Source organism: Psittacula echo (genome assembly GCF_963264785.1).
Source record: "Psittacula echo genome assembly, chromosome: 26".
Lineage (NCBI taxonomy): Eukaryota > Metazoa > Chordata > Aves > Psittaciformes > Psittacidae > Psittacula > Psittacula echo.
In genome coordinates, this window is record NC_137761.1 from 1,734,526 (window position 1) to 1,862,105 (window position 127,580).

A 127,580-nucleotide genomic window follows, 5' to 3' on the forward strand; every position below is an offset into this window, starting at 1 on the left:
CCGTGCCAGATCCCAGTGCTCCCCGTGTCCCATCCCAGAGCTCCCCGTGCCCGATCCCACAGCTTCCATGCCAGTGCTCCCAGTGCCGGATCCCAGTGCTCCCAGTGCCGGATCCCAGTGCTCCCAGTGCTGGATCCCAGAGCTGGATCCCAGTGCTCCCTGTGCCCCATCCCAGTGCTCCCAGCGCTCCTTGTGCCCTATCCTGTGGTGCCAGTGCTCCCCGGCCCTATCCCAGTGTTCCCAGTACTCCCTGCGCTCTGTCCCAGTGCTCCCAGTCCCATCCCAGTGCTCCCCATACCCTATCCCAGTGCTCCCTGTGCTCCCAATCCCATCCCTGCGCTCTCAGTGCTGTCTCCCAGTGCTCCCAGTTCACCCCAGTTCTTCCCAGTCCATTTCAGTCCCCCCAGCCCCTCCCGGCCCCCCCCACGGGCCCGGCGGGGGGGGCTCTCTCTGTGTTTGCGGTCCCGGCCCCCCGCTGCCCCCCCCCGCCGACCCCCAAAGCTGAACAAACAAATGACGCGAGGCCACGTGCTGGGCCCCCGCCCGGCCCCGCGGGGCACTGGGGGCACTGGGATGGACTGGGGGGGACTGGAACGTGCATGGACTGGAACAGATTGGGATGGACTGGGACGGACTGGGGGCGGCTGAAAGGGGCTGGGGGGCACTGGGATGGATGGGGGACTGGTCCATACTGGGCTGCACTGGGGGTGTGAGGCTGGGCTTGGGGGGTGCTGGGAGCAGTGGGGCACACTGGTGGTGCTGGTGCGCACTGGTGGCTCCGTGGCAGGGGCTGCGGGCCCCACGGCTGTGCCCCCCCCATGCCCTTGAGCTGCCCTTGGCGGTTGCCACGGTGACTAAGCCGGACCCTGGGGGGCCGGGGCAGAGGGGGGGGGGTGTTACTGGGAAGGGAGCTGTGGGCAGGACTGGGGGCACTGGGATGGACTGGGGAGGTGGGGGGGTACTGGAGGGGGGGCTTGGGGATCTCAAGGGCATCACCCGGTACAGTCGGTCCCCAGGAACAGCCGCATGGGAACAGCTGGAGCCTGGGAACAGCCTGTCCATGGGCACAGCCGTGACCTGGGAACAGTGAGCCCGTGGACACAGATGGAGCTTGGGATTGGTCCATGGGCACAGTCCCCGGGCACAGCCGTGACCCAGCACAGGCAGAACCCATTGGCTGTAGGCACAGTCAGTCCCACGCACAGCTGGAGCCCTGGGTACACTCAGTCTACGGGTACAGTCAGTCCATGGGCACAGTCAGTATATGAGCACAGTCAGTCTATGGGTACAGTCAGTTCATGGGCACAGTCAGTTCATGTGCACAGTCAGTTCATGGGCACAGTCAGTCTGTGGGTACAGTCAGTCCATGAGCACAGTCAGTATATGAGCACAGTCAGTCTATGAGTACAGTCAGTTCATGGGCACAGTCAGTCTGTGGGTACACTCAGTCTGTGGGTACAGTCAGTCTATGGGTACAGTCAGTCCATGAGCACAGCCAGTCTATGGGTACAGTGAGTCTGTGGGTACAGTCAGTCCATGGGCACAGTCAGTCTATGGGTACAGTCGGTCTATGGGCACAGTCAGTCCATGGGCACAGTCAGTCCATGGGCACAGTCTGTCTATGGGTACAGTCAGTCTATGGGTACAGTCAGTCAATGGGCACAGTCAGTCTATGGGTACAGTCAGTCTATGGGCACAGTCAGTCCATGGGCACAGTCAGTCCATGGGCACACTCAGTCTGTGGGCACACTCAGTCTATGGGTACAGTCAGTCCATGGGCACAGTCAGTCCATGGGCACAGTCTGTCTATGGGTACAGTCAGTCTATGGGTACAGTCAGTCAATGGGCACACTCAGTCTGTGGGCACAGTCAGTCTATGGGTACAGTCAGTCCATGGGCACAGTCAGTCCATGGGCACACTCAGTCTGTGGGCACAGTCAGTCTATGGGTACAGTCAGTCCATGGGCACAGTCAGTCCATGGGCACACTCAGTCTGTGGGCACAGTCAGTCTATGGGTACAGTCAGTCCATGGGCACACTCAGTCTGTGGGCACAGTCAGTCTATGGGTACAGTCAGTCCATGGGCACAGTCAGTCCATGGACACAACCGTGTCCCTGAGCACATTCAGTTGTGGGCACCCTGGGCTCTGGGCACAGCCGCATCCCCTGGCACCGCTGCCTGCAGTCGCCTGTTGGCACAGGCGGACCCTCAGCACAGTTGCTGTTGGCACAACCACGTCCTCTGGCACAGCCGGTCCCAGGGCATAGTTGGCCAAAGGCACCGGCGTTCCCTGGGTACAACCCCCCCATTCCCGTCCCCCCTCTTCCCGTCCCCCTGTTCCCACCTCCTCCATTCACAGCCCCCCATTCACAGCCCCCCTGTTCCCATTTCCCCCATTCCCAACCCCCCATTTCCCCCATTCCTGCCCCCCATTTTCCCACCCCCCATTTTCCCACCCCCATTCCCAGCCCCTCCCCTTTCTCAGCCCCCCCGGTCCCATTTCCCCCCATTCTCAGACCCCTGTTCCCGTCCCCCCGTTCCCGTCCCGTTCCCCCCCCCCCGCCCTGGCTCTGCCCTTTCCCGGGCTAATTTTAGCATCCCCACATTCCCGGGACAGCGGGGGGGGGGGGGTGTGTGGGGGGTCACACCGGGAGAACCGGGGCTCGGCCCCCCCATGGGGGTCACCCCCTGCTTCCCCAACCCGGGGGGGGGCCGGACACCAACGTTCCCAGCCGGGAACCCCCGCCCGGGTCCCACGGAGGAGGGGGGGGGGAACGGGACGGGGAGGGGCCCAGAACAGCGGGGGGGGGACGACACGAGAGGGGCCCCCCCATAATGGAGGAACCGGAGAGGGGTCCGGGGGGGGGGCCCGGGGTGAGTGGGGGGGGTCCGGTGGGGATGGGGGGGTTCGGGTCCGGTCGGAGCAGGCGGGGGGGGCGGTGTCCGGGAGGGGGGGTGCTGGGGGCGGGGGTTGGGGGGGGGCCGGCCCGGGCGGGGCCCCGGAGGGTTTTTCTCGGCCGCCTCCGCCGCGGGCCCCCCCGAGCGCCCCGGGCCGAGAGCAGCGACGGCAGCGCCATGGGCAGAGGGGTGAGTAGGGGCTGCCCCCCCCCGCCCCTGCCCCACCGGCCCCCCCCATCGGGGATGGAACGGGGGGGGGGTTTGGGGTGTCCCCACGGAGGGAAACTGAGGCACGGAGCGAAGCCCCCCCCCCTCGTGTTCGTCCGTCCCCCCCCCCCCCGTGCCCGCGGTTGTGGATTCCCGGTACCGTGGTAACGGCCGCGGGGGGGGCACCGGTTCTCTCCCGGACCCCTCCGAAACCCCCCAGCTAAAAGTGGGGGTCCCTTAAGGATGCGCGCCCCCCGAGTTCCCCGGTGTCCCGGCTGTGTGCCCCCCCCCCAAAGGCTCGGGGTGCCCCTTCAAGTGGGACCCCCCCCACTCGTGCAAAGCGGCCCCTGGTGCAGGCGGGGTCCCCGATGGGACGTGGAGGGGTCCGGGGGTCTCCGGTGTCCATTGAGGGGGTCCGGATTCCCCCCCCCCCGCGGTAACGCGACCCGGAGCTGTTCTTGGCACCGGGGCTGTTTTCCATGACCGCATTGGCCCCCCCCGGGGCACCCGCCCGCCCCCCCCGGTGACACCGGGACCGGTCGGGACCCCCCCAGCAGAGCGGGGGCGCTGCCTGAGCCCACCTGCAGGGACCCCCCCTCCATGGGGACACCCCCGTGGCCGGTGTGAACCCCCCCATGGTCCTGGGACCCCCTCCCCATGTCCCCAATGACCCCCCTGTGACCACGGTGACACCCCCATAATCACAGTGGATCCCCCCATAACGCAGTGATCCCCCCAGCCTTCAGTGACCCCCCATGACCGCAGTGCCCCCCCATTATCACAGTGACCCCCCCATAGCCCCACTGATACCCCCATGACCCCAATGATCCTCCCATAGTCCCAATGACCCCCCTGTGACCACGGTGCTGCCCCCCCGATCACAGCGATCCCCCCCCCATAACCCCAGGGGACCCCTCACAACCCCAATGACCCGCAATGATCCTAATGACCCCCCCAACCCCAATGGCAACCCCATAGCCCCAGTGACCCCCCTGTGACCACAGTGACCCCCCCATAACCACAATGGACCCCCCATAGCCCCAGTCCCCCCCTTGCTCACAGTGACCCCCCCATAACCACAATGGACCCCCCCATAACCCCATTGCTCCCCCCTTGCTCACAGTGACCCCTCCATAACCACAATGGACCCCCCCATAACCCCATTGCTCCCCCCTTGCTCACAGTGACCCCCCCATAACCACAATGGACCCCTCCATAACCCCATTGCTCCCCCCTTACTCACAGTGACCCCCCCCAACCACAATGGACCCCCCATAGCCCCAGTCCCCCCCTTACTCACAGTGACCCCCCCCAACCACAATGGACCCCCCATAGCCCCAGTCCCCCCCTTGCTCACAGTGACCCCCCCATAGCCCCGGTCCCCCCCTTACTCACTGCGACCCCCCCGTAACCCCAATGGACCCCCCCATAACCCCCATTGCTCTCCCCTTACTCACAGCGAACCCCCATAACCACAATGAACCCCCCCATAACCCCCATTACCCCCCCTAAATCCCCCCCCCGCGGTGCCCCCCCCCCCCGTGCCCACGCTGCCACCGGTGCCTGCAGCCCCCCCCGTGCCCACGGTGACGCCCCGTGCGCCCTCGATGATGCCCGTGGCCACCGTGACCCCCATGTTGGCCGTGACATCCATGCCCATGGTAATGCCCACGGCGGGGGCCGTGCCCGGGGCGGTGCCAGCGCCGCTACGGCCCCGAGCCCACGGCTCCCCCCCCCGGCAACCCCGCTCCCGCAGAGCGGCCGCGAGTACTCGCCCGCGGCCACCACGTCCGAGAATGGCGGCGGGAAGAGGAAGCAGAAGGAGAAGGAGCTGGATGAGCTCAAGAAGGAGGTGAACATGGTGAGTGCGGAGCGGGCACCGCGCGGGGGCTGTGCGCTGCCGCCGCCGCGCTCACACCGGGGCTGCCTGCCCGCAGGATGACCACAAACTGTCCCTGGATGAGCTGGGCAGGAGGTACCAGGTGGATCTGTCCCGGGTGAGATGGCCCCAGCGGGCAAGCGGCAAGAGGGGCCCCGTCGCTGCCGTGGCCGTGGTGGCACGCGGTGACTGGCGGGCCTGTCCCCGGGGGTGGCACTGAGATGGGTTCCTCCTGTCCTCATGGGTGGCACTGAGATGGGTCCCTCCTGTCCTCATGGGTGGCACTGAGATGGGTTCCTCCTGTCCTCATGGGTGGCACTGAGATGGGTCCCTCCTGTCCTCATGGGTGGCACTGAGATGGGTCCCTCCTGTCCTCATGGGTGGCACTGAGATGGGTCCCTCCTGTCCCCATGGGTGGCACTGAGATGGGTCCCTCCTGTCCTCATGGGTGGCACTGAGATGGGTCCCTCCTGTCCTCATGGGTGGCACTGAGATGGGTCCCTCCTGTCCTCATGGGTGGCACTGAGATGGGTCCCTCCTGTCCTCATGGGTAGCATTGAGATGGGTCCCTCCTGTCCTCATGGGTGGCACTGAGATGGGTCCCTCCTGTCCTCATGGGTGGCACTGAGATGGGTCCCTCCTGTCCTCATGGGTGGCACTGAGATGGGTCCCTCCTGTCCTCATGGGTAGCACTGAGATGGGTCCCTCCTGTCCCCATGGGTGGCACTGAGATGGGTCCCTCCTGTCCTCATGGGTAGCATTGAGATGGGTCCCTCCTGTCCTCATGGGTGGCACTGAGATGGGTCCCTCCTGTCCTCATGGGTAGCATTGAGATGGGTTCCTCCTGTCCCCATGGGTGGCACTGAGATGGGTCCCTCCTGTCCCCATGGGTGGCACTGAGATGAGTCCCTCCTGTCCCCATGGGTGGCATTGAGATGGGTCCCTCCTGTCCTCATGGCGGGCACTGAGCTGGATCCCCTCCTTTCTCCATGAGTGACACCCAGATATCCATCCCTTCCTGGCACCCAATGTCCCTGTCCCCATGGGTGACACATAACCGTGTCCTCTGTCACCTCCTAGCACCCTGCATCCCTATCCCTATGGGTGACACTGAGCTGTGTCCCCTCCTGTCCCCATCAGTGACACCCAGCCCTGTCCCCTCCTGCATCCCTGTCCCCATGGGTCACCCTGGCCATACCCTGTGTCCTATCCTCATAGCCCCACACGTCCCCAGGGGACACAAGCCCCCCTGGGGTGGGGGGGGGACAAGCACCCCTGGGGACACCGGTGTCACCCTGTCCCCATCCCGCAGGGCCTGACCAACGCGCGGGCGGCCGAGATCCTGGCTCAGGACGGCCCCAACGCGCTGACCCCCCCCCCGACCACCCCCGAGTGGGTCAAGTTCTGCCGCCAGCTCTTTGGTGGCTTCTCCATCCTGCTCTGGATCGGCGCCATCCTCTGCTTCCTGGCCTACGGCATCCAGGCCGCCATGGAGGACGAGCCCTCCAATGACAACGTGAGGCACGGGGGACAGCGGCACCCCCGGGGACAGGGACACTGGGGGGCACCAGCACCCCTGGGGGGCATGGGTGTCACTGGGCATGGGCACCCTTGAGCAGGCACAGGAACACTTGGAGGGCATCAGCATCAGTGGGTACGGGGATCCTTGGAGGGGGACATGGGTACTACTGAGCATGGGCATCCTTGAAGGGGATAAGGACCATAGGGGACATGGGTGTCATTGGGCATGGGCATCCTTGAAGGGGATAAGGACCCTTGGGGACATGGGTGTCATTGGGCATGGGCATCCTTGAAGGGGATAAGGACCCTTGGGGACATGGGTGTCATTGGGCATGGGCATCCTTGAAGGGGATAAGGACCCTTGGGGACATGGGTACCACTGAGCATGGGCATCCTTGAAGGGGATAAGGACCCTTGGGGACATGGGTACCACTGAGCATGGGCATCCTTGAAGGGGATAAGGACCCTTGGGGACATGGGTGTCATTGGGCATGGGCACCCTTGAGTGAGTGCAGGAACACTTGGGGGGCATCAGCATCAGTGGGTACGGGCATCCTTGGAGGGAGACATGGATACCACTGAGCATGGGCATCCTTGAAGGGGATAAGGACCCTTGGGGACATGGGTGTCATTGGGCATGGGCATCCTTGAAGGGGATAAGGACCCTTGGGGACATGGATGTCATTGGGCATGGGTACACTTGGGGACACGGGTACACTTGGGGGCATGGGTACACTTGGGGGCACAAGAACACTTGGGGGGCATCAGCATCAGTGGGTACGGGCATCCTTGGAGGGGGACATGGGTACCACTGAGCATGGGCATCCTTGAAGGGGATAAGGACCATAGGGGACATGGGTACCACTGAGCATGGGCACCCTTGAGGGGGGTAAGGACCATAGGGGACATGGGTGTCCTTGGGCATGGGTACACTTGGGGGGCACAAGCACCTCGGGGGGGGCACGGGGGTCCCTGGGCCATGGGCACAGTGGGGCTCACAGCACCCCTGGGTCCCAGCTCTACCTGGGGGTTGTCCTGGCCGCCGTTGTCATCGTCACCGGCTGCTTCTCCTACTACCAAGAGGCCAAAAGCTCCAAGATCATGGACTCCTTCAAGAACATGGTGCCCCAGGTAGGCCCCGGGGGGGGGGTCACCCAGTGCGGTGGGGGGGGTCCCGCGTGGGGCAGGGGTCCTTCAGGGCGCTGTGTCCCCATCAGCAAGCACTGGTGATCCGCGAGGGCGAGAAGATCCAGATCAACGCTGAGAACGTGGTGGTGGGCGACCTGGTGGAGGTGAAGGGGGGGGACCGGGTGCCGGCCGACATGCGCATCATCTCCTCCCATGGCTGCAAGGTGGGTGACGCGGGGCGGGGGGGGTCCCCAGGACATGGGGTGGGCTGTGGGGGGGTCCCAGCACCCACATCTGCTGCCTCAGGTGGACAACTCCTCGCTGACGGGTGAATCGGAGCCGCAGACGCGCTCGCCCGAGTTCACCCATGAGAACCCCCTGGAGACCCGCAACATCTGCTTCTTCTCCACCAACTGCGTGGAAGGTGGGGCCGGGGGTCCCTGCCCCACACCGGGGGGGTCCCTGCCCCATAGCCGGGGGCCGCCGCCTCCATCCCCGTGGTGCCTCCATGCAGGCACCGCGCGCGGCATCGTCATCTCCACCGGGGACCGCACGGTGATGGGGCGCATCGCGTCGCTGGCCTCGGGGCTGGAGGTGGGCAGGACGCCCATCGCCATGGAGATCGAGCACTTCATCCGCCTCATCACCGGCGTGGCCGTCTTCCTCGGCGTCTCCTTCTTCATCCTCTCCCTCATCCTGGGCTACACCTGGCTCGAGGCCGTCATCTTCCTCATCGGCATCATCGTGGCCAACGTGCCCGAGGGGCTGCTGGCCACCGTCACCGTATGGGAGCCTGGCGATGGGTGGTGGCACTGGGAGGGATTGGTTTGACTGCGGCGGTGCAGGGGGGGCACTGGTTTCACTGGGAGGGAGGTGGTGGGCACTGGTTCTACTGATGCACCAAACTGGTGCCCGGTGCTTGCTGGGACCCATAGGCACTGCCCAAGCCCCATAAGTGCCCTCCAAGCCCTATGGGGCAGGGGGGCACTGGTTCTGCTGGGAGGGAGGTAATGGGCATGGGTTTTACTGGTGCACCCACCCATGATCCCTGGTGCACTCCAAGCCCTATGGGTGCCCCCAAGCCCTATGGGTGACCCCTGAACCCTATGTGTGCCCCCAAGCCCTATGGGTGCTCCCAAGCACTACGGGTGCCCCCAAGCCCTATGGGTGCTCCCAAGCCCTATGGGTGCTCCCGAGCCCTATGGGTGCCCCCAAGCCCTATGGGTGCCCCCAAGCCCTATGGGTGCCCCCGAGCCCTATGGGTGCCCCCAAGCCCTATGGGTGCCCCCAAGCCCTATGGGTGCCCTCTGAGCCCTATGGGTGCCCCCGAGCCCTATGGGTGCCCCCAAGCCCTATGGGTGCCCTCTGAGCCCTATGGGTGCCCCCGAGCCCTATGGGTGCCCCCAAGCCCTATGGGTGCCCTCTGAGCCCTATGGGTGCCCCCGAGCCCTATGGGTGCCCCCAAGCCCTATGGGTGCCCTCTGAGCCCTATGGGTGCCCCCGAGCCCTATGGGTGCCCCCAAGCCCTATGGGTGCCCTCTGAGCCCTATGGGTGCCCCCGAGCCCTATGGGTGCCCCCAAGCCCTATGGGTGCCCCCAAGCTCTATGGGTGCCCCTGACCCTATGGGTGCCCCCAAGCCCTCTGGGTGCCCCCAGGTGTGCCTGACGCTGACGGCCAAGCGCATGGCGCGCAAGAACTGCCTGGTGAAGAACCTGGAGGCGGTGGAGACCTTGGGCTCCACATCCACCATCTGCTCCGACAAGACCGGGACCCTCACCCAGAACCGCATGACCGTGGCGCACATGTGGTTCGACAACCAGATCCATGAGGCCGACACCACCGAGGACCAGTCGGGTGGGTGCTCAGCACCCTGACCCCAACACCCACAAACACCCAACCCCAAACACCCTGACCCCAAACACCCTGACCCCAAACACCCTGACCCCAACACCCAACCCCAAACACCCAACCCCAAACACCCTGACCCCAAACACCCAACCCCAAACACCCAACCCCAAACACCCTGATCCCAAACACCCAACCCCAAACACCCAACCCCAAACACCCTGACCCCAAACACCCAACCCCAAACACCCTGACCCCAAACACCCAACCCCAAACACCCTGATCCCAAACACCCAACCCCAAACACCCTGATCCCAAACACCCAACCACAAACACCCTGATCCCAAACACCCAACCCCAAACACCCTGACCCCAAACACCCAACCCCAAACACCCAACCCCAAACACCCTGATCCCAAACACCCAACCCCAAACACCCTGACCCCAAACACCCTGACCCCAAACACCCAACCCCAAACACCCTGACCCCAACACCCAACCCCAAACACCTCAACCCCAAACACCCTGATCCCAACACCCACAAACACCTCAACCCCAAACACCCTGACCCAACACCCTGACCCCAAACACCTCAACCCCAAACACCCTGACCCCAACACCCAGCCACAAACACCCAACCACAAACACCCAACCCCAAACACCCTGACCCCAAACACCCAACCCCAAACACCCAACCCCAAACACCCAACCCCAAACACCCTGACCCCAAACACCCTGACCCCAAACACCCAACCCCAAACACCCTGACCCCAAACACCCTGACCCCAAACACCCAACCCCAAACACCCTGACCCCAAACACCCAACCCCAAACACCCTGACCCCAAACACCCTGACCCCAAACACCCAACCCCAAACACCCTGACCCCAAACACCCAACCCCAAACACCCAACCCCAAACACCCTGACCCCAAACACCCAACCCCAAACACCCAACCCCAAACACCCTGACCCCAAACACCCAACCCCAAACACCCAACCCCAAACACCCTGATCCCAAACACCCTGATCCCAAACACCCTGACCCCAAACACCCAACCCCAAACACCCAACCCCAAACACCCTGACCCCAAACACCCGACCCCAAACACCCTGATCCCAAACACCCAACCCCAAACACCCAACCCCAAACACCCTGACCCCAAACACCCTGATCCCAAACACCCTGATCCCAAACACCCAACCCTAAACACCCAACCCCAAACACCCTGATCCCAAACACCCTGACCCCAAACACCCGACCCCAAACACCCTGATCCCAAACACCCGACCCCAAACACCCAACCCCATGAACACCCCCCATGAGCACCCCGTGGAGCTCTGGGGGTGCCCCCGGAGCCCTTGGGGTCCCCTTGGTGCTGATGGGTCCCCCAGGTGCCACCTTCGACAAGCGCTCCCCGACCTGGGCGGCCCTGGCGCGCATCGCGGGGCTCTGCAACCGCGCCGTCTTCAAGCCAGGCCAGGAGAACATCTCCATCTCCAAGGTGGCTGCTCTGTGGGTGCCCCCCCCCATATCCCAATGCCACCCCCCCCAGCCCTACGGGGGTCCCCATGGGTGTCTGTGCCCCACACAGCGGGACACGGCGGGGGATGCCTCGGAGTCGGCGCTGCTCAAGTGCATCCAATTGTCCTGCGGCTCCGTCAAGAAGATGCGGGACAGGAACCCCAAGGTCACCGAGATCCCCTTCAACTCCACCAACAAGTACCAGGTCTGGGGGGGGGGGTGGCTGCGGTGGCACCGGGGCAGGGTGGTTTTGGTACGCGGTGGCAGCGCCGATGCCGTATCCCTATATCCCATAGCTCTCCATCCACGAGCGGGAGGAGGACCCCCAGGGCTACCTGCTGGTGATGAAGGGAGCCCCCGAGCGCATCCTGGACCGGTGCTCCCGCATCCTGCTGCAGGGCCAGGAGGTGCCGCTGGACCAGGAGATGCGGGAAGCGTTCCAGAATGCCTACCTGGAGCTGGGGGGGCTCGGGGAGCGCGTGCTGGGTGAGCGGCGGGGACACGGGGAATGGGGGGCAAGGAGAACGCAGCGGCAACAGGGGGAAGAGGGTGTGGGTGTGGAGGACGTAAGGGCATGGGGACATGGAGGACGTGAGGGTGCTGGGATGTGGTGCAGGGGGATGTGAAGGACCTGGGGATGACGAGGGCACGAGGCCATGCTGGGAGGTAGCAGAACCTGGGGACATGGGGCACATAGGGGATGGGTTGTGGTGAGGATGAGAAGAGGGTGCCACTGGGTACCATTGAGTGTCACCGGGTGCCATTGGGTACCATTGAGTGTCACCAGGTGCCATTGGGTACCATTGAGTGTCACCGGGTGCCATTGGGTGCCCTTGTGTTCGCCACCCCGCAGGGTTCTGCCACCTCTACCTGCCCCCGGACAAGTTCCCGCGTGGGTTCCGCTTCGACGCGGACGACGTGAACTTCCCCACCGACAACCTCTGCTTCGTGGGGCTCATGTCCATGATCGACCCCCCCCGCGCCGCCGTCCCCGACGCCGTCGGCAAATGCCGCAGCGCCGGCATCAAGGTGGGACCCAGACCCCCCCCGTGCACCCCTCGTGGGGTCACTCCCCCCGCCAGCCGGGGCTCATCCTTCCCTGTGCCCCCCATAGGTGATCATGGTGACCGGGGACCACCCCATCACGGCCAAGGCCATCGCCAAAGGGGTCGGCATCATCTCGGAGGGCAACGAGACCGTGGAGGACATCGCGGCGCGGCTCAACATCCCCGTCAGCCAGGTCAACCCCCGGTGCGTGGGGGGGTCACGGCGGGGGCCAGGGGGGGGACCGGGGGTCCCTGGTCCCCGCTGATGCTCGGTGCCGCAGGGAGGCCAAGGCCTGCGTGGTTCACGGCTCCGACCTGAAGGACATGAGCTCGGAGCAGCTGGATGAGATCCTCAAGAACCACACCGAGATCGTCTTCGCCCGCACGTCCCCGCAGCAGAAACTCATCATCGTGGAGGGCTGCCAGAGACAGGTCCCCCCATGGCCCCCATGGCCCCATCCTGTGCCCTCTGAGGTCCCCATCCTGTGCCCTCTGAGGTCCCCATCCTGCATCCACTGAGGTCCCCATCCCTGTGTCCCACGATGTTCCTATACCCTGCGTTGCTCCATGATGGCCCCATCCCAGTGATGTCCCCATGCCCCATGGTTTCACCATCCCCATGCCCTGTAGTGTCCCATAGTGCCCCCACGCCCCACAGTGTTTCCATGCCCACCGTGGTGGTTCCCGTGGTGTTCCCACCCCCACTGTGTCCCCATCCCCATGGTGTCCCCATGCTGTCCCCATCCCCATGCTGTCTCCATCCCTATGGTGCCCTCATGCTGTCTCCATCCCTATGGTGCCCCCATGCTGTCCCCATCCCTATGGTGCCCCCATGCTGTCCCCATCCCCATGCTGTCCCCATCCCCATGGTGTCCCCATGCCCATGCTGTCTCCATCCCTATGGTGCCCCCATGCTGTCTCCATCCCCATGCTGTCCCCATGCCCATGCTGTCTCCATCCCTATGGTGCCCCCATGCTGTCTCCATCCCTATGGTGCCCCCATGCTGTCCCCATCCCCATGGTGCCCCCATGCTGTCCCCATCCCCATGCTGTCCCCATGCTGTCCCCATCCCCATGCTGTCCCCATCCCCATGCTGTCCCCATCCCCATGCTGTCTCCATCCCCATGCTGTCCCCATGCTGTCCCCATCCCCATGCTGTCCCCATGCTGTCCCCATCCCCATGCTGTCCCCATCCCCATGCTGTCCCCATGCCCATGGTGCCCCCATGCTGTCCCCATCCCCATGCTGTCCCCATGCCCCGTGGTGCCCCCCATGGTGTCCCCATCCCCACTGCATCCCCAGCCGCATGGTTCCCACCATCCCCATGCCCCACGGTGTCCCTGCGGTGGCCCCATTGTGTCCCCATGCCCCATCCCCGCAGTGCCTGATCTCCCCGTCCCCAGAGCTCCATCACGATGTGGATGCTGCCCCCATGTGCCCCCCAGCACGGGGTCCCCCCTCACCCTGCTGCCCGTGCCCCAGGGCGCCATCGTGGCGGTGACAGGGGACGGTGTCAACGACTCCCCGGCGCTGAAGAAGGCCGACATCGGCATCGCCATGGGCATCGCCGGCTCCGACGTCTCCAAGCAGGCGGCCGACATGATCCTGCTCGACGACAACTTCGCCTCCATCGTCACCGGCGTGGAGGAAGGTCCGCGCGGGACCCATAGGGACATCGCTATGGGATCAAGGGGGATGTTCGGGGTGGGGGGGGACCCCGTTGGTGACCATCCCCGTGCCCTCAGGCCGCCTGATCTTTGACAACCTGAAGAAGTCCATTGCCTACACCCTGACCAGCAACATCCCCGAGATCACCCCCTTCCTGCTCTTCATCATCGCCAACATCCCCCTGCCCCTGGGCACCGTCACCATCCTCTGCATCGACCTGGGCACCGACATGGTGGGGCCGGGGCACGGCGGGGACGGGGGGTGACGAGGGGCGGGGGGGGGGTGACCGGGTGCCGATGTCCCCCCCCCAGGTCCCCGCTATCTCCTTGGCCTACGAGGCGGCCGAGAGCGACATCATGAAACGGCAGCCGCGGAACCCGCGCACGGACAAGCTGGTGAATGAGCGGCTCATCAGCATGGCCTACGGGCAGATCGGTGAGGGCACCCATGGGTGCGAGGGGAGGTCGGTGAGGGCACCCATGGGTGCGAGGGGAGGTCGGTGAGGGCACCCGTGGGTGCGAGGGGAGATCGGTGAGGGCACCCATGGGTGCGAGGGGAGATCGGTGAGGGCACCCATGGGTGCGAGGGGAGATCGGTGAGGGCACCCGTGGGTGCGAGGGGAGATCGGTGAGGGCACCCATGGGTGCGAGGGGAGGTCGGTGAGGGCACCCATGGGTGCGAGGGGAGGTCGGTGAGGGCACCCATGGGTGCGAGGGGAGGTCGGTGAGGGCACCCGTGGGTGCGAGGGGAGATCGGTGAGGGCACCCGTGGGTGCGAGGGCAGATCGGTGAGAGCACCCATGGGTGCAAGGGGAGATCGGTGAGGGCACCCATGGGTGCGAGGGCAGATCGGTGAGGGCACCCATGGGTGCGAGGGGAGATCGGTGAGGGCACCCATGGGTGAGAGGGGAGGTCGGTGAGGGCACCCGTGGGTGAGAGGGGAGATCGGTGAGGGCACCCGTGAGTGAGAGGGGAGGTCGGTGAGGGCACCCATGGGTGCGAGGGGAGGTCGGTGAGGGCACCCATGGGTGCGAGGGGAGGTCGGTGAGGGCACCCGTGGGTGCGAGGGGAGGTCGGTGAGGGCACCCATGGGTGCGAGGGGAGATCGGTGAGGGCACCCATGGGTGCGAGGGGAGATCGATGAGGGGTACCCATGGGTGCTATGAGTGCTGCAGGTGGATTGGTGACGAGCACCCATAGGTGCTATGGGCAGATCGATGAGGGGCACCCATGGGTGCTGTGGGCAGATCGATGAGGGGCACCCATGGGTACTACAGGCACGCTGGTGAGTGTCACCGCAGCACCCATTGGTGACACCAGGGCACCCAGTAGTGATCCCAAAGGGCTGATCCCTCACGCCGGGGTTCCAGTGCCCACTGCCAGGGCAGCGCCGGCGCTCCCTGACGCCGCTGCTCCCGCAGGGATGATCCAGGCTCTGGGCGGGTTCTTCACCTACTTCGTGATCCTGGCGGAGAACGGCTTCCTGCCGGGAACGCTGCTGGGGATCCGCCTGGCCTGGGACGACCGCTCCACCAACGACCTGGAGGACTCCTACGGGCAGGAGTGGGTGCGTGGCCCTTGCACCCCCCCGCGGCTTGGGCGAAGGGGGGAACACACGGGGGGGGGCACATCCGGGGGTTCATGTGAACACGTGGGTGCACACGTGGGGCGCACACACACACATGGGGCACACACACACACACACGGGGCACACACACACACACATGGGGCGCACACACACACACATGGGGCACACACACACACACACATGGGGCACACACACACACACGGGGCACACACACACACACACATGGGGCACACACACACACACACGGGGCACACACACACACACACGGGGCACACACACACACATGGGGCACACACACACACACACGGGGCACACACACACACACACGGGGCACACACACACACACGGGGCACACACACACACACACACACGGGGCACACACACACACACACATGGGGCACACACACACATGGGGCACACACACACACACACACGGGGCACACACACACACACACACGGGGCACACACACACACACACACACACGGGGCACACACACACACACACACACACGGGGCACACACACACACACACATGGGGCACACACACACACACGGGGCACACACACACACACACACGGGGCACACACACACACACACACGGGGCACACACACACACATGGGGCACACACACACATGGGGCACACACACACACACGGGGCACACACACACACATGGGGCACACACACACACACACATGGGACACACACACACACACACATGGGGCACACACACACACACGGGGCACACACACACGGGGCACACACACACACACACGGGGCACACACACACACACACACGGGGCACACACACACACACACATGGGGCACACACACACATGGGGCACACACACACACACGGGGCACACACACACACACGGGGCACACACACACACACATGGGGCGCACACACACACATGGGGCACACACACACACACACGGGGCACACACACACACACACATGGGGCACACACACACACGGGGCACACACACACACACGGGGCACACACACACATGGGGCACACACACACACACGGGGCACACACACACACACGGGGCACACACACACACACATGGGGCACACACACACACATGGGGCACACACACACACACACATGGGGCACACACACACACGGGGCACACACACACACACGGGGCACACACACACATGGGGCACACACACACACACACACGGGGCACACACACACACGGGGCACACACACACACACACACGGGGCACACACACACACACACACAGGGCACACACACACACACATGGGGCACACACACACACACACGGGGCACACACACACACACACACACACACACACACACACATGGGGCACACACACACACACACACAGGGCACACACACACACACACGGGGCACACACACACACATACACGTGTCACACACACACACACATGGGGCACACACACACACACACACACGGGGCACACACACACACACACACGGGGCACACACACACACACACGGGGCACACACACACACACACGGGGCACACACACACACGGGGCACACACACACACACACGGGGCACACACACACACATGGGGCACACACACACACACACACACGGGGCACACACACACACGGGGCACACACACACACACACACACGGGGCACACACACACACCCGGGGCACACACACACACATACACGTGTCACACACATACACGTCACACACGCACGGGTGCACACGCGTGTTCCACATCCTCTTGCACCCTTCCTCATGCCCCAGCCCCTTGCCCGTGGCTGCCCGGGTGTGCTCTGCTGTGCAGCCTGTGGTGTGCACCTGGTGCTCTGACTGTGTCCCATATCCATGTGTCCATGTCCCGTGTCCATGTATCCGTGTCCCATATCCATGTGTCCATGTCCCATATCCATGTGTCCATGTCCCGTATCCATGTATCCGTGTCCCATATCCATGTGTCCATGTCCCATATCCATGTGTCCATGTCCCGTATCCATGTATCCGTGTCCCATATCCATGTGTCCGTGTCCCGTATCCATGCGTCTGTGTCCCGTGTCCATGTGTCCATGTCCATGTCTATGTGTGTCCTTCTCCCCATGCCCATGTCCCTGTCTGTGTCCTGTATCCCGTGTCCATGTCCCATGTCCTCATGTCCATATCCCATGTCCATGTTCCTGTATCCCCTGACTGTGTCCCATGTCCTGTGTCCGTGTCCCGTATACCATGGTCCATGTCCATATCCCATATCCCATATCCCCATATCCCATGACTGTGTCCCGTGTCCGTGTCCATGTCCATATCTGTGTCCTGTGTCCCATGACTGTGTCCCATGTCCCATGTCCCCATGTCCTATGTCCCATGTCCCCATGTCCATGTCCTATGTCCCATGTGTCCATGTACATGTCCATGTCCCCATGACTGGGTCCCATGTCCGTGTCCATATCCTGTATCCATGTTCCCATATCCCACAACTGCATCCCATGTCCTGTGTCCATGTCCCGTATCCCATATCCCATATCCATGTTCCCATATCCCATGACTGCATCCCATGTTCCGTATCCCATGTCCCATGTCCATGTCCTGTATCCCATATCCCATATCCATGTTCCCCTAGCTCATGATTGCATCCCATGTCCCATGTCCTGTGTCCCATGTCCCATGTCCATGTCCTGTATCCCATATCCCATATCCATGTTCCCCTATCCCATGACTGCATCCCATGTCGCATGTCCCGTATCCCCTATCCCATATCCATGTCCCATATCCCCTATCCCATATCCATGTCCCATATCCCCTATCCCATATCCATGTCCTGTATCCCCTATCCCATATCCATGTCCCATATCCCCTATCCCATATCCATGTCCCGTATCCCCTATCCCATATCCATGTCCCGTATCCCCTATCCCATATCCATGTCCCATATCCCCTATCCCATATCCATGTCCCGTATCCCCTATCCCATACCCATGTCCCATATCCCCTATCCCATATCCATGTCCCATATCCTCTATCCCATATCCATGTCCCGTATCCCCTATCCCATACCCATGTCCCGTATCCCCTATCCCATATCCATGTCCCATATCCCCTATCCCATATCCATGTCCCGTATCCCCTATCCCATATCCATGTCCCATATCCCCTATCCCATATCCATGTCCCGTATCCCCTATCCCATATCCATGTCCCGTATCCCCTATCCCATATCCATGTCCCGTATCCCCTATCCCATATCCATGTCCCATATCCCCTATCCCATATCCATGTCCCGTATCCCCTATCCCATATCCATGTCCCATATCCCCTATCCCATATCCGTGTCCCGTATCCCCTATCCCATATCCATGTCCCGTATCCCCTATCCCATATCCATGTCCCGTATCCCCTATCCCATACCCATGTCCCGTATCCCCTATCCCATACCCATGTCCCGTATCCCCTATCCCATATCCATGTTCCCCTGCCCGCATCCCACGCCCCGTATCCCATCTCCCGTGCCCGCAGACGTACGAGCAGCGCAAGGTGGTGGAGTTCACGTGCCACACCGCCTTCTTCGCCAGCATCGTCGTGGTGCAATGGGCCGACCTCATCATCTGCAAGACCCGCCGCAACTCCGTCTTCCAGCAGGGCATGAAGTGGGTGCCCCCCCCCCCCCAACACCCCCCCCATCCAGCAGCACCCATGGGTGCCCCCGCACCCACCCGCTGCTCTCTGCACCCCCAGGAACAAGATCCTCATCTTCGGGCTGCTGGAGGAGACGGCGCTGGCCGCGTTCCTGTCCTATTGCCCCGGCATGGGGGTGGCCCTGCGCATGTACCCCCTCAAGTGAGCCGGCAACAGGGGGACCCGCACCCATGGGTGCCCCCCATCACCCGCTCACCCCTTGTAACCCCCCCCCCCCCCCTTTGTCCCATTCAGGGTCACTTGGTGGTTCTGCGCCTTCCCCTACAGCCTCCTCATCTTCGCCTATGATGAAGTGCGGAAGCTCATCCTGCGCCGCTACCCGGGCGGTGAGTGGGGACCCCCCATGGGCCCCAAACCCCCCACCCATGGACCCCTGTTGGAGCTCAGTCCCCCCCCATTTGGGGATCCATCCGCCAAAATCCCCCCTTTAGAACCCCCCCCCCAAGTGCTCAATGCACCCCAACACTGGCACAGGCCCCCCCAAAGCACCCTCGGGGTTGGGGAGGCCTTAGGGGACCCACAGAGGGTTGGGGGGCACCCTATAATCGTGGGGAGCACACAAAGGGGTTGGGGGGTGAAGGAGGGTGCAGGGAAGTGGGGAGCCCCATAGGAGAAGGGGAGAGCCTGGAGGGGTGGGGGGCACCCAAAGGTGGGAGCACCCCCTGACGCCCTCCCCATTGCAGGCTGGGTGGAGAAAGAGACCTACTACTAAGAGGCTGTGGCCCCCCCCATCACCCCTTGTGCACCCCCAAACTAACCCGGGGGGGGGGGGGCACCCTCTGCTCCCCCCCATGGGGCATCCAGAGCCCCCCCCCCAATTCAGAGCAATAAAAGAGCTTAACCCCCTCGAGCCCTCGTCTGTGCTGGGGGGGGATTGGGGGAAACAGGGGGGATGGAGCCCGGCTGACCCCCCCCTTCCTCCGTGTCCCCAATAGCCCATGACCCCCACTTGTTACCTGATGCCCTCCCATGTCCCCCCATGGGCCCCCCCATCTCTGAGTATGGGGGTCCCCAGCACCCCCTGAGGGGCACCCCGGGGCTGGGGGGGGGGGTGTCCATCCTCATCCACGTGTCCGTGTGTCCATCCCGTGGTGGGGACACTGGTGGGGATGGGGGGACACTGGTGGGATGGGTGACAGCACCTGAATGGCACTGGGGAGGTGGTTGCCATGGGGGGGTCGTTGCTATGGGGACAAGTTGCCATGGCATGGTCGTTGCCATGGGAGATGGCTGCCATGGAGAGGCAGTTGCCATGGGGGGGTCGTTCCCATGAGAGATGGTTGCCATGGGGAGGTTGTTGCCATGGGGAGGTCGTTGCTATGGGGAACTCGTTGCCATGGGGACAGGTTGCAATGGGAGATGGTTGCCATGGGGGGATCGTTCCCATGGGAGATGGTTGCCATGGGGAGGTTGTTGCCATGGGGAGGTTGTTGCCACGGGGAGGTCGTTGCCATGGGGAGGTCGTTGCCATGGGGACACGTTGCCATGGGGACAGGTTGCCATGGGGAGGTCGTTGCCATGGGGACACGTTGCCATGGGGAGGTCGTTGCCATGGGAGATGGTTGCCATGGGGACAGGTTGCCATGGGGAAGTCGTTGCCATGGCGACAGGTTGCCATAGGGAGGTCGTTGCCATGGGGAGGTTGTTGCCATGGGGAAGTCGTTGCCATGGGGAGGTCGTTGCCATGGGGAAATCGTTGCCATGGGGAGGTCGTTGCCATGGGGTGGTCGTTGCCATGGGGAGGTCGTTGCCATGGGGTGGTCGTTGCCATGGGGAGGTCGTTGCCATGGGGAAGTCGTTGCCATGGCGACAGGTTGCCATAGGGAGGTCGTTGCCATGGGGAGGTTGTTGCCATGGGGAAGTCGTTGCCATGGGGAGGTCGTTGCCATGGGGAAATCGTTGCCATGGGGAGGTCGTTGCCATGGGGTGGTCGTTGCCATGGGGTGGTCGTTGCCATGGGGAGGTCGTTGCCATGGGGAGGTCGTTGCCATGGGGAGATGCTGTCCAGGGCAGCCGCAGCCCCTGGATGGGGATTCCCGGAGGGATGGGGGGGACCCCCTGAACCCCCCCGGGGGTGTCAGGAGCTGGCGCGGGCTCAGCCGCGGGGGGGCCGGGGGGAGGCTCCGGCGCTGCCGGGATGTTCCCGCAGCCTTAATCCCACCGGATCAACCCCCCCGCGGCCTCAATCCCGCTGGAGGAGGGGGGACCCTCCCCACTCCCCCCCCTTCAGCCCCATCTGAGCTCCCTCACAGAGCCCGGGGGGGGGGGGGGCCGGGGGGGGGGCTGCTTTGGGGGTGCACAAGCTCAAACCCACGTTTGCCACCGGGGTGAGGGCGTGAGGATGAGGACGGCTCCGGTGGCCCCGTCCCTGTGGGTGCCATTGACATCCCCAATGTGTCCCCTGGGGGCGGATTTGGGGGGCACCGGGGACCCCCCAGGCCCAGGCCAGAGCCCCCGTGCAAGAGCCCCCATAGGAGCCCCCTCGTGAGCGATCCCCGTGCAAGGGCTCGCCCGGTCCCGTCCCCCCCTCCCAAGCCCCGCCCCCTTGGCCACGCCCCGTTAAGCCCCGCTCACCGCCAGGGCCCCACCCCGTTAAGCCCCGCCCCGCTGCTCAGAGCGGCAGCAGCGAGAGCGCCCGAGCGGCTCCAACGGCACCGGCACCGCCACCACCGGCCGGTGAGTGCATGGAGGGGGGGGACGGGGGGGTCCCGCCGGGCACCGGGAGCGGGCACCGGGAGCGGAACCGGGGCCGGATGGAGATGGAGACCGCGGCCGCCGCCTCCATCCGGTCGCGGTCCCGATCGCGGTCCCGCGGTGTTAACCCCACTCCGGTACTAACACACCGCACCCCCCCCCCGTTAAAGCCGCCCCCCCCCCCCGTGATTCCCCCGCCTCCCACTTCCCTTTTCCCGCCGCGCCGGGACTCGAACCCGTGACCCGCAGCGCGGGGGGGGGGCCGCGCTCCACCCGGTGCCACCCAGTGCCGGTCCCCACCCGGGCCACGCATGACACGGGGGGACCCCCCCCACTGCGACCCGCGGGGTGAAACTGAGGCGGGGGGGGCCCAGATGTGCTCCAGATGTGGGATGCTGCTGGGAGGGGACGGGGGGGGGGGGTCGTGTGTGTGTGGTCGAGTCCCTTCCGTGGGGCCGGGACTCGGTGTCGCGGGGGCCGCACAAAGGCCCCTTGTCCCCATAGGGGGGGATGTGGGGGGGGGGGATTAATCGCGCCCTGTTATCTCCACCACAACACGGGGGGGATTGATCGCCCCCCCACCCTTCCCTATGAAAGGGCCCCGCGAGGCCCCGCCCCTCGATGAATATTCATGAGTCCATTTGCATGGGAAGAGTGAATGGGGGGGGGGGTGGGCATCCCCCATCCCCCCCCCTTGGAGCCTGGGAACGGGCACGCGGCCACGGCGGGGGGCGGGGGGGGGGGCCCATCCCCCATCCCAATCCCCCCCCACCTCTGTCCCCCCCCCTCCCGGAAGGACCCAACGTCCGGGCCAAGGGCTGAGTCATCGGCGGCCTTAAAGGGGCCGGACACGCTCGGGGAGGGGGGGGGGGACACGGGGGGGGGGGTCACACGTGAGTGTGAGTGTGAGCGTGGTGCACGCGTGTGCGCACGTGCGGGTGCAGGGGGGGTGTTTATTGGGGGGGGGGTGCGCATGCGTGCACGTGTCTGTGTCTGTGTGTCCATGTGTCCATGTGTCCTCTGTTCCCCCCCCCCCCCATTTCCATGTGTGTCCCTCGTGGGGTGCCCCCTCCCCACCATACAAACACACACACACCCCCCCCATAGCACCCAGGGGTGTCACTATGGGGCAGCGGGATGCTGCGATCGCCACGGCAACCGCATCCCTAGGGTGGGTGGCAGCGGTTGCCATGGTGACCGAGGAGCAACAGGAGATGGGGGTGACCCTCCCCCTTATACACACACCCCCCCCATGGACCCTGGGTGCTGGGGGGGGGGGTTCAGACCCGATGGGGGGGGGTGAGGCCAGGAAGGGTCCCCCCCATTCCTGTCACATCCCATGACCATCACATGGGGCAGTGGAGCGTGGAAGCGTGTTGGGGGGTGACACACACGTGTTGGGCACACACACATGTGGGAACACACGCACGTGTGTTGGGGGTGACACGCACACACACACACACACGTGTGTGGGCTGAGGCCGGGCAGCTCGTGACGCTGGTGGGCGCAGCCATGGCCGAGTACCGCAGCCTCCTGGAGGAACTGGCCCAGAACATCACGGCCGAGGACCTGGAGCAGCTCAAGTCCGCCTGCAAGGAGGACATCCCGAGCGGGGAGAGCGAGGCCATCGCCACCAGCCACCACTGGTTCAGCTTCCTGGAGAAGCACGGCAAGCTCGGACCAGGTGGGACCCGGCCCCGTCCTCAGCCTCATCCCTCCCTTGCTCCACAGCCCCGGCCGCTACCTGCATCCCAGTCCCCATCCTGGTGCCTTGATCCCTGTCCTGGGTCCCCATCCCTCTCCCGGTTCTGCCCCTGCTCCCTGGGGTCCCATCCCCATTCTCCATCCCACTCACATCCCCTCTCCCAGTCACTGGCCATTGCCCTCGTCCTGCTCTGTCTCCTCTCCCCATCCCCATCCTGGTCCCATCTCCTTTCCCGGTCCCATCCCTTTTCCCTGGCCTGGTCGCCATCTCTCATCCCCTGGCCCTGGAATCCAGTCCCATCCTCATCCTGGTCCCATCTCCCTTCCTGGTCCCATCTCCTTTCCCGATCCCATCCCTTTTCCCTGGCTTGCTCCCTGTCTCTCATCCCCTGGCCCTGGCATCCAGTCCCATCCCCATCTTGGTCCCCCCACTCTTCCCTGTTCAGGTCCCCATCCCTGTCCCTATCCCCATCTTGGTCCCCCCGCTCTTCCCTGTTCAGGTCCCCATCCCTGTCCCCATCCCCATCTTGGTCCCCCCGCTCTTCCCTGTTCAGGTCCCCATCCCTGTCCCTATCCCCATCTTGGTCCCCCCACTCTTCCCTGTTCAGGTCCCCATCCCTGTCCCCATCCCCATCTTGGTCCCCCCACTCTTCCCTGTTCAGGTCCCCATCCCTGTCCCCATCCCCATCTTGGTCCCCCCGCTCTTCCCTGTCTGGGTCCCCGTCCCCTCTCCTGGTTCCAGTCCCTGCCCAAGTGCCAGCCCTGTGGCCCTGCCCCACGGTGGCCCCGTGACGCGGTCCCGCTCCCCCAGACACGCTCTCCTACGTGGAGCACATCTTCGAGATCTCGCGCCGCCCGGACCTGCTCACCACGGTCGTGCGGTACCGGACCCACGTGCTCAAGATCTCGGAGGAGGACGAGGTGGACACGAAGCTCACGCGCATCCCCAGCGCCAAGAAGTACAAGGGTGAGGGGACGGGGACATCCCATGGGGACAGGGACATCCATGGGGACAGGGGCATCCATGGGGACAGGGGCATCCATGGGGATAGGGGCATCCATGGGGACAGGGGCATCCATGGGGACAGGGGCATCCATGGGGATAGGGGCATCCATGGGGACAGGGGCATCCATGGGGACAGGGGCATCCATGGGGACAGGGACATCCCATGGGGACAGGGGCATCCATGGGGACAGGGGCATCCATGGGGATAGGGGCATCCATGGGGACAGGGGCATCCATGGGGATAGGGGCATCCATGGGGACAGGGACATCCCATGGGGACAGGGACATCCATGGGGACAGGGACATCCATGGGGATAGGGACATCCATGGGGACAGGGGCATCCATGGGGACAGGGGCATCCATGGGGACAGGGACATCCATGGGGATAGGGGCATCCATGGGGACAGGGGCATCCCATGGGGATAGGGGCATCCATGGGGATAGGGGCATCCATGGGGACAGGGGCATCCCATGGGGACAGGGACATCCATGGGGATAGGGGCATCCATGGGGATAGGGGCATCCATGGGGACAGGGGCATCCCATGGGGACAGGGGCATCCATGGGGACAGGGACATCCATGGGGATAGGGGCATCCATGGGGATAGGGGCATCCATGGGGACAGGGGCATCCCATGGGGACAGGGACATCCATGGGGATAGGGGCATCCATGGGGATAGGGACATCCATGGGGACGGGGGCATCCATGGGGACAGGGACATCCATGGGGACAGGAACCCCCCAACCCGGACATAAGGAGCCCCCATAGGGACAGGGACCCCCCCCTATGGTGCCAATGGAGGGGGGGGCTCCCCACTGACACCCCCCCCCCCCCGCAGACATCATCCGGCAGCCATCGGAGGAGGAGATCATCAAACTGGCGCCCCCCCCCAAGAAAGCCTGAGGGGGGGGGCAGGAGGAGGAGCTGGATGGAGGCTGTGCCCCCCCCGTGCCCCCCCCGCCACCCTCCGGCCCGGGGGGGTCACCACTGTCACTAACCAAGTCTTAACACCCCCCCCGGGGGGGCCGTGTGTGTGTGGGGGGGGGGGGGGGCGCTTTGCTATTCCCAGGGGACCCCCAACCCCCCCCCCCCATAGCTGAGGAGCCTGGGGGGGGGGTGACAGCACCGGGCCCCCCCCATGTCTCTGGGGGGGGGCACACACAGGGATGAAGGATGGGGCAGGTCGGGAGGGAGGCGAGGAGCAGGTTTGGAGGGGGGGGTCCCCATTGACCCCCCCGAAGGCGAATGGAGCAGGAGGTGATGGGGGGGGGCAGAGTGCAGGTGATGGGTGGGGGGGACACCCCCAAACCCCCACTTTGGGGGGGGGGCCCCAGATAGACTGACATTGAAATGGGGAGGGGGGCGGAAGGAGCCCCCCCACTGCCATGCTGGGAGGAGGGGGGGGGGCACAGGGTGCAGCCCCCCCCCCCAAGTGTGTGTGTGTGTGTGTGTGTGTGTGTTGGGGGGGTCGGGGTCAGCTCTAGCTACTAACCCGGGGGGGGCAGCGCGGGGGGGGCACTGCAGAGTTTATGTTAATATATTTTATTTAATAAAAGCTAAAACCCGCCCCCCCCGCGCCCCCCCCTCATTGGCCCTTCCCCCCCCCCCCCCCTTGCTGGGACCTGGGGGGGGACACACAGTGACCTGCTTCAAACCCCCCCCCCCCCAAGTTCATAAATAGGAGATAAAGGGGGAGAATGGGGGGGGGGGGCACACACAAGGATGACATCGGGGGGGGGCACGGGGGGGGGCGCTGGGGGGGACACGGGGCCTCTCTTGGCTGCTTTATTGCATTTATATATAATATAGATTCAACTCTTACAATCGATTCCCCGCGGGGGGGGGGTTGAACACATATAAAATTAGGCCTCTAACAGTGACCCCCCCCCCTCAAACCCCCCCAACACCCCCCCCGCCCCCCCCGCAAATGACTCAATCTCTGTCAAAGTAACAGAAAAAGGCTGGGGGGGGGCTCGGGGGGGGCCACACCAAGTGCAAATCACTGATATGTACAAACCAGACAAGCAGCGCTCTGCGACCCCCCCCCATCAATGAGGGGCAATGGGGGGGGGACACCCCCATGTGTCCCCCCCTCACCCCCTGGGAGGGGCAGAGCCCTGAAGAGCACGAGGGGAGGGTGCTCCCCCCCCAAGAAAAGTGGGAGAGGGGCCAAGGGTTGGGTTCCCCCCCCCCGAAAGCAGGATAAGGGGGGGGGACATTGGTATAAAAATCCCCCCCCCCCAGTGCTGGGGGGCCCCCAAGGTGAGGCTGTGCCATGGGGGGGGGGGTGAGGATGGATGGGGGGGACACGGGGGGGGGTCTTAAGTCAATCCAAAGCTCCATGTGTTAGTGGGGGCGGTGCGTGGCCGGAGCCCCCCCCCCCCGCGGTGCTGGGGGGGGGTCCGGGGGGGGGTCCGTGTGCTCACGATGGCATACACTGCACCCGGTCCGGGCCCTCCTCCTCCTCATCCGAGGTGTCCGAGGAGCTGGGGGACTCATCCGAGTCTGCATCCGGGGCTCCCGGCTCGCGGCGGCGCTGGGGGGGGGCACACATAGGAGAAAGGGGTGAATGGGGCTGGGGGGGCGGGGGGGGGGGGGCACAAACACGTCCATGGGACCTACCCGGTGGTGGCGGCGCTGGCGGAGGTGGTGCATGAGGAACCAGAGCATGTGGCTGTCGAACATGTCGGTGTGGTGCAGGCTGTCCTCATCCCGCTCCAGCTTGTTCTTCTTGATCACCTGCGGGACTGGGGGGGGTCAAGGGGGGGGCTCAAGGTCCTGACACCCCCCCCTCCCCCCCCCCAACAAAGGGTGCTGGGTGCGGGTCTCACCTCCCGGAGCCCCGTCAGCTCCGTGGGGGTCTCGGCTGTGGGGGCCCAGATCTTGACGTCGTGGTCCAGGCCGCTGGTGGCCAGGACGGGGAGGTGGGGATGGGGCTCCAGGCAGTTCACCTGCGGGGGGGGGGGGGGGCATCAGCTCCGTTGTGGCACCCCCCCGCGCTCATCGGGTGGCCCCATGGGTGCCCCAATGCCCCTCCCAACCCAGCACCCCCTTGGGGTGAGCGTGAGGGACCCTGGTGCTGGGATCCGTTGGGATGTGGGCGCCTGGATGAGGCAGAACCAGAGCAGGGAGGGCCCCACTGTCCCCAGCCAGGAGGCACCAGGCATGAGATGGAGCCGACGCCATGCATGGACCACACCGCTCTCCCTGTGCTGGCAAATGGGAAGGGGCTGGATCCAGGGGATGGGAAGGGGCTGGATCCAGGGGATGGGAAGGGGCTGGACCCAGGGGATGGGAAGGGGCTGGACCCAGGGGATGCGAAGGGGCTGGACCCAGGGGATGCGAAGGGGCTGGACCCAGGGGATGCGAAGGGGCTGGACCCACAGGACGGGAAGCGGCTGGATGCAGGGAATGGGAGCGGGAGGAGCCGGGAACTCACCACTCCGCCCTTGTCACCTTCCATGAACTGCACGATCTGGCAGGAGGACTTCTCCCACAGGAAGATGTGGCCGCAGTCGCTGCCGCTCACCACAAACTCGCTTTTGGGGCCGTAGAAATTCACACCTTTCACTTGGGAAAGAGGGAAACGGGCACAGGATGAGGCCAGCAGGAGCTGGGCACCATTCCCAGTGGGAATTCCCTCCCTGCCATGAATCCCATCGCTGCTGGAGGGTTTCCAGCGTTACCAGCGCGGCTCTTCCATCCCCACCATCACAACTACTCAATTCCTTCCAGGAAGAGTTTGTGTGAAGGGGCTTGGAAAGGAAAACCAAGCACCGGGAGCAGCTGGAATTCCCCAAACGCTGGGAATGCTCCCGCTTGGCTGCTCCCTGGGGGCATGGGGGGGTCCTGCCCTTACCCGTGGCGTTATTGCGGTGTCCCTTGTACCTCTTGATGTACTCGGCCCCGTCGCTGTGGGAGGAGTTGAAGAGGTAAATGTCCTCATCGTTGTAGCTGGCCAAGAGCTCTGGGGGGGACGGGAGAGAAGGGGTCAGCACGTGGAGGTGCTGAACCCCCCCGGCTCCGGTGCTGCGGTCCCGGTGGTCACTCACCGGAGCCGTCATGGCTGTAGACCAGGCAGGTGATGTTGGCTTTGGACTCGCTGTTCACCTGGGGAGAGCACAGACACCTCTGCTTCCTCCTCATCCTCCTCCTCACAGCCGTGCTGGGAGCTCAACACGCTACCAACATGCTATGGGCACGCTACCGGCACGGCACCAGCCAGTCTGGAGCCTTTGGGAGCTTTGGAGCAAGGATTAAACCCAACCCGGAGCCGTCTGCTCGTGCTCCCGAGGGATCTCCGGACGTGACACCACCGCAGCAGCTCCTTACCAAGTGGTGTGGGCAGAACTTCTTGAGGACGCCGTTGTTCTCGTTCTCATCTATCCTCCGCTGGTCGTAAATCCTGCGGGAAGAAGGGCAGGAATGCGGTGCTGGTCCCGGATGGGAGGGACACCCGGGCACGGAGCCTGGCTCAGCCAGAACCGCCGCCAAAGCAGCTCCATGTCCCCACCCTTCCTCTGCCACTGCCCCGATGCCATGGGCTGGTTCTGAGCAACGACCCCAGCGCTGAGCAGGCTGCGAGCCCACGGGGAGCGTTCCTGTGCCAGCCACCAGCGTGGCTGACGCCATGGGGAGCCCAGCGATGCTCCACCGGGAGCTGGGATGGGGGTGGGATCACTGGGAATGGTGGCTGGCACCTGTGGTGCTGAAACCGAGCCAGCCAGGGAGCCTGAATCCCATGCTGCTGTGCACTGGGAGCAATGGGGTTTGTCATCCCCATGGATGGATCCCGGGAGAGAGGATCCAGGGCTAAACCTCAAAGCATCCAAATCCTCTTCTTTTAATCCTCAAGTCATGGAATGGTTTGGGTTGAAGGGACCTTAAAGCTCCTCCTGTTCCACCCCATTGCCACGGGCAGGGATACCTCCCACTGGACCAGGTTGCTCCAAACCCCATCCAACCTGGCCTTGAAGCCTGCTCCATCCCACCCCGTGCTCCTGCGCCTGGGGTTTGGAGGCACTAACTGGAGCCCATCCGTTAGCACCAGGGGGTCACTGGTTGGACTCACCTGATGAACTGGTCTCTGCCACCCACAGCAAACTGGTAGGTGTTGGCGGGGTTGACGTAGATGGTGTAGAGACCCACCTTCTTCTCCTTCTCCTTGGTCACCACCAGTTTCCTTGAAGACATGCACAAGAACAATAACAACCCGACAACAACAACAACAAAACCACCCCCAATTCCAAGCAGGCTCCAGCTGGGACAGCAGGAGCTGCACAGGCAGCGTGGGATGGATGCCAGGGCAGAAGCGCTCTGCTGCCATCTTCCCCTCACCCATCTCGCTGTAACAATGCCCGGATTTCACCCAGTCCCATCCCCCTTCCCCCAGGAGCTCCGTATTTCAGCTCCACGGACACAAATACTGGGATTAAAGGTTTGGAAAGGCCCCGGCGGGGTTTTTGTCCTGGCGACGAAACAGGGAAAGCTCCAGCCAAAAGCATTTGCATGGAGGAATGAACCCAAACACCAAAGCTTTGGATTTAGAGCCAGAGCATCTCCAAAATGAGACTGGAAAAGCACCAGAGACCAAATGCAGGTGGACGCGGTGCTGGACCTGGCAGCGGGGCATTGCTGTTCCCTGTCTGAGCACGGTCCCATCCCGGGGGATTCAAATCCCTTGGCTAACGAGCCAGGTTCAGAGAATCCTGGAATGGTTTGGGTTGGAAAGGACCTTAAAGCTCCTCTGGTTCCAACCCCTTCCACTGGAGCAGGATGCTCCAAGCCCCTGGGTCCAGCCTGGCCTTGAACACCGACAGGGATGGGGCAGCTTCTCCCTTCAAGCCATTCCAATGTCCCACCACACTCCAGGGAAGGACCCGCACCGTGTGTGCGCTCTGGGGCTGCCCCTGGGGAAGCCAACGCCATTCAACAGCCTCAAAACATCCCTTTGCCACTTGCTGCCCACCAAAGAGGCACGAAACCAGCAGAACCCAAGCCCTCTTTGGCCAAAGCCCCCTCCTAGACCCCGGATCTCCCTGTGGAGCATCCCTGGGGATGGGAACAGGAAGGACAATACTCACGAGGCGGGTCGGTCTTGTCTCAGGTCGATGGTGAAGACGACAGCATCTTCACCTGCCGATAGGAAAGTGCATGGAGAATCCGGTTCTAGGGCCAGCTGGAAGATAAAGACTTGGCCATTGGTTCCCTTTTCCCCCAACAACATGGCGAGACCCCGTTTGTCCCCACAACCGGTAACCGGAGCCCTCGTCTCCCTCAGAGCCGGCCCCACCGAGCCAGGAGGACCCCGGGGTGTGTTTTGGGGGTCCCCCCCCAGGGCTCACCTTGTGTGAGGCTCCCTTGTGCTGGGCCACCCGCTTCGTGTTCTTGCAGCACTGGGTGGCTGAGAGCTCGGCCACCCGGACCTGCCCGTCCCGGGCACACATGGCCAGCGTGGAGTCACCGCTGTTGGGCAGGAACTTGGCCTGGAAGAGAGCAAGTGGCCTTCAACCGAGGGCAGCACCTCTGCCAGCACCCCCCTGCCATCAGCTCAGATCCATAGGGAATGGCTGCAAAGCCCCAGCTCCATCCTGGCAAGGACAGGGAGCTGGGATCCACGGTGTGGACACGTTGGAGGGGTGGGAAGAGGGAAGCTCTGCGGGGCCTGGGGGGATCCAACCCCCCGAGAGGGGGGATTTGAGGGTTCTTATCACCAGCACCTTCCTCCTGCCCCATCATCCAGCTGGAATTCTGGGGGTCTGGAGCAGGTTGCTGCCCACCACAGTGGATCTCGAGTGGGAGACATCCCTGCCCAGGGGTTGGGGTTGGAATTGGACGCAGGGAGCTGGAACTGGATGATCTTAAGGTCCTTTCCAACCCAAATCATTCCAGGATTCTGCGATCTTGTAATGGCAGGACAAGGGGTGATGGGTTCAAACTGGAACAGGGGAAGTTCAGACTGGAGATAAGGAAGTTCCTTGCTATGAGGATGCCGAGGCGCTGGCACAGGGTGCCCGAAGCGGTGAATGCCCCATCCCTGGCAGCGCTCAAGGCCAGCTTGGACGGGGCTCGGAGCAACCTCCTCTAGTGTGAGGCAGGGGTGGAACCGGACGATCCCAAGGCCCTTCCCAACCCATTCCATGACCTTCCCCCCCGCCCCGGCCGCCCTAACAGCTCCTGGATGCCAGCTCCCCCTCACCTGGAAAACGTTGCTCTTGTGGCCGCTCTCGAACTCCAGCACCGGCCTCCTCCTCACCCAGTCCCAGACGACGACGCGGAGGTCGTCGCTGCCGCTGGCGAGCCAGGTGCCGCGCTGGTTAAAGTGCAGGGTGTTGACGCAGCCGGTGTGGGCCTCGAGGCCGTGCTGCAGGCGGAAGCGCTGCACGAAGACCCGGGCCCCGCAGGCCTCGTGCACGAAGCGGCTGCTGGAGCCCAGCTCCCGGTGCCGCAGCGCCGGGATCGCTCTCCAGCGCGGCCGCGGCAGCGCCGACGTCTCCGAGGACACCCACTCCTCCAGCGCCTGCTCGTCGTCCGACGAGTCCTGCTCGTGGTTGGTGCGCTTGCGCTGGGCCCGGCGCTGCGCCCGCTGCTCCTCCTCCTCCTCTTCCTCTTCCTCCTCCTCCTCCTCCTCCGAGTGCGAGCGGTCCAGGGCCCGGCTCTCCTCGGTGATGGAGTAGTGGCCGGTGTCGTCCATGCTGTCAGAGTCCTTCTCCTCGCCCGAGCTCTCCGTGTCCGTGTCCCGGCCCGTCTCCATGCTGGCGCGGTTGGGGCCCCCGTCGTCGCCCGTGAGGCTCAGGCTCAGGTCCGAGGCCTCGACCTCGATGCCCGAGGAGGTTTCCCGGCCCTCCTCAGCCGACATCTCCTCGGGGCTGCTGGACAAGCTGCCTGTGGGCACACACACACCATGAGGGGACACCGGGGCGCCGGGCGCAGGGGGGGCCCCACCGTGGCCTTACCGTTCACGATGTCCGTCTTCCCGTCCATGCTGCTGCCTTTGTCCGACATTGGGGATCTGGAGCGCTCAACCCTGCGGGGACAGAGCCAGTGTGGGTTCAAGGGAGCTTAAAGCTCCTCCAGGTCTTTTTCAGGGACCCCTTCCACTGGAGCAGCTTGCTCCAAGCCCCTGTGTCCAACCTGGCCTTGAACACTGCCAGGGATGGGGCAGCCACAGCTTCTCTGGGCACCCTGGGCCAGCGCCTCAGCACCCTCACAGGGAAGAGCTTCTGCCTAAGAGCTCAGCTCAGTCTCCCCTCGGGCAGGTTAAAGCCATTCCCCTTGGCCTGTCCCTACAGGCCCTTGTCCCAAGCCTCTCTCCAGGTTCCCTGCAGCCCCTTTAGGCACCGGAGCTGCTCTAAGGTCTCCCCTGGCTGCTGCTCCCGCTGGACACCGTTGGCAGGTTCCCGCTGGGAACGGCACAGGATGAGCTGTTTGTGGAGCTCATTCCGTGTTTGTGCAGCTCTGGAGGAGCTCTTTGTTGGGCAGCAGGACACGATCCTGCTGCTCCATCCGGGAATGGGAGCATCGCATGCGGAGCCACGCTGCAGCCTTGTGCTCCTGGGGGATTCCAGCCGGGAGAGCCTGGGCTTGGGCACTGTTCTGCTCTGAGGGTTGGGGTTTGGGGTGCCTGGTTTGTACCCACATAAACAGGGAGCTGGGTTAATGCTGTTGTTGTCTCTCCTTTCCTGCAGGCCTGGGACATGGGGAAGGGCTTCAAGATCCCGCAGGTGAACCAGTCCGGGGTGCTGGTGCTCATCCTGACCCTGCTGTCCGCTGCGGGCCTCGCAGCCAGTCTCCCCTCGGGCAGGTTAAAGCCATTCCCCTTGGCCTGCCTCTCCATCCCTCGCCCAGAGCCCCCCTCCAGGTTCCCTGGAGCTGCTCTGAGCTCTCCCCTTCAGGAGCCTTCTCTTGCCCAGGCTGCCCCAGCCCAGCTCTCTCAGCCCGGCCCCATGGCAGAGCTGCTCCAGCCCTCGCAGCAGCTCCGTGTCCCTCTGGATGCAGGATGCAGGGGGGGGCTCACAGAGCGCAGCAGAGGGGCAGGATCCCCCCCATGCCCCTGCTCCTGCCCTGGGGGTGCTCCCAGCACCCGGGGGGGTTCTAATGGCTCATGGGGAGCTTCTCCTCACCCAACACCCCCCAGTCCCTCCCCTCAGGGCTCTTCTAAGAGGAGAAAACCAGGTTCTGTGCCTTTTGCTCTGTCTCAGCCTCCACCAGGGGCAGGAGATGGGACCACGGGGCTGGGACAGGCTCAGCACCCGCAGCAGTGCCCCGGAGGCAACATCCGGATTGGATCAGAGCTCCCAGCGCCTGGAAAACGCCGCTCCGCGTGTCACAGCCACGGGGATCCGGCTCCAGACCCCAAACCAGCGCCGGCAACTCCAACAGGAGGCAATTCCTTCCATCCCGAGCTCCATCCCAACCTGTAACGCTGGGAGCCAGAGGGACACAGGCCCTGCTCCATGCAGCAACCAGCTCCAGTACCTCACTGCTCTGCTCCATCCCTCCATCCATCCATGCATCCATCCATCCTGCCTCCTCCCCAGCGCCCACAGGCCTCAGCAGCACCATTCCAAACGCTTTTCCAGCCACAGGGAATGCCATGACCCCGCTCCCACTGCATTTACCCACAGCTCTCAAGCACTGCCCTTCCCATGCAGCTCGCAGCAGGATGGATGCTCCTGGCTTCCCAAGGGCAAGGAAAGCCCAACCAGCTGGAGAACCCCATAGGAGCAGCCCTATGGATCCGGGGGGTCCCACTCACCTGCACGGCGCTGCAGGAACAAGGCCTGGAGGTTTCTTGGCAGCTGATGGGAACAAGAGGTTAAAGCAGGGACCGACCCCTGCTCCATCGGGAACCCCCCAGGGACAACGGGAGCTGTCCTGGGAGGGAGGGGACGAGGAAGGGGCCAAGGGGCACCAGGGAAGGAGCCCTGGGAGCAGCACCCACGGCGTGGGGGGGATGGACACGGACCCTCAGCACCCTCCTAAGGGACGAGGACACCATGAAGGTGACAGGGACCGGCCTTGGGGCCAGGAGGGAAGCCCCTGATCCGCGGGGGGCACCGGGGGGAAGAAGCCCCAGACCCCTCTTAAGGACTGAGGAGCCCTTTAGGGCACCAGGAACCTGCCCTGGGGGTAAAACAGCCCCCCCAAAGGCGCAAGGATCCCCCTCAAAGGGGAAGAAACTCCACAGCAGGCAGACAGGACCCCCTCAAACGCACAAGCACGGACCCCCCGAAAGGGGCAAAGACCCCCTCGGGTGCAGGAGGGACCCCCCCAAAGCCGCAGGGCCGCCCCCCCGAGGCCTAGCGCCCCTCAGGCCTCAGCGGGCCCCCCCCCCATGCCCGCTGACCCCCGGGGTACGGACGCTGCCACCGCCTCCCCCGAAGGCCTGGCGGCCCCCGCCCCGGGACCCCCTCGTTACCCCCGGGCCCGTCCCCCGCGGCCCGGTGCGGGGGGGGGGGGAAGGTGCTTCGGGCCCGGTACCGGAGCCGCCGGTGGGGCCCGGGGGGACTCGGAGGGGGGGGCCCCGCACGCACCCGGTCCCGCGGTGCCGGCTCCCTCAGGCTCGGGGGGCAGCGGCCGCTGCTCGGGCCCCGGCTGCGGGCCCCGACGCCGCCATCTTACTGCGCCGCCTCCGCCGCTCGCCTTACGGCACCGCCGCCGCGCTTTACGGCGACGGGGGGCCGCCGCTGCGCGACACCCGCGCGACAGCCAGAGGCCCGACATCGCTGTCGTCATGGCAACGGCGACCCCGACTCCCCCCCCCCCCCCGTGAGTTATTGTAGGGCCGCCATGTGCCCCCCCCAGTGCTGCTGTGGGGTCTTCGGGTGCCCCTCAATGGCATTGTAGGGTCACAGACCCCCCCTTGTTGTTGTAGGGCCCCCCCTTGTTATCAGGGTTCCCCCTCAATGTTATTGTAGGGTCTCCATGTGCCCCCCCCATGTTATTAGTGTACCCCCCCCGTTATCGTAGGGTCTCCATGTGATCCCCCCATATTATCAGGGTCCCCCCCCCGTTATTATAGGGTCACTCTGCCCCCCCCATGTTATTGGTGTCCCCTCAATGTTATTGTAGGGTCTCCTTGTGCCCCCCATGTTATTATAGGGTCACTCTGCCCCCCCCATGTTATTAGTGCCCCCCTCACTGTTATTGTAGGGTCTCCATGTGACCCCCCCATGTTATTAGTGGCCCCCCCCCCCGTTATTATAGGGTCACTCTGCCCCCCCCCATGTTATTAGTGCCCCCCTCAATGTTATTGTAGGGTCTCCATGTGACCCCCCCCATGTTATCATGGTCCCCCCCCCGTTATTATAGGGTCACTCTGCCCCCCCCATGTTATTAGTGCCCCCCTCAATGTTATTGTAGGGTCTCCATGTGACCCCCCCCATGTTATCATGGTCCCCCCCCCGTTATTATAGGGTCACTCTGCCCCCCCCATGTTATTGGTGTCCCCCTCACTGTTATTGTAGGGTCTCCTTGTGCCCCCCCCCACGTTACCCCGGGCCCCCCCTTCCGCCTCACTTTCCCCCTCCACGCTCCATTACCGTTACCAACACCTTTATTGGGGACACCGAGGGGGGGTCACCCACATCCCCACGGTCGGGGGGGGGGGACGGGACCCTGCACCCCCAGCACCCCCCCCCGCTGCAGGATGGCTCCTCCTCCGGTGGGGGGGGGCCTACATGAGGCTGCACTGCTCCCCCCCCGGCAGCTCCATGTTGAACCCGGGGGGCTGCCGGGGGGGGGGGGGGGGGGGAAGGGGGGGTCAGATGGGATCTGGGTGCTCGGGGGGGGGGTGTCCCCCCCCCACCCAAAGGTGCCCCCCCCCCCCCCCCATGGCACTCACCGTCTCCCCAGCCAGTTCCTTGGGTGGGTGCCCCAGGTCCTGCAGCTGAGGGGGGGGGACAGGGGGGGTCAGAAGGGGCTGGGACTTGGGGGGCTGAGGGGCACGGGGGGGGGGGGGGCTGGGTCTGTTTGGGGGTGTCTCAGGGGGGTCAGGGTGGGGCTGGGGTGCAAAAGGGGTTGGGGGTGCATGGGGGGGGTCAGGGTGTTTCTGGGGGTCTCAAAGGGTGTCGCAGGGTCTCTGGGGGTGTCTCTGGGGGTGTCTCTGGGGGTGTCTCTGGGGTGTCTCTGTGGTTTCAGTGGGGATCTCTATGGGAGTCTATGTGGGTCTCTATGGGTGTATGTCTGTGGGGTCTCTATGGGGTCTCTATGGGGTCTCTATAGGGTCTCTCTGGGGTCTCTCTGGGTCTCTGTGGGTCTCTATGGGGTCTCTCTGGGTGTCCATGGGGTCTATGTGGGTCTCTATGGGGTCTCTCTGGGTCTCTGTGGGGTCTCTCTGGGGTCTCTGTGGGTCTCTCTGGGTCTCTGGGGTCTCTATGGGTCTCTCTGGGTCTCTGTGGGTCTCTATGGGGTCTCTCTGGGTCTCTGTGGGTCTCTATGGGGTCTCTCTGGGTCTCTGTGGGTCTCTATGGGGTCTCTCTGGGGTCTCTGGGGTCTCTATGGGTCTCTGTGGGTCTCTCTGTGGGTCTCTATGGGGTCTCTCTGGGTCTCTGTGGGTCTCTATGGGGTCTCTCTGGGTCTCTGTGGGTCTCTATGGGGTCTCTCTGGGTCTCTGTGGGTCTCTATGGGGTCTCTCTGGGTCTCTGTGGGTCTCTATGGGGTCTCTCTGGGGTCTCTGTGGGTCTCTCTGGGTCTCTGGGGTCTCTATGGGTCTCTGTGGGTCTCTCTGTGGGTCTCTATGGGGTCTCTCTGGGTCTCTCTGGGTCTCTCTGGGTCTCTATGGGGTCTCTCTGGGTCTCTCTGTGGGTCTCTATGGGGTCTCTCTGGGTCTCTCTGGGTCTCTATGGGGTCTCTCTGGGTCTCTCTGGGTCTCTGTGGGTCTCTATGGGGTCTCTCTGGGTCTCTATGGGGTCTCTCTGGGGTCTCTATGGGGTCTCTCTGGGTCTCTATGGGGTCTCTCTGGGGTCTCTATGGGGTCTCTATGGGGTCTCTCTGGGTCTCTATGGGGTCTCTATGGGGTCTCTATGGGGTCTCTCTGGGTCTCTATGGGGTCTCTCTGGGGTCTCTATGGGGTCTCTATGGGGTCTCTCTGGGTCTCTATGGGGTCTCTATGGGGTCTCTCTGGGTCTCTATGGGGTCTCTCTGGGGTCTCTATGGGGTCTCTCTGGGTCTCTATGGGGTCTCTATGGGGTCTCTCTGGGTCTCTATGGGGTCTCTCTGGGGTCTCTCTGGGGTCTCTATGGGGTCTCTATGGGGTCTCTCTGGGTCTCTATGGGGTCTCTCTGGGGTCTCTATGGGGTCTCTCTGGGTCTCTATGGGGTCTCTATGGGGTCTCTCTGGGTCTCTATGGGGTCTCTCTGGGTCTCTATGGGGTCTCTATGGGGTCTCTCTGGGTCTCTATGGGGTCTCTCTGGGGTCTCTATGGGGTCTCTCTGGGTCTCTATGGGGTCTCTATGGGGTCTCTCTGGGTCTCTATGGGGTCTCTCTGGGGTCTCTCTGGGGTCTCTATGGGGTCTCTCTGGGTCTCTGTGGGTCCGCACCTGCTGCATGAGCCCCAGGAGGCTCTCGAAGCGCTGCCTCCGCTCGTCCTCGCCCTCTCCCGGCCGCTCCCCCTCCAGCTGCCGGCAGATGCGGGCCATGACGCGGAGCTGTGCCCGGTACCGCTCGTACTGCTCGGCCGGGAGCGCGGCGCCGTGCCGCTGGAGCCACTCCGGGTACTGCGGGGAGAGCCACGGCGCTGGGACCCACCGCTACCGGTGACAGCGCTGGGACACACCGCTACCGGTGACAGCGCTGGGACCCGCCGGTACCGGTGACAGCGCTGGGACCCACCGCTACCGGTGACAGCGCTGGGACACACCGGTACCGGTGACAGCGCTGGGACACACCGGTAGTGGATACAGCGCTGGGACACACCGGTACCGGTGACAGCGCTGGGACCCGCCGGTACCGGTAACAGCGCTGGGACACACCGGTACCGGTGACAGCGCTGGGACACACCGGTACTGGTGACAGCGCTGGGACACACCGGTACTGGTGACAGCGCTGGGACACACCGGTACTGGTGACAGCGCTGGGACACACCGGTACCAGTGACAGCGCTGGGACACACCGCTACCGGTGACAGCGCTGGGACCCACCGCTACCGGATACAGCGCTGGGACACACCGGTACCGGTGACAGCGCTGGGACCCACCGCTACCGGATACAGCGCTGGGACACACCGCTACCGGTGACAGCGCTGGGACCCACCGCTACCGGATACAGCGCTGGGACACACCGCTACTGGTGACAGCGCTGGGACACACCGCTACCGGTGACAGCGCTGGGACACACCGGTACCGGTAACAGCGCTGGGACACACCGGTACTGGATACAGCGCTGGGACCCACCGCTACCGGTGACAGCGCTGGGACCCACCGCTACCGGTGACAGCGCTGGGACACACCGGTACCGGTGACAGCGCTGGGACACACCGGTACCGGTAACAGCGCTGGGACACACCGGTACCGGATACAGCGCTGGGACACACCGGTACCGGATACAGCGCTGGGACACACCGGTACTGGATACAGCGCTGGGACACACCGGTACCGGATACAGCGCTGGGACACACCGGTACCGGTGACAGCGCTGGGACACACCGCTACCGGTGACAGCGCTGGGACACACCGGTACCGGTGACAGCGCTGGGACACACCGGTACCAGTGACAGCGCTGGGACACACCGGTACCGGTGACAGCGCTGGGACACACCGGTACCAGTGACAGCGCTGGGACCCACCGCTACCGGTGACAGCGCTGGGACCCGCCGGTACCGGTGACAGTGCTGGGACCCACCGGTACCAGTGACAGCGCTGGGACACACCGCTACCGGATACAGCGCTGGGACCCACCGGTACCAGTGACAGCGCTGGGACCCACCGGTACCGGTGACAGCGCTGGGACACACCGGTACCAGTGACAGCGCTGGGACCCACCGCTACCGGTGACAGCGCTGGGACACACCGGTACCGGTGACAGCGCTGGGACACACCGGTACCGGTGACAGCGCTGGGACACACCGGTACCGGTAACAGCGCTGGGACACACCGGTACCGGTGACAGCGCTGGGACACACCGGTACCGGTGACAGTGCTGGGACACACCGGTACCGGTGACAGCGCTGGGACACACCGGTACCGGTGACAGCGCTGGGACCCACCGGTACCAGTGACAGCGCTGGGACACACTGGTACTGGATACAGCGCTGGGACCCACCGCTACCGGTGACAGCGCTGGGACACACCGGTATCGGTAACAGCGCTGGGACCCGCCGCTACCGGTGACAGCGCTGGGACACACCGGTACCGGTGACAGCGCTGGGACACACCGGTACCGGTGACAGCGCTGGGACACACCGGTACCAGTAACAGCGCTGGGACACACCGGTACTGGTCACACCAGTGCCTCCCAGCAGTACCGGTCACACCAGCGCTACCGGGTGACACCAGCGCCGGAGCCATGGGCGGTACTGTGCGGACACCATCACCGGTCCCACCGGCCCCACACCACCAGTGTCTCCCACCAGCACCGGGTCACACTGGTGTCCCTCACCGCTGTCCCCCACCCACATCACCCACCAGCCGTGGGTGACACCGGCATCACCGTGTCCCCGGAGCCACTCAGGGTACTACCGGGGGGGGGGAGACACCAGCACTGGGTCACACTGGTACCACTCACCGGCATCACCCCCCAGCACCGGTCGCACCGGCCCCCTCCCACCAGCACCGGGTGACAGCGGCCCCAACGCTGCCCGCCGCAGACCTTCTCGGTGATCTCCTTGAGCGAGGGGTAGAGCACGTCCTTGGAGAGCAGGCTCTGCATGATGCTCCGCATGACGGGCAGGACGCTGCCCTCGCCCTCACCATCGCCCTCCTCCAGCCCCAGCCCCTCCAGCGTCTTCGCCAGCTCCTCCTCCGAGGCCGAAGAGCTCTGCGAGGGCAGCGGCAGCCCCATAGCACCGGGGGGGGCACCCCATTGTGGGGGGCACACGGGGACCGACAGGAGCGCGCTATGGGGCAGCCGTACCTGCAGGTCGCTGGCGTTCTTGGCCAGGCCGCTCAGCGTCTCCTTGAGGCAGGAGGTGAACTCCTGCTGCGACGCCGCGTCGCTGCCTGCGCCACCGGAGACACCGCCTAAACCTTCCCCTATGGCGCTGCCACGGCACCGCCACGGCACGGTGTTACCCAACCCCCCCCCCCCCCCCCAGCACCGGCACACACGGAGCCCAGCCCCGGCTCCGGTGCTCACCGACTCTGCCGGCGGCTTCCGAGAGCTTCTGGAACTGCTCCACCAGCTGCGGCTCCTCCCGCGCCAGCTCCTGCATGGCGCGGTCGAACTCGGCCGCCGCTTGTGCCGCCAGGTCCCCCTCGAAGAGCTCCTCGAAGAAGCGCTCCTGCGCCGCGAACAGGGACGCCTGCGGACGGCCATGGGGCAGCAGCGATGAGAGCGGGGCCCCCAGCCCCACAACCGCGGGGACCCCAATCCATGGGGCTGGACCCGCACCCCCCTGCGCTCACCTTGGCGGCGTTGCCGGGCGAGGGCTCGGGGCCGGAGCCGGTACCGGGGGGCGGTGGAGGGGGGGGTCGGGCCTTGTCGAAGTCGTCCAAGGCACCTGGGGGGGGGGGGTGAGGAGGAGCCCCCCATGGGGAGGCCAAAGGAGGTTTCTGCACCCCAATGAAAGCCCCGCACCCCAAAGAGCTCCCCCTGCACCCCAATGAGCCCCAGTGCACCCCAATGAGCCCCCCCTGCATGCCCATGAGCCCCCCTGCACCCCGAGTCCCAGTGTACCCCAATGAGCCCCCCTGCACCCCAATGAGCCCCCTGCACCCCAATGAGCCCCTTGAACCCCAATGAGCCCCCCTACACCCCAATGAACCCCAGTGCACCCCAATGAGCCCCCCCTGCATGCCCATGAGCCCCCCTGCACCCCGAGTCCCAGTGTACCCCAATGAACCCCCATGCACCCCAATGAACCCAGTGTACCCCAGTGAGCCCCCCTGCATCCCAATAAGCCCCAGTGTACCCCAATGAACCCCACTGCACCCCAATGAGCCCCCCCTGCATCCCAATGAGCCCCCTGCGCCCCAATGTGTCCCCCCTGCACCCCAATGAGCCCCTTGAACCCCAATGAACCCCCCTGCACCCCAACGAGCCCCAGTGTACCCCAATGAGCCCCCTGCACCCCAATAAACCCCAGTGCCCCCCAATGAGCCCCCCCTCACCCTAATGATCTCCCTTGTACCCCAATGACCACCCCCGCACCCCAATGACCCCCAGCTCCACTACTCCCAATGACCCCCCCAGACCCACTGCACCCCAATGAGCTCCCCGCACCCCAACGAGCCCCTCTGCCCCCCCGTTACCCCCCTGCACCCCAGTAACCCCCAGCTCCACTGCTCCCAATGACCCCCCCACCCCAGTGACCCCCCTCAGCCCCACAGCACCCCAAAAACGCTGCTGTCCCCCGGCCCCCCCCCGCCGCTGCCCCCCCGTTTCCCCCCCTCACTCTCGAGCAGCGCCTCCAGCTCCGGGTCAGGGCCCGGCTCCGGGCCCGGCTCCGCCGCCATCTTCGCGCGGCTCCGCCTCCGCCGGGGGGCGCGCCCGCCCCGCCCACCCGCCGAAGCCCCGCCCACCCGCCGAAGCCCCGCCCCTAAAGGCGCAGGTGCGCCAAGCGCCCGCCAGGCGGCGCCGCAGTGCGCGGGGCCGTGCGTGTCTCCCCCTGGTGGACCGGCGGACCGCGACCCCAGATGTTGGGGTGCGGCTTCTTGGAGGGGGGGGGTCCCAGATGTGGGGGTCTCCGATTTTGGGGTCTCCCCGCTCCTGGGGGTCTCCGATTTTGGGGTCTCCCTCCCCCGGGGGTCCCAGCTCTTGGAGGTTGAGCAGTTTTGGGGGGGTTCACGAGGGTCTTGGGGGGTCTTAGGGGGTTTTGGGGGGGGGTTTGGGGGGGTTCTGGGGTCCACCCCCGTAGGTGCCGCTGTCCCCATCCCCATCCCCAGCTGCCCCCCGCAGTTACAGAGCCCCTGCCCCATTCACACGTGGTGCTGCTTTACTGGGACACACAGAGCACAATGGGGGGGGGGGGGCCAGCACCGGACACCCCCAGCAGCTTCCCCCCCCCCTCCAATTCAGGGGGTCCCGGCCCCACAGCGGGGGTTTGGGGCCAAACCCCCCCCATTTCCAGGGGGCAAAGCTGGAAGGGGGGGTCCGGGGGGGTCCTGGAGCCGCAGGATGGGGTCAGGAGCTTTTGATCTCGAGGGTCTCGTACGTCTCTTGGCCCTCACTGCTGAGCCCCTACATGGGACAAAGGGGGAACAAGGGGGGGGCACAAGATGTTTGTGGCCCCCATCCACCATCACCCCTCCCCAACACTGTTCCCCCCATAGCAGGGGGGGTCCCACTCAACCCAGTGCAGGGGGGGTCCCACTCAACCCAGTGCAGGGGGGGTCCCACTCAACCCAGTGCAGGGACCCCATAAGGGAGAGCAGGCGGGGGTCAGGGCCCCCCCCGATGTGACCCCCCCCCAGTGACTTACAGCATAGACGGCTTCTTCCTTCTGCTCAGGGAAAGTGAAAGTGAAAGAGCTGAAGGGACAAAGGGACAGGGGGGGGGGGGACACGGGTACCCCCCCTGCACCCCTCATTCCTTAGGGACCAAGGGGGGGACCCCTCAATCCATCCCCCCCCCCCCTTCTGTTACCTTCTTGGTGGCTCCCTGCTGTGACTCTCGGTAAATGAGGAACTGCCAAGAAAGGGGGGGGGGAACGATCCCAAAAATGAGGGAAAACCACAGGAAGCAGAGGGAAAAGCATCGCGAGAGACCCAGAAATAGGGGGGGGGGGGGGGGGCGGGGGGTTCCCCCGGTGCTCACCTTGAGGCGGCAATAGATCGCGGTGAGGACGATGCCGTAGAGGAAGAGGATGGCATCGAGGATGTAGCAGAACTCCGGCTCCATCAGGGCCTCTGGGGAGGGTGAGGGGGGTCCCCGGGCTCAGCCCCATGGTAAGGGCGTCCCTGGGGTCAGCCCCATTGCAGGGGGGTCCTGGCTCTGTCCCGTTGTGGGGCAGCCCAGCATCGCTTCCGTTGTGTGAGGTCCCAGAGCAGCCCCATTGCAGGGGGTCCCCAGTGAGCCCCATTATGGGGGTCCCCGGGGCGGTTCCTTCGTGTGTGCGCCCCACTCAGCCCCACTGCAGTGGGTCCAGGCTGGTTCCGCCGCCCATTGGGGCACCCGGAACCCTCCAGGCCTCTCCTTTGGGTGATCCCCAGCTCCCAACCCCGGCGCCCTGAACCCACCCAGCCCCTCGCATCCCCCCCAACCTGCTGCCGGCGTCTGGAGCAGGAGCAGGAGCAAGAGGACACCCATGGGTGCAGTGGGTGACAGCAGGGACCCAGGGCTGACAGCCAGTGACGGTGACCACGGCCGAGCTGGAGCCGTCACCCACCCCACGGCACTTCCCCTCCTCCGGCCAACAGCCAGGGCCAGCGTCATCCAACCCCAGTGTCACCATCACCCAGCCCCAGTGTCACCATCACCCAGCCCCAGTGTCACCGTCACCCAGCCCCAGTGTCACCGTCACCCAGCCCCAGTGTCACCATCACCCAGCCCCAGTGTCACCATCACCCAGCCCCAGTGTCACCATCACCCAGCCCCATTGTCACCGTCACCCAGCCCCAGTGTCACCGTCACCCAACCCCAGTGTCACCATCACCCAGCCCCATTGTCACCATCACCCAGCCCCAGTGTCACCGTCACCCAACCCCAGTGTCACCATCACCCAGCCCCAGTGTCACCGTCACCCAGCCCCAGTGTCACCGTCACCCAGCCCCAGTGTCACCGTCACCCAGCCCCAGTGTCACCGTCACCCAACCCCAGTGTCACCCTCACCCAGCCCCAGTGTCACCCTCACCCAGCCCCAGTGTCACCATCACCCAACCCCATTGTCACCATCACCCAACCCCAGTGTCACCATCACCCAACCCCAGTGTCACCATCACCCAACCCCAGTGTCACCATCACCCAGCCCCATTGTCACCATCACCCAGCCCCAGTGTCACCATCACCCAGCCCCAGTGTCACCATCACCCAACCCCACTGTCACCGTCACCCGGCCCCACTGTCACCGTCACCCGGCCCCACTGTCACCATCACCCAACCCCACTGTCACCGTCACCCGGCCCCAGTGTCACTGTCACCCAACCCCACTGTCACCGTCACCCAGCCCCAGTGTCACCGTCACCCAGCCCCATTGTCACCAGCACCCAGTCCCATTGTCACCATCACCCGGCCCCATTGTCACCAGCACCCTGTGCGTGTTGCCAGCAACCCACAGGGGGTCCCAAGCCAGCAAAGGGGAAGCTCTCACCACAAACCCCACACGGGAAGGGAAGGGAAGGGGAAGGAAGGGAAGTTCCCCCCGGAGCAGCAGGGGCCAGGGCAGGGGCCGGAGCCGCGGCACCGCAGGACCCAAATCAGCCTTTATTAATGGCAGCAGAGGGAAAGGGGAACCGGGACCCCCGCAATGGGGCACGAGGAGCTGGGGCCGTGGCTTCACCGGTCCACTTCACCGAAGACAATGTCCTGCGTGCCTGCGGGGGACACGGGGGTCAGCGGAGGAGCAGCACCCACAAAGGGGGGAGCCCCTCCAGGACCCCCCAGCCCAAGGAGGGGACGTACCGATGATGGCCACCACGTCCGCCAGCATGTGGCCCTGGGACATGCGGTCCAGCCCGGCCTGGAGGAACACAGGGAACCCCCATCAGCCCCATAGCACCCCCTCCAGCCCCATAGCACCCCTCCCGGCCCCATAGCACCCCTCCGGCCCCATAGCACCCCTCCCGGCCCCATAGCACCCCTCCCGGCCCCATAGCACCCCTCCCGGCCCCATAACACCCCCTCCGGCCCCATAGCACCCCTCCCGGCCCCATAGCACCCCCTCCGGCCCCATAGCACCCCTCCGGCCCCATAGCACCCCTCCCGGCCCCATAGCACCCCCTCCGGCCCCATAACACCCCCTCCGGCCCCATAGCACCCCCTCCGGCCCCATAGCACCCCCTCCGGCCCCATAGCACCCCCCCTGGCCCCATAGCACCCCCTCCGGCCCCATAGCACCCCCTCCAGCCCCATAGCACCCCTCCCGCCCCATAGCACCCCTCCGGCCCCATAGCACCCCTTCCGGCCCCATAGCACCCCCTCCGGCCCCATAGCACCCCTTCCGGCCCCATAGCACCCCTCCGGCCCCATAGCACCCCTTCCGGCCCCATAGCACCCCTTCCGGCCCCATAGCACCCCCTCCGGCCCCATAGCACCCCTTCCGGCCCCATAGCACCCCCTCCGGCCCCATAGCACCCCTTCCAGCCCCATAGCACCCCCTCCAGCCCCATAGCACCCCTTCCAGCCCCATAGCACCCCTTCCAGCCCCATAGCACCCCCTCCAGCCCCATAGCACCCCCTCCAGCCCCATAGCACCCCTTCCAGCCCCATAGCACCCCCTCCGGCCCCATAGCACCCCTTCCAGCCCCATAGCACCCCTTCCAGCCCCATAGCACCCCCTCCGGCCCCATAGCACCCGGACCCCAGGCCGGCGAGGGGATGAGGATGAGGATGGTGGCATCCAGAGCGGCTGCCGGGATGTGGTCACTCATGGGCACAGCACCAGCAGCACGAGGGGAGATGTGGGGACACGCGGGACCCGCAGGCAGTGGGGACCCCCCCATACGCCACGATCCCCCCCCTTGCTATGGGGTGACGCCACAACCGGCTTCTCCTACCAGGTGAGCGAACCCCGGCGCCTTGATCTTGCAGCGATAGGGGCGGCTGCTGCCGTCGGACACCAGGTACACACCAAACTCCCCCTGCAGGGATACAGGGATGGGGTTGGGGACACGGTGACACCGAGGTGCCCCCATGCACGCTGTCCCCCCTGTGGTCACCGTAACACAAGAGGCACCTTGGGGGCCTCGATGGCCGTGTAGGTGGCCCCAGGGGGCACTTGGTAGCCCTCGGTGTAGAGCTTGAAGTGATGGATCAAGGACTCCATGGAGGTCTGGGGAGAGAGGAGGGCAGGGACCACGGTGAGGAGCAGGGTGGTGGCCACAGCGCGTCCAGGCATGGCCACGGTGACACAAAACCCTGTGGGGGAGGCCCCGTGCAGGATGGAACCTCCGTTACCTTCATCTCCGCCCGCTTTGGGGGCGAGATCTTGGCATCATCCACCTTGATCTCGCCCTCGGGCATCTTGTTGAGGCACTGCAGGATGATGCGGAGCGACTGGCGCATCTCCTCCACGCGGCACAGGTACCTGCGGGCCCCCCCCCCCGCAAGGCGCTCAGCACCCACAGCACCATGCACGCTGGGTGCCCCATGGGGTCACCACAGCCTCCCCCCCCCCCCAAGCGTGGGTCTGACCCCCAGGTACCGGTCATAGCAGTCGCCCCGGGAGCCGATGGGGACGTCGAACTCCACTTGGTCGTAGACGTCGTAGGGTTGGGTCTTCCGTAGATCCCAGTGGATTCCCGAGCCCCGGAGCATGACCCCGCTGCGAGGAGGGAGCCGGGTGAGGGGGGTCCCAGCACGGGGCCCCCCCCCGAGGCCCCCAGACCCACCTGAAGCCGTAGTTCAGAGCCTCCTCTGCTGTTATGACGCCGATGTCGATGGTGCGGTTCTTCCAGATGCGGTTGTTGGTGAGCATCTGCAGGGGTAGGGAGCCCGTCACCCCCTGTCACCCCTTCCCAGCCCGTCCCCAGCCCTCAGGGTGTCCCCTCTCCCAGTGTTAAAGAGTCCCGGATGGTTCGGGATGAAGGGAGCTTAAAGCTCATCCAAAGCCATGGCCGGGATCCCTTCCACTGGAGCAGGGTGCTCCAAGCCCCTGTGTCCAACCTGGCCTTGAACACTGCCAGGGATGGGGCAGCCCCAGCTTCTCTGGGCACCCTGGGCCAGCGCCTCAGCACCCTCCCAGGGAAGAGCTTCCCTATATCCAACCTGAACTTCCCCTCTTCCAGCTTTTCCAGCGGGATCCTCACCTCCTCCACCTCATCTATCCGGATGGAGAAGTTCTTCACGAACTCATAGATGTCATCCATCAGCCCCAAGGGCAGGTCCTGGGTGGGACAAGAAGGCGCTGGGTGCAAGAGGGGAACCAGAGGGGTCAGCACCCACCCAGGGCTTGGGGTACCCCCCCCCCCCATTACCTGGTGCACCCCCCCGGGGCGGATGTAGGCAGCGTGCATCCGCGCCCCCGACACCCGCTCATAGAACTCGAACATCTATGGGAGAGAGGAGCAGAAAGAGCTGCTGCAAGGGGGGGACGGGGCAGCCCCACACCCGGGCACGGCCCCCCCCCGGGGCCCCCCCACCTTCTCCCTCTCCTCGAACATCCAGAAGAAGGGGGTCATGGCGCCGATGTCCAGCGCGTGCGTGGTCACGGCCATGATGTGGTTGAGCAGCCGCGTGATCTCGGCGAAGAGCACTGCGGGATGAGGGGGGGTTGAGCTGCAATCCCCATGGAATCCCTATGGCATCCCCATGGCAGCCCCATGGCAGCCCCATGGAATCCCTATGGCATCCCCACGGCATTCGTACGGCATCCCTATAGAATCTCTATGGAATCCCTATGGCATCCCCATGGCATCCCTATGGCATCCCTATGGCATCCCCATGGCATCCCTATGGCATCCCCATGGCATCCCCATGGCAGCCCCATGGCAGCCCCATGGCAGCCCCATGGCATCCCTATGGCAGCCCCATGGCAGCCCCATGGCAGCCCTATGGCATCCCCATGGCATCCCTATGGCATCCCTATGGAATCCCCATGGCATCCCCATGGCATCCCTATGGAATCCCCATGGCATCCCCATGGCATCCCTATGGCATCCCCATGGCATCTCCATGGCATCCCCATGGCAGCCCCATGGAATCCCCATGGCATCCCTATGGCAGCCCCATGAAATCCCCATGGCATCCCTATGGCATCCCCATGGAATCCCCATGGCATCCCTATGGCATCCCTATGGAATCCCCATGGCATCCCCATGGCATCCCCATGGCATCCCCATGGCAGCCCCATGGCATCCCTGTGGAATCTCTATGAATTCCCTATGGCATCCCTATGGAATCCCTATGGGATCCCTTCTTTCCTCACCCCGGATCCACTGAGCCCGCAGTGGCGGGCGGATGTTGAGCAGCTTTTCCACAGCCAAGGAATAGGCCTGCTCATTGCACATCATGGACACGTAGTCGAGGCGGTCGAAGTAAGGCAGAGCCTGATGGGAGGAAACAGGATACAAGGGCAAGGAAGCCGGATAACATCCCTCTGATGGCGTTTTCCAGCTCCCACCCTGGAGCCATGGCGCTGTTTCCCTGGAATCCCAACTGCTTTGGGTCGGAAGGGACCTTAAAGCCCATCCACATCCACGCGCGGGGACAAGGCCCAGGCTGCTCCAAAGCGCCTCCATCCGCAGCCGGGATGGAGCCGCCATTCCCCGCACCCCCATGGCGAGGAGCTGCTCCCCGCGGCGCTACCTGCAGGTAGGTCTTGTACTCGATGAGCTTCTCGGTGCCGCGGTGCAGGAGGCCGATGTGGGGGTCGCACCTCTTCACCGACTCGCCGCTGAGCTCCATGACGAGCCGGAGGACGCCGTGCGCCGCCGGGTGCTGCGGCCCGAAGTTGATGGTTAAACTGGAGACCTTCCGCTGCGCCACCGGGTCCTTGTCTGCGCCGGCAGGGACGGAGGAGGCTCAGCCCCAAGGCTCCACAGCGGGAAGCTCCCAAGGGATTCACACCCCCCCCCCCCCCAATGGCACCCCCAAACCCATGGAGTTGGGGGGAACAGGGCACCCCCAAACCCCAGAGCACCCAATGGACCCCGGAGCCCACCGAGCACCCGCCGGCCCCGGGCCGCCCCTCACCGTTCCAGGGCGGCGGCACCCACTTCTCGGTCTCTTTGCTCGGGTACATGACGGCGCCCGCGAACTGCTGCGCCCACTCCACATCGGGCTGCCATTGCCGCGCCGACCTGCGGGCCGGGACGGGCGTGAAGCGGGCACCGGCTCCGCAGCCCCCGGCCCCGCTCTCCTCATCCCCCGCCCGCCGCTGGCCCCGCTCTCACCGCACCGGGGCCGGGCCCAGCCGCGCCGCCGCCGCCGCTCGCAGCCCCGAAGGTGCCCGGAGCCTCCCGAGTGCCCGCAGCGCCGCCATCTTGCCCTTGGCACTGCGCGTGCGCGGACGCAGGGAAGGGGCGTGGCCGCGGCCGCCATGCTTGAAGCGGGCAGGTAAAGCTTTTGCCGCGCCGCCATATTGGCTGCGGGCAGCTCCGCCGCCATCTTTACTAAGGGCAACATCCGGGACATGACGCTGGCGTCGCCGCCATCTTTGAGTGGGGCAGGGTGGGGACGGGGATGGGGGGACATGGCCGGGATGCAGGGGACGCGGTGTCCCCTGTTCCCCCGCACGCCACCCCCCGTGTCCCCCCCACGCCACCCCCCGTGTCCCCCCCATGACATCCTCCGTGTCCGCATGCGGGTGCTGGGGCGGCGATGGGTGGCACACGGGTAACGGCGGCACCCCCAGCCCCGCTGTTGGGGTCCCCGTTGGGTCCCCGTTGTCTTCCCCCCTCCGTGTTCCCCCCGGGGTCACCGGTTCCCGCGCCCTCCCCTGCGTCACCCGCGCCGGTGACGCCCGCCCCGCGTCACGGCTGTTCCCGGCGCGCTCTGACTCACGGGGTCGCGCCGGTGGCACGGACAGAGGTTGGCCGCTGGCCACCCCCCCCAGCACCCCCCGTGGTGTGGGGACCCTCGAGACGGGGACCCCCGAGACGGGGACACCGCGAGATAAAGGAGCTTTGGGGAGCCAGAACTGGGATCCTGCAGCTGGGGGATAGTGAAACTGGGACAGTGGAGATGGAAGTAGGGATACAGGGACTGGGGATGCTGGAAGAGGGAGATGATAGTGGAACTTGGGATACTGGAGATGGAAATAGGGATACAGGGACTGGGGATACTGGAAGTGAGAGATAGTGGAACTGGGACATACTGGAGATGGAAGTAAGGATAGAGGAACTGGGGATACTGGAGATGGAAACAGGGATACAGGGACTGGGGATACTGGAAGTGCGAGATACTGGAACTGGGGATGCTGGAAGTGGGAGATAGTGGAAGTGGGACATATTGGAGACGGAAGTAAGGATACAGGGATTGGTGATACTGGAAGTGAGAGATAGTGGAACTGGGGATACTGGAGATGGAAGCAGGGATACAGGGACCGGGGATGCTGAAAGTGGGAGATACTGAAACTACAGATGCTGGAACCAGGGATACTGAAAGTGGGAGGTAGTGGAACTGGGGATGCTGGAACTGGGGATACTGGTAATGGGGATACTGAAACCAGGGATACTGGAACTTGTAGATACTGGAGCTGGGGGTGCTGTAACTGGGGACACTGGTGGATCTCAGGGCAGCGGCTGCCGCAGCAGATGCCGGAGCCCAGCGGGTGCTGCGGGTCCCATGGGTGCACAGAGGCTCTTTGTGCGGCGGCACCGGGTGCCACCGGCTGCCTTTGTCCGGGGCCGCGTCACCCTGATCCCGGGGACGGCACCGACGGCACCGGCAGCTTCCCGGCCCCCCCCTGCCCCGGACCGGGGCCGGCACCGGGACCGGCCCCCCCCTTCCCAGAAGGGAGGAAGCAGGATGCGGGCTGTGTCCTGCCGGGGGGGGAACAGGAGGTGACTCGGGTGTGAGACAGCGGGTGGCCCTGCTGGGAAAGGCGGACACGGGGGGGGCATGGGGGGTCCGGGAGGGATGAAGAGGATGAGGAGGGATGGGAGCACAGGCAGGAATGGAGGGGACAGGGAGGGATGAGGAGGAAGAGGAGGAGGAGGAAGGATGAGAAGGGATGAGGGACAGGAAGGGATGAGGGGAATGAGGGGGATGAGGAAGGATGGGAGGATGAGGAGGGATGAAGGTGATGAGGAGGGATGAAGGTGATGAGGAAGATGAGGCGGGATAGAGGGACAGGGAGGGATGAAAGGAATTAGGAAGATGAGGAAGAAGAGGAGGAGGAGAAGGGATGAAGGGGATGAGGAGAACGAGAATGGATGAAGGTGATGAGGGGGGTGAGAAGGGATGAGGAGGATGAGGGATGGGGAGCACAGGCAGGTATGGAGGGGACAGGGAGGGATGAGGAGGAAGAGGAGGATGAGGAAGGATTAAGGTGATGAGGAGGGACGGGGGGACAGGGAGGATGAGGATGAGGGGAGAAGAGCACAGGCAGGGGTAGGGACCCCTGCGGGCATTCAACACCTCCGGCGGGACCGGTCCCCGGGAGGGGAGATCCCGGAGGGTCCCGGGGGGGATGTCCCGGTCCTGCCTTCCCGAACGGCCCGAGGGGGGGTCGGGGCCGCCCCGCTCAGCTCCGCCCCTCCCGGGACAGCCCATCCCGCCCGTTAAAAAGCGGCGGGACCCGCTTGCCGCGGGGCTATCGCGGGGCTGTCGCGGGGCTGTCGCTGTGTCGCGGTGCCCGGGCCATGCGCTGCGCGCTCCTGACGCTCCTGGTCGCCGTCGCTGCTGTTGGGGCCGCTCCCGGTCCCGCGTGTCCCGTAACGGCACCGGGAGAATCCGAGACAAGGACCCGAGTGGGGCCAGCCCCGAGGAGAACCAAGGTACGGCCGGGCCGGGACACACGAGACTGGGACCGGAATGGACACGGAACGGGATGGACAGCGCTGGGACCGGGCTGGGCTGGGCTGGACCAGGATGGACGGGAACTGGAACTGGGGCAGATCAGGACACGCTGGATCAGGGCAGACTGCCACGGACTAGGACACACGGGACCAGGACGGGCTGGGACCTACTGGGACCGAGAATAGGACTGGGATGGACCAGGATGGGAGGGACCAGGATTGGCTGGGATGGATGGGGATGTAACTAGGCTGGGATAGGCTGGGACGACCTGGTGGCAGAACGGACCAGGACAGGACGCACTGAACTGGGATGGGCTGGACCAGGGCTCACCTCGCCGGCTCGCAGAGCCCCAGGATGCGGTGGGGTGATGCTGGGGGTCACTGGGATGCGGTGGGGTGATGCTGGGGGTCACTGGGATGCGGTGGGGTGATGCTGGGGGTCACTGGGATGTTGTGGGGTGATGCTGGGGGTCACTGGGATGCAGTGGGGTGATGCTGGGGGTCACTGGGATGTTGCGGGGTGATGCTGGGGGTCACTGGGATGTTGTGGGGTGATGCTGGGGGTCACTGGGATGCGGTGGGGTGATGCTGGGGGTCACTGGGATGTTGTGGGGTGATGCTGGGGGTCACTGGGATGCAGTGGGGTGATGCTGGGGGTCACTGGGATGTTGCGGGGTGATGCTGGGGTACCCCATCCCGCCCCTCCAAGCCCCCTGTTCCCCCACCCCCAGCGATTCGCCTCGGTGCCGCGGTTCGTGGAGCTCCTCGTGGTGGCGGACGAGGCGATGGCGCGGTTCCACGGTGCGGGGCTGCGGCCGTACCTGCTCACGGTGCTGGCGGCGGCCGCCCGCTCCTTCCGCCACGGGAGCCTCGGCAACGCGGTGGAGCTGCGGGTAACGCGGCTGCTGGTGCTGGGCCCCGGCACCCCCGGGCCCCCCCCGACCTCCAACGCTGCCGAGATGCTCCGGAACTTCTGCCAGTGGCAACAGGGGCTCAATGTCCCCGACGAGGACAGCCCCCTCCACTTCGACACCGCCCTGCTCTTCACCCGGCAGGTGGGGACGTTTAGGGGGGTCCGCGCTGCTTGGGGTCCCCATGGGGTGGCTGAGTGCTGGTGGTGCCCCCAAAGGGGGTTGGGGGCTGGTTTTGGGGTGCTCACCCCCCGTCTGCCCCCCAGGACCTGTGCGGGGCTGCCACTTGTGCCACGCTGGGCATGGCCGATGTGGGCACCGTGTGCGACCCGGCACGGAGCTGCGCCGTGGTGGAGGACGATGGGCTGCAGTCTGCGTTCACCGTCGCTCATGAGCTCGGTGAGTGGGGACGGGGATACGGGGGGGGGGGGACCGACACCGGAGCACCCCCAAAACCCCCCTCGGGGCTGATGCCACCGTCCTCCGGCTCAGGCCACGTCTTCAACATGCTGCACGACACGGCGCAGCCCTGCCGGGAGCTGAACGGCGACACCGGAGCCGCCCGGCGGGTGATGGCTCCCGTCCTCTCCTCGCTGGAGCCTGGCGAGATGTGGTCCCCGTGCAGCGCCCGCTTCATCACCGACTTCCTGGACAACGGCCACGGTACGACCCTGCTCGGGGCAGCCCCGGTGCGGCCCCGTCCCATCCGCTGCTCCCCGGCATCACCGGTGCCCTGCTCCCCGCAGGTCACTGCCTCCTGGACCAGCCTCCGGAGTGGCTGCCGCTGCCGTCGGCGCTGCCGGGCAGCGTGTACCCGCTGCTGCGGCAATGCCAGCTCGCCTTCGGGCCCGAGTCGCGGCACTGCGGGGACCAGCAGCCGCCCTGCGCCCGGCTCTGGTGCACCGGCCACACCGGCGGCCGCTCCGTGTGCCAAACGAAGCACTTCCCCTGGGCCGACGGCACACCGTGCGCGCCGGGCAGCGCCTGCATGGACGGTGCCTGTGTCAGCATCACCCGCATGCGGGAGCTCACCGTGAGTGCGTGGGGAGAAACGGGGGGCACCGGGGCCGCCGCTCGCCCCCCGGCTCCCGTTTGACCCCGCTCCCGCTGCTTTTCCCGGTGCAGACTCCGGTGGACGGCGCTTGGGGGCCGTGGGGGCCGTGGAGCGGCTGCTCCCGGAGCTGCGGCGGCGGCGTCCGGCTCTCGCACCGCGGCTGCACCGCGCCCGAGCCGCGCCACGGCGGCCGCTTCTGCCGCGGGAAACGGACCCGGGTCCAGTCCTGCAGCGTGGAGCAGTGTCCCGGCGGCTCCGGTGAGCGCGATGCGGGGACGGGACGGGACGGGAGCACCGCGGCGGGGGCCGGCGCCTGGCGCTGACCCCGCCGCTCGCCCCCCGGCAGCTCTGGCGTTCCGGGAGGAGCAATGCGCCGCGTACAACCGCGGTCCCGAGCTCGTCAAGGGGCTGCCGGCGCCGCGGGACTGGGTCCCGCGTTACAGCGGCGTGGCCGAGCGGGACCGGTGCAAGCTCATCTGCCAGTCCCAGACCTTGGGCTACTACCATGTGCTGCAGCAGAGGGTGAGCGCCGCGATCCCCCCGCCCCATACCCTAGCACGGCCCCCCCCCGAGGCGGGCGCTGAGGCCGGGCCGTGCCGCAGGTCGCCGATGGGACGCCGTGCTCACCGGAGAGCACCGGGGTGTGCGTGCGGGGCCGCTGCGTCCCCGCCGGCTGCGATCGCATCATTGGCTCCAAGAAGAAGTTCGATAAATGCATGAGCTGCGGCGGCGACGGCTCCGGATGCACCAAAGTCTCCGGTTCCTTCACCAAGCCCCGGTAAGTGCCCGGCGGCGGTGGGGCGGGGAGCACCGATGGGTGCCACCGTCCAACCTCTCTGCACCCCACAGCTACGGCTACAACGACGTGGTGACCATCCCGGCGGGTGCCACGCACGTCCTGGTGCGGCAGGTTTCGGACCCCGGTGCCGAGGATGTTTTCCTGGCGCTGCGGCGCCCCGACGGTGAATCCCTGCTCAATGGGGGCTACATCCTGGTGCCATCGGCCACCGACGTGGCGCTGGGCATGGGGATAACCCTGCGCTACAGCGGAGCCACCGCGGCCACCGAGACCCTGGAGGGCCGGGGGCCGCTGCCGCAGCCGGTGGTGCTGCAGGCGCTGGTGGTGGACGAACGGAGACCACCGCGGTTGAAGTTCAGCTTCTTCGTGCCGCGTCGCTCGTCGGAGGCCTGGGAGAAGCAGAAAGCCCAAATCCTGGAGGCCCTCAGGAGCCGCCGGCATCACCGGTAGCCGCAGGAGAGTGATGGGATGAGATGGAGCCTGGTGGCACCATTTGGTTACTGATGGCGGCAGCCTCTGCGCCGAGCCCCAGCGCCGGTCACCGCGTCTACCTCAGCCCTGGGCAGGCCCCGGGGCCCCACGGCTGTGGCCCCCCCCCTCCGGGTGCAGCCCCCAGCGCCCTTATTTAAAGCTATTTATGGAGCCGGTGTGGTTGTGGTGATCCCCGCGGGCACCGTGAGCATCGTCCCCAGCACCCCAAGAACGGGCACCAGCACCCCTGTGCTGAGGGAACTTTATCGGGTGCCCCCAGTTCCCCATGGAACGCAGCTCCTGACCCACCGGAGCCCCCACAGCCCCCGGCCTCACCCGCTCTTGGCTTCTGTGGGGCCGGGATGTTGATGGTGGCCTCGGGAAGCGGAACCGTGTTTGTGAGCACCGAGTATGCCAGGAACAGGGATTGGGATCTTTGGGTGGATCTGAGGGGATTTGGGAGGCTTTGGGGGAGATTTGGGGGAATTTGCGGGGATTTGGGGGAGATGAGGGAATTTGGGGAGAAATTGGGAGGATTTTGGGGGATTTTTGAGGTTTAGGAGAAATTTGTGGGGAATTAGTGGGAATTTGGGATGTGGGGGAGATTTGGGGGGATTTGAGGAGAATTCGGGAGATTTGAAGGGAATTTGTGGGCATTTGGGAGGTTTGCGGGGGAATCCGGGGGGAATCCGGGGGTTCGGGTCCCGCCGCTCCCCGGGCTCAGCGAGGACGCGGCCGCAGCAGCAGCGCAACGAGGGTGAAGGTGGCGGCAGGGAAGGGGCACCGGGGGCTGCGGGGAGGAGCCGCTTCCGTCCCGTACCCAATCAGAGCGCGCCGTCTCAGTGACGTCACCAGTAAGGGCGTGCCCAACACGCGGAAGTAGGGCGGTGGCGTGAGCGGTTGCCGTGGAGACGGCGCGGGGCGGAGCTTGCTGTGGACACGCCCCCGCCGCCTGCTAAGGTGCTGCCGGGTCCTAGTGCCCGCCTGCGGGAGCCTCCACCAGCCTCCCCCCTCCCACCCCGGCCCTGCCCGCGCAGCCTCAGCCTGCCCGGGCTGCCCCAGCCCCGGCACCAGCGTCCGCTCCAGGCTCCTGGGGCCGCGTTCTCCATTGACAGCTCCAACCTGGAGCGCGGGGCTCAGCAAAGGCAGGGCCGGATGGTGCCGGCCCAGAGCCTCGTGCCCGAAAGTGGCCATGTCCCGACCTTGACCCCACCTTGACCCTGCACTCACCCCTCCTAGATCCCACCCTGACCTCATCCTAACCCTGCTCCCACCTCGACCCCTCCTTCCCCCCACCCCCATCACTTACAGCGGGTGAGCCCCACCACCGACACCCGGAGCGGCCCCTTTAAGAGCGGCCTCTCCCTGGAGGCTCCGCCCCCTCGCGCATGCGCCCTCCGCCTCCCTCCTAGCGCGTCCCAAGATGGCGGCGCTGCCCAGGCGGGGCTGAGGCACTTCCGCCGGTACCGGAGGGGCCGCGGCCTTGCCCGGCGCCTCCCCTCGCCCCGCAGCGCCCGCGATGCCGCCCGGCGCTCGGTGACGCGGCCCCCGCCATGCTCCGGCGGCTGCTGGAGCGGCCGCGCTCGCTGGCGCTGCTCGTCGGGTGCCAGTTCGCGTTCGTCGCCTACTTCTCGCTGGGCGGGTTCCGCAGCCTCACGTCCCTCTTCGGCCGCGCCGCGGGGCCCGTCTTCGACTACTCCCGCACGCACGATGTGTACGCGAACCTCAGCCGGCTCCTGCCGCGGGAGCCCGCCCGGCCCGACCCCGCGCGGCCGCTGCCCTTCTGCCCCGAGCGCTCGCCCTTCCTCGGTGAGCTCCGGCGGGGCCCAGCAACGGGGAGGCGGGAGCGGGGCACCCCGCGGGGAGAAACGGGCCCAAGGGGGGGGGAGAACCGGTGTCTATGGGAGGAAGAGACCCGGGCCCTGTCGGGGGAGAACGGGCGGCACGGGAGGAGAACCGGACACTACAGAGCTGGTTCTACGGGAGAAAGAGCAGCGACTCGGAAAGAGAACCGGCCCCAATGGGGGAAGAACCGGGCCCCCAGGGGGAGAACCGGCCCTTCCGGGGACAGAACGGGGCCCTACGGGCAGGGAACCGGCCCCAATGGGGGAAGAACGGGCACCCCCCGGCCGGAGAACCGGGCTCGAAGGGGAAGAAATGGCCCCGCGGGCAAGAACCTCCCCCTCCACGAGAGGAGGAACCGGTTCCGCGGGGAAAGAACCGGTCCAACCGGCTGCACCGGGGCCCCTCCCGCGGTTTGGGGCTGTGGGAATGGCCCCGGGGCTTCCCCCCCCCAACCCTCCGCTTCCTCCCCCCCCGCAGTGGGGCCGCTGACGGTGACCTTCAGCCGGGTGCCGACGCTGGAGCAGATCCAGGCGAAGAACCCGGCGGTGCGGGAGGGCGGCCGGTACCAACCCCCCGGCTGCGAGCCCCGGTCCCGCACGGCCGTCATCATCCCGCACCGCAACCGCGAGACCCACCTGGGCCACCTCCTGTACTACCTGCACCCCTTCCTGCAGCGCCAGCAGCTCCAGTACGGCATCTACGTGGTGCACCAGGTAAGGCCGGGGGGGCTACGGAGGGGCACCGGCTCCGCACCGCCGTTAGCGGCCCCGTTAGCGGCCCCGTTTCCCCGCCGCAGGCCGGTAACTCCACGTTCAACCGAGCGAAGCTGCTGAACGTGGGGGTGAAGGAGGCGCTGAAGGATGAGGAATGGGATTGCCTCTTCCTGCACGACGTGGATCTGATCCCGGAGAACGACCACAACCTCTACACGTGCGACCCCTGGAACCCCAAACACGTCTCCGTGGCCATGAACAAGTTCGGATACAGGTGGGTGATGGAGGCGGAGGGGACACCGGGGCACACCGGGAGCCGCGGCTCAGCACCGTGTCCCCCCCGCAGCCTGCCCTACCCCCAGTACTTCGGGGGGGTCTCAGCGCTCACCCCGGACCAGTACATGAAGATCAACGGCTTCCCCAATGAGTACTGGGGCTGGGGGGGAGAGGACGACGACATCGCCACCAGGTAGGCCCCGGGAGGTGACAGGGGTGTCCCCATCCCAGCACCCCCCCACTGGTGACACTGCAGCACCCCATTGCAGGGTGCGCCTGGCCGGGATGAAGATCGCCCGCCCGCCCGTCTCCATCGGCCACTACAAGATGGTGAAGCACAAGAGTGACAAAGGCAACGAGGAGAACCCGCACAGGTCGTGGGGCGCCCGTTGGGGTTCGGTAGCGCCGGTTTTGGGGGGCCCGGGGGTGACGGTCCCTGTTCCCTTTGCTCCAGGTTCGACCTCTTGATCCGCACGCAGCGGATGTGGACGCAGGACGGGATGAACTCGCTGAGCTACGTGCTGCTGGCCAAGCACCTGCACCCGCTCTACACCAACCTCACCGCGGACATCGGCACGGACCCGCGCGCCGCCCGCCGCGCCCCGGCCCCCGGCCACGACGGGCAGCAGCACCGGAGCAGCACGAGCCTCTTCCGCGAGGAGATGCTGCGCAAACCCCCCCGGGACCCCGCGGCCTGGGGGGACCGGGGGCTCTTGTTGACCCCACACCGGCCGCTGGCACCCAATGGCACCCAACCGGCCCCGGGCATCACCCAGCGCAGCCCTAAGGGTGCTGGGGACGGTGGCACCGATGGGGTGGTGCAGGATGAGGAGATGGCACCGGCCCACGGGGACAACCGGAGCCTGGCACAGGGCAGCCGCTAACCCCGGCCCCCGTTGGACTCTGGGCACCGGGAAGGGCTCCCCCCATCCTGGAGAGCTGCATCGGGAGCTGCCGGTGCCGGCGGAGGCCCGGCCCAACGTTATTTATTCTATTTATGAGCCGCTCCCTGGACCTTTATCAGGGTTTTTCGATTAAAAAATACACTTTGTCCTATGGCCGTGGGTGCTGGGGGGGGGGCACGGGGGGGGGCTCAGCTCCGTGGCCCCAGCAGCCGCTCCACGGCCGCCTTGGCGCTGGCGATGCAGTCGTTGACGGAGACGCCGCTGTAGGAGGCTCCGATGAGGCTCAGGGGCAGCCGGTGCTCAGCCAGGAAGCGGCCGATGCGCTCTGAGGGGCCGGGATGGGTGCTGGGTGCCAGGGGAGGGGGTGCTGGGTGCTCCCCCTGCTCCTCAGCACCCACTTACCTGTGCGCTGCCAGTGGCCCAGTGTGTACTGCGGGATGCAGGCCTGGGGGGGGGGGAACAGTCAGTGAGTCCCATGGGACCCCCCCCCCAATGCGCCCCCCAGCCACCCATGGGTGCTGGCACCCACCTGGTGCACCCTGACGATGGAGCGGGTCGGGGCCGCCTCCAGCCCCAGCTGCTCCCTGACGGCCGCCTGTGCCCGGTGCAGCAGCGGCTCCGGTGCTGCCGTGGCCGGGTCCCCGAAGCTCTGCTGGAACCAGGCGCCTCCCAGCATCACCTATGGGCACCGTGAGTGTTTCCAGGGATTGGTACCAGGCTGCATCCCAATCCCCGCCCCGGTGCTCACCGTGAGCCGCAGCGAGGCCGCGGCCGCGCCGTTGTGCTCGGGGAAGGCCACTGAGTCGTAGACGATGCCCAGGAGGGCTCCATCCTCTGAGGAGGGCACCAAGTGCCCGAAACCCTGGGCAGGAGCGGGCTGGGGTCACCCCTGGGTGCTGGGATCACCCTCGGGGCCACCCCTGGGTGCTGCTGCTCTCACCGTGACGGGCAGCGCGACGCCCTCGTACTGCAGGTTCACCACGGCCACCGACACCGCCGGGATGCGCCGCAGCTCCTGCGCCAGCGCCGCCGCCTCGGCCGGCAGCGCCGCAGCCAGCGCTGGGGACAGGGGGGCACGAGTGAGGATGAGGACACGGACAACGGGGTCCCCTCCCCATCCTGGAGGCATCCGGAGGTGTCAGCACCGGCACCCAACATCCACCTGCAGCCGGGAGGGCGCTGACAACGTGGTCGGCTGTGACGGTGCCATCGGCCAGGGTGAGCTGTGGGGAAGGAGGATGGTGATGGGGGATGTGGTGATGGGGGACACAAAGACATAGGGATGGGGGACACAGGGATGCAGGATGTGGTGCTAGGGGACATGAAGACATGGGGATGCAGAGACACGGGGTTGGGGGACCTGGTGACAGGGATGTGGTGATGGGAGATACACAAATGCAGTGATGAGGGGCACAGTGACGGGGGACATGGTGATGGGTACTCAGGGATGCAGTGATGGGGGACACGGATGAGGATGGAGGGATGGGGACAGAGGGATGTGGGACATGGGGACACGGACACAGGGTTGGAGGAATGCAGTGATGGGGGACATGGTGATGGGTACTCAGGGATGCAGTGATGGGGGACACGGATGAGGATGGAGGGATGGGGATGGAGGGATGGGGACAGAGGGATGTGGGACATGGGGACACGGACACAGGGTTGGAGGAATGCAGTGATGGGGGATATTGGGATAGGTACTCATGGATGCAGTGATGGGGACACGGATGAGGATGCAGGGGCACAGGGATGTGGTGATGCGGGACACGGATGCAGGAATGCAGTGATGAGGCTCCCACCCCCCAGGGTCCGCACCTCCCAGCGGCCATCGTGGCAGCGGCGCAGGCTGCGCAGGCGCTGGTGGCACCGCAGCTCCACGCCGCGCTCCCGCAGGAACTCCGCCAGCGCCTCGGGCAGCGTCTCCATCCCGCCCCGCAGGGACCATTGGCTCCAGCGCTCGGCCCGCGCCCGGCGGCTCAGCCCCGACTCGGCTCCGCGCCTGTGCGCGTTCCCCCCGCCGCCACCGCGGCGCTCAGCGGAGCCCAGCGCCAGCCCCAGCAGCACCGAGCGCCGGCGCCGCTCGGCCTGGAAGAGCAGCGGGAAGCAGGAGCGGACGCTCAGCGCCCGGCAGTCCCCGGCGAACACCCCCCGGCACACGCTGTCCACCGCGATGTCCGCCACCTGCGGGCGCACGCTGCGGTCAGGCCGGGCCCCGCCTGCGCCTGCCGGGCCGCGATAACCGGTATCGCCCCGGGGGCACGCACGCACCTCCCGGCCGAAGCGGCGGAGCGCGAACGCGTGGATGCTCTCGTCCGGCTCCGTCCCTGCCGGCGCCAGGAGGTCCCGGAGCCCGCTCCAGAGCAGCGCCCGTGAGAACGGCGGCACCGGCCGCAGCAGCGCCCTGCGGACGGCGGGGGTCAGGGCCGCGGCACCGCGGTGGCACCGGAAGGGGGCAGCACCAGGCACCTACCCCAGGCCCGAGGGCAGCTTGTGCAGGGCCCCGGCCACGTAGAGGAAGCGGTTCCTGGAGGCCGGGTGGTCCCCGGGCACGGGCAGGACCGCACCGGCCAGGCCGAGCTCCGACACCTGCGGGGATAGCGGGAGACGGGCACGGACCTGCCCCGGGGCACCTCGGACCCCACACGGGGACCACCCCTGGACCCCATCACAAACCAAGGGGCTCAGCACGCAGCCGGGACCATCCCCCAGACCCCATCACCCACCAAGGGTCCCCCCTCCGGCCCCTAGAACCCCTAGACCCAGGGATCCTCCGCCAGGCCCCAACACCCGCCCTGGGCACCCCCCTGCACCCCTTCCCCGTTACCATGTGCAAGGTGTCGGCTCCCGCCGCCCCCCCGGGCCGGATCCCCCTCGGCCCATGCTCGAACACGGCCCCGTCGGCAGCGCGGGTGCTCTGCAGCCACCCCCCGAGGCGGGCGCTGGCCTCCAGCAGCAGCACCTGCGGACACCGCGGTCACACCGGGACCCTACCGGTAACACCGGGACCGATCCCCCCCCACCCCGGTCGCCCCGCGCTCACTTTGGGCGGGTGCGGGCCGCGGGTCAGGTGGTAGCAGGCGGCCAGGCCGCTGATGCCGCCCCCCACCACGGCCACGGTCGGTGCCATGGAGGCCCCGGGCCGGCCCCGCCACCCGAGCCGCCGCCGCGCCGCCAGGGAGGGGCGGGCTCCGCCCCCTCTCCTGATAAGGACAAAGGGCGGGACCAAGGGCTGGCTGAGCCAATGGGACGATGCTGAGCATCGGGGGGCGGAGCTAAACGGCGGCAAGCCACGCCCTTTGCATCACCAGCCAATCAGCGTTCCCGCGGCAGACCACGCCCCCTGGTGCCTATGCAGGGCCGCGCTAAAGACGCGGAGAACCAATAGCGCGACGCCGGCGCTTCACGGACAGGAGGGCAAGCCCCGCCCTCGCGTGTCAGCCGACCAATCAGAAGGCCAGGGAGGCCACACCCTTTCTCCCGCTAACCACGCCCACTGCCGTTTCAAGCCCCCCTAAACCACGCCCCTTCCCCGATAGCCCCGCCCCCTCCCCCCCAAACTGCGGCTTTTTGGGTGTTTTTCTTAATAAATTTATTGACAAAAGCCCGGGGGGGGCCGCGGCCGCCCCTCCCCCTCCCCAGCGGGGTCCCTGGGGGGGGCCGGGGGGGGCAGCCCCCACTTTGGGTGCTCCGGGGGGGGGGTCAAGGCCGGCGGCCGAGCGGCTCCTCCAGCTCATAGAAGAGGACGTAGCCCTCGCTGGACGGGACCTGGTTCTCGCTGATGGGCGAGACGCTGCGGGGGCACCGTCAGCAACCGGGGGGCACGGACCGGAGCGGGGGGGACAGGAGACAGTGGCAAGGATGTGGAAAGGGGGATACGGATCAGGAAGGGGGGCACGAACATGGGAAGGGGGGACATGGGCACAAGGTTAAGGAAATGGGATGGGGGGACAGGGACATGGGGCAGGGGTCAGGAACATGGAGACGGGGACACAGGAAAGGGATTCAGGGGCATTGATATGGGGAGAGGGGCATGGACATAGGGAGATGGACATGGCCCAGGGGCGGGGGGCAGAGACAGGGGGGGGGTCAGGGACACAGAGAGGGGGATATGGCCCAGGGAAGGGGTTAAGAGGGACTTGGGGGACATTGGGGGGTGGTGGGAGGCAGATTTAGGGAGGTCAAAGGCCCTTGAGAGGGAATTGGGGGTGAATTAAGGGGTTGGGGGGGGTTAGGAGGGATCTGGGGGGGGCCCGAGGCGATGTGGACACAAGGAGGGGGACACGGACACGGCGGCACCTACCGGGAGTCGTTGTAGACGCGCCAGCCGGCCGGGTCCCGGCACAGCGCCGTGTAGTGGCCGTAGTGAACACTGCCCGAGTGGTTGCAGAGGGCGTAGAGGGTGTAGATGGGGGTGCCTGCGTGGGGATGGGGGAGGCCGGGCTCAGTGTGTGCCCCCCCCCCCCCAACTCCGCACCTCAGTGTCGTGTCCCCCCCCGGGGCCTCACCCGCCTTCTCGCTGGAGAACTCCCGCAGGTTGAGCTGCTGCAGGGGGAAGTCCACGAAGACGGAGCATTTCTTGATGGAGTAGCGGGTGGTGGAGAACCGGTTCAGGTCTGGGGGGGGCGTCAAGGGGAAACGTGGCAGCACCGGGACCCCCCCCCCCCCCCCCCCCGCCTTGAGCACCGGGACCCCCTCAACCTTCCCATGGCAAAGGATACGGAGCACCAGGATGCGAGGGAAGCGCTGGATCGTCAACTTCTTGGTGCTCCGTGTCCGCTGCCGGCACTTGTCACAGACCTGCGGGTGGCACCGCACCGGTGAGGGGGGCACGGCGGGCACCGGGACGGGGTGGGGGGGACACCCCAAGCCCCCGGTTCTCACCGGGGCGTTCTCTGAGTCGAGCTCTTCCTCCTTGGTGAAGAGGCTGAAGCAGTCGTGGAGCGAGACCCGGCCCCCGGCAAAGCTTTTCTGCATGGGGAAAGGGGGGGGAATAAAGGGGAGCCCGGAAGGGAAAAAGGGGGGTCTGGGGGTGACAAAATGGAGGGGGGGGGGGTTCAGCCCCATCCCTACCTTTGGGATGGGCAGGGAGAGATCACAGAAGACCTCGAAGGTGGTGGAGCGGTAACCGCACGCCTGGCACTTGAGGCAGCTCTTCAGTTGTCCCACAAAGAGGTCTGGGGGTGAAGGGATGGGATGGGACGGGGGGGGTCAGAGGGGCCCCCCCGAAGGGTGCTTTGGGGTGCAGGAGGAGCCCGGCAGCGCTCACCCACGATCTTGCTGTCCTCCCTCTCCAGGTACCGCTTCCACATCACGTTGGCTCGTTCGTCGTCGCTGCGGGGCGAGAGGTGGGAGCTCCGGCTGCGGCCGGGGGGGCACCCCCAGGACCCCCCCTTCGTGTGTGTCTGTGTCCCCCCCCCTCACCTCAGCCCCTCGGGGTCCTCGAGCATGGGGGGCCGCCGCGTGTCCGAGAGGATACTGGGGGTCCGGCGGCCCTTGCGGTTGATCTCCACGTGGAGCCGGTCCATGAAGAACTTGAGGAACTCCTGCGCATCCTGTTGGCTGCACGGGGGGGGCACACGGAGCCATTGCACCCCCGGACCCCCCCATGGAGCTGGGGATGCCCTGGGGGGGGGGGTGAAACCTCACCTGTACCCGGTGAAGGAGGGGACGTACTTCTGGAAGACGGCCTTGAAGCGCCCGGGGTTGACGGCTTCGGCCGCATCCGGATGCCAGAGCGCGGCGATGACATCGGCGAAGGCTGCGGGGACAGGGGGGAATCAGCACCGGGGGGGGGGGGGGGGTTAGATCAGGCTTAAAGGGGGGGGGTTGGGGTGCGGGGGGGCTCCCAATTCACCTTCAGTGAGCTCCTGGGGGCCGCGGGGCTGCTCCTGCTGGAAGTCCCGGCGCAGGCAATAGTCCCGCAGGGGTTTGGTGCTGCTCAGGCACTGCAGCACTGCGTTCATGAAGCACTGCGGGGACAGCGGTGGTGCCACGGCCACGCCACGGAGACCCCCGCGGGGCCGGGGACAGCCTGGATGCGTCAGCACAACGGGGGCCACCGGCACGGGCGGCACTTACCGTGTTCCCCAGGTTCCTGAGGCCGACGTGGCCGGAGCCCAGCAGCAGCGTGTGATGGGGCTGTGGGGACACAAAGGGGCACGGTGAGCACCAACCCCTCGCAGTCACCCCCCCCACAGCCACCCCCCGGCCCTGGCACCTCTCCGGTGACGAGCAGCAGCCCCATGACCGCCGCGTGAGCCACGGATTCGGCCACGGCGGCGGCGCGGGGCTTCGGCAGCAGCCGCTGCGGCAGCACCGCCAGCCCCGGCATGGCCCCAGCACCGGCTCCACCGGGTCCCCGCTGCCTCCCAACCGCACCTGATCCGATTTCCCCCGGCTATTCTGGGCCGCAGCTCAGGGGGATTAATTAGTGCCTGAGCCACGGCGGGGACAACGGGCACCGGAGCGGGGACAAACACCCACCCGTGGCGGGGGGCGAAGCAGCACCAGGGATGGGCACCACAATCCCATGGGATTTCAGGGCTTTAATCCCCACGTTTGGAAATGGGGATGGCAGCCAAGGAAGAACGGAGCAGGGAGAGGTGAGGCCCCAATGGGGATGAAGGGGACAACTCCCGATGCTCTTACTGCTGCCTTCTCCTCAGGCCGGGCGGGCAGCGGGGCTCTGCCCAGCGCGGGGCTGCCGGGCGCCGGGATGGGGTACGTGGGGTCGGGCACAGCGCGAGTCCGGGGGCAGCCCTCGGGCCGCACGGAGAGCAGCGGGACCCCGGGCTTCCCGTCCAGCCCCGGGGCCACATTGACCCTGCGCAGCGACGAGCTCCGGCGCAGCGCCAGCGCGCCCGCGCTCAGCTGGTGCCCGCAGTCCCTCAGCACCAGCCGGCTCAGCACCGCCGCCACGTCCTCGGCGCGGCCGCCACCGCCTTGGCTCAGGTCGCCGATGCTGATGGATTTGGAGCGCGCCAGGTTGCTCCTCCGGCGCTCGGCTCCGCTGGGCAGGGAGAAGGAGGCGCTGCCCGGTACGGCCTGCGGGGAGCCGGGCACCCGCACGCCGTGGTCGGCCTTCACCGGGCCGCGCCGGCACGTGGCCCCACGCGCCGCATCCCCGCGCTTCGAGGCCCGGCCCCGCTCCAGCTCCAGCTTTTTGCTGCGTTCATCCAGAGGCCCCGGTCGCGGCGGCAGGAGCCGGAGCTTGGGTGCCGGGGAGAGGCCGTTGGCGGAGGCCATGGCAGCGGCGCGGCGCTCCTGGCTCAGCGCCCGGTGCCCGCTCGGCAGCTTGGCGGCGGCTTTGGGCTGCGAGGTGACGACGGCGTGGTCCCGGGCGCGGCCGCCGCGGTGCTCCGAGGCCTGGGGCATGGTGGGGAGCAGAGCCCTGCGGGGACAGCAATGGGGGGATGCCGGGGGCGCCGGCGGGCACCGGGAAAGGGGGGGGACCGGGGAGGGGGGGACCCACCTCTACCACCGCCGCCGCCTTCCCCGCTCACAGCCCCCCGCGGGCAGCGGCCGGGCGGAGGGTCCCGTCGGCGGGGGCCCTGCGGCACAAGGAGAGACGCGTTCGGTCATTGAGGGGGGGGGCCCCGCGGCCGGAGCCGGTGTTGAGTCACGGAGGCTCCCCCCCGGCCCCGAACCCCACCGCTGCAGCCCCGGGGATGCAGCCCCTCAGAGCACCGGAGGGGGGGCTCGGCCCCGGTAGCAGCCACAACCCCTCCGTTGCCAGGCGGGGCGAAGGGCCGCGGGGGCCGGTTACCGGCCTCCGGTCCCCTACTCCCTCCGCGCCTCGGCCCGAGCACCGGACACCGGTCACCTTCGGCCCCCCCCAACCCCTCCCGGTACCGGAGCCCCGGGCACCCCCCGCCGCCGCCGCACCTCCCGCGGGCCACCATGGCAACAACTCCCGCAGCCCCCGCCGCCATCTTTGTTCCTCCCTCCCCACGGCCCCGCCCCCGACGGCTTCGCCACATGCACTGCGCATGCGCCGCAGCCGCCAGGCCACGCCCCTCAACACCTTCGCCTGCGTCGCTATGGAAACGCAGCGGCGTCTCCCCCCCCCCCCCGCTCTTAAAGGCGCCGCCGAGTCGCTCTTCTTAAAGGGACAGCGTCCTCTAAGCCCGCGTTATTGATGGCTCACACCAAGCAACGGCAATGCGGGGGGGGGACGAGTTTATTGGGGGGCAAACAGGGGGTGGAAGCAGGGGGGAGACGGAGGATGGGGGGGGACAGGGGGGCTGCACCCCCCAGCTCCCCTTTGGTCACTTCTCCTTGTGCTGGATGATCCCTTTGGCCACCAGGTCCGGGATCTCCACCGCCAGCCAGGGCCCGAGCTGTGGGGACAGAGGGTGAGCAGCCACAGGGACCCCCCCCAAAACCGAGGATCCCCCCCCCCCCAACTCACCCCCAGGGCCATCAGATGAGCCAAGCCGAATTTGGGGACATTCCGGGCCCAGAGGGGCTTGAAGTGGTCGCTGAGGCAAATCTTGCCACCCCTGGGGGGGGTTAGAGGGGGTCAGCACCGCAGGGACGCCCCCCGGGGGGACCCCCCCTTTGCAATGAGACCCCCCCCTACCTGTACATCTTGGCTGTCTTCCCGTCCAGCTCCGGGATGGCGATCTCGGGGGCGGTGTTGGGGTACGTAACCGGGATCTAGGGGGGGTGACACCGGGAGGGGTGGGGTGTCAGCACCCCCGGACCCCCCCCCCGCCTTCCCTGTCCTCACCCCCCTACATCCCTGCTCACATCAAACTCGATGGCGAACTCGTACTTGAGCAGCTCGTGGATGTACCAGCACCTCCCGAACCATCTGCAACACGGGGGGGGGCTCAATCACCGGGACCCCCCCACCGGGACCCCCCCCATCACTCCCCGTCACCCACCGGGTGCCCTCGGCGTTGGACTCCAGGCGGAACCAGTCGTTATCGGCGCGTTTGTTGTTCTCCACGTACTGGGGGGGGGACACGACCGGGAGTGACGGGAATCGAGGGGCAACCGGACACGGGGGACACAGGGAACGGGGGGGACTGGAGCGAGGAGGGACCGGACCGCGGGGTTGCGGGGGGAACCGAACAGAACCGGAACCGGAGCGAGGGGAACCGGACTCGAGGGGGTGACACGGACCGGGGGGGGGAACCGGATGGAACCGGAACCGGGGAGGGGACCGGAGCGGGGGGGAAGCACGGACCGGGGGGGATCCGGACAAGGGAGGAACCAGACCGGGGGGGAACCGGATGGGCCGGGCCCCGGCACCTGTATGAGCGCGCGGTACTCTTCCTTCAGGCGCGAAGCCCACCCATCGCGGTCCCGCGGCCCCGCCGCCGTCCGCAGCAGCGGCAGCTCCGCCACGGCGCGCCGCGCCGCCTCCTCCGCCATGGCCGAGCCGGAACACCGCCATCTTGGCTGGGGGCGGAAGTGACGCCGGAGGACGCGCCGCCATCTTGGTTAAGGGCGTGACGCGCCCGCGGAGGGGGCGGGTGTGGGTGCCGCCATCTTTACTATGGGCACGGGCGGGGCGTGACGCGCCCGCGGCGCCTCCATCTTTAGTGCTGGCGGGGCTCGGCCGCCTCCTCCCGCCCCCGGGACGCCCTCGTGTGCCCCCAGTCCCGTGACCCTGTTCCCATCCCCCCAATTCCCATCCCCCCAAATCCATTCCCCCATTCCCGTCCCCTCAATTCCCATCCCCCCAATTCCCATCCCCCCTAATTCTATTCCCCCAAATCCTTGTCCCTCCAATTCCTACCTCTCTATTCCCATCCCTCCTAATTCCCATTTCTCCATTCCCATCCCCCCCAATTCCCACCCCCCTCCAATTCCCGTGTCCCCTAATTCTCATCCCCCCATTTCTATACCCCCAATTCCCATACCCCTCATTCTTGTTCCCCCATTCCCATCCCCGTATTTCCCATCCCTCCGTTCCCTTCCCCCAATTTCTATCCCCTAATTCCCGGGTCCCCAATTCCCATCCTCCCATTCCCATCCCCCCCAATTCCCATGGCCCTAATTCCCATCCCCTCAATTCTATTCCCCAATTCCCATCCCTCCAATTCCCATGTCCCCCAATTCCCATTTCCCGTATTCCTGTCCTCCTGTTCCCATCCCTCCAATTCCTATCCCTCTATTCCCATCTCCTCTAATTCCTATTCCTCAATTCTATTTCTCCATTCCCATCCCCCCAATTCCCATGTTCCCTAATTCCCATCCCACCAATTCTATTCCCCCAATTCCCATACCCCTCATTCCTGTCCCCCTAATTCCATCCCTCCATTCACTTCGCCCAGTTCCTATTCCCTAATTCCTGTGTCCACAATTCCCATCCTCCCAGCTCCCATGTCCCTAATTCCCATTCCCCCAGTTCTATTCCCCTAATTCCTGTCCCTCCCATTCCCATTCCCCCATTCCCATCCCCCAATTCCCATCCCTCCAATTCCTACCCTTCCATTCCCATCTCCCCTAATTCCTATCCCTCAATTCCTATTTCTCCATTCCCATCCCTCCAATTCCTGTCCCCCCAGTTCCCATGTCCCTAATTCCCATTCCCCCAATTCCTGTCCCTCCCATTCCCATCCCTCTATTCCCACCTCCCCTCATTCCGCCCCCATCCCCACAGCACGGGGGTCACAGCAGCAACTCAAGGGGTTTATTGGGCTGGGGGGGGGCAGCAGTGGGGCCCTGGGGCCGCCGGGGGGGGCTCAGGGCTGCTCCTTGCTCTTGCCCAGGTCCAGCAGGGAGGAGAAGAGCCCGAGGACGTTGCTCCGCAGCTCCTGGGCCAGCGGCGTCAGCTGCTTGTTGGCCCGGTCCAGGTACGCCCTGGGGAGGGAAGAGGGGATGGGAATGGGAGAGGGGATGGGAATGGGAGAGGGGACGGGGACGGGAGAGGGGACGGGAGAGGGGACGGGGACGGGAGAGGGGACGGGGACGGGAGAGGGGACGGGGACGGGAGAGGGGACGGGGACGGGAGAGGGGACGGGGACGGGAGAGGGGACGGGGACGGGAGAGGGGATGGGAATGGGAGAGGGGACGGGGACGGGAGAGGGGACGGGAATGGGAGAGGGGATGGGAATGGGAGAGGGGACGGGGACGGGAGAGGGGACGGGAACGGGAGAGGGGACGGGAACGGGAGAGGGGACGGGAACGGGAGAGGGGACGGGAACGGGAGAGGGGACGGGGACGGGAGAGGGGACGGGGACGGGAGAGGGGACGGGGATGGGAGAGGGGATGGGGATGGGAGAGGGGATGGGAATGGGAGAGGGGACGGGGACGGGAGAGGGGATGGGAATGGGAGAGGGGACGGGAATGGGAGAGGGGACGGGGACGGGAGAGGGGATGGGAATGGGAGAGGGGACGAGGACGGGAGCGGGGATGGGAGTGGGGATGCAGCCCCCGTGCCCCCCATCCCTTCCGTACTCTGCCTGGCTCCGCATCTCCTCCACCTGCAGCCTCTGGGGCAGGTCCTTGGTCATGAAGTCCGAGAAGCTCTGGAGGTGGCGGCTGAAGAAGTCCTCGGCCGGGACCTCGGGAGCGCCCTCGGCCGGGGCCTCCCGCCGGGACAGCGCAGCCTGGACGGGACCCAGCAGCAGCAGCAGGAGCAGCACCGCGCCCGTCACCGCCTTCATCTCGCCGGGCTGGGGCGCAGGGCACGGGGCGGCGTCACCGTGGGGCTGCCCCATGGCGCAGGGGTCCCCGCCAGCCCCACAGCCCCAGGGTCTCCTCCTGCCCCATCCCTACACTGCGGCCCCATTCCTGTCCCATCCCACCCCACAGCCTCAGCCCAGCTCCACTGGCACCGTCCTGTCCCTTTCCAACCCCACGGCTCCGTCCCTATCCCATTCCAACCCCATGGCTCCAGCCTTTCCCCGTCCTGACCCCGCAGCCCCATCCTGCCCAGCACCGGTGCCCCTCACCTGGGCAGGACTTGGGGCTATGGGGGCCTCTCAGGGGCTGTTTATATCCCTCGGGATCAGCTCCCGCCCCCCGGCCAGGAGAGCCGGACCTGGGTAAACACCATGGGGGTAAGGGTCGTGTGGGGGCCGCCCCTTCTTGGCCTCACCAGGGTGGCCCCACACCCCGTGTCCTGTCCCTGTGTCCCAATGTCCCATCCCTGTGTCCCCACGTCCCATCCCCGTGTTCCCAAATCCCATCCCTGTGTCCCCACGTCCCATCCCCGTGTCCCCACGTCCCATCCCCGTGTCCCCACGTCCCATCCCCGTGTCCCCACGTCCCATCCCCGTGTCCCAATGTCCCATCCCTGTGTCCCCATGTCCCATCCCCGTGTCCGCACATCCCCACGGCGCAAGCAGGACATGGGTGCTGGGTGCCCGTGATCCAGGATTTGGGCTGGGGGGGGCCCCCCATGGCACGCTGGGCACTGGGACCCCCAGAGCAGCCCCATATCCCCCCCCCCGGCCCCTCTGCTGCCCCACACCAGGGTCCCAGCTGTGGGGGGGCACCCATGGGACCCGCACCCCCTTTGTGACCGCGGGGCAAAGGTCGGTGCCCGCCCTTATCACTGACCCTCGGCCTCCAACGTGACGGTGACGCGGAGCGGGGGGGTCCCGGAGGGGGGGACACGGACCCCGGGGTCAGCCCCGGGCCGGTCGGGGACACGCGGGCAAAGGGCGGGGGGGCGGCACCGGGACCTCCCTGTGCCCCCGGGGACACGGGGGGGAGCGGGGGTTCCCGGGGGGTGGGGAAGCGGGGACATGGAGGGGGAAGGACGTGGGAGGTGTAGGGGGGTATATGGGGCAGAGGAGATAGGGGGCGGGTGGGGTTTGGGGGGACACAGGGGGATAAAAGGGGGATGAAGGGGGAATAAGAGGGAATTGGGACCCAGCTAGGAGTGTGCAGGGATGCGGGGAGGGAATGGGACAAGGCGGGGTTCAGGGATGCAGGGAGAGGGCGATAAAGGGGATATCTCTGCGCGGGGCACAGGGATGCGATGGGGGGGACACGCGGGAGGAGCCGGAACGCGGCACCCCCGGAACCTCCCTGCGCGGGCCAGGAGTTCCGGGGGGGGCACAGAGGGGGAGCGGCCCCGCCCCTGAGGCTCAGCCAATGAGCGGCGAGCTCTGCCCGCGCCCAATATGGCGGCGGCGGCTTCGGGCGGGCGCGGCCTTCAGAAGCCGCTTCCGGTGGCGCGGTGCCCGCGATGGCGGCGCCCGGTGCGGCCGGGGCCGCGGCCGGGACCGGGCGGGTTTAGCTCCGGGACCCGGCCATGGGCAACGTGCTGGGCCCCGCTGCGGCCTGCGCCCCGCGCCGGGGGGAGCCGCTCGGGAGCCCCGGGAGCTTCGATGAGCTGCACCGGCAGTGCAAAGGTGCGGCGGGGGGCACCGGGGGGAGGCTCCGGTGCGGCTCCGGGCCCCGCTCACCCCGTCCCGCGCTCCGCAGAGCTCTTCCCGCAGCAGATGGAGGGGGTGAAGCTTTTGGTCACCAAGACCCTGAGCAGCCACTTCCAGGTCAGGGGGGGAACCCCGGGGAGGGGGGGGGTCCGTGTGTGTCCCCCCCGTGTCCGTGTCCCCCCCGTGTCCGTGTCCCCCCGCTGAGGTTCCGTCCCCGCAGGTGACCCACACCATTCACATGAGCACGTTGGGACCCTCCGGTTACCGCTTCAATGCCACCTTCGTGGGTGACCGGCAGCTGAGCCCCACCGAGGTGAGGCCCGGGGGGATGCGGAGAGGGGGGGGGTGTCCGGTCCCTGTCACCCCCTTTGTCACCCCCTTCCCGTTGTCCCCAGGCCTTCCCCATGCTGGTTGGGGACATGGACAGCGCCGGCAGCCTCAACGCCCAAGTGCTGCACCTCATCGCCGAGCGCATCCGCACCAAAGCCGTCTTCCAGGTGACTCCAGGCAGGGAACACGGTGGGGGGGGGTTGTCGGGGATGTTCCTGTCCCCGTCCCCAGCGCGGTGACGGGACCCTCGGTGTCCCCCGTGCCCTTGCAGACCCACCAGGCCAAGTTCGTGACGTGGCAGTTCGACGGCGAGTACCGGGGCGACGACTGCACCGCCACCCTCACGCTGGGCAACCCCGACCTGCTCGGCGGCTCCGGTGAGCACCGGGAACCCCCAGTGTGGCACCGGGACAAGGGGTGGCCACGCACTGAGGGCCCTCGTGTGTCCCCACAGTGATCCTGGTGGCCCATTTCCTGCAGAGCATCACCCCGCGCCTGGTGCTGGGGGGGGAGATGGTTTATCACCGGCGGCCGGGCGAGGAAGGAGCCATCCTCACGCTGGCAGGGAAATACACGGGTACGGGGGCACGTGGGGCATGGGGACGGCGCCAGAGAAGGGCACGGGGATGGGTCTGGGGGGGACATGGGCACCCCCGGCTCCCCTCGCCCTCCTCTTGGCTTCTTTTCCAGCTCAGAAGTGGGTCGCGACGCTGAACGTGGGCTACGGCGGGGCCCATGCCAGCTACTACCACCGCGCCAACGAGCAGGTGATGGCCTCGTCCCCGCGTCCCCCTCCCTGTGTGTCCCCATCCCTTGGGATTCACGGTTCCGTGTCCCCCCCCATCCCCAGGTACAGGTCGGCGTGGAGCTGGAGGCCAACACACGGCTGCAGGAAACCACCTTTGCCTTTGGCTACCAGCTCAACCTGCCCCAAGCCAACGTAGTCTTCAGAGGTGAGCCCAGAGCTGCACCGGCCCCGGCGGCCCCAGCACCGTCGCGGTGCTCACCGTGTGCCCCTAACGCCACCACAGGGCTCGTGGACAGTAACTGGAGCGTCGGGGGGGTGCTGGAGAAGAAGCTGCCCCCCCTGCCCGTCACCCTGGCTCTGGGCGCCTTCCTCAACCACTGGAAGAACCGATTCCACTGCGGCTTCAGCGTCATCGTGGGCTGAAGAGCGGCACCTGCCCTGCAGGGAGCCGCTGACCGGGGCCGGACCGGGGCCGGGCCGGGCCGGGGGAGCCCACAGAGCCCGGGGGTCCCGGTCGCTGGTGACGTGGGGACTCGGGGACGGGCGGCGCGCGGTGCCGGTGGCAGCTTGGGGGTGAGGAGCGGCCGCTGCTCGGGGCCTGGGGGACCCCTGGGGTCCGTCCCGTGGCTCTGGGCACACGCGGAGCCTGGAAAAATAAAGGAGCTTTACTCTGCTCGGGAGCTGTGGTGGGAACAGTGGGAAGGCCGGGAATGCCGCGTGGGTTTAGCTGATGATCTCGGAGAGCAGCGGCGTCATGGAGGACAGGTCCTGGATGTGCAGGATCTGCCGCGTGTTCTCCACCTTCAGCGTCTGCAGCTCCGTCAGCAGCAGCAGCAGCTTCGCGTAGAGGAACCTGGGAAGGGGACGCGGGATATGGGATATGTGGGATATATGGGGTATATGGGATGCGTTGTGCTGGGGCTGTACCTGCCCTCGGGCATGGGGTGCTGGTGGTCGATGTAGCTCTTGAGGGTCAGCGCCACCTTCTCCTGGAACTGGTCGATGGAGTCGTGCTGGGTGATGCTGGCGTGGTCTGGGGGGGCAGGAGGGGGTGTCAGGGGTGGCACCGCTGGGACGTGGCTCCCCCCGTGCCCCCCCCCTACCCCGGCGCTCACCGGGTGAGAAGAGCAGCATGGCCTGGAGCAGGACGTACTCGGCCTCGTGCAGCTGCAGCTTCTTGAGGCTGATGTGGAACTTGAGCAGCGGCTCCAGGTAAATCTGCTGGAACCCGGCTGTGGGGAAGGCGGGGGGGGGCACGCGGTGACGGGGTTGGTACCGGGGGCTGTGTCCCGGTGCCACCGGTGCCCCCCATGTCCTTACCCAAGGCACCGTCCTGGATGGTGTAGCAGTGCTGCCCGCACTCCCAGGCGTTGGTCTCGGCGTTGAAGACGGTGTTGAACCGGATCTGGCAGATGTCCAGCGTGGCTCCTTTCAGCAGCGAGATCTGGTCATCGATGGGCAAACTCCTGCCGGGTTTGGGGGGCACAAGGGACAGCTCAAGAAGGGTCCGGGGGGGGGGGGGTGTCCCCAACCCTTTTCCATCCTCTACCGGGCACCTGAAGGCCGGGATCTCCTTGGCGAAGTTGATGACCTGCTGGATCATGAAGGTGCTGAGGTCGGCGAAGTGGGGCAGCATCGAGAACACATCGGGCAGCACATCCTCATCCAGGTGCTCGGGCCACGCCGCGGCACCGCCGCCGCCGGGCTCGGGGCCCCTGTGCGGGCTGGGGATGTAGAGGCGAACCGCGGGCTTGGGGGGGGGGGGGAGAGTCAGCACCAGCCGCGGCGGGACACGACGAAGGGGGGGGGGCACACAAGCGGTGTCCCCGTCCCCACTGACCTGGTAGTGCGTGAACTGGGAGAAGCTGGAGTCGAAGGTCTGCTGGTGCGCGGCGATGAGGAGCGCGATGAGCTCCTGCTGCTCCGCCGCCAGCCCCCCCGGCGCTGCCAGCGCCAAGCGCCGCTGCCGCCGCAGAGCCCGGCGCCGCCGCAGATCCTCCTCCGACATAATCACTGCCACCGGCAGCGCCGTCAGTGCGGCAGCCGCTTGGCCCCGCTCCGGGGGGGCAGCTCCCCCCGGTCCCTCCCTCATCCCCCCCCTCTCCCCATGTCCCCGCACTCACTGTCCTTCCGCATGCCCACGTCGAGGCACTTCTGCAGGCGACAGGCCTGGCACTGCCGGCGCTTGGCTTTGGTGATGGGGCAGCTCTGGGAGAAGGGGCACGTGAACCGGACACCCTTGTTGATGGAGCGCCTGGGGGGGGCCGGGCCATGGGAGCTGTCACTGGGGGACCCCAGTGGGGGGGGGCAGTGGCTGCCCCACTTTGTGCCACCCCAAACCTGCCCATGGGGTTTGTTCCATCCTGCCATGCCCCTTTGTCCTGTCCCATTTCAGGCTTTCAGGTCCCATCTTGTTCTCTTCCGTCCCATCCCATCCTGTCCTGTTTCAGTCCACCTTGTCCTGTCACATCCCAACCCATCTCATCGCACTTGTCTGTCCCATCCCACCCTGTCCCATCCCATTTCAATTCATCTTGTTCATCCCATCCCATCTTGTCCCTCTGCTCCATCCCACCCTGTCCCATCTCATTCCATCTTGAACCACCCTGTCCCACTTCAGTCTGTCTTGGCCCCCTTCTTCTGTCCCATCCCATTTCAGTCCATTTTGTCCATCCCATCCCATCTTCTCCCTCTGCTCCATCCCATCCTATCCCATCCCATCCCATTTCATCTGATCTGGTGCTGGTCTTCTGTCCCATCCCATCCTATCCCATCTCATTCCATCCCATCTCATCCCCCTCTTCTTTTCCATCCCATTTCAGTCCATCTTGTCCATCCCATCGCATCCTGTTCCATCTCATCCCACCTTGTCCCATCCTGTCCCATTTCAGTCCAGCTTGTCCCCCTCTTCTGTCCCATCCCATTTCATCCCATCTTGTCCATCCCATCTCATGCTGTCCCTCCCCCATCCCATCCCTGCCCTTCCCACCTGAAGAAGCCTTTGCAGCCCTCGCAGGTCATGACATGGAAATGGTACCCGGTGGCGCGGTCCCCGCACACGGCGCAGGTCTTCTCCTCCGCGGGCTCCCCGTCAGCGCTGCTGGGCCCCAGCACTGAGCAGGGGCTGCTCTCGGGGTCCGATGCGCTCGACACCGACATGGCCGGGACACCGGTGACAGCGGCCGGGGCCGGAAGCGGAGCCGGTGCTCCCCGGTGCCTGTCACCGCGCAGCCACAGCCACGGCCCTGATGACACCGGAGCCGCTGCCGGAGCCCGGTGGAGTTTGAACCTTGAACTTGGGGCTGCGGCAGGCGGGGACAGGAGCGCGGGGCGGGGGACGGGGACGGGCAGGGCGGAAGTGGGGACAGGCGGGGACGGGCAGCAGGGAGCAGAGGGGGTGACAGTGGTTGGGGTCCCCCCAGTTCCCTCCATCACCGCTGTTCCCCCCCAGGTTCTCCCAGTCCCCCCTTGTCCCCTTGGGGTCCCCCCACTGTGCTCCCCATCGCTCTGGTTCCCTCCTGTGCCCTGAGTACCCCCTGTATCCCCCCTGGTCTCCTCAGTCCCCCGGGTCCCCTATGGTCCCCCTGGTTCCCTCTTATCCCCCCCGACCCCCCCCCCAGTCCCTCTCTTTTCCTCCCCAAAACCCCCTTTGTGCCGCTGTTTTCCCTCTGCTCCTCCCCTTTTTCCCTTGGGTCCCCCCATACTCCCGTGTCCCCCCAGTCCCCTCTGGGTCCCCCTTGCCCCCCCCCCATGCTCCCAGTCCCCCCTTGTCTCCTCCCTGTCCCCCCGTGTCCCCGAGGGGCGTCGAGGCGCGGAGGGGGGGGTGTGAGACACGCGGAAGGGCTTGTCCCGCCCCCAGCCCCGCTCCCCCGCTCCCCATTGGCTGCCGCAGCCGTCACTCAGCCAAGCCCCCAATAAAGGCAGCGGCGGGCGCGGGGCTCCGCACACCGGGAGCGGCGGCACCGGAACGGCCATGAGCGAGGTGGGCACCGGCCCCGGGGCTCTTCCTCCCCTTTCCCTTTGTATTTAACAAAGGGCCGGGCCAGGAGCCCCCCCGGGGTGTGGGGGGGGTGATGCTGCACCCCGGGGGGGTCCCGGTAAATGCCCTCCGGTGCGGGTTTGCTACCGGGAGCCCCGCGTCACCCCCGGGCACCCCGTTCTCTCCACAGCGCAGCCCCAATGAGTCCCCCTCGGCGGCGGAGGCTCCCGGCGGGCAGGAGGAAGGTGAGGACCCCCCCCCCGGTGTGAAGGGGGCACCCGGTGACCCAGACCCGAAGGCGGGGGACGCGTTGGGAGGGTCGGGGACCTGCTCTGTCCTTCCGCTGTCCCTTAGCGGGGTGCTCTCTGCTGCTGGGGGGGGTGTGTGCAGGTGCTCAATGGGTGAGTCTGGGGGTGCCCCTGTTTTATGTCCCCCCCTCCAGCCAAAGGCGGTGACCCCAAGAAGGTGGAGGAGGAGGAGGAGGAGATCGACATCGACCTGAGCGCGCCGGAGACGGAGAGAGCGGCGCTCGCCATCCAGGGAAAATTCCGCCGCTTCCAGAAGCAGAAGAAGGAATCGGGGCCCTGAGCGGCCCCCGGGGACCCCCCACCCGCGGCGGGCACCGGCTCCTGCCCCGTCCGCCCAACGCCAGCGGGGCCCGGGGGGGGGGGGCTCAGCCCTTCCTTACCCTCGGGGTGATGCTGGGGGGGGGGACACAGGCGCGTCCCCCGGAGCGGAGGTGGCCCCTGGTGCGAGGGGGCAGCGTGGAAGTGCCCTTATCCCGGGGGGAGCCTCCGTGTCCCTGTGGGTGCTGGAGACAAGGGGGGGGGCACAGGCAGCGGTGTCCCCCTGAGTAAGGGCAGCGCCTGTCCCACCGGCCACGGGAAACCGGGACACCCCCCCCCCGGCTCCTGTCGTTGTCACCGTCCCCAGCCCTGGGGGGGGGACTTGTAGCATGTGAAGGAATAAACCGGGAGGAAGAGGAGCGCGAGTGGCGCTTGGTGTGTGGGGCCGGACCCCCTCCCCGTGGGTCCCTGCTGGGGCGGGGGGGAGCAGGGATACGGGGATGTGGCACTTTGGGAATGGCTCATCCCGCTCCGATCTCCATCGCCCTCTCATTCGGGGCTTATCCCATGAAATTCCGCTTCGTTCCTCAGCCCCTGGAGCTGTGGCCTCATTTCCCAGCGCGCTGCGGTGATTAAAGATGCTGCTGCTGCTCCCCCCTTCCCTCTCTTTTTCCTACCCCACTCTTTTTACCCCCTCCCTTCCTCGGCAGGACCAAGCAGTGATCCCTGAGCAGGAGACCCCGGCTCATAACAAGGGAACAACGCTTTTTTTTTTGGGGGGGGGAGGGCTAAACCAGCGCTTCGGGGGGGGTTGCACCAGGATTTCAATGCCCGGGAGCCCTGGGGCTGGTCCGCGCGGTGCCGGTGACCGGGAATGCCGGGAATAGCTTCTTGGAAAGAAAAACAGCGCCGGGGCCCAGGGGACGTCCCGGGGTTGGGCTCCGCAGACTTATTAGGGAAAAGCCAATTTTAGCCCCCGGGGGGGGGGGCACCGGGCACGGGCACTACCGGGATGGGGACGGTCATTCCCCCCCCTTGGAGAGCGGTGGCCGAGGAGGGAGCCCCCGACCTGTGTTAATTGCAGGAGCTTTAATTAACGTCTAATGAAGGGGAAGGTGGCCCCAAGGGTGGCCTCGGGGACAACAGGGGGATGGGTGACGGAGGCGGGGGGGGGGGGGTTGGTCCGTGGGGTGCCACCATTCTCTGGTGGGCTTCCATGCGATGAGTTGGCGAGTGCTCAGCCACTGTGTGTGTCCCTGTCACCCCCCCCAGCAGACACACGGGGGGGAACAGGGATGGATGGATGCCGGGTCCCGGAGGTGTGAGTTTTATTAATGGCACTATGGGGATGGGGGGGACACACATGGATGGGGGGGAGTACAAAACCACATCGGGGAGCCTGGCACCAGGGTGATGGGCACCGGCCGCAGCCTCTCCTCCTCCACGAGGCTCCGGCCGACGCGGGGCTGGGGGTTAGGGGGGACACGGAGGGTTAATGGGGGGCGCAGGGGGCGCGGCGGGGGCCCCCCACGACGTCATTCGGGTTCGGTCGTGGGGAAGAGACGAGAAAACGGCCAGAAAAGGGCAAAAAAACCCTCCCGGGAATGGGGTTCGGGGTGGGTGGGGGGAGATGGTGTTGGGGTGAACCAGGCCCATGGGGACCGCGCAGGTCCCTGGGGAGGGGGGGCCCGGGGCACCCCGGGGCGGGGGGAACGGCCCCAAAACTCAATGGTTGTGTTTCCAAATAGAAGAGAGCCCCATCAGTGCCCGGGGCTGGGCAGGGCAGCGGCTGCGCAGAGGAAGGTACCGACCATGGTGGGGGGGGGACCCGGGGAGGGGACCGGGGCGAGGAGCACACCCCGCTCCCCGCCGGGTCCCCACCGCTTCCGGGGGTAGGGGGGTCCCCACGTCCCGCCGGGGGCTCAGGTCCCCGCGTTGGGCTTGATGATGTTCATGAGGGCGTTCTTGAGGCTGCCCTTGCTGGGGGAGCGGGCGGCGGGCGCGGGGCGGGCGGCCTCGGCCTCCCCCCGCAGCTCCATCTCGATGGTCATGATGACTTTGGGGGGCCGGGGGGCCCCGGTGCCCGGCCCCGCGGTACCTTCCCTGCCCGCTAACCGCTATTTCTTATCCTTGCGGGACTCTCCCGGAGCTCCTTTGGCTTTCTTCTCGCTCGCTGCCTTGGTGCTGCGGCTGTGGTCCAGCATGGCGTAAAGCACCGGTGCCTACGGCAGTGGGGAGGTGTTGGTGACATCCTAACCCCCCCGGTGTCACCAAAACAGAGGAGAGCATCGCTCATTCCCCACCCAGCAAAGCCATTTCCCCCCTCAACCCCTCACTACCCACCTGCCTGCTCCGCTTGGAAGCATCCTTGGCCGATCTCTGCAGCTTCCCCTTCTCCATGGCACTAAAATTGGGGGGGGGGGGAAAGGCAAAAAGGAGCTTGGAAAAGGCAAATCCTCCCCCCTCCCCATTGCCGCCGGCAGCACCGGTCTGGGGGGGGTTCACCCCGGTTGGGCGCTGGGGCTCACCTCAGCCGGCGCTGCAGCGTCGCCTGGCGCCGCAGCCAGCAGGATCGGAGGATGTAGACGATGGCCACCACCACGGCCACCAGCAGCAGGGCCCCGCCGATGATGGAGCCCAGCACCACGCCGTAGCGGGTGGGCACTGCGGGGAGTCCCCATTAGCAGCTCCGGGATGGGAATAGGGATGTTGGGAATGGGAATCGTGGCTCCGTACCTTTCTCAAAGACGTAGAGCGTGACCTGGGAGGACTTGCCCACGATGTCCGGAGGGTTCTTGACGTCGCAGGTGAAGGTACCGTTGTCGGTGTAGTCCAGGTTGTGGATAACGATGGAGCCGTCCTTGCGGTAGGGGTTGCCCACCCATTCCATGCGCTCCTTGAAGGTGCCCACGTCATCGATGTAGGGTTGGCCTTTGGCGTAGTGGAATATCTATGGATGGAAGGGGACACACACACACACACGGACATCGGCGTCACCAGGGGCACCGGGGGCCACAGCACCCCACGGCCACCCGACGGGTGCTTACGGAGGTGCTGTCACGGGAGCCCTCGGCTTGGAAGTGCCAAGTGATGGAGATGTCATCGGAGATCCACTCGGTTGACCAGAAGCTGCAGGAGAGGGTGACGTGGGAGCCGACGGTGCCGTACACTTCCCGCTGCGTGTACACGTGGATGGACAACGTCGGGGATGGCCCTGATGGGGTGAGGGGGGCACAATCAGCTCCATGGGGGGACCTTGGTGCCCATCATTCATGTCCCCATGCAGCCACCACCCAGAAGGGCTTTTGGTAGGGGACAGCAGCTCTCCGTGCCATCGCGGTGTCCCTATGGATGGCTCCACGGGGATGTGTCCTAGTGCTGGGTCTGTGGGGCTGAATCTGGCATCCCCACGATGGTCCCAGAGCATCACTGCCACCAGTGCCAGCCCCAAACCCAAGGCATTTGAGTACCCACAGCCCCCTCCCATGGCTCTGGACCCCCCCCCGCTCCAGGATGGGGACCAGGACATCGGCACCAGCGCCGCGGGGCCGCCGCTTACCCGGTGCCCAGAGGAGCGCGGCGAGGAGCAGGAGGAGGTCCCCGGCGCCCTGCGACATCGTGGCTGCAGTCACCGCGGGGCTCCGCGCCGCAGGGAGCGCCCGGCGCCGCGCCCAAGGGTCCCGGAGCACCGGGGACGAGGCTTAAGAGCGGAGCAGCACCGAGTGGTGCCGGCGGCGCCCCGGGCCCGGTCCAATGGGCGCCGAGCAGCCGGGGCGGCGGAGGCCAAGGGGGAGCCGCGCACCCCGGCGCTCAAAGGGGACATTTAGTTCGGGGCTGGGCGAGGAGGGGGAAGCGCGCCCCGGGGGGGGGCCCCGCACACAGCGCCCATTGTCCCGCCGCATTCCCGCCCTCAGGATCGGGCATTCCCGGAGGCGGAGCGGCAGGAATGTGCCCCGAGCCCGAGGACACCGGCGCAGCCGCCGCCCGGGTGTGATGCGGGATGCGGGATGCGGGATGCGGGGGTCTCGCATTGACCCCGTCCCCGCCAATGGCCACCGCACGGCCCGATCTGTGCCGCGGGTCCTGGTTGGCGTTACCGGGAGCTACCGGATGAGGAGCGAGGGGGGGGGGTTTGGGGTGAAAAGCTCCGAAGTTGGGGTTTGGAGCAGGGAATGGGGATGGGGATGCGATGAGGCGCTGCGGGAGCTCCATCCATCACCGTCCTCCATCACCGGCAGCGGGGGGGGATAACGGGGAGACCCCGTCCTGCCCCACGGCAGCTTCGGGGGGAGCCCCGGGGGAATGACGAAGCCCCGGGGGGTTACCGGCAGCTGTGGAGGTAATGGGGGGGACAGGAACAGAGCCTGCGGGGTGATGGGAACCCCCGCTGCGGGTTAACGGGGAGCCCCGGGAATAACGGGTAATAAGGGGGGATGTCAACAGGCAGCAGCGGGTAACGGGGGAGCATCAGAGGGTGTTAACAGGCAGCGGGGGGGGGATACAGGGCAGCTCCAACGGTAACGGGCGATAACGGAGGTACCGGAGCGCACCGGGAGGCACCGGCGGAAGTGCGTCACGGGCACTTCCGGCGTGCGGAGCCCTCCAAGATGGCGGCGCTGGCATTGAGGTGACTCCCGGGAGGCCCGGGGCGCGTCTGCGGGGCCGGGCCGGGCCGGTTGGGGCCGCGGGTCCCAGCGCCTGGCCCCGCTGTGGGGAACGGCCCCCGGTGCCCCCCTTGGGCCGGTCCCTGCGGTCTCGGGCGCGGCCGCCGCGGGGCTCTGGGGCCGGGCTGGCTCCGTCCCGCTCCCGTGGGTGTCTCCATGGCCTGAAGCTGCCTCTTCCCCTCTCCCGCCCGCTCCAGGCCGTTGTGGGGCTCCGTAGAGCAGCGACCGGGCCTCCCCGGCCCCGTTCCCGGCGGTGCGGGGGGTTCCTGTCCGCAGGGATCCGCTCCCTGGTGCAGGCGGAGCTGTCGGAGCCGTTGGGTGGGTGCGAGGCTTGTGCCGAGGCGGGAGCCGGCAGCTCCATCCCCGCTCGGCACCTTTAAAGCAGGAAGAATGCGGTCCCTTTGCCTTCTCTGCGCGGTTCCATAGCCCGGTCACACACGGGGAGGCTGCGGGCTCGGCGCTGCTCCAGCAGGATCGGCTCTGGAGCTCCTGAGCGTTACCCCAGGCCGGGGGGGGGTGGTCCTGAGTGCACCCCGCGGGGTGCGGGACAAGCAGGGCGCTGTGGGGAGCTCCCGGTGGGGGCTGGAGGATGCTTTTCTTAGGGATAATCCTCCTCATTTTGGGCTGTCTCCCGTTTGCTGTGTGGAGAGGGGCTGGTTTGGGGCTTTAATGAAGGAAAGAGGGCTGGGAATCAGAGGCTGGGCTCGAAGGGGGCTTTGGAGCCCTGCAAACCTGCCTCGTGTCAAGCCCAGGAGGGAGCCTTTGGGAAGGGAAAACATTCCCACAGGAACTCGCAGCGGTTGCTAATAATAATCCAGGCTTTTGTTTGGGGTTTGCACCTGTGAGGAGCGGCTCCGGCTCCAGCTGCTTTCCCTACCAGGGCAGCAAACAGAGCTTTGTCCGGTGGCTCTTCCGGAGCCCGGGGAGGGGGGGTGCTGGGGGCAGACGTTGGGGTGCTGGGGAGCTCCATGGCTGTCGCTGTCACGCGCCTGTCTCCCATCGGGACCTGGCTCCGCTTTGTCCTGGGCTCTGCAGATTCCAGCCCACATCCTCCTGGAGTGCTGCCCGTGAATGTCCAAGCCGGGATCCTCAACCCCTCCGCAGAGAGCGGCTCCCACTCCTTTGGGGCACCACAAAATCCCTTTTGACTCGGCACCGCCGGAACAAGCCCCTCCTGTCCAGAGGCACGGCCGTGGATGCAGGCACTGGGAGCAAGAGGAGGGAATGGCATCCCCATGCCTTGCTGCAGCCCTTCCCCTGCCCTGGATCCCAGCACGTGCCTTGTGTGTGCTGTAGTGAGAGGGCAAAGGAGCTGCTTTGATGTCGCTGAGCTCTCGGGGGGGCTGCTTCCGCCTGGTTTGCAAGGGGGTGTAAGAGCTGAGCCGGGGTAATTATGGGCTGTTGTGAGGAACCAGCCCCTGGGGCTGAGCCTTGGGGCTCTGCTGAGGAGCTCAGCGTCGGAGTGAGGAGATCAAGGACCAGCAAGTGATGAACCTGCAAGTGATGAGATAGGGTTGAAGGCAACCAACTCCATGTGAAACTCCAGCTCTTCCCAAGTGAATCCCGGTCCCATCCCGCTGGATTTCCTTTGGCACTCACCAAACCCTCCCCTCTCCTCTCTTGCAGATGCGCCGGGCGGCGCCGGCTGCTGGCTCGGCTCAGCCCCAGCTTCTCCGTGCCACAGTGAGTCCCAGGGGTTATGGATGCAACTCTTCCCTAAGGGAATCCCATCTATGGCTTTGGGGCTTATGTGCTGCAGCCCCTCAGTGATCCCATGGTTAGGGAAGGGCTGGGGGAGCAGCAGCACCTGTATCCCGTCTGCAGGGTGCTGGTGCGCAGCCAGTGGATCCCTTGGGAATATCACTGTTCCCTTGGAAGAGCTGGAGCCGGGGAAGCTGCCGCAGCAAAGCTCCCATCTCCCCACACTTCCCATCTCCTCTTTTCCACAGCCTTGTCCCGATGGCAACGACGGCCAAGGAGGAGATGAGCCGCTTCTGGGAGAAGAACACCAAGTCCAACCGTCCCCTGTCCCCTCACATCAGCATTTACAAGTAAGGGCAGCCAATGTGGGGCTCTGGGGTCCCTTCTCAGTGGGGTGACCCCTTCTGATGCTTTTCCGTGCCCAAATCCTGCCCCTTTATTCCCAAACTGCCCGAGCCTTCTCCTGTTCCATCTCCCTTTAAGCGCTCCCAGCAGACGCCCATCCCCTTCCCAAGCCGGTGCCAGCGGCATTTACCATTCCCCAGCCGCCTCTGCACATTCTCCTTTTGCTCTGGGTGGATTCCTGGGATAGCTCCGAGTGCAGGGACACCCCCTGGGAGCAGAGGGGCCTCTCCTGGGTGCTGTGGTGCTGACGAGGTGCTTGTCTTGCAGGTGGTCCCTGCCCATGGCGATGTCCGTCACGCACCGTGGCACCGGCATTGCGCTCAGCTTAGGTGCGGGCACCGGCACCGGCAGCGTTCCAGGGGGATGTGTTCCACTGGGAAACCTCTGCTTTGTCATCGAATCCCAGCCGGGGTTGGGTGGAAGGGACCTTAAAGCCACGGGCAGGGATCCCTTCCACTGGAGCAGCTTGCTCCAAGCCCCTGTGTCCAACGTGGCCTTGAGCACTGCCAGGGATGGGGCAGCCACAGCTTCTCCATTCAACCCATTCCAGTGTCCCACCACCCTCGTGGTGAGGAGCTTCTGCCCACGAGCTCCTCTAACTCTGCCCTCATCCAGTTGGAAGCCAAAACTCCTCATCCCATCCCAGCGATGGCACCAGCATCCAGCCCCCTCCATCAATCTGCTCTGCAGGGTTTGAGTGAGCGAGGGGGTGCGTGGCTGTGAAAGGCTCTTTCATTTCCATTAATGGCCTCTCCTGGCAGCAGGAAGGAGCTCCTCCAGTAGCTCCCTGTTGAGATGGAAGAGATTGGGAAGGATAGGCAGGAATTGTGTTCAGAGGGAGAGGGCTGCAGCCCATCCCCATCAGGGCTTGGGAATGGGGCTCCCACTTGCCCCCTGCCTCCCCATCCAACTTGCTGGGAGCTGGCAGGTCCCCGTTGCCTTTCTGCTCCCATCCATCGGCTTCTGCTGGAGCAGGAATCATTGCACAGGATCATTGCTCCTGCCACCAGCAGCGGGAGAAGGGGGGAGATCCCATTCCCTCTCCATCAAGGCTCCATTAGGGAGCTTCTGGCTTCCTGTGCTGGCTGGAGGTGAGCACAGAGGCCCCTGAGGGGAAGAGTGGCTGAGGAGGAGGCCGCTGATGCCGGAGGGGGAATCGCTGCTTGATCCTTGCCTTTCCTTCAGCTGCACCATATGGAGGAGCTCTCTTGGCCTGGGAAAGAGGAGGATGAGCAGGAAAAGGAGGAAGAGGGGACAATGGTGGGGTGGCTCCTGTGGTTAGCACAGCCCTGGCTCTTTGCTGCTGCTGGTGCTGCTCTGTGCTGAAGCAGCCTCACTCCATCACTGTTGGAGTCCAGCAGTGGAGGGATTTCTGTCCCACGATGTGGATCTGGGGGGTTTCCTTGTCCCTTTTACCTTGACTTTGGGCTGCTTTGGCTGCCGTGGCAGGAGCTTGGTCCCAGGGGGGTGCATGAAGAAAGCAGCACCCACATTCGGGGCGATGCCGAGTCCTCAGCGCCCCAGGGCGCAGCCACTTCGTGTTCCTCCTCCTCCACTGATTCCATGGAGGCCGGGTCCCCAAAGCGCAGACCCGGGGGCTCTTTGGGGACAATGGGGGGGTTCTAAACGCTTCTGCTGCTAAACCCAGGCCTTTGTCCTCCGCAGGGGTCTCCCTCTTCGGGCTGGCCGCGCTGGTGCTGCCGCAGCCGTTCCCGCACTACCTGGCCATGGTGAAGTCGCTCAGCCTGGGCCCTGCTCTCATCTACTCAGCTAAATTCGCTCTGGCTTTTCCCTTCTCCTACCACACTTGGAACGGAATCCGGCACCTTGTGAGTAGGAGCACGAGGGAAGCGGCTGCGGCAGCGGGAAGGTGCCTTCGGGAATGGGAATTAATCAAGTCGAGAGCTTCAGAACCTCGCGGCTATTTTGGGGGCTGTTGAAGCTGCCAAGAGCATCGCTGTGCTGGGGCTGCACCGGGTGACGCCGCTTCCCCCGGCGTCAGTGCTGCCAGCTCCCCCTTGTCGAGCAGCCCTTGTGCTGTGAACTTCCCAAGGGCTTCCCAGCTCCTGGGGTGGATGGAGGAGCCGAGAGGTTCATAGAGTGCAGGAATGGTTTGGGTGGGAAGGGAGCTTAAAGCTCATCTGCAGCCACGGGCAGGGACCCCTTCCACTGGAGCAGGATGCTCCAAGCCCCTGTGTCCAACCTGGCCTTGAGCACTGCCAGGGATGGGGCAGCCCCAGCTTCTCTGGGCACCCTGTGCCAGCGCCTCAGCACCCTCACAGGGAAGAGCTTCTGCCTAAGAGCTCATCTCAGTCTCCCCTCTGGCAGGTTAAAGCCATTCCCCTTGGCCTGTCCCTGCATCCCTTGTCCCAAGCCCCTCTCCAGGTTCCCTGCAGCCCCTTTAGGCACCGGAGCTGCTCTAAGGTCTCCCCTGGCTGCTGCTCCCGCTGGACACCGTTGGCAGGTTCCCGCTGGGAACGGCACAGGGTGAGCTGTTTGTGGAGCTCATTCCGTGTTTGTGCAGCTCTGGAGGAGCTCTTTGTTGGGCAGCAGGACACGATCCTGCTGCTCCATCCGGGAATGGGAGCATCGCATGCGGAGCCACGCTGCAGCCTTGTGCTCCTGGGGGATTCCAGCCGGGAGAGCCTGGGCTTGGGCACTGTTCTGCGATGAGGGTTGGGGTTTGGGGTGCCTGGTTTGTACCCACATAAACAGGGAGCTGGGTTAATGCTGTTGTTGTCTCTCCTTTCCTGCAGGCCTGGGACATGGGGAAGGGCTTCAAGATCCCGCAGGTGAACCAGTCCGGGGTGCTGGTGCTCATCCTGACCCTGCTGTCCGCTGCGGGCCTCGCGGCCATGTGAAGGCCCCCTCTGCCTTGCTCCATCCTGAACCAGCTCAGGAGCTGCAGGAGAGAGGGGGATCAGGCTCCGGGTGGGTGTTATCCCTGCTCCCAGTTTGTGGATGATCAGAGCTGCTTTCCCCCCCCCCCCCGGGCTGTTTCTGTGCCCTGCTGTGTCCTGAGCTGCAGACAAAGCCGGGTCTGTGTCCCACAGGAGTGGGCTCAGGACAAGCATCTCCATTGAGCAGCCCGGGAGAGCTGGAGCTGCCAACTCCGGCCCTGCCGCAGGGATGGGTGATGGGGCTGGATGGGGCGCTCAGCTCCATTTGTGTCCATCCCCACTCCTTATCCTGCAAAGCATCCTGATCCAAACAGCTTTGGGTGGAAGAACACCCCGGTTCCCTCCGTTTGGAATGCAGGATGCAGTTTTCCCATGGCACAAGCTCCCATTTGGGCTCTTTGCCGTGTGTCACCTTTGCAATAAAGCAGCTTTGATCCTTCACCCTGAGCCACTGTGTTGGGTGTCTGTGCTCAACACTTCCCCCTGGGACACAGCATTCCCGAGAAGCTGCTGCTTCCCAGTGGAGCTGGGCTGGACCAGGGTCTTTGTGCCTCCTTGGGGTCCAGAAGCTTCAGTTGTGGCTCAGATGGGCTTTGCAAAGCGGCTGCTTCCCACTGAGAGCTTCATCTTGATTCCCTGTCCCCCCTTCACAGCATCACCTGGGAGAACACTGGCTCAATGGAGCAGATCTCACCAGGCTTCGATGGGATCCTGCTCCGGGGCCACAATCCCAGATCCCAGCTCTGGATCCATGGAAACCAATGTCTTTGGGCTTCCAACCCCATGCTTCCCACTGTTGCTTTGGCTTGGAAGTGGCTTTCCCTGCCCATGGAGCCATCCCAGTGCTCATCCTGAACACGGGCATTTATTAGTGCTGTTTTAAACCTCTCTTTTCCCAATTGCCGCTAAACCTCAGCACCGGCTCCTTCCGCCCCTTCCTCTTCCCCACTCCTGCGGGTGCTGGGGGTTTCCTCTGGGATTCGCGGCTGCAGGGGGATGTCCGAAGGCTCAGGGCTGGAGCCCGGCGCCTTTCCCTCTGCTCCCTGCTGCGCTCGGGATTGAAGCGCGGGGTGGGAAGGGGGCGCTGGGCGCTCCGGGCTCCCTTTGGCATCAGCGCAGGCCGCATTCCCGGGGGGTTCCCTCTGGAAGAGGAGCGGGCAGTGAGCTCCTGCTGCTGGCGGCGGGGTGAAGGGAGCCCCATCCCGACGGGAAGAGGCGGCTCCCCCCTGGATTGTGCCCCTGCGCCGGGGGCTGGGGGGGTGCGGAGCCCGCACCGTGCCGGTGATGCGGGTGCGGAGCCCGTTGCGGGCGCGGCTCAGCGCCGTGCACTGATGGAGGCGCCGGAGCAGCCGCTCGGTGGCCGCGGCCGAACGCGCGGTCAGGTCCAGCCGTGCCGGTGGGATCCTCGACGGCATCTCCCATGTCCCCAGGAACGAGCCCCATGGGGAGGCCTGGGGGGAGCAGAGGGGGCAGAGGGGGCCCCAGGGAGCACCCTATGGGTGCTGGGGGGGGGGGGGGGCCCATGGGTGTTTATGGCTCACCTGGGAGCGGGGTATGGAGGGGAGCAGATGCCCCCGGTCATTGGCGATGATGGAGGTGGAGCCCTCTGATTGCTTGGGGGGCTGGGAAAAGGGGGGGGGGGACGATGTGGGGAAGGTTTTGGGGGGGCAGGATTAGGTTTAGGGGGGTCCCAGGGAGTCCAGGCCGGGTCTAGAGGGGTCTTGGGGGGGGGGGCCCAAAGGGACCAGGTTGGGGATGGGGCAGTTCTGGGGGGTCCTGGCCAGAGGTGGGGGCTTAGGAGGGGTCAGGCTGGGACTGGGAGGGTCCTGAGGGTCCAGGATGGGGCTGGGGAGCCTCGGGGGGTCCCATTCTGGTGATGGGGGGTCCCGAGGGGCTGGTCCGGGACCGGGGGGGGTCTGGGGCAGAGCGGGGGGGGTCGAGGGACACCAGGTTGGGGCTGGGGGGGGGGTCCCAGGGGTTCAGGTTGGAGCTGGGGGAGCCTGGGGGGTCTCAGGACCGGGTCCGGGGGGTTCCAGGGAGTCCCGGGGGGTCCCGGGGGTCCGTTCTGGTGCCGGGGGGGTCCCGGTGCCGGGGGGGTCCAGGCGGTACCTTCGGGCCTGGCTGGGGCACGCTCCAGTTCTGCAGGCGGTGGGCGCTGAACGCATCCTCGTACTGAGGGAGAGCGGGGCTGGGCAGCGGCTGCACCGGGACGGGACCCCCCCAGAGCCCCGGTACCCTCCTCTATCCCCCATTGCCCCCCATTGCCCCCCATTGCCCCCCATTGCCCCCCGTTATCCCCGGTTTCGGTCCCCCCCCACCTGCCCCGCTCCGTATCCCGCCGCCATCATCCGCCGCTCTCCGTCTCCTGGCAACGGCGACGCGGCGCGGGGCTTGCGCGCCCCCTGGCGGACGCATCGGGCGCTGCCGGCGGGGATGTGATTCAGCGCCCCCCCCATCACCGATACCGGTGTCCCCTCCCCATTACCGATACCGGTGTCCCCCCCATTACCGATACCGGTGTCCCCTCCCCATTACCGATACCGGTGTCCCCCCCATTACCGATACCGGTGTCCCCTCCCCATTACCGATACCGGTGTCCCCCCCATTACCGATACCGGTGTCCCCCCCCCCATCACCGATACTGGTGTCGTCCCCCCCATCACCGATACCGGTGTCCCCTCCCCATTACCGATACCGGTGTCGTCCCCCCCATTACCGATACCGGTGTCCCCCCCATTACCGATACCGGTGTCGTCCCCCCCATTACCGATACCGGTGTCCCCCCCCCCATTACCGATACCGGTGTCCCCCCCATTACCGATACCGGTGTCGTCCCCCCCATTACCGATACCGGTGTCCCCCCCCCCCATTACCGATACCGGTGTCCCCCCCATTACCGATACCGGTGTCGTCCCCTCCATTACCGATACCGGTGTCCCCCCCATTACCGATACCGGTGTCCCCCCCCTCCATTACCGATACCGGTGTCCCCCCCCTCCATTACCGATACCGGTGTCCCCCCCTCCATTACCGATACCGGTGTCCCCCCCTCCATTACCGATACCGGTGTCCCCCCCCCATTACCGATACCGGTGTCCCCACCCTCCATTACCGATACCGGTGTCCCCCCCTCCATTACCGATACCGGTGTCCCCACCCTATCACCGATACCGGTGTCCCCCCCATTACCGATACCGGTGTCCCCCCCATTACCGATACCGGTGTCGTCCCCCCCATTACCGATACCGGTGTCCCCCCCATTACCGATACCGGTGTCCCCCCCCTATCACCGATACCGGTGTCCCCCCCATTACCGATACCGGTGTCCCCCACCATTACCGATACCGGTGTCCCCCCCCTCCATTACCGATACCGGTGTCCCCCCCATTACCGATACCGGTGTCCCCCCCCTCCATTACCGATACCGGTGTCCCCCCCCTCCATTACCGATACCGGTGTCCCCCCCCCATTACCGATACCGGTGTCCCCCCCATTACCGATACCGGTGTCCCCCCCCCATTACCGATACCGGTGTCCCCCCCCTCCATTACCGATACCGGTGTCCCCCCCCCATTACCGATACCGGTGTCCCCCCCATTACCGATACCGGTGTCCCCCCCCCATTACCGATACCGGTGTCCCCCCCCTCCATTACCGATACCGGTGTCCCCCCCCCATTACCGATACCGGTGTCCCCCCCCCATTACCGATACCGGTGTCCCCCCCATTACCGATACCGGTGTCCCCCCCACCATCACCGATACCGGTGTCCCCCCCCCCATTACCGATACCGGTGTCGTCCCCTCCATTACCGATACCGGTGTCTCCCCCCCATCACCGATACCGGTGTCCCCCCCCCTCCATTACCGATACCGGTGTCCCCCCCTCCATTACCGATACCGGTGTCTCCCCCCCATCACCGATACCGGTGTCCCCCCCCCACATTACCGATACCGGTGTCCCCCCCCCATTACCGATACCGGTGTCCCCCCGCCATTGCCCCCCCCAAAGCAGCGTCTGGATCTGGGTCTGGGTCTGAGTCAGGGTCAGGCTCTGGCTCTGCCGATCCCAAGCTCAAGTTTAGGGTCAGGGTTTAAAGCTATTTGGGGGGGGGGGATTTTGGCAAGGGGCAGCCCCCCCATAGGGTCAGGGTTAGGACCGGGCTTAGGGTCAGGCTCTGACTGAGCCCGTCCTAAGGTTGTTGATGGGCAGAGTCAAGGCTGTTTGCTGGGGGGGGTGTCCTGGAACTGCCCCCCCCCCCCGGGCACAGGCTTAGGGTTAGGATCAGGTTTAAGGTCAGGTTTGGGGTGCACGGGGCCAGGTCTGTGTGGTCCTCCCCCCCCCAGCACCCACAGGCACCCAAGGGACCTTCAGGAAGGGACCTTTTAGGTGGTGGGAGGTGCGATCCACAGGGATACACCGGGATACACAGGGATGCACTGGGACACTCCGAACGCACCGGGATACACCGGGATACACCGGGATGCACAGGGACACTCCGAACGCACCGGGATACACCGGGATACACCGGGATACACAGGGATGCACTGGGACACTCCGAACGCACCGGGATACACCGGGATACACAGGGATGCACAGGGATGCACAGGGACACACTGGGACACTCCAAACGCACCGGGATAAACCGAGATACACAGGGATGCACCGGGATACACCGGGATACACAGGGATGCACCGGGATGCACTGGGACACTCCGAACGCACCGGGATGCACCGAGATACACAGGGATGCACCGGGATACACTAGAATACACTGGGACACTTCGAACGCACCGGGATACACTGGGACACTCCGGACATACCGGGATACGCCGGGACACACCAGGATACTCCGAACGCACCAGGATACACTGGAATACACCGGGACACACCGGGACAAACCGGAATACACTGGGATACACCAGAACACGCCGGGACACTCTGGGACACACCGGGATACTCCGGGACACACCAGAATACACTGGGATACACCGGGACACACTGGGATACACCGGGACACTGCGGCCGCGCCGCCTCTGGATTCACTTTGACTTTATTTCTTTTCCCGATTAATTTCGTTCCGCTTTAACTTTTCCTGGTGCCTTTTTGCCAATCCTGGGGCCGGTGGCGGCTCCTCACCGGAGACCCCCAATTGCTAAAGCCAATGTGGAGGGGGGGGGCGCGACCGGGCGACTCCTCCCCCCCCTTACCCCCCCCTCCTGGGGCCGCCCGGCCCCAGAAGCGATTGATCCGGCTGCGGTGGGGAGGGGGGGGACACGTAAAAAACGGGGCAAAACATCCAATAAAACGTTAAAGGAAACCCAAACGGACCCAACCGGGGCTGCGCCGGGGGGGGGGGACGGGGGCCCCGGGATTCCTGACTTCAATTTATGCGGCGAGTCCCGGCACGGCGCGGCCGCATCCCGGCGGGCGGCGGCTCCCGCAGCGGAGCCGAATGGGTGCGGGGCTGGTGCTGGTGGCGGTGCTGGACGGGGAGGGGGGGTTACAGCGCCGGGCAGGTGACCTGGTGCCGGATGCCCTCATTGCAGATGAGAGCGGCCGCCCGCTCGTCGCCGTCGCCGTGCTGGCACTGCATGTAGCTGATGCCGTGGGGCGAGTAGCTGTGGTGGGCGCAGACGTTGCAGGGCCGGGTCATGGTGCCACCGGTGCTGCTCCTATGGGATGGGGGGGGAAGCATCAGCGCTCACCGGGGTCCCCACCACAGCCCCCGGTGCCCGGGGAGTCCCTGGCGTTGTTCGGTGCTCATCGGTGCCTGGTGATGCTCCATAGAGGCCAGTGATGCCCGGCAGCACCCACCAGTGCCTGTTGGTCCCTCTTGGTACCCAGCAAAGCCTGTGGTGCCCGGCAGCACCCAGCAGCACCTATCAGCCCTCCTCAGTGCCCAGTGATGCCCCCTAGACCCCAGTGATGCTGCTCAGCACCCAGTGGTGCCCACTGGTCCGTGTTTCACCTCAGTGCCCACTGATACCCCCTAGACCCCAGTGATGCCCATCAGCATCCAGTGGCACCCCCCCGTGCCCATTAGTTCTGGTGCCGCCCCACAGACCCCACTGCTGCCCCCCCAGCGCCCCCGCTCACCGGCAGTCGCTGCAGGCTCGCTGGCATTCCTTCCGACGGTAGCGGCAGATCAGCGCCCAGATGAGCAGCGCGGGGAGACTGAGGAGCAGCAGCGAGCCCAGGATGGAGCCCACGATGATGCCCGCCTGTCGCCCTCCTACGGTGCGAGCACAGCCTGTCACCGCCGGCCTCCGCGCCGGCTGCCACTGATCACCGCGTCCCCAGCACCCGGACAGAGCCGCTCCGTGTGTCCCTGTGCCCGTCCCCGTGCTCCCTCCCGCCCCGTCGAGGCGGCACTCACTTGCGGACGGGCTGAGGGTGAGCTGGCACACGGAGTACCCCACGCGGTTGGTGACGCGGCACTGGTAGACGCCGGCGTGAGCCTCGGTGAGGCTGCGGATGAACAGGTCCCCGGGAGCTCGTCCTGCAGCCGGGACAGGCGGAGCCGTCAGCGCCCGCGCCCCCGGGCACGGGTGGGCAGCGGCAAGGGCACGGCCCGGACGTGAGCGGAGACGGGAGCCGTGAGCACCCCCTGCACCCATGGGAGCCCCCCGGGGCTGGGCCATGGAGGGGTTCAGCCCCACAGCACCTGTGAGCATCCCCTGCACCCAGCGGAGCCGCGGCTATGAACACCCCAGAGGAGCTCCCCACCGGCAGCCGGAGCATCCCCCGCACACATGGGAGCCCCGCGGGGGCTGTGCCATGGGGGGCTCAGCCCCACAGCACCCACCTTGGGTGGTGCCAGAGGGCAGGCGGCCTCTCCCCCGTAGCCATGAACATACATGAGCACCCATAGGAACTCACCCATGAGCATCCCCAGCACCCATGGGAGCCCCCCGGGGCTGTGCCATGGAGGGGTTTCAGCCCCACAGCACCCATGGGAGCCCCTCGGGGCTGTGTATGGGGGGGGGCTCAGCCCCACAGCGCCCACCTTGGATGGTGCCGGAGGGCAGGCGGCCCCCGCCGTATCCGTCCGCCAGCTTTGCCCATTGGTAGGCGAGCTGGGAGGTGCCCCCGCGGCTGTAGCACCGCAGCAGGACGCTGCCGCCCTCGATCTGCTCCCCCTCGATCCAGCACTGCGGGGTAACCGGTTTCTCTGCGGGGACAGGGACCCGGTCACCATGGGGCCAGCGGGGACCGCCGGGAATGGGACACGGGGGGGGGGGTGGTGACACTGACCCTGCACGGTGACGATGACCTCGTGCACGGCCACGGTGTTTTTCTTCACGCGGCACTGGTAGGTGCCGGTGTCGGAGACCTGCAGGTCGGCCAGGCGGATGGAGGCGTCGTACTGGCTGGGGTCGGTCTGCACGAAGGCGACGCGGTCCTGCAGCCCCGAGCCGCTGCCGTAGTTCACGTGGTGGTCTTGGTAGGACAGGAACTGGGGGGGGGGAAGTAAAGGGGGGGGGGTGAGGCTCGGCAGGGCTGGTCCCGATGGGGGGACCCCAAAGCTGGCAGCTTGGGGGGGGGGGGGCGAAATGCACTGCCCGGTGCCCGCCCGGCTGTGCCAGACCCTGCCTGGTCCATCCCTGTCCCGCTTGGTCCATTCCTGCCCTGCCTGGTCCATCCTTGTCCCACCTGGTCCATCCCTGCCTTTCCAGTCCTTCCCTGCCCTGCCCGGTCCATCCCTGCCCTGCCCAGCTCTGTCAGACCCTGCCTTGTCCTTCCCTGGTCCTTCCAGACCTTCCCTGTCCCGCCTGGTCCATCCCTGCCCTTCCAGGTCCATCCTTGCCCTGCCCGGTCCATCCCTGCCCTTCCAGACCTTCCCTGTCCTGCCTGGTCCTTCCCTGTCCTGCCTGGTCCATCCCTGCCTTTCCAGTCCTTCCCTGTCCTGCCCGGCTCTGTCAGACTCTGCCTTCAGACCTTCCCTGTCCTGCCCGGTCCATCCCAGCCGTTCCTGCCCGTCGGGACGGCGGCCGCTGCTACCGGTGGCACTCACCACGTTCTCGGGGCCGGTGCGCTCGGGCGTGATCTGGATCCACTCGATGCCCACGCCCTGGGGACCGTTGTCTTCGGGTTCGAGCACATAGGGGCAGCCCAGCTTCACCGAGTCGCCCTTGGCCAGGTACAGCACCTCCCGGCCCTTGCTGTTGATCCTGACGGCCAGGAGGAGAGCTGGGGAGAGAACAGCACCCATGGGACCGGCACCCGGACCCACAGCGCCCCGCATCCAGCAGCCCCCGACCCACGGGGAGCAGGGACCCATCCTGGTGGGGCTGACAAAGGGACGCGGCGGCTCGATGCCACCAACACGGTGGGTGCTCTGCTGACCACGGGGCGCATCCAGCACCCTTGGGGTCCCCTCCATCCTCAACGGCATCCCCGCGGGAGCCGGTCCAGGCGCCGGGATGCCCCGGCCGTACCTGGCATGAGAGCCAGGAGCAGGAGCAGGCTGGCGCCGGGCCCTGCCATGACGCTGCAGCCGTGCGGGTGCTGAGGAGGAGCGGGAGCAGGCGGCAGCTCCGCGGCGACGGGGCAGCGGGGCAGCTCGGGGCCGCTTTTACCTGCTGGGCCGGGGCGCTCCTCCCTGTGGGGCGGATGCCTTTGGGATGACTGAGTGGCTCCAAGCTGTGCGTGAGCGCTGCCGCCCTGCTCCACTCCCTACCCCCTAATTAACCGTGGCCGTGGTGTGGGAGCCCATCCATAGGGATGCAGGGATGGGCAGGGGGGGACCGGCGCATCCCGGCCGGTGGACCCCATGGATGGTTATCCCGGTGGGAAAAGGGGATGCTGTGGGAGCATCAACGTGGCATGGAAGTGCCAAAGTGAAGGTCCCCCAAAAGATGTTGGTCTTGGGGCAGGATTTGGGGCAATTGGAGGTTAAAGGTGGGGTTTGACCCTGGGTTAGGATCCTGCAGAGCCCTCCTCTGGTCCAGCCCCTTGGATGCTGCAGCCATGTGGGACTGTGACACCCACCGAGGGCACATTGGTGGCACTGATGAGATACATGTGGAGATGTGGCTGAGGCTCCAGGCCACAGCTCATGGCGTGGGGATGTGGTGGCACAGGGCCATGGTGGCACAGGGCCGCGGTGGCACAGACGTGGTAGCACAGGGACATGGTGGCATGGGGATATGATGGCATGGCAGCAGCAGGGGCAGCTGGGAGCTGAGGGCAGGGGTTGGGGACAGGGATGCTGGGACAGAGATGGAGGGGACAGGGACACTTGGCTATGAATGGAGGGGACAGGGACGCTTGCCCATGGATGGAGGGGACAGGGACGCTTGCCCATGGATGGAGGGGACAGGGATGCTCATGGGTGGATGGTGGGATAGAGATGCTTGTCCACGGATGGAAAGGACATGGATGCTTGTCCATAGGTGGAGAGGACAGGGATGCTTGTCCATGAATGTAGTGGACAGGGATGCTTGTCCACGAATGGAGGGGACAGAGATGCTTGGCTATGAATGGAGGAGACAGGGATGCTTGTCCATGGATGGAGGGGACAGGGACGCTTGCCCGTGGATGAGATATTTGTCCATGGATGGAGGGGACAGGGATGCTTGTTTGTGGATGGAGGTGACAGGGATACTTGTCCATGGATGGAGGGGACAGGGATGCTTGTTCGTGGATGGAGGTGACAGGGATGCTTGTCCATGGATGGAGGGGACAGGGGCACTTGCCCATGGAGGGGATATTTGTCCATGGATGGAGGGGACAGGGATGCTTGTCTATGAATGGAGGGGACAGGGATGCTTGTTCGTGGATGGAGGGGACAGGGATATTTGGCCATGAATGGAGGGGACAGGGATGTTTGTCTATGGATGGAGGTGACAGGGACGCTTGTCCATGGATGGAGGGAAGAGGGGCCCTTGCCCATAGAGGGGATATTTGTCCATGGATGGAAGGGCCGGGACACGGCTGCTCTGCTGTGGGTGCTGTGGTCCCTGTCCCCGCCGTGCCCCGCCTCCCCGTGCTGTGCCCCGCGGCGCAGCTCGGCCGCGCTGGCCCTTCCCAAGGCCGGACCGCCCGGGCCGGCTCCACCGCCCGGCGCAGCCACCCCGAACGCTGCCCGGGGCCAGGAGCTGCTCCAGTTCCTGGCCCGGAGCTGAGCTCACCGCGGCCGGGTCCTGGCCGGCTCCGTGCCGGGCTTTGGGGCCGGGCCCGGCACGTGTTGAGCCGCGTCTGTGATTTCGGGGCCCCAGAGCTCGGCCTGGCCCCGGGGCAGCCCCAACGCGGGGCCGGTTCCTGCTGGCGGGGCCGTCCCTGCCGTGACGGGGCCGCGGCTCGGGGAAGGGGGGGACCCTGCACCCCCGGGGCTGTGACAGCGCCAGGACCGGGGGTGGCACCGCCGGAGCGGCCGGGGATGGGGAACGGAGCCCGGCTCCCAGCACCGGGGACGCGCAGCAGCCGGGGAAGGGCCGGTGAGAGGCCACGGAGGCGGCTCCGAGCCCCGGGCACGTTCCCTTGTGCCGCTCTCGTTATTGCTCAGCTGCTCTGACAATTACTCAGAGCCACTCCTCGGCCCTCGGAAGCACCAGGGCCCAGAGCCGAGTGGATGTGAAGTGTTTGCATCATGCTCTGTGCTTTGGCACGGCCACAGGGCCTGGGGGTGATGCGATGGGGAGGTGGTGGCATTGCCAGGGCCAGGCAGGGCTGGGCGTGGGGAAGAGCCTGGCTGGCTCTTGGGGACACCCAAGGTTGGGGGGCTCCTGCCCCCTGCAAGGACATGGGCACGTCCAAGAGCTCTGCCCATGGAGAAGGGCAAGAGGTGACCTTGGTCCTGCGAGTTGGGCAATGAGCCTTTGAGCTAGTCCAGCCCCACGGGCAGCTCCTGACCCCAAAACCCCCAGTGAGAGAAGGGTGAAAGACATCGTCTGCTCATAAACATCTCTATTGGTGGGAAACAGCCTAAGAAAGCATCAGCCCCTTGGTGGAGCCTGGCCCCACGCCGCGCCGGGCCTGGCCTGAGGCTACGATTGCTCGGTGCTGGTCCCTCAGCTGCACTTGGGCACAGAACTTCTCGGGCACACCAGAGTCTCTGCAGAGGAAAGAAAGCATCACAGGCAGGACCGGGGCTCTGAAGCGGATCCTCTTGGATGAGGATGGAAAGGAAGCTGGGAGGTGGTGGGAAGCCAGGAAAGCCGTAGGGATACACAGTCCATAGAATCACAGAACGCTTTGGGTTGAAGGGACCTTAAAGCTCATCTAGATCCATGGGCAGGGACTGCTTCTACTAGAATAGGTTGCTCCAAGCCCTGTTGAACACTGCTGGGGATGGGGCAGCCACAGCTTCTCTGGGCACCCTGGGCCAGCGCCTCAGCACCCTCACAGGGAAGAGCTTCTGCCTAAGAGCTCAGCTCAGTCTCCCCTCGGGCAGGTTCAAGCCATTCCCCTTGGCCTGTCCCTGCATCCCTTGTCCCAAGCCCCTCTCCAGGTTTCCTGCAGCCCCTTCAGGCACTGGAGCTGCTCTGAGCTCTCCCCTTCAGGAACCTTCTCTTGTCCAGGCTCCAGCCCGGATGCTGAGCCCCTCTGAGGCATCACCTGAGCTCTTGCAGCTTCTGCTGCTTGAAGCGGGCGATGCGCTGGCTGCGGCGCTGGGCCTCCTCCTGCAGGCGCTTCGACTCCTCGAAGGCAGCCGCTCGCTCCCGTGCCAGCTCCTGCTGCCGCTCCCGGACCTGGCGCCGCACGGCCCCGGCGTGAGCCTGGCGCTCCGCTGCCTTCCGCTCCTCCTCGGCCTTCTCCTTCTCCATCTGCTCCCGTTGCGCCCTGCGGGACAGCGCGGCGGCAATGACGGCTCCGGCCCCGCGCCGGCTCGGCTCCGGTGAGCGCCGGGCCCCGTCCCGCGCACCGCAGGATCCTCTGGAACTCGTGGCGGTCCTGCTGCGCCTGCACGGCCATGGCGTGCTCCCGCTGCGCCATCTGCTCCAGGCGGCTCTGCTTGAGCTGCGCCTCGGCCGCCGCCTTCAGCCGCGCCAGCTCCTTCTCCTTGCGCCGCCACTCGCGCTCCGCAGCCTCCTGGCTGCGCTTGGCTCTCAGAGCATCCTGAGCAAGGGGACAGGGGTGATGGGGAGGATGGTGGTGAGGAGGACGAGGGCAAGGGAGGCAGCAGGGAGGCAGCTGCTCACTTGCTCTGCCTGGTGGTCCTGGGCCTTCTTCTGCCTGGCTCTCAGCCGCGCCAGCTCCTTCTCCTTCTCCACACGGGCTTGCTCCTGCTCAGCTTCCAGCTTGGCCTCGCGCTCCTGGAGGGGTCAGAGCCTCCTGGGTGCTCCCGGCAGCACCTCCGCAGCTGCACCCACAGCAGGGCCCTGTGGCAAAGGCCTCTCACCAGCTTCTGCCTCTGGTACTCAAGGACCCGCTCATCCTCCAGCCGCTCCAGCTCCCGCTGCTCCGCCTTGAGCTTCTGGTTCTCGGTGTTGACGCGTTTAATCTCAGCCTGGATCTGCTTGTGCTGCTCCTGCCTCCGCTCTATGTCCTGGCAACAGAGGCTGAGCACCCTTCCAACATGATGGAAACCCAGCCCCAGCCCCTCCTGCTCCCTGGGCTCGCACCTTCAGATTCTCCAGCTTCAGCCGCTCCAGGTACTGCCGCAGCTCCTGCGCCTCCTGGTCCCGCAGCTCGGCCCTCAGAGCCCGCTCCTCCGCGTTCTGCTCCATCTGCCTTGCCAGCCCCTGTCTTCCTCTGGGAAGGAAGGAGCAGAAGGTTCCCTCGGGCTCTGTCCCATTCCCACAAGTGGAAATGCCACCACGGACGTCGGGTGCTGCCTGGTCCCGCCGCGGTGCCCTGGTGTGAAGGCCTGGGAAGAGGGACCCTTCTACAGACCTGAGCAGCTCCTGCTTCCGCCTGCGCTCCAGCTCCTCCTGCATCTCCTCGGCCTTTCTCCTCTCCACCTCCATCATGTTGTCCAGGCGCTTGTCCTCCTCGTCCAGCTCCTTGGCGATGATCTGCTTCTCCAGGATCTGTGCGTCACGGATCATGTGGCACTTGGCACCGAGGAGCAGCTGTGGGGACAATGGGTCTCCTGCTCTCCCAGCCAGACGTGGACGGACACATGGATGAGGAGGGGGGAAAGGAGAGGCCAGCACCCAGGCCTTGGTTGTCCCCACCTCATTGAACTCCTTGATCTCATCCTCCTGCTCCATGCGCATCCTGTTGGCCCGCTCCAGCACGTGCTGGGCCTGCTCCTGCGCCGTCTCCTCCAGCTCGTTCAGCTTCCCTGTCTGCTTCTGCACCACTGCCGCCTGCTCCGCCGCTGCCTTGCGCTGGCTCGATGCCTCCTGAGGGGACAAAGCTCATCCCGCTTGTCCCCTGGTGCCCAAAGCCCAGCTGAGCCTGCCCGAGGGACCCCACATCCCGGCACGGAGCTGAGGCGCATCCCCTTCCCGCACCAATCCTGCCTTTGCAGCGTGGCAGAAAGGCAGCACAGAGGCTTCATCCCAGCCCCCGGGGCTTCCTTCCCACCCAGGGACCTTGTTGGGGATCAGAGAGCTGAGAGCTGCAGCTTCGGGCACACCGAAACGTGGGTGACCAAGGGATGGAGACGGGAGCTCCAGGGCCATGAGGCCGGTGTCCACCTCCCTCCAGAGCCCGGGAGCAAGTGGGGAAGGACAGAAAAGGGCAGGACAGGAGGGAAATGCCTACGAGAGCGGCCTCCTTTGCTGCTTTGAGGGCTGCCAGCTTGGCCTCACGCTCCTCCTTGGTCACCACTTGAGCTGCTGCTTTAATGCGCTGGAAATCCTCTGGAGCCATGATGAGGGATGCTGGGGGCTTCTCCTCAGGGGTGCTGGGACAGGGACGAAGAGCAGTCAGTGGTATGGAGTGTCCGACAGATCCCTCCGTTCCCTTCCCGGGGTGTCCAGGCCAGGAGCAGCTCCTGGACCAGGATGGGAGTCACCCTGGAGCAATGCAGGAAGCACCCAGGCTGTGGGATCCCGGCTCTCCCAGTCATGGGGGCAATGGAAAGTGGAGGGAAAGCTGTGATGCACAGGGGGACAGGACACTCACCCTGGGAACCCCAAAACATCCAGTAACAGAATTCCCAACTTCTTTGAGCCCAGCTTGACTTTTCCAGTTTTCCTTTGGGAAAATCCTCCCCCCCGCCCCTTTCCCCATCGTGTCCCTGCTCCCATGTGCTGCTTTGAAACCACTGTGGCTGTGGGGGAGCTGAAGGTGCCTTTTCACTCTGTTTGGGGCCACCCAGCCTGTCGGCAGCCGCTTGCCTTTGACTCTGTGCTCCCAGGAACGCAGCTGGGATGAGAGGAGGAAGCAGTGCCCAAACACGGGGCACCCTCTGCCCTGCCAGCGCCGAGCCGTGAACCCTGCCCATGACTCAGGCTGTGGTTTGGAGGAAATCACCGAAGCTCCCGGTGCCCCCATTTCCCTCCTTGTAAAAATGTGGATAATAACACGGGGAGCTGGAAGGAGTTAATGACTCCCTGCATTACTCAGGTACCATGGTGACGCGTGCGGTGGAGGAGCGTCCATTACCCAAATGCATGGAGCACTTTGAAGCTGTTCAGGACTAAGAATTTACTCATGATTATTGCGTGTCACCTTTCATCCACCCTGGTGAATATGAACAGATACCTGCATAATGATCGCTCCCCAGCTGCATCACAGCATCGCATTCCAGGACGCTTGGCAGAAGGGTCACAACGGCACTAATAAATGTAATGACACATTCGGCCGCTGCTTTGGTCGGCCCCGTGTTTGGGTGAGCAGCCTGGGATGTGTCTGGGCCCTGACTTTCAGGAATTGCACCAGCACAAACAGTTTGCACCGAGCTTTGGTCGGCGCGGCCGCAATTGGGTTCTTGGCTTTGGCGCCGGGCTCGGATGGGAACGGGAAGGGAACCAAAGCAGCCTCCAAAGCTCGGAGCAAAACCCAAATCCCGACTCTGGGGGCTTGGTGGGTGCGAGAGCGGCGGGTGGAAGGTTCAAAACAAGAGGCAAAGGTGAACCTCGCTCCAAACAGCAGCAAAGAGGGGATCTGAGCTTAAAATGAGCCTGAACTGGAGCTGCTGGGATGATGGCCCTTGCTGTCATTATGTGCTGCAGGTTTCAGTGGGGGGCAGCGATTCAGAGGGTTCTTGAGCTTATAAAGCAGCCCCACAGGGAAACACAGAGCTCCCAGGGCTTCCCCTGCCACCTTCCCACAGGGCTGGTTGGGATCGGGATGTGGGAGGCAGCGTCCGATGCGTGACTGGAAGCAGGAGCCCTCGAGGAGCTCAGAAGGAGCTTTTCTGGCTGCTGGGGAGGTTTATGTTGGGGTTTTATGGGGTTTAGGATGATTCAGTGCCTCTGTGGCAGGGCTCATCCCTCCTGCACCAAAACATTCCCGAGCTCCGTGCATGGAGCCACGAAAGCTCCTCGTGGCACAGACTTACATGAGCTCGCGGATGAAGTCCTTGGTGATGAGAAGGGTGGTCTTGGGCTTGTACCTGCCAAGGGACAGCGCTTTGGGGGCTGTCCTCACATCCCGAAGGAGCACAATGGGGCTGTCGGGGCGCGACGGCTGCGAGGAAAGATGGGGTTTACTCCAGGTTTACTCCTGCTGCTGCTCCTGGGCTCCAAGACCCTCTCACATCACTGCAACCGGTGCTGCGTGGGCATGCGAAGGGGTTTTTGGCCTCTGATGGGGACACGGGGGGAACCAAACCCACCCCACGGCGCTGGGTTTACTGGTGTTGGTGTCCCACCTGGATCTGGTGGGGCTGAGGAGCCCATTGCTGCCTGCTCGGGGCAAGCCCTCCCCCACCACAGCCCCGGCACCTCCGTCCTGCCGAGCCCTATGGAATCGGGCAGAAGCGGGTGGAAACCGGCCCAAAAGGACCCCAAACTCCCTGGGAGGTGGTGGGGAGGGGGACAAGGCACAGCTCAAGGCCCGGCTTTGCAGGGCAGGCGCTGGCTGAGAGCAAAGGGCAGAAACCAGTCCTCCCAGTACGGCCGGGACTGGTGCCAGCGCCTTTGCTTGGGCTGAGCCTGCCACCTAGTGAGGAGTCAGCGGCTGCGGGTGCCGGGGACCCCGCTCGGCTTCCCAAGGGTGGATTCCCGGAGCCCATCCATAGGCAGGATCCCCCGCCCCCCCCCGGCTCAGGGAACCCCCAGGAGCAGCGCAAGGTGCGAGCAGACACGTGGCTTCCCCTGGAATTCCCGTCTAAAATCCTGCTGGAACAAATCCCACGGTGCCCTGGGAACGCTGCCGGCAACAGCCCCTGGTTCATGGAATCCTGGAATGGTTTGGGTGGGAAGGGAGCTTAAAGCTCATCCAAAGCCACAGCAGGGACCCCTTCCACTGGAGCAGGATGCTCCAAGCCCCTGTGTCCAACCTGGCCTTGAACACTGCCAGGGATGGGGCAGCCACAGCTTCTCTGGGCACCCTGTGCCAGCGCCTCAGCACCCTCACAGGGAAGAGCTTCTGCCTAAGAGCTCAGCTCAGTCTCCCCTCGGGCAGGTTAAAGCCATTCCCCTTGGCCTGTCCCTGCATCCCTTGTCCCAAGCCCCTCTCCAGGTTTCCTGCAGCCCCTTCAGGCACTGGGGCTGCTCACCCAAGGTGATGCCACTGGTGCAGCTCCTCAGCACCACGGGCCCGGAGCAGGAGGTGTTGAATTAAGGGGTTTGGCCCTGGAACACCCGTGCAAACAGCGATAACGGGGCTGCTGCCGCCCGCACGTTTTCCCTGGAGCCAGGAGAACTCCTTGGACAAGACCTGGATTAATCGCAGGGATTAATCAGGCTGCCTTGAAGGCCTCCGAGATAAGAGTTGATCGTAAACCTGCCCAGGGCTTGCTGGCCGGGAACGCTCCCAAGCTCCAGTTGGGAGCGGAGGTAATCTTCATTGCACGCTTCCTTCCTCTCCTCTGGAAAGCCAAAGGGGGTTTGGCAAAGCCTCTTTGGACAGATTTGTTCCAGGCGATAAGGCCCAGAAGAGGAAATTAAAAGCACAAAGAGGGACAAGCACCAGGTCCAACCATTCCCACCACTGCCCCATGGCACCGAGGGGGTGTGAGCACTCGCAGGGCTGGTGACTGCAGCCCTGGCCTGGGCAGCCTGTTCCAATGCCTGAGCACCCTTTGGGGCAGGAATTGTTCCTCAGCTCCATCTAAACCTGCCCTGGTGCAGCTTGAGGCCGGTTCCTCTTGTCCCATCCCTTGGGAGCAGAGCCCAGCCCCTCCTGGCTCCATCCTCCCGTCAGGCACTTGTAGGGAGCCATCAGGACTCCCTGAGCCATCGGAACCCCCTAGGTCCCTCAGCCCCTCCCCATCACTTGGGCTCCAGCCCCATTGCCCTGCTCTGGCCCTGGTCCAGCTCCTCAATGTCTCTCTCGGGGTGGGAACTGGAAGTGTTTTCTCAGCTGAGGCTGCACGTGAGACGGGGCAAACCTTGGACCTTGCATCTTGAGCAGGGTGGGGAGAGCCACGGCCATAAACCCCAGGGAGAGCACCCCCAGAGGTGATAACGGAGGGAGGGACAAACCAAACTCCATCGTCCTCGCCCCTGTGCACCCGGGTCCTGCTGTGGGGAGGGAGCTTTCCCCCCCCCGAGCACGGGAGGAAGGAGCTGGGCTCTGTTTATCTCAGCCCGGGGCACCCAGCCAAGAGGTCAGAGACTGCAAAGGGACCAATCTCGCAGCTCCCTGATGGAAGTCTGTGTAATGCTGGCAAGGAGCTGCTCTGGAAGCTTCCAGCCCTTGCTCCAAGGGTTTTCCTTACATCCCATGTGCTAGAACCATGGAACAGAACCCGGCTCCTCTCCTTTACCCCTGAGCCTCCTGTGTCTCGCTGACCACCCCAGGAAAGGTGGCTTGGGATGCTCCTGGGAGGCAGAGGGAATTCCAAGCCCACAGAGGGCGGCCGCATCCCTTACCCAGGAGCTTTGGAAACAGGGATTATGGAGGGGATGCGGTAAGCGGGGGCAGGATGAGGCCCTGACCCTCTGTGTGTGTGTCTCTGGGGGCAAGCAGCCGGTGGTGCCTCCCCCATCCCGGTATCGCCGGGTTCTTACCTTCTTCTTCCCGAAGAGCAGCTCATCCTCCGCTGTGGAGCTCTGCGCCTTCCTGCGGTACCGGCCGCGAGGCGCCGGGATGCTGGTGGGCTGCGGGGAGAGGGTACCGGGGGGTGGTTGGTACCGGTGGTACCGGCGAAGGCCCGGGCACGGCCCAGGCCGCACTCACCATCCCGCTCCGCTTGGCGGCCGCCAACCGTCGCCATAGCAACGCGCCCCTTCCCCACCCCTGTTCCCTGGCAACCGCGGGGCGTTGCCGAGCTTGCGCACTGGGCGGCGGAAGGGCGCACTCCGTGCCGGGGTGGGGGGGTGTTGGTGTGTGTGTCCGAGCGTGTTTACGCGCCCGTGCACACGCAGACACCGCCCTGCACACGCACACGGGGCACGCGAGGTGTTCCCCCCACCCACGACACCCCTTGAGCACCCACACCCCCCCTCAACCCCCTCTCGTCACTACCGACCACCCCCTAAATCCCCCCCTCCGAGGACGGCAGGGAGTGAGCGGCGCCAGCCCCGCCCCTCCCCGCTAACCCCGCCCCTCCCTGTTAGCCCCACCCCTCCCTCCACGTGGCCTGGCTGCCGCCATGCTGTACGGCGAGGCCGCGGGGTCCTAGTGCCCCCCTGCTGGGCTCCTTCCCCCACCCCCATGAGGGTCTCCCCTTTCCCGGGGGGGGGTTCATGCCCTGATGAGCCCCCCCAAACCCCTTCCCCCATCACAATCATCCAGCCTGGAAACAAGAGGAGCCGTTTATTGGGGTGCAGGGGGGTGCCCCCCACAACAGAACAGCGGCGGGGGGGGGGGCACCGTGACCCCCAAAGGCACTTGTGGAGGGGGGGGGGGCAGGTGCAGCGGCACCAGCCAAATAATAATAATATAAAAACAATTTTTGGTCCTGGAATAGTGGGGGGGGGCCGGGGGGGGCCCCCGGCTGGTCCGCAATGGAGTGTACTGGGGGGGGGCATAGGCGGTTTGGGGTCTGGAGGGGGGGGATGCTCAGAGGATCTGCCGGGGCATGCCATAGCCCGTCATGCCGGCCTGCGAGGCGCCGCGGTTGGTGCCCATCTGCAGCCCGATCACGCTCTGCCCCTCCTTCAGCTTGTCCTCGGAGAAGACGCGCCGGTTCTCCTGCGACTTCCTGCGGGCACAGCGGTGTCAGCGCCCCCCCAAACCCCCCCTCCGGGTCCTGCAGCACCCCCCAAGCACCCAGCACCTACTTGGGGAACCAATTGGGGTCTCCCACGAAGAGCCCATCGCCCTTGGCCACGGCCAGGCTGCCCAGGTTCATCAGGGTCCTCTGCACGCACGCCATGTTCTTACCTGCAAGGGCGCGGCCAGGCTTGGCTTTGTCCTCATCCTCATCCCCATCCCCATTTCCTTCCCTGTTTTCCATCCCTATCCTCACCCCATCTCCATTCCCATCACTGTCATCATTCCCATCCTTATCCCAATCCCATCCTCATCCCCATTCCTACTCTCAACCCCATCCCCATCCCTATTTCCTTCTGTATTTCCATCCCTATCCTCCATTCTCATCCCCGTCATCATTCCCATCCCTATCCCAATCCCATCCTCTTCCCCATTCCCACCCTCAACCCCATCCCCATTTCCATCCTCATCCCCAGCTCCATCCCCATCCTCATTCTGTCCTTATCCCAGTTCCCATCCCCATCCTCATCCCTGTCCTCATCCTCATCTCCATCCCCTTCCCCATCCTCATCCCCATTCCCATTCCCACCCTCATCCTCATCCCTGTCCTCATCCTCATCTCCATCCCCTTCCCCATCCTCATCCCCATTCCCATTCCCACCCTCAACCCTATCCTCATCCAAATTCTTATCCCATCCCCATTCTCATCTCCTTTCCATCGTCATCCCCATTCTTATCCCCATTTTCATCCTCATCCCCATCGTTTTCCCATCCCCATCCCGGCGCTCACCCTCCCAGAGGTCCACGGTCTGGAAGATGTCGGTGGCGGCGATGCCGTAGCGCTCGGCCGCTTGCAGGAACTGCGAGATCTGCTCCATCTGCTTGAAGGCCATGGCCGACACCTGCACCTTGGCCACGGGGCCCTGCCCGTGCGGGTGCAGGCTGTTGATGAGCCGGCACAGCACCTATGGCCGAGGGGACACCGGTGACAACCAGCACCACGGTGCCCCCCCCGCCAGTACCCAGCACCCGGGTACTCACGGTGCCATCCTTGAGCCACTGCTGGAAGCCGTCCCTGCCCGGTGCCGGCTGTGCCACGTCGCTGCCGCACTGCGCCAGGATCCACCGCACCAGGATCTGCTCCAGCTCGGGGTCGTACTGGCGGTCGATCTTCTGCTGCACCTCCCGGCTCAGCCCGTACGATGGTCCCCGGTTTGCCATGGTGACAGTGGGGAGGGGGGGGTCTGCAGGGACCGGACCCCCCCCCGTCAGCCCCATCGGTGGCACAGGGTGATGGTGACCACCCATGGCTGGGTGTCCGTCATGGAGCGTTATCGCCCATGCCAGGCCCTGCCCGCTTCCTGCTCCGTGCCCACCCCGTGGTGCTCCGGGTGCGGATCCTGCTCTGAGCATCCATCAGCACGGCTCAGCCCCGCGGGCTTGGCACGCACCGGTCAGAGCTTGTTTGAGGAGCTGCCCCGTTTGCTTGGGCCCGGTGCCACATCCGGCACTGGCACCGGGAGCATGGGGCCGGCGGACCCGGATCTTTGCCGTGGGGCCACCGGAGCCGGTGCCACCAGTGGTTCCCACCACCTCCCGCATCCCATCCCGCATCCCGCTGTTCGGGGGGTCCCGGAATGCCGGATGGGAGCACACTCTGTGAGTGCCAGCCCCGGTGCCCAGCCAGCAGCAACCACATGGGGGGGGACCCGGCTCCATTTGGACCCCGTCACGCACCCGGTTTCAGGGTCCCTGACACCGGGAGCACCCGCGGGACCCGGTTTGGTGGGAGCCTGAACCCGGAGCCTCTCGCGGAAGCCGAGTGAAGCCGCCCTGGAGCTCCGGCACCGCGGCCACCCCATGACACCCCCCCGGCGCTGCCGTGGGGCTCCGCTGGGCCTGGGCAGCCCCTATGGGGATGAAGCCGCTTCCCGGGTGCGTAGGGAGTGCTCGGACAGGGGCCAAAGCCGCCGGGAAACAAAGAGGAACCGGGACCGGGGCAGCCGGAGCCCGGTCGGGGCTCGCCCGTTAGGGGCACCCCATGGGTGGGGGCAGCAGCGCCCGTCCCGGCCGGGGCACGGCCATCATGGGGACCCCATAGAGCCCCAGTGCAACGGGGAGGGGACCCCGGTGGGCACCGGGTTATAGCGGGGACCCCCAGAGACAGCGGGGACGGGACCCCGGCGGCCCCAGGCCCCCCCCAGCGGCAGCGGTTTCTGGTCCCCCGCGGACCGGGCCACGCCGCGGTGTCCGCAGCCCCCGAGGGCAGCGGCGCCGGAGCCGGAAGCCGCACCCGGTCCCGTTCCGCGAGCGCGGCCGCGTGTCCCGGCGCTGCCCGGAGCCGTTACCCCCGCGGGGCGGGCGGGGAGGGGGGGGGGGGGGCAGCCCCGGGGGGAGCGGTCCCGCTCCGAGCCCCCCGGGCGGGGCGGGTTTAGAGCAGCGCTACCGGTGCCTTCCCGGTGCCCAGCCCCGTCCCCATCGCCGCTGCCGACCCCACCTGCGCGGGCGCTGCCCGGTGCCCGGTGCCGGTCCCTACCTGCGGCGCGGCTCCCGCGGTCCCCGGTCGGCAGATGCCGGATGCCGCGGCCCGCGCCCTTTTCACGGCTGATGTCAGCGCGGCCGGGGGCGGCCGGTACCGCCCGTTCCCGGGGCGGGTCCGCGGCCGGGGCAGCCCCGCCCGGCGGGGAGGTGGCTCGGGTGGGCCGGGGGCTGGGGGGCACCGTGGTCAGGGGGCATCGGGGGCTCGGTGGGGACAGTGGGAGGGACGGGGTGGCCGCGGCGGCGGGGACAGAGGGGCTGAGCGGGTACATTGGGGCTTGGATGGGAACAAGGAGGGCGAGGTGGTGGGGACGGGGTGGGCAGCGCGGTCAAGGGACCACGGGGCTTTTGAGGGGGGAAAACGGTGGCCCTGGTGGCCACGGTGTTGGAGGGACATCAGGGGTCTTGATGGGGACAGGGTGGCTGCGGGGCAGAGGGGGACAAGGCAGCTGGGGAGGCCGAGGGACAGGGGGGGTTTGGTGGGGACGAGGATGGGTTAGGGCCAAGGAGGAGCATGAGGGGTTGGGGGGCACGGGGCGGCCCTGGTGGCCGGGGCTGTGCGGGGACAAGGGGGACACCGGGGCTCGGTGGGGCCGGGGCGGCCGCGCTGTCGGGGCTGGGCTCGGGCGCTGCCGCTTCCCCCGGCCCCGCGGTGCCCCCGTGTCCCCGCGCAGGGGCAGGGCCGCGGCTGTTGCTCAAGCGCCGTCTCCAAGGGAAGCGCGACCAAAACAACCAAACAGACGCCGGGCCCGGAGCCAGCGGCCGCCTCCGGAGCCGGTGGCAGCGCCAGCGCCGCGATGTCCCCGCACCCACACCCCCAGGGCCCAAAATCCCCTCTCCTGCACCCAAAATCCAACCTCAGAGCCCCAAATCCATCCCCAGTGCCCCAAAACCACCCCCCAGAGCCCAAAATGCACCCGGGACCAGCATCCCCCCCCCCGGCGCTGCTCCTGAGGGCTCCATCACACTGGGAACCAGCCCTGGTTGTTGTGCCCCCCCCCCGGTGGGCAGTGCCCCTCCTGCACCCATGGGTGCCACTGTGTGGGATGGGGAATGTGCTTGTAAACATCCCCCCCCCCCCGTGTTGTGGGGCTTTGGGGGCGTCCCGGAGGGTTCCCTGGGTGGGGGTCACACGATGGGGGGGGACATGGGGGTGCAGGATGGGGGGGGCAAAGGGTGAGGTGGGGACAGGAGGGGGGTGACACAGGGGGCAGGGGACATGGGGGGGAAAACAGAGTGGGATGAGGGGGACATGAGGTGGGGATTATGACGTCATTTGGGGGGGGTGACCCGGGGGGGGGGGAGTCACACAGGACCCGGATGGGGCTGTGCGCGGACGGGACCCCCGCGGTGACCCGGGGTGACCCCGGGGCCCGGCCCAGAGAGGGGACCCCCGGAACACCCCCAAAGGGCTGGGGGTGACGTCATTGCCGCCGGGGCTCCGCCCCCCCGTGGCATGGCCATATAAGGGAACGAGGCGAGGTAGCCCCGCCCCGCCCGCAGGGAATGGGGATGGGAACGGGGGGGGGGGAACAGGAAGGGGGGTGAAACGGGACTGGGGGGGGGGGGCGACACCGGATGGGAGACCCCCGGGGGGTGGGAACACGCTGAGGGGGGGATGCAGCAGGATGGGGGGGATACAAGTGAATAGGGATGCAAGCGGCACCGGGAGGGGGTAGTTGCTGGGGGGAGCTCTGGGTGGCCTGGGGAGGTCTCTTGGTGCCATAAGGGGGGTCTTGGGGAAGGTCTGGGTGCCATGGGGTGCCTTGGGGGGGTGCTCTGGGTCTCTGTTCCTCCACCCCACACATTGGGTGCTACATTCACATCTCTTTATTCCCCCCCCTCCGTAACCCTCCATGGGGGTCCCCTACAGCAGCGTCGCCAGCTCCAGGCGCTCACCGCAGCACCCATGGGTGCCCGGGCACTGCTCCCGCGGCTGCTGCCGGGCCCCATCCCTGCGCCGCCGGGACACGGTGCCAGCGCCGGCCGCCAACGCCTCCGCCGACACCGAGCTCACCGGGGAGGAGGCGGCGGCGGCACCGGGCTCTGCGGAGGGGTGGGGGGGACACAGACACCATCAGCACCCCATGGTGATGGGAGCCCCATGGGTGCCGCCATCACCACCCCCTGCTCACACTCACTTTGCCGCTCCAGGTCGCGCAGGGCGATGGTGGAGCCGGGCCGGGCCGGGGTCCCGCTGCGGTAGAGCTGCAGCGCTTCCAGGATGTCGGATTCCAGCGCGAACTCCGCGTCCCACTCGTAGTTCTCATCCACCGACGTGTTCCTCCTGCGGGGATGGAGCAGGGGGGTCCGCGATGCTCCCGTGCCATAGGATTAACGCCACGGACAAGCTCATCCCGGTGTCCTGCCCGTGGCTCACCTCTTCCCGGCGCTGCCGGGAGCCGGATCCATCCTCACTACAGCGGCTCCGCTCCAGCCCGGGGGGGTGCTGGGGCCGTTGCCCCCCAGGGACGGTGGGCGCAGGAAGGAGGCGCTGCCGCGGCCGCTGCTCTGGCTCGTCAGGCTGCCCCGGGCCAGCTTCTCCAGCACCGGCGCATCCGGTGCCTTGCCCGGTGCTGCCCAACCGGGCTGCGCGGTGCTGGCCGCAGGCACGGCCTCAGTCCTGGTGCTGCCGGGCCAGGCTGCGGTGCCGGGCAGCGATGCCTTGGCAGGACACAGGGGCAGGCTGGGGGGCTCCAGGAACGTGGTGGCTTTGGCACATGGGTCAATGCAGTCCGGGCACAGCGTCCGCCCCACGCGCTGCGGGGAGCCCTGGGGCTGCAGTGGGGTTGGGGAGGGCTCCGGTGCGGCGGCGCTGGGCTCCGGCAGCTCCTCGCCATCGACGCACATCTCCTTGAAGAAGGGCAGGCTCAGGAACTGGAGGATGCTGCTGCGGGCCGGGAGCTGCGGGCTGGGGGGGGCAGGGGGGCTGTGGGGCGGCCGCGGGGAGCCCTCGAGGGGCAGCGAGTCCCACAGGGCGCTGCCGGGGCCGGTGTGCGGCGCCTCGGCGGTGCCGTAAGGCAAAGTGGCAGCGGAGGCCACGGGGCTCACGTCGATGATGCACAAGGCAGCGGGGGAGCCGCACACGGGGCTGCTGCTGCTGCCGTAGCCAAAGTACCGGCCCCGGCGGCTGGACCAGGAGCCCCGGGGAGGCTGCCCCGCGGGCCGGGGGCGCAGTGAGACCCCCTTGTGCCAGATGGGCTCCTCCTCCTCCTCCTCCTCATCTTCATCGTCCTCCTCCTCCTGAGGCAGCTGCAGGCAGGGCTCAGGCTGCGGCACCGGGGGCTCCGGTTCCACCACGAAGCGGCCGTCGGGGCCGCGCCGGATCCGCTCCAGGGGCACCTGCTCCCCGGTGCTGCCCTCGCCCGTGCTGTACCGGGAGCCCGCGATGCTCAGGCCCAGGCTGGTACCAGCCTTCTCGCCCCACAGCAGCGCCCGGTGCAGGCTCCGGTAGGGAGATGGCTGCAGCTTCAGCTTCACGGTGCTGTCGGGGCTACCAGAGCCATGAGAATTGCTGGAAGGGAGAAGGGAGCCGCTGCAGCACCCATGGCCCAGCTCTGGGTTTGTCCGCTTGCTCCCTGGGAGAGCCTGTGCCATTCCCTGGCACTAAATACCTGCTCCTGGGCTTTCTGAGCCTTCTTTCACCAAAACACCCGGGGGGAGGAGCTGGAACCCAGAGCATCCCAACCCCACAGCCCCAAACTGCGGTGAGTGAGTGATGGGGAGCAGCAGGGACACGATGGGGATGCAGCGGTGGGGACGCGAGGGGGATGCAGTGATGGGATGTGACTTACTGTGGAGGTGGAAGCTTCTTGCTGGGGGAGAAGACAAGTGGTGGATCTGGAAGGCCATGAGAACACAAGGGGATCACACAGCGAGCAACACAAAAGCGATGAGGAAATGGCCCCCCCCAGCCCTGGACCACAGGGTCCCGGCCCCGGTTCCTACCCTGCCTGCGCTTGCGGCTGCGCGCGGCGCGGCGCCGGTTCATGATGCAGGCGGCCACGGTGCTGAAGATGACGGCCACGCTGAGGAAGCAGATCCCACCGACGACCCCGGCCAGCACTGGCTGCGGCAGGAGCCCAGGGAGCTGCGTGCGGGACGGATACACCTCCATGCCTGCGCCAACGGGACACAGCGGCACCGGGGTGGGTACCCATGGAACAGGCACCCGTCACCGCAGGGACAGGGGCAAAGCCTCGGCTCTGCATCCGCGCCGGGCACCAGGAGCAGGGATGCTCCGCACGGAGCTCTGCTGCAACCTGGTCCTTGTCTAGAGATGGGTGAGCGCCCAGCGCTGGCTTTGGGGGATGCTTTGGCTCCAGCACCAGGGATGCTTTGGGGCCAGAGGCAGTGTCTGCTGGGGACAATCCTGGACCGCGCTGGGCACCCTACCCCTGTGGGCTCTGTCCCTAAGGCAGCCCTGGCCTTACCTGCTGTGGAGACATTCACCGTGTTGCTGGGATCGCTGATGTAGCTGCCAGCAAAGGCCACCAGTCGGAACTCATAGAAGGCGTCCTGTGGGGAGCAGAGGGGCAGGAGCCGCATTGGCCCCATCCACGTGGCTCTACAGATGCCCCATTGCAGGAGCACCCGGTGCCATCCCCACCTTGATGAGTCCCGGCACCAGGACCTGGGTCTTCGTGCTGGGGATGGAGCGATCCAGCACTTCCCAAGCGCCGCGGTCCTGCCGCAGCTCCAGCGCGTACCCGCTGAGCGCCGTGGAGCGCCGCGCCGGCGGCTCCCAGCGCAGCAGCACCCCCCGCGCCGTGGCGTTGGCGCTCAGCGCCCGCGGTGGAGACAGGAGCATGGGCACGGGCACGGCCGGCGGCTCCGGAGGCACTGTGGTCACTGGGAAGCCTGCGGAGAACGGGGATGCTGGGATACAGGAGCAGCGCGGGGAGGGGGTCCAGGGCTCTATAGGGGTGTTTTGGGGAGCCCCCTCTCACCCCTGGGCATGGAGGTGATGATCTGGCTGAAGGGGCCGCTGCCCAGCTTGTTCTGGGCCAGGACGCTGAACTGGTAGCTCGTGTCTGGCTGCAGGTTCTCCACCAAGAGGTGCTGAGCCCCCGCCGGCACCGAGAGCGATACCCAGTCGTGATGAGCGCGGGGCGGGTGCTTCACCCTGCAGGGATGTGGGGCCCATGAGCACAGGGGCGGTGTGGGGCAGGCAGCGGCTCTGGCCACGGGCACTCACAGCGGCGTGTACCAGACGCTGAACCTCTGGAAGTAGCCTCCATCAAAGCCGGGCTCCCAGGAGACGTTGGCAGCCAGCGGGAGCGGGAGCACGGAGACGTTGGTGACAGCGTGAGGGCTGGTGCCTGGACAGGGGGGGGGGGGAGCAGAGATGTGGCACGCAGGGAGGGGGGGATGCTTGGGGCCACCCCAGCACCAGGCACTCACCCAGCACGTGGACCGAGGTGACGGCGGTGACGGTGGCCACGGCGCTGGTGGCCGCGCACTGCCAGAGCCCGTGCTGCTCCTTGCCCAGCGGCTGGAACACGAGGCTGCTGTTGCCATCCACCTGGGCACTGCCCCAGCTCTTCCCTGCGCTGCCAACCTGCAGGGCAAAGCAGCGATGGGAGCATGGTGGCCACCGTCAGCACCGAGGAGCAGGTTGGGCTCTTCAGAGCAACACAAAGAAAGTGCCCTGAGCCCCTTCTGCAGGGATGTGGATGCAGGGATGCGGATGCCCCAGAGGCCAAAAGCAGCACCCCCCACCCCAGAGGGCTCGGCTGGTTCCCCGAGCAGCAGCTCCTACCTTCATCCATGTGATGGTGGGTGAGGGATCGCCATGGGCTGCACACGGGATCACCAGCTCCCGGCCCACCTCCTGGAAGTATTCCTCCTTGGGGCGCACGGTGAAGGCAGGGGGGTCCTGGAGGACAGGGATGCACCGATGTGGGTGCATGGAGGCACCCATCACATCGGGGCAGGGAGGGAGCAGCCTGGGCTCACCTTCAGCAGGACACGGGTGGGCCGGGAGGCGCCGGCGGTGCCGTAGCTGTTGTAGGGGGTACACGTGTACAGCCCCAGAGCATCGTCGTTCCCTGTCGTGATGACGATGGAGCCGTCGGGTCTCATGGACCAGCCGGGGAGCTGGGAAGAGGCGGGATGTGGGGTCAGGATGGGTCCCGCAAGGGGTGGGAAGTGGGATGGTGGCAGTGGTGGTACCTTGTCCAGCTCCAGCGGGCGCCCATCCCTGGTCCAGCTGACAGAGAGCAGCGGCGGGTTGGCTCGGGATGGGCAGCGGATCACTCCCTGCATCCCTTTGGGTAAGTGGGTCTCCGGGAGCATTGTGGTCACCTGCGCTGGATCTGTGGGGACAAAGGGGGGTACCAGGACCTGGAGGAGGGCAGCAGGAGCCAGGGTCCTTGCGATGGCTCCTCAGGGCTCTTACACAGCACCGTGACGAAGGCAGAGGCGGAAGGCGGCTTCCAGAGCCCATTGCTGGGGGTGCAGGTGTACTTCCCAGCATCATCCGGGGTCGTTTGCTGGAGCAGGAGGCTCCCGTCCACCAGCACACGGACCCGAGCCCGGAGATGGCTGCAGGGGATGGGGAGGAGATGAGCGAGCTCCCCACCACGCTCAGCTCCAGCCCCTCGGTGCCAGCCCTGCGGTACCTGAGGTGGAAGACGTTGGTGCTGCCCTGGAACCAGGTGTAGGTGAGGTTTCCCGGGTACGCCTCGGCCTGGCACGCCAGGAAGGCATCTTGGGAGACGTTGACGGTGATGTTCTGGGGCGGCACCACGATGACGGGCGGCCCTGAGCATGGAACAGAGCGGGCAGAGAGGGCTGCGGATACGGGGTAGCCCTGGCTGCTCTCAAAGCCCCATCACAGCCAAAGCCCCGACCCCAAACCCAAGCCCTATGTGTGCGCTACGGCTGCACCCGGTGGGGCGGCCCCTGCTCTTACCCTGCACGAGCACACGGGTGGTGTGGGTGATGGTGCCCTCCTTGCTGGACGCGTGGCACGTGTAGGCGCCGGCGCTGGCGCGCTCCACCACGGCGATGCTCAGCGTCCCGTTCCTCACCTGGTGATGGGAACACGGTGCCATGGGCGTCCCTTTGCCCTCCCGCCTGCCCCCATGGGATCGCAGTGGGGTTCGTGTCCAAACCTGCACCGTGGCCCCGCTCCGGACGGGGAGGTCGCTCCTCTTCCAGCTGACAACGGGCTGGGGGTTGCCGATGGCCGCGCAGGTCAGGCTCAGCGCATCCCGGTCCCGCACCTCCACCAGCGCCGGGGGGGTCTCCAGGAATGTGGGGGGAGCTGCAAAGACAAAGCCAGACCCTGACCCTCGGTGGATGCAAGCCCCGGATCCGGGGTCAGAGGCGGGTGGCATCTCCCGGTTACCGGTGACGGTGAGGTGCACCCAGGTGCCGTTCTGGAAGTCGGCGTCGGTGCTGTGCCGGTCGAGGAAGAGCACGCGGCACTCGTACCAGCCCTGGTCCTCGGCGCGCAGGAGGTCGATGCGCAGCGAGGCGCCTTCCTCGATCCGCACGCGACCTGTGGCCATGGAGGGACCATCACAGCGACACCGGCACCCCCGGGACACCGCTCCCGTGGCACCCACTGCCCCGCCGGCTCTGCCTGCTGCTGCCGGAGCCCGGGAATGGCCGTGGAACTCGGTCACGCCGAGGTTTAGGGCTCCAAGGGGAGGATGCGGCCATGGCTTCGCCCACCCTAGGGTGGCCTCATTGGGGACCCCCCGTCCCCGGCTGCCCGGGAAATCCTCCCGCACCCTCAGGAGCCCGGCTAAACCCCGGTGCCCCCGCACCGCACCGGGGGGAGCACCCCTAGCCCTGTGCAAGGATGAGCACCACAGACCCCTTAGGGGACGCGGTGGTGGCAATAAGGGGGGGGCTCTCCCCGGCCATGGGGCTCATGCAGCCCCATAGCGATGAGGAGGAGGAGGAGAAGGGCGCGGGGCGGCGGCGAGCGCAGCTCTAATCCCCTGCGCTATTATCAGAGCCGTAATCGGCTCAGGCGGCAGCGGGCAATTGGCTCAGCTGCAGTTGGGGTGCACGAACGGCACCCAGCACCCCGGCACCCAGCACCCCCAGGGCTCTGTGACCCCAACCCAGACCCCGGCTCCGGGCTGGGCAATGGGTTTAGTGCCCTGTGTGCCATTGCTCTTTGTGGCCGTGATGCTCCTGCTGCCATCCCAGAGCTTCCCGGGACCGGCAGCTTCCCAAAGGGAGCTCTGCTGAATCCCGCTGTTGGCTCAACCCAGTCTGGTGCCAGCGGTTGTTCCAGGAGCCACCGGAGCCCAGGCTGGGCTATGGGAGGCTGAACCCTGCCTGATGAACGTGGTGAGGAGGAGGAGGAGCAGAGGGAGCCGGGCGGGCTGGTTTGGGCACAGGATCACACACGGGATCATCACACACGGGATCACAGAAAGTGTGAACCCATCCCAACGGCGCCTGGAGCTCCCTCCGGCCACATCTCCCATTGGGTCCTGCTGCTCCCAACGGGCAGCTCCAGCCCAGCCCCACGGCACGAGGTGTGGGGCTGGATGGGTCTGGCTGCTGCTGGTGCCATCCAGCACAAAGCAAGGCCCCAGGAAAACCTCACCCAGGAGCAGCAGCAGAATCCCGGTGGGATGAGGGGGTTCCCGTGTGAACCCTGGGAAGCGCAGGGAAGCGTCAGGAATCCTGCATCCCTGCCTGCTGCCGGCTCCGGAACAAAGGTCCCTTTGGAAGGGCCATTGGGATGTGCCCCAGCCTCCCCTAATCCCCCCGAGCCGGCCCCAGCCCCCTCCTCCTCCTCTTCCACCACCCTGCGATAACAAAACCATCCCCCAGCGCCTGGCAACCGTCATTCAGAGGGACACAAAGGGGGCTGCAGCCAGCGCCGGCCACCGGGATGGGGCAGCCGATGGATGCGGATAAACGGGGGCAAGGAGCATCCGGTCCCCCCAGAGCGACCCCAAGGCTCTCGTGGGGATGGTGGCAGCTCCCTTGGTGCTCCCAATCGCCCCTCGAGGGACACGGGGGGAGAGCAGGGGCTGCCCCCGGTGCCTCCGTCCCTTCCCAGCCCTGCAGGGGATTGGGCTCAAGCCGCCCCGATGCCATGGTGACAGCCGGCAGCCCCCCTGCCACCAGCTCGGCCTCATTACAGCCACCAGCCCCTTCCCCCATGCGGGCTGTGCGGGTAACCGGAGCTCCTGCAGCCGAGGGGCCCCGGTGCCAGGCTCAGGTATCCGCAGCCTGGCCCAGGTATCCGGTAAAACCGGTGCCTTGTGCTCACGGCCACCACCACCGGTCCCACGGAGCCAGCACAGGAGCGAAGGGGGAGAGACCCCAAAATCCATCTCCTCTGCCCACGGCTGGCTGGAACCGCAGTGGTTCGGGATTAAAGGCTCCCAAGCGGGCACCATCCAGCCCTCCCCATGCAGAGGAGTTCGGTGCAGCCCTTCCCAGTCCTCAAGGGATGCTCCTTGCCTTCACCCCCGTGCTCACAGGGATCCCTACAAGCTCTGCTGTAAATACCCGGTATATCCCAGTATATCCAGCAGCAGATTCCCCCTCCCACGCCGCGCAGCCCTGCCCCGGAGCAGCTTTACTCCCATTACTTCCTTCACCAAAATCCCATTCCCAGGATCAACCTTCCGGCGGCAGCATCCCACCGTGCCCGGCGCAACAAACCGGACGGGAGAGCCGGGCCGGTTTGGGGTTGCCAAGCAGGAGGTGATGGGCCCTGCCCATGGAGCTGCTCCCACCCTGCATCCCGGTACCCACATCCCCGTGCTCCGGGCATCCCCGGGGCTCCTGCACCCCGAGGAGACCCTGCTCTGCAGTGGGGACCCCTTTGGTCACCCCAACACGTCCCGGAACCGGAGGGAGCATCGTGATGGGGTCCAAAGGCAGCAGCAGCCCCAAGGTGGGGACCCCACAACCGCCCCCCCCCCTCCCCGGGACTTACCGACGTACTCCGGGTCCACGCGGGGGGAGTAGAGCCCGAACTTGATGAAGATGGGGAGGACGAAGCCGAATCGGACCCACTCGATCACGTAAAGAGGGGGCCGGTTCTCGAGGGCTCCCGGGAGGCCGCAGCTCAGCACCGTGCTCTGCCCGACCCGCCCCACCACGGACCGGGGCTCGTTCTGCCCGGTGCCTGCGGGGACAACGCGAGGGATGAGCCCCGGGAGCGGACCCACGTGCGCTGCCCCCGGGGCCGGTCCCGGTGCCGCTCTCTTACCGTCGGCGCCGGCGATGAGGCTGAGGACGGCGGCGCGCAGCCACCACCGCATAGCCCAGGTCCCCGCGGGTCGCCGGGGGCCAGCAGCCGCTCACCGGAGGCTCCGCCGGGCTCCCCGCGAAGAACCGGCCCCGGCCGGGGGGCGCTGCCGGTCCCGCCGCCCGCCGCTCCTCATGCCCGGCCCCGCTCGGCTCCGTTCGGCCCCTGCTGGGCTCGGTTCGGCTCTCCCCGTGCTCCGGCCGCCGCCGCAAACAAACCCGCGGCTCCGGGAGGGGCCGCCCTAAGCCACGCCTCCCCCCGCCCGTTGCCACGGCGACAGCCAATCGGTAGTCCCGAGCGTGGCGCCCCCCGAAGCAGCCAATGGTGGGGCGGGGAGGTGGGAGCCGCGGGGGCTGCTGGGAGATGTAGTTCGGACACAGGGGCACATGGGCAGCGCTCGGAGGGCACCTGGGGCTACGGCGGAGAGCCCGGGCAGAGGCTTGGGCTGTGCCAGGCTATCCCCAGCCATGCCAGGTTATCCCAGGCCATGCTAGGCCGTGCTGTGCCATCCCAAGCCAAGCCATGCCTAGCTTGTACCCACCATACGGCACTGCATGGCACCATGCTAAGCCATGCTGTGCTGTGCCACGCTCCGCCATGCCAAGCCAAGCCAAGCCTTGCCATTCCACGCTGTGCCATGCCAAGCCCTTTCCTGCCGTACCACACCATGCCAAGCCATGCCATGCTGGGTTATCATGCCATGTGTGCCAAGCCAACCTGTGCCATTCTTTGCCATGCCCTGCTGAGCCTTTCCTGCCGTACCACACCATGCCGGCATACCAAGCCCTCCCCTGCCATGCTGCACCATATAACACCACACACAGCCATACTGTGCCATGCCCGGATGCACACGTGTGGGGGCCCAGGGCACCCCGTGAGCGCTGCCATGCCCCTGCTCTAATCCCATCCTAAACACGTCCCTGGCACAGGGACGGCCACCGGAGCCGTGTCCCCCCCGCGCCGCGCTGAGCCGGAGCTGGGCTGCCCGCCAGGCCGGGGGCTCCGGCTGCCCTCCCGCCACCGGGGCTGCCCGGGACGGGACCCCCTGGTGCCATTGAGGAGCTGGCATCGAGCTCTGTGCTCAGGCCGTGTGCGGCAGCACCAGAGCACGGGGCTGGGGGGGGCTGGGGCAGAGCCCCCATCCTGACCCCCCCCTTCCCCCGGGGCAGGGGGGTCCCCGGTGCCCCCTGGCCCGGCCTGGCCTGGCCCCCTGAGCCTGGAGACTCTTGAGGACAGCGCTAAAGTAAGAGGAGTTAAAGGAAATAATTCTGCGCTTAAGCTGCTTTCCGGCCTCTCCCGGGCCCATGTGAGCCCGGCGGCTCCCGTGGGCTTAGGGCACGGTGCTGGCCCCTTGTCCCCATCGTCCCCATCATCCCCATGTGCTCTGCTGGGACCCCCCAGCCCCTCGTGCCCCAGGGAATGGGGCCAGGCAGAGCCGAGCTCCCCCCATCCAGCCCCACATCCCGGTGCGGCGGCGCAGCCCATCAGAGCCATGGCATCGCCCACGGAACTCGGCTTCCTGCAGCGAGCTGGTGACATTTGGGTGTTTCAAGGCACTCTATGGGGGTCCCGGTGACCCCCGGCAGCCCCGGTGCTGGTGCCCGGGGAGCGCCCGGTGTTCCCGGCCATGTGCCGCGTGCCCGAGGCACGGGGCCGGTGACACCTCTTGCACTTGGGATTTAAATGGCACCAAGGTTAGGAGCAGCTGAGAGGAGATTTCCAGGATTGCACTTTGGGATGGAGATGCCTAAATTCCATCTAAGCTACACTTTAAGCATCAATGGCCCGCGGTGGCCCCTGCGGCGAGGCCGGGGCCGGGCAGGGATCCCGGCAGAGCCACCGCTTCCGCATGGACAGACCTGGAGAGGAGCCACGGGAGAGTCCTTTAATGCAGGAGAAGACATCGGAAGCTGGGAAAGGCCCTTCCATCATTCGGAGCTGCTGCCTCCATTGAGCGCCGCTGCGGTGGTGGCTGCTCAGGGCTCCACATTGTCCTCCCCAGCACTGTGATGGGGAAGATCCCATTGGCGCGCTGGGCGCTGGCAGCCGCAGCCCGGCGCTGGCAGCACCTACCCGCGGCGCTGGCAGAACCGGATCACGGCTTCCTCCTGCTCCCGTGTCTCGATGGAGCCGGGCCGCAGCCGCCGGATCTCCCGGATGGCGTCGGCACCGTCCAGCTCCCGCTCCTCAGCCAGGTAGCACGCCAGCATGGTGCCGGTGCGGCCATGGCCCAGCATGCAGTGCACGGCCACCGCCTGCGCGCCGGCACCGCGCCGTCAGCCTCGGGCGCTCCGGCCGGTGCCCCCCCGCGCTGTCCCCACGTCCCCACCGTTACCTCCCCGTGCCCGTTGGCCACCTCCAGCAGCCGCAGGAAGCTCCGGATCTGCGCCGGCGTCGGGGCAGTGAAGTCGGGCACGCGGAGCCGGTGCAGCCGGATGCCGGGGCAGGAGCCGTGGTGCGGGGGGTCCCGCTCCGTCAGGGACACCAAGTGCCGCACGCCCTGGCGCAGCAGGAACTCGTAGTGCGCCGGCTCCCGCGGCATCGCCAGCCCCGCCAGCCGCCCCACGGACACCCACGAGAAGTTGGGGGGCTCCCTGGTCCCCATGGCTGTGGGCACAGGGAATGGGGAGCTCCTTGGGGCCACAGCCCTGGGACCCACAAGCAGAGCCCCCCAAACCCTCAGTCAGACCCCAGGGACCTCCAAGAGCCCCAGGCAGACCCTGGGCAGATCCTCAGACCCCCAGAGGCCCCCAACCAGGCCCCTGGGAGCCCAAACCAGGCCCCTGGGACCCCAAATCAGGCCCCTGACCCCCAAGCAGGCCCCTGGGACCCCCAAGCAGGCCCCTGGGACCCCAAACCAGACCCCTGGGACCCCAACCAGGCCCCTGGGACCCCAAATCAGGCCCCTGACCCCCAAGCAGGCCCCTGGGACCCCCAAGCAGGCCCCTGGGACCCCAAATCAGGCCCCTGACCCCCAACCAGGCCCCTGGGACCCCAACCAGGCCCCTGGGACCCCAAATCAGGCCCCTGACCCCCAACCAGGCCCCTGGGACCCCAAATCAGGCCCCTGACCCCCAAGCAGGCCCCTGGGACCCCAACCAGGCCCCTGGGACCCCAACCAGGCCCATGGGACCCCCAACCAGGCCCCTGGGACCCCAAACCAGGCCCCTGGGACCCCCAACCAGGCCCCTGGGACCCCAACCAGGCCCCTGGGACCCCCAGGACCCCCCCCAGGCCCCCAGGACCTCCCGTCAGACCCCTGGGGTGCCCATGACCCCCGTCAGACCCTCGGCACCCCCACCCAGACCGCAGAACCCCTCAAGCAGACCCCCAAGGCCCCCAACCAGCCCTCCGGGACCCACAGGACCCCGGCACCGCCGGTACCACCCCCCCAAGCCCCGTTCACCCGCCCCGAGCGCCCGGCCCCGCCCCGAGGCCCCGTTAGGCCGCAGCGCCAGGCCCGGCCCCGCGGCCTGGCCCCGGCTGGGCCGCGCCGCGTTCCCGCAGCTCCGGGGGCAGAACCGGGCCTGCCCCGGGCCTGCTCCGGGCCCTCCCCGCCCCTTCCCGCTCCGCCGTTACCGGAGAGAGCAGCGGAGGCGGCGGAGCGGGGCCGGGAGCAGCGCCGAGAGCAGCGGCAATGGAGCGGAGCGGGCGGGGACCGGCAGCGGCGGCGGGGCCGCGGCGGGCGCTGGGACACGGGGCGGCCCCCCCCCGCCCCGGGAATACCGGGAGACGGCGCTGCTCCAACCGGGAATACCGGGAATACCGGTCACTGCTCTGCAAACCCATTTGCTATTGATGTGACACCGGGGGCTTGGGGGGGGGGTTACAGCAGGGAATGGGGGACGCAGCCCCTGCGGCCACCGGGATGGGGTCAGGATCCGTAACCGCTTCCATGGGTCCATGTGGGCTTGGGCAGCGCTGGAGCTGGTGGATCCCACCCGGAGCTCCCATCTCCATCCCAACAGAGCTCCCATCTCCATCCCAACAGAGCTCCCATCTCCATCCCAACAGAGCTCCCATCTCCATCCCAACCAGAGCTCCCATCTCCATCCCAACAGAGCTCCCATCTCCATCCCACCCGGAGCTCCCATCTCCATCCCAACAGAGCTCCCATCTCCATCCCACCCGGAGCTCCCATCTCCATCCCAACAGAGCTCCCATCTCCATCCCACCAGAGCTCCCATCTCCATCCCAACCGGAGCTCCCATCTCCATCCCAACAGAGCTCCCATCTCCATCCCACCCGGAGCTCCCATCTCCATCCCACCAGAGCTCCCATCTCCATCCCAACCGGAGCTCCCATCTCCATCCTAACAGAGCTCCCATCTCCATCCCAACAGAGCTCCCATCTCCATCCCAACAGAGCTCCCATCTCCATCCCAACAGAGCTCCCATCTCCATCCTAACAGAGCTCCCATCTCCATCCCAACAGAGCTCCCATCTCCATCCCAACAGAGCTCCCATCTCCATCCTAACAGAGCTCCCATCTCCATCCCACCCGGAGCTCCCATCTCCATCCCAACAGAGCTCCCATCTCCATCCCAACAGAGCTCCCATCTCCATCCCAACAGAGCTCCCATCTCCATCCCAACAGAGCTCCCATCTCCATCCCACCAGAGCTCCCATCTCCATCCCAACCGGAGCTCCCATCTCCATCCCAACAGAGCTCCCATCTCCATCCTAACAGAGCTCCCATCTCCATCCCAACAGAGCTCCCATCTCCATCCCAACAGAGCTCCCATCTCCATCCTAACAGAGCTCCCATCTCCATCCTAACAGAGCTCCCATCTCCATTCCAACAGAGCTCCCATCTCCATCCCAACAGAGCTCCCATCTCCATCCCAACAGAGCTCCCATCTCCATCCCAACAGAGCTCCCATCTCCATCCCACCCGGAGCTCCCATCTCCATCCCAACAGAGCTCCCATCTCCATCCCAACAGAGCTCCCATCTCCATCCCACCCGGAGCTCCCATCTCCATCCCAACAGAGCTCCCATCTCCATCCCACCTGGAGCTCCCATCTCCATCCCAACAGAGCTCCCATCTCCATCCCAACAGAGCTCCCATCTCCATCCCAACAGAGCTCCCATCTCCATCCTAACAGAGCTCCCATCTCCATCCCACCCGGAGCTCCCATCTCCATCCCAACCAGAGCTCCCATCTCCATCCTAACAGAGCTCCCATCTCCATCCCAACAGAGCTCCCATCTCCATCCCAACAGAGCTCCCATCTCCATCCTAACAGAGCTCCCATCTCCATCCCAACAGAGCTCCCATCTCCATCCTAATAGAGCTCCCATCTCCATCCCAACAGAGCTCCCATCTCCATTCCAACAGAGCTCCCATCTCCATCCTAACAGAGCTCCCATCTCCATTCCAACAGAGCTCCCATCTCCATCCCACCCGGAGCTCCATGGCTGTACCACGCAGCCGCTCCCTCCCGGTGGTTGCAGAGGCGAAGGGATGCTGGGACCGGGGCACACGGGGATTGGGGCCGCTCCATCCCTGCATCCCACGGGCTCAGGCCCCCAGCGCCGCCCGCAGCCGCGGCTTCACCACCACATCCCCTTTGATGCTGTAGCTGAGGCTGCTCCAGGCCAGCAGCGCGGGCGGCAGGCGCAGGGACTGGAACACCGCCCGCATCCTGTCGGGGCTCAGCACCGTGTCCCACAGGTACACATCGGCCAGCTCGCCCGAGAAGGAGTTGTAGAGGTCGAACCCCCCCCCGAAGGCGTCCTGCTCCTGCCCCAGCAGCACGGCCGCCTCCGGCCCCACCGCGTAGCCCCGCTGCAGCCCCTTGCGTGGCCAGGGCTTCCCGTCCAGCCAGAACTCGGCCACGCCGGTGCCCGATTCCCAGCCGGCACAGACGTGCTCCCAGTCCCCGCGGCTCTCGGGGACGCGGAAGGTGACGAACTTGCCGCCGACGTAGAAGCGGTACTCGCCCGGTTTGGGCTTGAACAGGAGGATCTCGTTGTCCTGCGCCTTGGTGGCGTAGGAGAAGAGGCTGTGGGGCCGCGTGAGGTCGGTGTAGGAGCGCAGGCACACGGTGAAGTTGAGCAGCGGCTGCTCCGGGCTCACCCGCAGCACCACGTAGGCATCGCTGGGGTCGTTCCGGAACACAAACACCTTGCGGTACAGGTCTGGGGGGGGACAAGAAGGGGATGTGGCCCCCTCCGAGCCTTCCTCCACCCACCCCTGGGCACTGCATCCCTGACATCCCCTCCGCCTGGCTCCAGCATCCTTCATCCCCGCTGGTCCTGCCCGACCCCATCCCCAGCATCGCCCCTACCTTCCTGTGCCCCGGTCCCCAGGAGCCCGGTCAGGATGCTGAGCCAGAGCCGCAGCGGTGCCATGGTCCTGGGTGCTGCGGTTGCACCGGGAGCCGCTGGGTTTATGGGCTGGAAGGGTGGGAGGGGAATTGCATCCCCCCAATCCCGAGCCCATGCCAGGAGGAGCGATTTCACACTGTCACGGGGCCCCGGGTCACCCGCCTGCACGGGGCAGCCCTGGAGCTGGGCCCTGAGGGGCTTCACCTCCGTGCTCCCATCCTATCCCCGGGGACAAAGGGATGGAGCCCAAGGCTGGAGCCATCGGCACCAGAACAACCCCCCCGTGCCCTCCATCCGCTCCCATTCCATCTGCCTTGTGACCGCACGTGGCTGCTCCGCATGGGCTCCGGCCAGCGCTGGGTATAACCTTCATTATGGGCATGGAACTCCATAATGAGCTTTTCCTGCAGCACACGCCTCCCGCTTCCCGTCCTTCGGCATTCCGGAGGCGAATGTCACCCCCGGTGCCCCCCAGCCCCGGTCATTAACTGAGCTTGGCAGCGCCTCCAGCACATGTATATATTGGATGCAATTCCCAGCATGGGGCTCATCCCAACTTGTCGGGAAAGAAGGAAACCCCCCCCATCGCTTCACATCGAACCCTCCCCATGAGTGCCCCCGAGGCCTTGGGATGGTGCTTGAGGCACCCCAGGGCGATGCCTGTGGAGCGAATGGGGGTGCCCATCCCCAAGCAGTGGGGCAGGGGATGGAGATGGGCACCAAGGCTGGGATGCAGCAGCTCCCTGAGGCCTGGGAGAGCGTTGCCTATGGGGCAGGAGTGATGCTGTGGGGCGAGGGGCCGGTACCGGTGCCGGCACGGCAGAGCCGGGCAGCCAGCAGCACCGCGGCGGGCCCCATCCAGCAGTGCAGCAGCCCCAGCGCCTCGCTCAGCCCCAGCGCGTAGTCGAAGTGCTGGAAGGTGCCGCAGGTCTGCGGCAGGACCCGGCTGTGCAGGAGCAGCTCCGTGGCCAGCGCCGCGCCGTGCGGCACCCACAGCGCCAGGAACACCCAGCTGGCGGCCAGGTCCGGCGCCCATTGCGCCCTCCACCGCGGCACGGCCAGCGCGGCCGCGGGCACTGCCACCGGCAGCAGCAGGAAGAGGCAGAGGCAGAGGCCGAGGTGCAGGAGGTTCACCGGGGACACGAGGTCCACGCTGCGCCGGAGGCAGCTCGGCTCCGGCACCGCCGCGGTGCCGCTGGTGAGAGCCCCCGGCGTCGCCAAGAGCAGCGCCAGAGCCCACACGGCCACGGCCAAGCGCCGGCTCCGCGCATCCCAACGGCACCAGAAGCGGCCGCAGGAGCCGGAGGCCACCAGGAGCCCCTGGGCGAAGAGGCTCCAGTACCAGACGAGGTGCATGAGCCGGCACAGCGCCGTGCCCAGCCGCCAGCCCTGCCCGATGCCCAGCGCCACGGCCGGCAGCACCGCGGCGAACAGCCCCGTCCCCATGGCCAACTGCGCCACCAGCGCCCGGCTCTGCGGCCACTGGGGCCGCTTGGCCAGTGCCAGCAGCAGCGCCGCGGTGCCCAGCACGGCCATGGCGCTGGTGACAGCCAGGAACGGGGGAGCCACGCGCTGGAAGAAGGGGCAGTA

The 127,580-nt window shown here is 66.2% G+C and overlaps 23 protein-coding genes across 35 annotated transcripts in view; 6 read left to right on the forward strand and 17 right to left on the reverse strand.

Annotated features, from left to right (window-relative positions):
- Positions 1-3,076: 3,076 nt before the first annotated feature.
- LOC308230202 (sodium/potassium-transporting ATPase subunit alpha-2) lies at positions 3,077-19,697 on the forward strand (the record flags this gene model as incomplete). Of its 2 annotated transcripts, none has more annotated exons than XM_080634790.1 (23): positions 3,077-3,088; positions 4,863-4,967; positions 5,044-5,103; positions 6,298-6,501; positions 7,524-7,637; positions 7,724-7,858; positions 7,941-8,058; positions 8,149-8,417; positions 9,291-9,489; positions 10,875-10,984; positions 11,075-11,209; positions 11,301-11,490; positions 11,858-12,033; positions 12,119-12,255; positions 12,332-12,482; positions 13,534-13,702; positions 13,797-13,951; positions 14,031-14,154; positions 15,140-15,285; positions 18,806-18,936; positions 19,025-19,126; positions 19,220-19,311; positions 19,669-19,697. In XM_080634790.1, the coding sequence occupies 23 exons, from the start codon at positions 3,077-3,079 to the stop codon at positions 19,695-19,697; spliced, it is 3,063 nt and encodes a 1,020-aa protein (XP_080490916.1). The 2 variants fall into 2 exon arrangements, with proteins under 2 accessions (XP_080490916.1, XP_080490915.1); XM_080634789.1 differs by lacking the exon at positions 3,077-3,088 and adding an exon at positions 4,714-4,767.
- A 1,916-nt stretch (positions 19,698-21,613) lies between these two features.
- PEA15 (proliferation and apoptosis adaptor protein 15) lies at positions 21,614-25,597 on the forward strand. Of its 2 annotated transcripts, XM_080635221.1 has the most exons (4): positions 21,614-21,661; positions 23,190-23,363; positions 24,195-24,350; positions 25,231-25,597. In XM_080635221.1, the coding sequence occupies exons 2-4, from the start codon at positions 23,192-23,194 to the stop codon at positions 25,293-25,295; spliced, it is 393 nt and encodes a 130-aa protein (XP_080491347.1). In that variant the 5' UTR covers positions 21,614-21,661; positions 23,190-23,191; the 3' UTR covers positions 25,296-25,597. The 2 variants fall into 2 exon arrangements, with proteins under 2 accessions (XP_080491347.1, XP_080491346.1); XM_080635220.1 differs by lacking the exon at positions 21,614-21,661 and having other exon boundaries at positions 22,821-23,363.
- Positions 25,598-26,094: 497 nt separating this feature from the next.
- On the reverse strand, positions 26,095-35,054 carry DCAF8 (DDB1 and CUL4 associated factor 8). Of its 2 annotated transcripts, XM_080634815.1 has the most exons (14): positions 34,928-35,054; positions 34,150-34,192; positions 32,348-32,418; positions 31,591-32,276; positions 30,737-30,877; positions 30,476-30,570; positions 29,464-29,574; positions 28,725-28,797; positions 28,445-28,502; positions 28,252-28,359; positions 27,832-27,962; positions 27,224-27,343; positions 27,015-27,131; positions 26,095-26,928 (listed from the first exon to the last, which is right to left on the reverse strand). In XM_080634815.1, the coding sequence occupies exons 3-14, from the start codon at positions 32,394-32,396 to the stop codon at positions 26,815-26,817; spliced, it is 1,803 nt and encodes a 600-aa protein (XP_080490941.1). In that variant the 5' UTR covers positions 32,397-32,418; positions 34,150-34,192; positions 34,928-35,054; the 3' UTR covers positions 26,095-26,814. The 2 variants fall into 2 exon arrangements, with proteins under 2 accessions (XP_080490941.1, XP_080490942.1); XM_080634816.1 differs by lacking the exon at positions 26,095-26,928 and having other exon boundaries at positions 27,015-27,139.
- A 906-nt stretch (positions 35,055-35,960) lies between these two features.
- PEX19 (peroxisomal biogenesis factor 19) lies at positions 35,961-42,015 on the reverse strand. Of its 3 annotated transcripts, none has more exons than XM_080634904.1 (8): positions 41,944-42,015; positions 40,955-41,049; positions 40,686-40,830; positions 40,464-40,582; positions 40,200-40,367; positions 37,934-38,110; positions 36,238-36,282; positions 35,961-36,123 (listed from the first exon to the last, which is right to left on the reverse strand). In XM_080634904.1, the coding sequence occupies exons 1-8, from the start codon at positions 42,002-42,004 to the stop codon at positions 36,070-36,072; spliced, it is 864 nt and encodes a 287-aa protein (XP_080491030.1). In that variant the 5' UTR covers positions 42,005-42,015; the 3' UTR covers positions 35,961-36,069. The 3 variants fall into 3 exon arrangements, with proteins under 3 accessions (XP_080491030.1, XP_080491031.1, XP_080491029.1); XM_080634905.1 differs by having other exon boundaries at positions 40,464-40,549; positions 40,686-40,851; XM_080634903.1 differs by having other exon boundaries at positions 40,686-40,851.
- A 466-nt stretch (positions 42,016-42,481) lies between these two features.
- FCER1G (Fc epsilon receptor Ig) lies at positions 42,482-43,877 on the reverse strand. Of its 3 annotated transcripts, XM_080634922.1 has the most exons (5): positions 43,751-43,877; positions 43,305-43,396; positions 43,134-43,175; positions 42,970-42,990; positions 42,482-42,728 (listed from the first exon to the last, which is right to left on the reverse strand). In XM_080634922.1, the coding sequence occupies exons 1-5, from the start codon at positions 43,794-43,796 to the stop codon at positions 42,672-42,674; spliced, it is 258 nt and encodes an 85-aa protein (XP_080491048.1). In that variant the 5' UTR covers positions 43,797-43,877; the 3' UTR covers positions 42,482-42,671. The 3 variants fall into 3 exon arrangements, with proteins under 3 accessions (XP_080491048.1, XP_080491049.1, XP_080491047.1); XM_080634923.1 differs by lacking the exon at positions 42,970-42,990; XM_080634921.1 differs by having other exon boundaries at positions 42,482-42,990.
- An 844-nt stretch (positions 43,878-44,721) lies between these two features.
- On the reverse strand, positions 44,722-49,644 carry NDUFS2 (NADH:ubiquinone oxidoreductase core subunit S2). Its single transcript, XM_080634960.1, has 14 exons — positions 49,538-49,644; positions 49,338-49,444; positions 48,951-49,141; positions 48,571-48,691; positions 47,786-47,898; positions 47,621-47,695; positions 47,453-47,530; positions 47,036-47,121; positions 46,849-46,968; positions 46,602-46,731; positions 46,381-46,476; positions 46,202-46,285; positions 45,108-45,165; positions 44,722-45,019 (listed from the first exon to the last, which is right to left on the reverse strand). The coding sequence occupies exons 1-14, from the start codon at positions 49,624-49,626 to the stop codon at positions 44,982-44,984; spliced, it is 1,386 nt and encodes a 461-aa protein (XP_080491086.1). The 5' UTR covers positions 49,627-49,644; the 3' UTR covers positions 44,722-44,981.
- Positions 49,645-51,928: 2,284 nt separating this feature from the next.
- Positions 51,929-55,319, forward strand: ADAMTS4 (ADAM metallopeptidase with thrombospondin type 1 motif 4; the record flags this gene model as incomplete). Its single annotated transcript, XM_080634874.1, has 9 exons — positions 51,929-52,084; positions 52,837-53,160; positions 53,283-53,415; positions 53,509-53,679; positions 53,763-54,049; positions 54,142-54,328; positions 54,417-54,592; positions 54,673-54,848; positions 54,920-55,319. The coding sequence occupies exons 1-9, from the start codon at positions 51,950-51,952 to the stop codon at positions 55,317-55,319; spliced, it is 1,989 nt and encodes a 662-aa protein (XP_080491000.1). The 5' UTR covers positions 51,929-51,949.
- Positions 55,320-56,734: 1,415 nt separating this feature from the next.
- B4GALT3 (beta-1,4-galactosyltransferase 3) lies at positions 56,735-59,227 on the forward strand. Its single transcript, XM_080635004.1, has 6 exons — positions 56,735-57,149; positions 57,663-57,898; positions 57,982-58,172; positions 58,245-58,367; positions 58,444-58,548; positions 58,629-59,227. Exons 1-6 carry the CDS (start codon positions 56,894-56,896, stop codon positions 59,056-59,058), a joined length of 1,341 nt encoding a protein of 446 aa, XP_080491130.1. The 5' UTR covers positions 56,735-56,893; the 3' UTR covers positions 59,059-59,227.
- PPOX (protoporphyrinogen oxidase) lies at positions 59,127-62,249 on the reverse strand. Its single transcript, XM_080635003.1, has 11 exons — positions 62,120-62,249; positions 61,904-62,038; positions 61,550-61,665; positions 61,348-61,480; positions 60,895-61,260; positions 60,242-60,302; positions 60,020-60,138; positions 59,828-59,941; positions 59,609-59,758; positions 59,482-59,524; positions 59,127-59,404 (listed from the first exon to the last, which is right to left on the reverse strand). Exons 1-11 carry the CDS (start codon positions 62,204-62,206, stop codon positions 59,268-59,270), a joined length of 1,461 nt encoding a protein of 486 aa, XP_080491129.1. The 5' UTR covers positions 62,207-62,249; the 3' UTR covers positions 59,127-59,267.
- A 406-nt stretch (positions 62,250-62,655) lies between these two features.
- USP21 (ubiquitin specific peptidase 21) lies at positions 62,656-67,023 on the reverse strand. Its single transcript, XM_080635020.1, has 14 exons — positions 66,964-67,023; positions 66,551-66,629; positions 65,728-66,469; positions 65,158-65,217; positions 64,934-65,048; positions 64,726-64,837; positions 64,501-64,638; positions 64,346-64,410; positions 64,150-64,253; positions 63,961-64,047; positions 63,798-63,876; positions 63,585-63,692; positions 63,380-63,494; positions 62,656-62,869 (listed from the first exon to the last, which is right to left on the reverse strand). The coding sequence occupies exons 3-14, from the start codon at positions 66,451-66,453 to the stop codon at positions 62,779-62,781; spliced, it is 1,800 nt and encodes a 599-aa protein (XP_080491146.1). The 5' UTR covers positions 66,454-66,469; positions 66,551-66,629; positions 66,964-67,023; the 3' UTR covers positions 62,656-62,778.
- A 223-nt stretch (positions 67,024-67,246) lies between these two features.
- Positions 67,247-68,483, reverse strand: UFC1 (ubiquitin-fold modifier conjugating enzyme 1). The gene is made up of 6 exons (XM_080635040.1): positions 68,338-68,483; positions 67,968-68,035; positions 67,831-67,894; positions 67,661-67,737; positions 67,490-67,580; positions 67,247-67,418 (listed from the first exon to the last, which is right to left on the reverse strand). Exons 1-6 carry the CDS (start codon positions 68,458-68,460, stop codon positions 67,347-67,349), a joined length of 495 nt encoding a protein of 164 aa, XP_080491166.1. The 5' UTR covers positions 68,461-68,483; the 3' UTR covers positions 67,247-67,346.
- Positions 68,484-69,776: 1,293 nt separating this feature from the next.
- Positions 69,777-70,754, reverse strand: APOA2 (apolipoprotein A2; the record flags this gene model as incomplete). The annotated part of the gene is made up of 2 exons (XM_080634875.1): positions 69,777-69,894; positions 70,492-70,754. 2 exons carry the CDS (start codon positions 70,752-70,754, stop codon positions 69,777-69,779), a joined length of 381 nt encoding a protein of 126 aa, XP_080491001.1.
- A 1,470-nt stretch (positions 70,755-72,224) lies between these two features.
- On the forward strand, positions 72,225-74,163 carry TOMM40L (translocase of outer mitochondrial membrane 40 like). Of its 2 annotated transcripts, XM_080635091.1 has the most exons (9): positions 72,225-72,398; positions 72,472-72,539; positions 72,643-72,735; positions 72,818-72,919; positions 73,024-73,129; positions 73,207-73,329; positions 73,443-73,519; positions 73,603-73,705; positions 73,784-74,163. In XM_080635091.1, exons 1-9 carry the CDS (start codon positions 72,299-72,301, stop codon positions 73,921-73,923), a joined length of 912 nt encoding a protein of 303 aa, XP_080491217.1. In that variant the 5' UTR covers positions 72,225-72,298; the 3' UTR covers positions 73,924-74,163. The 2 variants fall into 2 exon arrangements, with proteins under 2 accessions (XP_080491217.1, XP_080491216.1); XM_080635090.1 differs by having other exon boundaries at positions 73,603-74,163.
- A 60-nt stretch (positions 74,164-74,223) lies between these two features.
- On the reverse strand, positions 74,224-76,932 carry NR1I3 (nuclear receptor subfamily 1 group I member 3; the record flags this gene model as incomplete). Its single annotated transcript, XM_080634876.1, has 7 exons — positions 74,224-74,353; positions 74,428-74,533; positions 74,616-74,732; positions 74,821-74,966; positions 75,057-75,513; positions 75,624-75,778; positions 76,490-76,932. 7 exons carry the CDS (start codon positions 76,930-76,932, stop codon positions 74,224-74,226), a joined length of 1,554 nt encoding a protein of 517 aa, XP_080491002.1.
- A 3,230-nt stretch (positions 76,933-80,162) lies between these two features.
- MPZ (myelin protein zero) lies at positions 80,163-81,662 on the reverse strand (the record flags this gene model as incomplete). The annotated part of the gene is made up of 6 exons (XM_080635222.1): positions 80,163-80,267; positions 80,389-80,449; positions 80,574-80,709; positions 80,782-80,995; positions 81,093-81,259; positions 81,605-81,662. 6 exons carry the CDS (start codon positions 81,660-81,662, stop codon positions 80,163-80,165), a joined length of 741 nt encoding a protein of 246 aa, XP_080491348.1.
- A 964-nt stretch (positions 81,663-82,626) lies between these two features.
- SDHC (succinate dehydrogenase complex subunit C) lies at positions 82,627-88,162 on the forward strand. 2 transcript variants are annotated; one of them, XM_080634744.1, is made up of 6 exons: positions 82,627-82,672; positions 84,336-84,392; positions 84,659-84,760; positions 85,083-85,144; positions 86,481-86,644; positions 87,572-88,162. In XM_080634744.1, exons 1-6 carry the CDS (start codon positions 82,653-82,655, stop codon positions 87,674-87,676), a joined length of 510 nt encoding a protein of 169 aa, XP_080490870.1. In that variant the 5' UTR covers positions 82,627-82,652; the 3' UTR covers positions 87,677-88,162. The 2 variants fall into 2 exon arrangements, with proteins under 2 accessions (XP_080490870.1, XP_080490871.1); XM_080634745.1 differs by lacking the exon at positions 82,627-82,672 and adding an exon at positions 82,683-83,027.
- Positions 88,163-93,218: 5,056 nt separating this feature from the next.
- Positions 93,219-96,205, reverse strand: VSIG8 (V-set and immunoglobulin domain containing 8; the record flags this gene model as incomplete). Its single annotated transcript, XM_080634830.1, has 7 exons — positions 93,219-93,390; positions 93,815-93,968; positions 94,095-94,217; positions 94,725-94,889; positions 94,973-95,174; positions 95,733-95,908; positions 96,157-96,205. The coding sequence occupies 7 exons, from the start codon at positions 96,203-96,205 to the stop codon at positions 93,219-93,221; spliced, it is 1,041 nt and encodes a 346-aa protein (XP_080490956.1).
- Positions 96,206-98,644: 2,439 nt separating this feature from the next.
- On the reverse strand, positions 98,645-105,907 carry CFAP45 (cilia and flagella associated protein 45; the record flags this gene model as incomplete). Its single annotated transcript, XM_080634877.1, has 12 exons — positions 98,645-98,774; positions 99,278-99,502; positions 99,585-99,778; positions 99,862-99,975; positions 100,062-100,208; positions 100,285-100,414; positions 100,556-100,734; positions 100,840-101,010; positions 101,375-101,516; positions 103,119-103,246; positions 105,736-105,825; positions 105,869-105,907. 12 exons carry the CDS (start codon positions 105,905-105,907, stop codon positions 98,645-98,647), a joined length of 1,689 nt encoding a protein of 562 aa, XP_080491003.1.
- Positions 105,908-106,468: 561 nt separating this feature from the next.
- TAGLN2 (transgelin 2) lies at positions 106,469-109,541 on the reverse strand. Its single transcript, XM_080634906.1, has 5 exons — positions 109,419-109,541; positions 107,924-108,126; positions 107,673-107,847; positions 106,951-107,053; positions 106,469-106,871 (listed from the first exon to the last, which is right to left on the reverse strand). The coding sequence occupies exons 2-5, from the start codon at positions 108,101-108,103 to the stop codon at positions 106,730-106,732; spliced, it is 600 nt and encodes a 199-aa protein (XP_080491032.1). The 5' UTR covers positions 108,104-108,126; positions 109,419-109,541; the 3' UTR covers positions 106,469-106,729.
- Positions 109,542-111,239: 1,698 nt separating this feature from the next.
- Positions 111,240-121,982, reverse strand: IGSF9 (immunoglobulin superfamily member 9). 4 transcript variants are annotated; one of them, XM_080634728.1, is made up of 20 exons: positions 121,520-121,982; positions 119,346-119,537; positions 116,775-116,927; positions 116,539-116,690; positions 116,337-116,454; positions 116,044-116,185; positions 115,821-115,966; positions 115,595-115,737; positions 115,379-115,519; positions 115,182-115,298; positions 114,824-114,980; positions 114,618-114,741; positions 114,370-114,545; positions 114,030-114,280; positions 113,854-113,938; positions 113,369-113,539; positions 113,215-113,260; positions 111,801-112,934; positions 111,562-111,707; positions 111,240-111,466 (listed from the first exon to the last, which is right to left on the reverse strand). In XM_080634728.1, the coding sequence occupies exons 1-20, from the start codon at positions 121,683-121,685 to the stop codon at positions 111,288-111,290; spliced, it is 3,939 nt and encodes a 1,312-aa protein (XP_080490854.1). In that variant the 5' UTR covers positions 121,686-121,982; the 3' UTR covers positions 111,240-111,287. The 4 variants fall into 4 exon arrangements, with proteins under 4 accessions (XP_080490854.1, XP_080490856.1, XP_080490855.1 ...); XM_080634730.1 differs by lacking the exon at positions 121,520-121,982 and adding an exon at positions 119,622-119,822; XM_080634729.1 differs by lacking the exon at positions 121,520-121,982 and adding an exon at positions 119,622-119,822 and having other exon boundaries at positions 115,379-115,737.
- DUSP23 (dual specificity phosphatase 23) lies at positions 121,601-123,337 on the reverse strand. Its single transcript, XM_080634732.1, has 4 exons — positions 123,240-123,337; positions 121,996-122,267; positions 121,734-121,915; positions 121,601-121,664 (listed from the first exon to the last, which is right to left on the reverse strand). The coding sequence occupies exons 2-4, from the start codon at positions 122,263-122,265 to the stop codon at positions 121,637-121,639; spliced, it is 480 nt and encodes a 159-aa protein (XP_080490858.1). The 5' UTR covers positions 122,266-122,267; positions 123,240-123,337; the 3' UTR covers positions 121,601-121,636.
- Positions 123,338-125,181: 1,844 nt separating this feature from the next.
- On the reverse strand, positions 125,182-126,014 carry LOC308230266 (serum amyloid P-component-like; the record flags this gene model as incomplete). Its single annotated transcript, XM_080634879.1, has 2 exons — positions 125,182-125,801; positions 125,951-126,014. The coding sequence occupies 2 exons, from the start codon at positions 126,012-126,014 to the stop codon at positions 125,182-125,184; spliced, it is 684 nt and encodes a 227-aa protein (XP_080491005.1).
- A 594-nt stretch (positions 126,015-126,608) lies between these two features.
- Positions 126,609-127,580, reverse strand: part of ACKR1 (atypical chemokine receptor 1 (Duffy blood group)) — a 1,366-nt gene continuing 394 nt past the window's right edge. Inside the window, exon 2 of the mRNA XM_080635021.1 lies at positions 126,609-127,580. This exon is cut by the window's right edge and continues 138 nt beyond it. Coding sequence (XP_080491147.1) covers positions 126,756-127,580 — 825 coding nt within the window. The 3' untranslated portion in view covers positions 126,609-126,755.

What these genes read in the sequence shown, in the direction of transcription:
- SDHC (XM_080634744.1), top strand. Translation starts at nt 82,653, where the DNA reads ATGGCGGCGCTGGCATTGAG. An exon ending in CCTCACATCAGCATTTACAA is followed by an intron (nt 84,761 to 85,082) that starts GTAAGGGCAGCC and finishes CTTGTCTTGCAG; the next exon opens with GTGGTCCCTGCCCATGGCGA. An exon ending in CGGCATTGCGCTCAGCTTAG is followed by an intron (nt 85,145 to 86,480) that starts GTGCGGGCACCG and finishes TGTCCTCCGCAG; the next exon opens with GGGTCTCCCTCTTCGGGCTG.
- PEA15 (XM_080635220.1), top strand. Translation starts at nt 23,030, where the DNA reads ATGGGGCAGTGGAGCGTGGAAGCGTGTTGGGGGGTGACACACACGTGT. An exon ending in GCACGGCAAGCTCGGACCAG is followed by an intron (nt 23,364 to 24,194) that starts GTGGGACCCGGC and finishes CCGCTCCCCCAG; the next exon opens with ACACGCTCTCCTACGTGGAG. An exon ending in CAGCGCCAAGAAGTACAAGG is followed by an intron (nt 24,351 to 25,230) that starts GTGAGGGGACGG and finishes CCCCCCCCGCAG; the next exon opens with ACATCATCCGGCAGCCATCG.
- B4GALT3 (XM_080635004.1), top strand. Translation starts at nt 56,894, where the DNA reads ATGCTCCGGCGGCTGCTGGAGCGGCCGCGCTCGCTGGCGCTGCTCGTC. An exon ending in GCATCTACGTGGTGCACCAG is followed by an intron (nt 57,899 to 57,981) that starts GTAAGGCCGGGG and finishes TCCCCGCCGCAG; the next exon opens with GCCGGTAACTCCACGTTCAA. An exon ending in ATGAACAAGTTCGGATACAG is followed by an intron (nt 58,173 to 58,244) that starts GTGGGTGATGGA and finishes TCCCCCCCGCAG; the next exon opens with CCTGCCCTACCCCCAGTACT.
- PPOX (XM_080635003.1), bottom strand. Translation starts at nt 62,206, where the DNA reads ATGGCACCGACCGTGGCCGTGGTGGGGGGCGGCATCAGCGGCCTGGCC. An exon ending in GAGCCGACACCTTGCACATG is followed by an intron (nt 61,666 to 61,903) that starts GTAACGGGGAAG and finishes CTATCCCCGCAG; the next exon opens with GTGTCGGAGCTCGGCCTGGC. An exon ending in GCGTCGCGCTGCCCGTCACG is followed by an intron (nt 59,942 to 60,019) that starts GTGAGAGCAGCA and finishes GCTCCTGCCCAG; the next exon opens with GGTTTCGGGCACTTGGTGCC.
- UFC1 (XM_080635040.1), bottom strand. Translation starts at nt 68,460, where the DNA reads ATGGCGGAGGAGGCGGCGCGGCGCGCCGTGGCGGAGCTGCCGCTGCTG. An exon ending in AGTACCGCGCGCTCATACAG is followed by an intron (nt 68,036 to 68,337) that starts GTGCCGGGGCCC and finishes TCCCCCCCCCAG; the next exon opens with TACGTGGAGAACAACAAACG. An exon ending in TCCAACGCCGAGGGCACCCG is followed by an intron (nt 67,895 to 67,967) that starts GTGGGTGACGGG and finishes CCCGTGTTGCAG; the next exon opens with ATGGTTCGGGAGGTGCTGGT.
- IGSF9 (XM_080634728.1), bottom strand. Translation starts at nt 121,685, where the DNA reads ATGGGATCTTCCCCATCACAGTGCTGGGGAGGACAATGTGGAGCCCTG. An exon ending in ACCAACGTCTTCCACCTCAG is followed by an intron (nt 115,967 to 116,043) that starts GTACCGCAGGGC and finishes CATCCCCTGCAG; the next exon opens with CCATCTCCGGGCTCGGGTCC. An exon ending in AGCGTCTGGTACACGCCGCT is followed by an intron (nt 114,546 to 114,617) that starts GTGAGTGCCCGT and finishes ACATCCCTGCAG; the next exon opens with GGTGAAGCACCCGCCCCGCG.
- TAGLN2 (XM_080634906.1), bottom strand. Translation starts at nt 108,103, where the DNA reads ATGGCAAACCGGGGACCATCGTACGGGCTGAGCCGGGAGGTGCAGCAG. An exon ending in GACCGTGGACCTCTGGGAGG is followed by an intron (nt 107,054 to 107,672) that starts GTGAGCGCCGGG and finishes GCGCCCTTGCAG; the next exon opens with GTAAGAACATGGCGTGCGTG. An exon ending in GACCCCAATTGGTTCCCCAA is followed by an intron (nt 106,872 to 106,950) that starts GTAGGTGCTGGG and finishes CTGTGCCCGCAG; the next exon opens with GAAGTCGCAGGAGAACCGGC.
- PEX19 (XM_080634903.1), bottom strand. Translation starts at nt 42,004, where the DNA reads ATGGCGGCGGAGCCGGGCCCGGAGCCGGGCCCTGACCCGGAGCTGGAG. An exon ending in GCTGGAGGCGCTGCTCGAGA is followed by an intron (nt 41,050 to 41,943) that starts GTGAGGGGGGGA and finishes CCCCCCCCCCAG; the next exon opens with GTGCCTTGGACGACTTCGAC. An exon ending in TCAAGGAGATCACCGAGAAG is followed by an intron (nt 38,111 to 40,199) that starts GTCTGCGGCGGG and finishes CTCTCCCCGCAG; the next exon opens with TACCCGGAGTGGCTCCAGCG.
- TOMM40L (XM_080635090.1), top strand. Translation starts at nt 72,299, where the DNA reads ATGGGCAACGTGCTGGGCCCCGCTGCGGCCTGCGCCCCGCGCCGGGGG. An exon ending in GGCAGCTGAGCCCCACCGAG is followed by an intron (nt 72,736 to 72,817) that starts GTGAGGCCCGGG and finishes CGTTGTCCCCAG; the next exon opens with GCCTTCCCCATGCTGGTTGG. An exon ending in ACCACCGCGCCAACGAGCAG is followed by an intron (nt 73,520 to 73,602) that starts GTGATGGCCTCG and finishes CCCCATCCCCAG; the next exon opens with GTACAGGTCGGCGTGGAGCT.
- USP21 (XM_080635020.1), bottom strand. Translation starts at nt 66,453, where the DNA reads ATGCCCCAGGCCTCGGAGCACCGCGGCGGCCGCGCCCGGGACCACGCC. An exon ending in GGCCTGAGGAGAAGGCAGCA is followed by an intron (nt 65,218 to 65,727) that starts GTAAGAGCATCG and finishes GTGTCCCCACAG; the next exon opens with CCCCATCACACGCTGCTGCT. An exon ending in GAGGACCCCGAGGGGCTGAG is followed by an intron (nt 64,411 to 64,500) that starts GTGAGGGGGGGG and finishes CTCGCCCCGCAG; the next exon opens with CGACGACGAACGAGCCAACG.
- NDUFS2 (XM_080634960.1), bottom strand. Translation starts at nt 49,626, where the DNA reads ATGGCGGCGCTGCGGGCACTCGGGAGGCTCCGGGCACCTTCGGGGCTG. An exon ending in AGTACAAGACCTACCTGCAG is followed by an intron (nt 48,692 to 48,950) that starts GTAGCGCCGCGG and finishes TCCTCCCATCAG; the next exon opens with GCTCTGCCTTACTTCGACCG. An exon ending in GCTCTGAACTACGGCTTCAG is followed by an intron (nt 46,969 to 47,035) that starts GTGGGTCTGGGG and finishes CCCTCCTCGCAG; the next exon opens with CGGGGTCATGCTCCGGGGCT.
- FCER1G (XM_080634921.1), bottom strand. Translation starts at nt 43,796, where the DNA reads ATGGGTGTCCTCTTGCTCCTGCTCCTGCTCCAGACGCCGGCAGCAG. An exon ending in GCTCCAGACGCCGGCAGCAG is followed by an intron (nt 43,397 to 43,750) that starts GTTGGGGGGGAT and finishes CACCCTCCCCAG; the next exon opens with AGGCCCTGATGGAGCCGGAG. An exon ending in CGATCTATTGCCGCCTCAAG is followed by an intron (nt 43,176 to 43,304) that starts GTGAGCACCGGG and finishes CTTTCTTGGCAG; the next exon opens with TTCCTCATTTACCGAGAGTC.
- DUSP23 (XM_080634732.1), bottom strand. Translation starts at nt 122,265, where the DNA reads ATGGGGACCAGGGAGCCCCCCAACTTCTCGTGGGTGTCCGTGGGGCGG. An exon ending in TGGCCAACGGGCACGGGGAG is followed by an intron (nt 121,916 to 121,995) that starts GTAACGGTGGGG and finishes GCCGGCGCGCAG; the next exon opens with GCGGTGGCCGTGCACTGCAT. An exon ending in CGGTTCTGCCAGCGCCGCGG is followed by an intron (nt 121,665 to 121,733) that starts GTAGGTGCTGCC and finishes TCCCCATCACAG; the next exon opens with TGCTGGGGAGGACAATGTGG.
- DCAF8 (XM_080634815.1), bottom strand. Translation starts at nt 32,396, where the DNA reads ATGTCGGACAAAGGCAGCAGCATGGACGGGAAGACGGACATCGTGAAC. An exon ending in ACACCGCAATAACGCCACGG is followed by an intron (nt 27,963 to 28,251) that starts GTAAGGGCAGGA and finishes CTCTTTCCCAAG; the next exon opens with TGAAAGGTGTGAATTTCTAC. An exon ending in AGCTGACGGGGCTCCGGGAG is followed by an intron (nt 27,132 to 27,223) that starts GTGAGACCCGCA and finishes CCAGTCCCGCAG; the next exon opens with GTGATCAAGAAGAACAAGCT.